Raw genomic sequence first — 143,700 nt, 5'->3', positions numbered from 1 at the left:
GGTTGCGGAGGGAGCAGGAGGATCAATGGAGCAGGAGAAGGGGGTGATGTTGAGGGTAATACTGGAGTTGAAACAGCCGGCGAAGGCATGGATAAGCTGGCAGTGTTTGGCGGAGGTGGGGTAGTTTCAGGCAAGAGACCTGTAGGGCAGGCAGGAAGCGCGACCGGACTGGGCTTCAAAGAGCAGGCAGAGGAGGGCGTCGAGGAGGAGCTCTTGGAGCAGGACGCGCTTGGTGGGGGGGAGGAGGGCGCGGAGGTGGGCCTGTCCAAGCCGTCTCCACTCGTTCATCTTCTGCACACGTTTCCGGGACGACCTTAGCTGCTGCCGCAGCAGCCTTAGGTAATCCCGTAGACCCTTGTGGCCCCTACCTGCCGGTAGGTTTTCACAGGGGTCAGTGTTCGGGTCTCGGCGGAGAGCCCCGAGTTTGCTGTTGCCTCACTTCCATCGGGATAAGTCTAGGAAGGAGTCCCAGGGATGGTCGCAAGCAACTCGGAGACTCCCCTCCTGAAGAGATTAACCTGCCCGCTAAACCAGAGCAAGGTAAAAAGTGACCAGAAATGAAAACAAAACAAATGTCAGGAATGCAGGCTAACAACGTAGACGCTTCGCACACCGGGGAGCTCAAAACACAAGGTGAAGAAGCCAATTGCACAACAAGAGGAAACTTGAAAATATTCCAAAGAGACAGGAGAAAGAAGCCCACTAATTCTCTTTATCTTTAACTGAAGAAGAGGAAACATCCTTCTTCTTGAAACCTCTAGAGGATCCTTGATCTCTCCCATAGCCGCCACGATCCCGATTATAGGCGCCTTGATAACCGCCATAATCGTTACTTCTACCGGCTTGATTTTCCCCATATCCATGGTCCCTCGGTCGTTTGTTATGATTATCTTCTTGGTGGTAGTCTTGGTAACCCCCGTAATCTGAGTTTTGTCGTTCTTGGCCCCACCTTTCTCCAAACCCTCTACCTCGATGACCACCTCTGCCCCGCCTAGAAGAAGACTCGTTTCTAACTATATCATCTCCTCCCTTTTGCGCCTTGATACGTTGCTTGCCCGTATTCGGATCAAAACCAAACTTCTTTGCGCCAATAGCATAGGGATTATCGGTTTCATCGTTCTCTCCAAGAGTGGAAGTGATTCTCCAAGCTTCACGTTTTACATCGTCCCGATACATTGAAATATCCACAGCAGATATCTCACCGGATTCGGTCTTGACTTGATAAGAAAAAGTGTTTTGTCGGACGATCATGTCGTATCAAAAAGCTGTCATAAACCCTTCTTCTCCGACAATTTTGTCTACGTTTTCCTTATGAACTAAAATCCATTTTGCGAATTCGGTGTAACCATACATATCTCTGAACGTTATGTAGAAATTGCAATGATTAGTCGTCCATTTACTGAAAGTCTGCGTCCATTCATTTGGATATTCATAACCGATATAATTTCCATCCTTTTCATCTCCTCTTGATCTTCTATTGGTGTAATAGTGGATCGCATCTCTCTGCCAGTTCTTATCGAAAATCGTCAACGGAATAGGACCTCTGAATTCTCGAATGTTACAATCAAAGTACGGAGTAAATCCGACGTCGAAATGATTAGGCAATGACCCTTTGATGAATACAATGGTTGTTTTGTCAATCGGCCTTTTCGCCGCGTTAACTCCTGGGTTTACCGCGTCGCTCGAAGAAGACCTCAAGATGTCAGGTCTATCTGGTGCTGACAGAGAAGTATTGTTGTCCATCTTCCCGTATAATCTCAAGAAGAAGTCGGTAGACTTTTTATCTCCTTTGTTGAAGGCTTCTCTAGCACGTTCCCAGATTTCTTGACGATCAGTCTTCTCTTGAGCCGTTTTATCAAGGGCAGTGCTTGTGGTGTTGGTGTTGACATTGGATGGTTCGGTCACGGTAATCGCTTCTGGTTCAATTATTAACGGTAGGTTCAACAAGATAGCCTTGTATCTAGATGCCGTATCTTGGACTTGACCATCCTTCGATGGATTGGGAATCTCTGAAAATGATATCGAGCAAAATACAATTCAATATTCGAATATAAACCAGCACAAATCAACATCGAGCAAATTACGAGTGATATTTTCATCTGCTACTCAGCAACTTTGAGAGGTGACTAACCCTTAAAGCTATCTTCACTGTCGGTATCAATCGACACATCTTTGCCTTTCTTCGTAGCGTCACCTTTAAAAAAAAGGGAGTTCGCAAATTAAACTTGAATTAGCTAACCAGCCACTTTGGTTGCTTCACCTAAAGAGGGAGAACTAACTACTTAAGTTCTCCGTCGCCGTCATATCTCTAATCCCATCTCCTCCTATCGCGCCTATACCAGATTGGTTACCGCAACCCTCAGAATTACCACGTCCTTCCGGAAGAGCCGCCCCATCAACCGCTAGCGCCTCCGGGTTGTCCGTCGCTTTATTGCTTCTTTTAGTCGATCGCTTAGCCATGTCTTCAACCATCGAGTATGGGGAGTGCAAAATTGTGCGAGTAACTGAGTGTAGGTCAGGAGCGAGTAACTGTCAATCAAAACTTGTGAGTCAGGTGATAGATGTTATTGCCTGATAGACGTTTGGAAACACAAAAACCAAAAAAATGCGCGCGTGAGCCGATGAGCAGTGGAGAGATGGTAGAGAGCGCTCTGGACGATGCGGGGCTAAGAGAGTCACGGAGAGCTAGATTATGAAGGTAGTCGTGGCGCATGAGCCCGGTCTCAAACCTAATCAATCGTAATCTAGCTTAGACTCTCTAGGCCCAGCCTGGGCGCTCTCGTTTGCGTGCTTGGACCTGAGCGACCTCCCCCTGCGGGTCCGGTCTCCGTCTAGAAGCGTTGATGGGGATCGGTTTGGGAGATGGTCGGAGGGCTGAGGGAAGGATGGTGAGGACGGGCGGGGCAGGACGAATGTGCGATGGTGCTGAAGGCGGGTAGAAGTCGTTGGCTTTGGTGGTAAGAAAACGTGGCCGAGGATCGGGGGAGATGAATGATCTTGAAGGAGGTGAGCTGCAGGAAAGACCTGAGGACGTCGTGGCTGGTGCCATGGGTGTGAAAGGTTTCGATGAGTGAGTGACGGAGGACGTTGAGGAAGAGCTCTCCGAGAGGAATGCGCTTGCTCTTGGGTCAACAGTCGGTGGGGGGCAGAAGGGCTGTGGTGATTTGAATGAGCCAGGAGGATCCAAGGAGCACATGAACGTGAACGGCCCACTTGATGGAGGGTGACTAGGCGGAGTGCTTGGATGAGTCCGTTGCTTAAGCCTCCCACCTCGTCGGTCGTACTCCAAAGACTCCACTGTTTTCCTGGATAAAAGTGGTACCAGGCCCCTCTGAATCAAGTATTGAAACGTCCCAGACGAGACCAAGGGGATCCGGCCAGACCCTGTTCGAGCTGAAAGTAGGCGTACAACCGCTTCTAGATGTCCAATGCGCGCCTTGTGTCGCCAGCCCATCGGTCTGAGAATTGCTCACTGCAAAAAAAACTGTGTCAACTGTGAGCAGTTGACATGCGGTAACTCTGAGGAAGCTTGTGGTGTTACAACAGCCTTACCCAAGGTTTGACTCAACCAAAGTGTCAATGCACAGTCAATGTGCACCTTGCACAGTGACTGTGCCAACAAAGGCACTTGTGCATTCAGGTGGAGTTACAATGATAGCTTGGCTTGAGTATCCTGCATGTCAACTGCAAGCAGTTGACCAAGTTTTTTTTGCAGTGGCTGCTGCTTCTCATGCTGAATCCTGGTGTGGTCGTGATTGCTTTGAGCCAGATGGCCAGAAGGGGCAGGTCCGTCCAAGAGTGTGATGTTAGGGAGGGGGGTTAAGGGGAACCGTGAACGGAAAGGAAGAAATTTGTAAATGAGATGGTAGGGGGCTGTCGGTACTAATTCAAGACTAAGAAGTCTTTATGGAGCCGGAGTCAGAAAGGATTTTGAGATTGGAACCTTGCGGAAACGGAGTCGGAACAGATTTTTGAGACTAAGAAGCCTCGCGGAAACGGAGGCGGACGGATTCTAAGACTAAGAAGTCTTGCAGAAATGGAGCCAAAGTGGATTTAGAACTAAGAAGTTCTGCGGACGGATTACCGGAGATGGTTTGAGTGGCGGGCGGACGGAGGCGGTCGAATGGAGGGGTAGATCTATGACCAAGACAAAAGCAAGGGAGAAAAAATTCTTGCCAAGCTGTCGAGGGGGTTGGTGGGTCTAGAAAAAAAAAGTGTAAGGGTCAGGAGACCCTTCACTGAGCGGAGGCTGGAGAGGCACGGTGGGACGGGCTTGAAGGCCTAGCGGTTCTAGAACCAACGTTTGGGGAGCTTGGATTACGTGGCTAGCCCAAGCAGAGAGATGAATGGGGTCCAGAGTCTCTTGTTAGTCTATGTACATGCGGAAGAAGGGAGAAGGAGAAAGAGATGACAAGCAAGGAAGGGAAAGGCTTACCTAGCCCAAGCAGAGAGATGAATGGGGTCCGGAGTCTCTGCCGGGCTAGATGGGGCGAGGGGGACGGGCTCAACTATAGTCCTCCTCATGTGACATGGCCCATTTGGCCTTGTGAAACCCGCAGGACGCGCGGGGCTTCACATGTGGCATCCGTGTAATGATGGAGAGAGTCAGATTTCTTTGAATCGGGTCGTAAAGTTAGATGTAGATTTTTTGTGCCGGAGACGTATTTCCAGCAGTGTATCACCTCCTTCCAGTGAAGTATACCTGGATCATTGTTGAAGCTAGAGAGGATTGATACCGCCGGCGCTAGATCTGGTCAAGTGCAACAGGACAAATAATTCAGGATTCCAGTGAATGTTTGATAATTGATGTTGAGTCTTGAGAATTCATCCTTTTCCGATCGGCTGGCTGGTTTCAGTTGTACGCCGACTGATAATGGAGTGTTTACCGGTTTACAATCAGACAGACCAATGAGCTTCAGACCTTTTTCTATCAGTTTTTCTTGAGATAATGTAATGGCTTCTTTTGATATTTCGACATCTATTCCTAGTATTGTGTCAGGTTCGTGAGCGGTAGAGTTTGGAAACCAATGGAGGAAAAGATTTTCAAAGACATCAACATTTCTGACTACAATAAGATCATCCACGTGGAATAATATGATAGAGTTCTTGTTGGAGTGAATGAACAGGCAGGGATCGGACGTAGACTGTTGATAGTTGATGTTGTTGAACCAAGATGTCAGGGTATCGTACCAGTTGGCTGGTGCTTGTTTCAGACCATAGAGTGATTTCTTTAGACGGAGAAATGGAGCTTTTCTGGCGGACCCTTCTGGTGTTTTTATGTATTATTCTTCTTTCAGTGGAGCATACAGAAACACACTCTTGATGTTGAATTTTCTGATTGGTAATTTCTTGTCAATCACATACATTAAAACTATGAGCATCGTGGTGAATTTTCCAGTGGGAGCAAAAGTGTTGTCGTAGTCTTCTCCCTCGCGTTGTAGAAATCCTTGTATACAAAGCCGTGCTTTCTTCCTTTCTGCAGCAGAGAGCGTAGCAGGTTTAGTTTTGAAAATCCATAGCGTATGAAGGTAAGAATCTGGAGTGTCAAACATGTCTTCCCAGACTTCATGGTGTTCAATATTTGACAACTCTTCTGCAGCTGCTTCTGACTTTTGAGGTGATTTCATGGCATTTTTGAAGGAATTTGGATCGGTGGCAAGGTAAGTGGCAAGGTAAGTGGCAAGGTAAGATTATTTAGCGGGTTTAATCTGAGTAGTCCTTTCCCGCAGAGTTCTGCTGACAGCTGGTTCAGGAATTAGGCTTGAGGCAATTTCAACGTCACTATTGTCAGAGATATCTGGCAATTCACAGTAACGTTCCACTTCACTTGCAGGGTCTGAGTCATTTGAGTCTTCACACACAGCTAGGTCCCAATTGGAGTTCTTGGGGGAAGAGGGAGTATAGTTGAGAAACTGAACATCTTTTGTGTCTACAATTTTTCCTTTGTCCAATAGTATTCGATAAGATCGCAGTTCATCGGTATAGCCAATTAGTCTTCCTAGCTTCCCCCTTGGCTTGAGTTTTGAGAAGGGCTCCCCCGGGAGAATCATGTAAGAAGCCCGGTTGCCAAGAGGATAAAAGTAGTTCAACGGTAAGGTGTGATTTTTGAACAGCTCAAAGGGGCACGGTTTGGACTGAGGAGAGGGAATTTGATTTAAAGTCAACGCGCTGACAATGGCGATTTCATTCCAGTATTTTTGATCAAACCCCGAATCCTGAAGGATGGTGCGCATGGACTCAAGAATGGTCCTGTTGAATCTCTCAGCTAGCCCATTTTGTTGAGGGGTATAAGAATCCAAAGTTTGTTGCTTGATCAAGTGTGCCATGCAGTACTTGCTCAGAGTGGAGTTGAGGAATTCAGAACCCCTGTCAGAGTGAAATGTTGTAGGATAATAGCCCAGCATTTTTGCTTCTACGTCGACTAGATAAGAGATTGTCTTGGGTGTGTCACTCTTATGTTTGATGGGGATGGCAGCGCAGAATCTCGTACAGCTGTCGACAACCATCAGAATGTATCAATGACCTTGATGAGAAGTCGGCCAGATAGGACCTATCAGATCAAAGTGAACCTCCTCAAAGGGTCTAGAGGCAGGCTTGTGATTTGATTTGTACAAAGCTCAGGTGATTTTTCCAACCCCACATGATTCACAGTCGCTGATAATTTTCAATGGAATGCCTAGTTTCTTTCTCAATCAATGGTAGCTTACATGTCCCAGTGATTTGTGTATGAATTTGGCAGAGGAAAGAAGACTTGTTTGCTCAATTTTTTTGAACTCAAGTGAAGGAAGGTTTCCAATGTAGTTGCCTTTCATTGCAATTTCATTGTTTTTTAATATTTGATAAGAATTTTTATAGAATTGGATAGTGAAATCTTGAAGTAGGAGACATCGAACAGAGAGAAGATTTACTACTATTTCGGAGATGTAGAGAACATTATTCAAGAAGACTTCTCCAAACTCGTTTTTTAGTTGTATCAAGCCGATTCCCTTGATCTTGAGTTGATCGGAAGAAGAGCTTGTTTGAACGCAGCCTAGCTCTTTGTGTTCTAAAGTGTGGAAGAGTCATTCGTTTGAGATCATGTGAGCGGAGGATCCCAAGTCAACAGTAAAGGTGTGAGGAGATTTAGAGAGAGACGTGTGAAAGCCTAACGGAAGTCTCCATCTTCTGAGCTGCTTGGGCTGCTGCTGCCTTCTTCTCATAGTGTTCAGTTCGCTTCTTAGGGTATAGCATCCAGAAATTTTCCTTCAAGTGATCAGAAGCCGGATTATGATAGTTCTTTTGACACTTCTTTGCTTCATCAGTGTAGAAGGTGATTGGGTTTGACTTAGACCCGCTGTTGCTAGCCCAAATTTCTGAATTGTGCTCGTGAATTCTGAGATGCTCGAAGACCACATTGATAGAGGGTTCTTTGTCCGAATGAGTAATCTGATTGACTATGTTGTTCATGTCAGACGGAAACTTGTGAATGATCATGTGACCGAGAGCATCGTCAGAGAACAACCACCCGACTTCAATGAGTTGAGTTTGAAACGTTTTCATCGAGGCGATGAAGCCAGCTACATCGTCGGGAGTGTATGGAGCACAAAGGAAAGACTGAAATACGCGAGACTTATTGGACGCTTGATTGGAAGCAAAAAACTTAACAATGGATTTCCAGATGAGTCTGGCATTTTTTTCATTGACAGCATTGACCACGTTTGCCTGAACGGACGATTCGAGCTTAGCGACTAGAATAGCCTTGAGGTAAACATTATTTTCCGCGCTAAGGGTATTGTTCTCGCCTGTAAGATTGGATTTGAGTTTGACAACGTCAAGGAAGTTGGAGAATCATTGTCTCCAGAGTGTGTAGTTGTCCATTGACAAAAGAGCAATCCCCTCGACGACAGGCTTGATGAGAGCACCATGAATTTTGTCCATGGTTTTAGAGACAGTTGCTGAAGAAGCAGGTTTCTGGTCCTTGGAGACAACGGCGCTACTTGAAGATTTGAGAGAAGCTGGGGATACACCGTCGGACATAAAAGGTTTGGTCGCCGGTTTGTTTTGACTGTTAATCGTAAAGAACCGAGGCTGAATTACTGTAAAGCAAGAAACAGAAGCTGAAAAACAAATGTAAGAAAAAGCAACAGAAAAGAATGAACAATAAGAAAATAAACAAACCCTGAAGCTGAAGATAGAATGAATAAGCAGCAACTGTGAGATAAAAGTGGAGAAGTGGTCTGATGAAGCTGATTGGAGGATGGGAGATGAGATCAGTTGAGAGAGGACAAAAGGAGAGTAAAATAAATAGATAACAAACCGAGAGAAGAAGGACAATTGTGGAGATGAATAAGTCAAGGATGGAGATCTTAGAACACAGACTAATAGAAAAAAGGAAGAGGTCAGTGATTGAGGTCGAGAGAGAGATTAGATTTGAAGCGGATGGAAATGCCAGTTGCATTTCTCACCAAGTTGTGTTGTTTGATGATTTAGGCCGATGTGACTGGCTAGAATCAAGTCTTGAGGAAAGCGGTATAAGATCAGAGTGAGTAGACAAGGATCAAAGAGGAGGTGAACCATTGTTCAGAGCCCGAGAGCGGTCCAAGACAAATAGACAAGTTAGGTTTTTTGCTGCCCCGTCAAAGCGCAGTCAGAGCAGGCAAGAGGAGCGTGTGAGCGCGCGCAAGTTTCAACACATTCATCACCTGACTGTTTGGCAAAACAAAGCAGACCAGTGTCTACATGTACACACAACACACTCCTGGGAGTGCACAACCTCTGGATAACCGGTTTGACCAGCCATCTAGAGTACTTCACCCCCTCAATGACTGGTGAACTGGTCATCTAGGGGGACTTCACCCTTCCAGTGACCAGTCAACCGGTCATCAAAGAGGAGACATCCTCTTGATGACCGGTCAAATGGTCATCAAAGAGGACACACCCTCTTGATGACCAGTTGAACAGTCATCAAAGAGGACACACCCTCTTGATGACCGGCCAACCGGTCATCAACAAGGACACACTTGTTGAAAAGTCATCAAAGAGGACAGACCCTCTTGATGACTGGTCAAACTGTCATCAAAGAGGACATGCCCTCTTGATGACTGGTCAACCAGTCATCAAAGAGGACACACCCTCTCGATGACAGGCCAACCGGTGTGGTGCTCCATTGGCGTGACAATTCCAAAAGCACATTGAATAGGTATTGGGACAGCATAGATACAGCTATCATTCATTATAAGAGGAGGAAGTTATATATAATACAAGCAGTGTATGTGTACATGGGAGGGATAGAGTCATTACAGATGGATGGATGATGGATAGTGTTATCATGGATGGAACGGCAGACTAGGATTATGTAGGATGGACCGCGTGATCAGGGATGGAATGGAGGACCATGACTAGGTAGGATGGCAGGGAGGTGGAATGATGTTATCAATAGAAGAGGTGGAAGGTATTGGGAGCACATTTCTCAACCAGGAATGGAAGGGAGGATGGTGTGGTGTATCAATAGAAGAGGTGGAAGGTATTGGAAGCACATGTCTCAACCAGGAATGGAAGGGAGGATGGTGTGGTGTATCAAGTAAGGCAGTGTTATAAGGGTATATTATCCTTATAAGGGTGGTTTATTACTTTATAAGGGTATAGGATTCAGTATGATGGGATATGGATGGAAGTATTAATTAGGTGAGGAGGAAGAAGGAAGGAAGGAGCAAGGTGGGAGGAGAGGCTTTGACCCCCAATATTCTGGATGGAAGAAGGCAACAGCTGCACATGCAGGCATATGGTAGGTTACAGAAGGTTGTTTGGGTCACCTAGCAACACATGATATCATGCAGTGCAGCATATGCAGGCAGATAAGGTGTTCAAGGAGCCTTCCTGCAGAATCAATTACATCATTGTTTGGCAGGCAGTGCAACACATGCATATATTGCCGTGCAACTGATATCCCCTCCTGCATAATCCATTACCTCATTGTTTGGCAGGCAGTGCAACACATGCATATCTTGCTGTGCAACTGATATCCCCTGCAGAAAATAGCCCTCACAAGGAGCTCCCCTGGAGCTAAATCCCCTCACCCTTCAATATATAAGGAGGCCTATTTCCCCCCTCATCAAGGTTTGGTCACAGTGGTTAGTTTATTTACAGTGTTAGTTTAGTGTTAGTTTAGTGGTAGTGGTAGTGTTAAGTTTGAGTCAGTAGTAGTAGTAGTAGTCAGGAGCTCTAGTAGTAATTAAAGTGCCTTATCAAGAGATTGTTAAGGAAGAGATCAATACCAACTTCATCAACAACAAATATAAAAATTAGTAGTAGTAGTAGTAGTAGTAGCAACCAGGAGCTCTAGTATTGATCAAAGTGCCTTATCAAGAGATTTTTTAAGGAAGAGATCATTACCAACCTTCTCATCAACAAAAATTGTATCTTACATAATTAATCCCACTGGATTATATTATTCCCCATCATCAGAAGTTGTAACAGATCTGCAAGATTAGTGATTTGAGGTATCTAGGTCTGATAGAGATTACTATACAAAAGTAAGATCTATCTTGGAATCAGCCACACCTTTATAAATATTGATTACAAGACTCTTAGTTATTTGCATAGTACCATTAGAGGGGCAGGTCTTTCAAACCACCCGTAAGTTGTAATAGCCTTTCAACCTATTAGCAATTTATTTCCCCCTCAGAGGATATTTTCACCAAATAAACATTTAGTGTCCCACAAGAGTCCCTGCACCGGTCATCAAAGAGGAAACACCCTCCCAATGACTCCCAATGACCGGCCCTGGTCAACAAGGTGTTTTGTCCTCTTTGATGACCAATCAACCGGTCATTGAAGTGGGTACGACCTTTGGATTACTGGTTTGACTGGTCATCCAGAGGACTTCTCTTGATGACTGTTTGACCGGTCATCAAGAGGGTGTGTCCTCTTTGATGACCAGTTGACGTTCATCAAGAGGTTGTGTCCCCTTCAATGACCGGTTGGCCAGTCATCAAGAGGATGTGTCCTCTTTGATGACCATTTGACCAGTCATCAAGAGAAGTCCTTTTGTCCTCTTCAATGGCCAATCAACCAGTCATTGAAGTGGGTACAACCTCTGGATGACCATTTGACCGGTCATGCAGAGGATGTGTCCTCTTTGATGAACGGTTGACCGTTCATTGAGAGGATGTGTCCTCTTCAATGACTGGTTGGTCATTGAGATGTTCAAGTTGCAGGTTATGTCCACCTCAATGACCCGCTGACCGGTCATTGAGGTGGTGTGTAGGACTCCTCTGGATGACCAGTTGAACAGGTAATCCAGAGGTTGTGTACATGTTTCTTGTGACACAGTATAAAAAGGTTGTTATTCAGTATGTAAGAGTTGTTATATGTAAGTAAGAGGGTTGAGTGGGTACGTAAGTGTTTTGGGTGATGGGTGAGTACAAAACTTGATGAGTAATAAACTGAGGAACTAAAAATGGGGGGGGGGGGGGGGAGGGAGAGAGCTCCTTATATAAACAAATGTGAGGGATTTTGGCTCCAGGGCAGCCCCTGAGTGAGGTATTTTAGCTGGCCTGTGCTCTACAACATGAGGGAGTTGAGAAGGAGTGGCTGTGTACAATTTATGCAAGGCGTGCATGCATGAGGGGGGCTGTGCCAGATGATGTCATAATTTATGCAAGGGGTGCATGAGCTGTGCAGGGAATGATCAGGTGATGTAATAGGACCAAAAAAAGTGGAGTTGTAAGGAACTAGAATGCAGGGAACCATTCAGTTGAAAGGGCACAGCCTGCAGGGGCAGTGCTGCATGATGTCATGTACATAACAAAAAAATAAAAATAAATACATGTAGTGGGAATAGAATGGTGTGGGGAATGTGACTTGAGGCGCCTGACAGGTGGTTGACTGGGTGCTACAGGTTTTCCAAAGGGTCTAACTTCCAGTGTAGTGGGGCTCCAGTGATGATTCCAGTGGGGAATAGGGGTTACTTTAGCCGTGGAGTCCATTTATGGTGTCCAATGGATGTTATCTTGAGGCCTTCTATATGTACATGAGAAAACGTTTGATTTTTCACATTTTCAAGTACCACAACAGAGTAATGAATTTTACAATATCATTGGCCGTCCCAAACACATATAAATTTTGTGTTATACCCCAAGCACCTCTGGTGATAAGTTGTGTGATTTATAACTGAATTTGGGGTGTCCAAACGGGGCCTTAATTTATGTAATTATGTCTTATATTATGTATATGAATGGCTGTTAACCACATGATTATGTATATAAATATAAATGATGCTAGTTGTTACACCAGGGGAGAAAGTGTGGCACTCTCTAGAGAGTGCCAGACCGTAACTTCCTTCAGCAAACCTGGCGGGTATCAAGCATGCAACATGTGTGCCACACACACAACTTAAGCTTGTGTCAATAGTGATGTTATGTTCAACTCAGGCTGATATCATCTTCATCCTAACCTCATGGGGAAATTCCATAACTTCACCTCACCCAATGCTCAACTCCAGCTTGACTAAACCTGGAACACATTCCATAGTTGTTCCAGCTGAGGATCCTGAAATTCATTTTTCCATCAGAACAGGCCAATCTTGGTCAAATTCACTGTGACCAGGCAGGCTCAACTGATCAAGCCACAAGGGGGCCTCAAGATGTATGCATCTCCTGGTTATCATTTCAGGGTGGCACAATCCAACTTCTCTGTCAGATAGACCTAAAGTGGAAGGAGGTGGAAGACACCATAATCATCTCTCACTTGCTTGGAGTGTTGCAAAAATTGTTTTCAGGCCAAACATTGTTCAAATGTGATGTAATTAGCATCAATTTTCCAAATTGCCTGACCACTGGAAACACATGATCTCCTGGGCTCCACAGTTTAACAGTTAATCATCACCAGACCTGAGTAGTGGCTACCTTATCCAGGATTGTACCTTAAGTTATAAAGTGCGTGAACAAGTGTGGTCTTGGAATCACTATTATTACCAACCTCATTTTACAGAGTTTTGATGCCAGTGTTGTACTGGCCATTTGAGGGAGTGTCTCCTCAATGGCCAACACAAAACTGCCATCAAGAGGAGTGTGCACTCTGTTTAATGGCAGAGTTGTACCAGAATTTTAAGGGAGTCCTTCAATAGCTGCTACAACCCAGCCAATGAAGGAAGTGTGAATTTCTCCTCATGGATGGTACAGAGCGCTGGTTAATTGGATTCAACCTGCTTATGATGGCTGATTTATACCAGTCATTGATGGGATTGTCAACTCCTCTTGATGGCAATTACAACTTGGACATGAATTTCACCCTCAAATTTGGGCAAACTTCAGGGTGGAAATGGTTGAACAGGATCTTGTGAAATTTCTGGCCTACTTCACAGTTGGACCTGTAGGATGCAGCTAGTGGGAAACTCCCTTTTATGTCCAGTTTTTAATGGCCATCAAAGTGATTGTGTCTCCTCAATGGCTGGTACAACCCTGCCATCAAGAGAATTTTCCACTCCCCCACTCCCTTTGATGGCAGAGTTGTACCAGCGAAAAGGGAGTGTGTACTCCTTTTGATGGCCGCTGCAGCCCAGCGAATGAAGGGAGTATGAACTCCCCGCAATGGCTGGTACAGCGCGGACAATTAATGAAGGCAGCCTCCCTTTGATAGCCGGGTTGCACCTGACATCAAAGGAAGTAAAAAATCTGTTTGATGACTGTTACAACTCGGCCATCAAAGCCCTTTGATGGCTGATTCTCAACAGCCATCAAACAGGGTGTGTACTCCCTTCAATGGCCAGTGGAACCCGGCAATCAAAGGGAGTCTGCATCCAAATAAATGGCCAAGTTGTACTTGCCATCAACTCCTCTTGATGGCGGATACAACCTGCCCATGAATGTCACCCTGATGTTTGGGCAAACATCAGGGTGACAATGTTGCACAGGATTTTCATGTGACATTGCTGGCCTATGTCACAGGTGGACATGTAGTATGCAACTAGGGGGAGACTCCCTTTGATGGCTGGGCTGTACTGGCCATCAAAGGGGCTGTGTCTCCTCAATGGCCAGTACATCCATGCCACCAAGAGGATTCCCCAATCCCCTGAATGGGCAACATCACACACTCTGCAGGTCATCATGGTCAACCAACAGCTGCAGGAAATCACTAGGAGACAAAAAATATGGGTCATAGGGAGAAACCAGATAATTCATATCTGCATCCAAATAGCTCATGTGAATAACGTGGCTGAATATGGTCCATGAGGAAGCCAAAAAACAATCTTCACAAATCACGCAAATGGCCTGTAATGAGGACAGAATCAGACAAGTTTAGGTAAGTATTTGGCAGTCATCATGACTTATCTTCAAATCCAGATGCCTGAAGGATAGAATAAAATCCAAACTAATACTATCAGGAGTTACAGATGAGTTGCACTGAACTCATCATACTCTTATACAATAGTTGCTAATAAGTTCTCCAACAAAGTTGAACACAAGTTACCCACCCACGTTGAACTGACTTCTGACCAAGTCAAAGATAAAGTTACGGTATGGCACTCTCTAGAGAGTGCCACACTATCTCCCCTGGCGTTAATTACTGACAGATCCATCAACACAGCCTTTAGAATGAAACAATGTGACAAATGATTCTTCATAGCTTTTTTTGCAGCAGGTCCAGCAAGACCAAGGATATGAGCAGAGTGTTGCCGTTCAATCTTTTGGAAAAACTTTTGAATGGTTGACAGCGGGCACAAACAGTGTCAGCCTGTAGGTAACTAACTTTGTCTGAGAGGGTTGTTACTAGCAAGATGATAGTGTAAAGTGCCAAGGATGGGCCAATGCGTTTGTGGTAAGACCTGTAAAAGGTTTCAATCTATCAGTAATCTTGACTGAGAGGCTTGCTCAATTAAGGCACATCCAGATCAACCCAGGGTGTTAATAGGCATCCAAGGAATAACTCAACTTGGTTTTGTGGTTTTACCTACAGAAAGGTAAGGGTAATCAAGAGTTGATGTTATTCCTGAATTGAAAGATGGGTGAGAATGGAAGCACTGTTTAACTATAGTATGGGTTATAATTTGCTGTAATAATATTCTGGGGGATAAACAGTCCTGGGGGGCGTGTTTATATAGAGGGGAAAAGAGCACAAGGGGATTTGAGGCGCTGGGAGGCGCTTCAGGACTAGGGGGGGACTGGAAGCGCTCAAAGCAAGCAGATCCTCAAGAGGATCAACATTGGAAATGATCAGGGCAGTGTAATGATCAGTACTGATCCTAGATCAGTTGCTGTGTACACTAGCTGATCAGTGATTCCATTCAGTGCTCTTTTGAATTAGATTACATCATGTATTGTTTATGTATTTATATCATAACTAGGGTACTCGCGGCTCCGCCGTGCGCCACACCCAAGCCGCACTCTTTCCAGTGTACACCAATTGCAAATTCATATAGCTAAAATTCATGGAAAAACATTACAAAACAAGAGTACAAATACAGTAAAAAAACTCAAGTCAACAAAAAGCTACCGCAAATAATGAAACACCCCCACAACTTCTCACGCTAGGGCCATTTTCACGTACCAAACTAATCTCCTAACTGCATCATTTAACAGTTCCAAATGAATGAAATTTGAGGTTAAATATAATTTGGCTTTGTCTCAACTAAGCCTACCATTCAACCTTGAAGGTTTGGTGCTCTTGATAAAGCAACATATAACTGGCCATGTGCAAACACTGGACTTGGCAAGAATACTTCAACACACCACAGGGTCTGACCCTGAGCCTTGTTGAAAGTCATTGCAAAAGCCAGGGCCACTGGGAACTGATATTGTGAAAAGTCGGTGGCAAACACCTCATCCGGTTCATGGATGATGGTGAATTTTGGCAGAGCAAGTTCAATCCCTGCAGTTAGGCCCGTCATCACATGAAAGTTTAAAACATGTGGTTGAATGCTGGTAACCAGCAGTCAAGTCCCATTCCACAGGCCTGTTCCTATTGTCAGGCTTTTGTGGCAGACCACCAGCATACCTACTGCAACAAAGGGAAGGATTGGGTTTCAGGCGTTCAGCCACCACTCAGGGATTTTGAGGGAGCCTGAGCCGCGCGTGAACCCACAAACTCCCAAAAAAATTCTTCAGGAATGAAAAGAAGGCGCCAAAAACCAGCAATCTCCAACCCGTCTTGCTTGAAGTTCACAAGAACACAACGTGTGCGTTTCAGATCCCATGGCCCGTATGGCTGTATATACAACTGGTAACATCTGAAATTCCAGTGGCCTAGGGCACAAATTTCTTCTGCGGTCATGCCCAATGGGTGCCTTAGGGAAGCTCTGCCCACTCAGAAACTGTGGCCTAGGACGCTCGACTGCCCACTTGCCTTGGGAGCGGCCTGGATGTGGGCAACAACTTTGCATCTGGTGAGGTGAAGGCAAAGCTGGCCTTGTTGGTAGCCAAACAGGAAGGTTCTCACAGAACTAACTTCCGCCAGACATCTCTTCAGCACGTTGTAAGACTCAAAAGTGGTAATGAAACCCTTTTGCTGAATGGTGAAGGGTATGGTGGAGTTGCAAGCTCTGCTCTTCTGTTATCAGTCAACAAGACCCACCAAGCTCAGCTTGGCAAGTTTTTTTAAGTGATAGGTCTGGTCTGTTCCAGATGAAATCTGTTTAACTGGCAACGTGTAAGTGTTTTGATTACTTTGTTATAAGGGTTGAATTATTGTTATAAGGTTTGAGTTTATTGTTATAAGGGTTTTAGGATTTGAGTGTGGATGAGTGTTGGGTGACTTGTGAGTTCTGGGTGAGAAACTGGGGAGCAGACCACTGGGGGTGGAGAGAGCTCCTTTTATAGACAAAAGTGGAGCCCCAAAGGGGCTTGTGGGTTAGGGTTTCAGCTAATCTAGACAACAGGGTGAGGGATTTTAGCTGGTGAGAGTAGATAAAAATGATGTCATAACCCCTCAGGGGCGCATGAATGGTGTCAGAATATACAACAGAACATTCTAAACATGCCAGGGGTGCATACATGATGTCAGAATATACAACAGAAAATTCTAACGCATGCATGAGGTGACAGTAGACTGCATGAGCTGTCATACAGGGGGAATTAGTGTATACACAAAGTCTGAGGCTGCAGAAACAGTGTAAATGATGTCATACTATGGATATAAAGGAGTGTATGTAGTTAATATGTAATGAGTGTAGCCTGACAGGGAGATGTATGTTTGTATCCTGTGATATGTATAAGTGTACTACTGTGAAACTTGGGTTGAGGCAGGTGACAGCTGGGTTACTGGGGCTGGCCGTGTGATAGGTGTCCATGAGGTGTAACTTCCACGCTAGAGGGGGCTCAGAGATGCTTCCAGTGGTGACTAAGGGTGAAATTGGCCGTAGAATCCATTTCTGGGGTCCATTTGGTGTCATCTTGAGGCCTAGTATGAGTACTTATGTGGTATAGAAAAAACTTTTTATTTCTCCACTTTTCCGTCCACCACATCCTCCCCCAACTTATTGTCTGTTCCCAGACAATTTTGACGTGAAAAGTGCTTTCTGTCAACTTTTGAACCTGTGACATGGTGATTTGTAGGATCCTTGGAGAATTGGCCATTTTGACGTCTTCTGGGCCACATGTCTTGAGAGGCTGCGCAGGGTGAAAATTGGCCAAAAAATTGATTTTTGTCAATTTTGGGATTTTTCTTGACAAGAACTTTTTGTTGGTTCTGGGAGTCGAAGTGCTGCGCGCAGTCCGCAGTCCACAGTCCACAGTTGCGCAGTAGTGATACTTGTGCTGTGGTGGCGGCCGCAGCTGTTGCTCTAGCGCCTTAGGGTGCGCGCTTTTGAAGCCGCGCGCCTCGGTGTACAAGTAGTGATTGGGGACTCGATCCCGCCCCTGATGATTGGTTGGTCGGGCTTGGGGCCCGGGTATTAGTGCTGATCGTACCCGCCCGTCCAAGCTCCCGTTTGGTCTCGAGTGTTTACTCCCTACCCCGCCTGGGGGGGTATGTGTATGTATATCAACCTTACCCCATAGGGGGTATCGATATATCCTTACATCTTGTCCTCTGCCAGCACCCAACCCTTCGACTTCGCCGAGCTTCCGACCTCTTCGACTACGTCACCGGCGCTCAATGAGGGCTTTGATTCTCAAATCAACTCATTCAAGCCTTAAACCGTCTTTGTCCTTTTGGGTGGGTGGTTTCTCTTTCCTTATTCTGACCGTTCTTCTTGGTTTCCGTCAAGAAGAAGGAAAGAAAACAACAGCTTCATTTGTGTATCCAAATTCTGACAGCTGACAGTCAGATCTTGTTTTTAACAGCCCGACTCGTACCACCGCCGCGGGCAGCTTCGCGCACTAGACCCGGTAGTCCATACACCCTGGTGAGTGCAAGGCGTCTCTTCTCTCCTCTGACCGGTGCTAACGCGGTGAAACTGACGACTGTTTCTTATTTTTCTCTCCTCTTGTTAACTCTCCGTGGGCCCGTGTGTTCGTGTTTGATGCCGAGTCCAGCTGTGGGCCCCATTTCTCGGCTTTGGTTCTATCTGGCTTCGTGACGGTTTGCATCAAACGACGCTGTCGACTCAAAATGGTTAGTAGACCAGTTCTGTTGGCAGGTCAGGGAGTTGCTCAGAGGGTAGTACATATAAGCCGGTGAGTGCCCGCTGCCCCCCCCCCCTGTTCGAGTATAAAAGAGCTCCCCCTCTCCTGGTTTTCCTGTCCTCAACCACTTCCTCACTCTCACTTGTCCAGTACACTTATTTTTGCTTCCCCTTTTTGACTTGTTTCAAGGCTTGCTTTACTTAGACCACAAAAGACTATGCCCCGTCGTGCTCATTATCGAACCTACTTCTCCTCCTTTCTTTATCCTTTGCGGAACCAAGGAGCTTCCGCAGAGGCTCCAGCTTGTGTAAGTCTTCTTTCCTGTCTGTTGCTCGTTGCTCCTGATACCGCTAACCCAAACGTTCCCTTTTTTGTTGTTACTTAGCCGGGCTCTTCCATCCATAATCCCATCCTGATCATGGATGGACCGTTATACCAAGCTGAAGCGTTAACACCGGGCTGGTTTCAATGGTCCCAACAAAGGATGGACACATACCGCCAAGCCAACCAACCTCAACCCCGCCTTGATCAAGCCGCAGAGGATTGGGTGGCCCAAGACAATTGACCGTTCATTCTTGATGAACGTGCGGTGGCTCAAGTAGCAGAGGTATGTATTGTTCTTCAACCAATACAACAACATTTATTGGTATTGTATCGTGCCTATTACTAACGATCCAATCTTGTCTAGCTTCTTTCCCCGGGTGGTCGTCCAAACACCCCGGACGTGCCCCGCACCCCGTTGCCTGAACCGTCGCGGGTTCCACCTGGTTTGGTGAGACTCCACCCGCGCCTTCAGTCCCCGGCTGCGGGTTCGAGTGCCCTCTTCCCTTCGCCCACCTACCGCGGTCGCAGCCCGGGCTGGAGACCTGGAACCGACTCCCCGGTTTATTCCCCAGGTACTGAGCCTTGCAAGGACCCGGTAAGTTTTCTTCTGTTCTTGTATTGTTGTGCTTTTTGGTCTGTACTAAAGTCAATGTCTATAGATTTTACATTCCAATCGGGTCCTTATTGGTGACGACTGGCTTGTCCCTCCTGCCCCCCATCCTTCCCCGCTTACGACCCCGGCTACGAGCTGCCGTAGCTCATCTGTTGGGTCTGTTGTGTCAGAGAGACGCTCCAATTGTTCTGGTGGCTCAGACGCCGATCAATCCCAGATTGGTGAGACCAAAGACAAGTTGGACCAACTCTTCAAGTGGTTGGGTGGGGTAAGTCTCTTTTTTTTTTTTTTTGACTTGTATTAAGGTTATTCTTGTTGCTAATGAAGTTTATGGTCAGGTCCCTCCAACTCCCGAGTGGGACTCTACTTGGTCGTCTCTTCCCGGGTGGATGTTTCGACCCACATTGCTAGAGGTCAAGGCTTTATATTGCCCGCCCACGCTCGGTTCCAATGCCAATGTGGAAGGCAAAACGGATTCCGAAAACGCCTCTCAAGCTTCCGGTCCCGCCAATACTCCATTCTTTCCCCATGGCGATCTCCCTTTCTTGAGTGACACCCAGGTTCAGGTTCTCCTGGAGCCACGCCAGCAACCGGTTCCGACTCAACCTGCTCCGCTTCCCGGCCTCGACCTGGAAGCTTATACTTGGTTGTATCAGACTTTCGCCCAAGTTTTTATTTCCTACTGTCAACGCACCCCAACCGAGAACAAGGGAGGTCGTATTCAGCGAATCCACGTGTTCCAAGCAGTCTTGGAGGAGTACCGCTCTTCCATACGCCAAGTTGTTTGGGATGCGTAAACTACTACAGTGAGCTGATTCCTTCTTTTGTTCTTTTTTCTTCTATGTACTTATTTATACTAAGGTTCCTTGTCTTTCTTTGTTGTAGAGGCTGTTGTCACTGTCTGTTTGGGGTAAAAAAACAAAACAAAAAAAAAAACCAAAAAATTCGACATAATTTGTAAAAAAAACCAAAAAAAATGTTTTCTTTTCTTCTTCGTGAAATTAAACCCCCCAGACCCCCTCCCCCAACTTGTAGAGGTTGTTCCCAACCTATAGTGAGAGAACAGAAGAGCCAACTAAAAAATTTCATATATGTGAGAAAGATAAAAGTAAGTATTTAATCTATACGGAGAAATTTCTTTTTGTTTATTTTCTATATAAAAAACTATTTCCAGATTAAACCAGGAAAATGAATCTTGCTGAAAGAGTGTGATTTGGCAAAAGAGTGTTTTCTAAAAGAGTGTTTGATTATTGCAGAGTTGGGAGGCTCAAGGAGAATTTTCAAAGGAGTAAGCCCTGTTTCTCCCCCAACTTTTCAAAAAAAGAATTGTGCTTAAGTTTTGAACAGTTTAACCTCATGCCCAGGAGGTTAATTTTAGTCAGCCAAATTAGATGAGCCACCTTCAGAAGAATTACTGGATATTTCCCCTTCATCTGGGTTTTCTGGCTGGGACGGGTCCTCATCAAGCTGTATATCCGCCAGGTTGCGTCCTCAAGGGTAGAACCGCTTGATATGGGAAGCTGCGTAGGCCCTTTTTAATTCGACTCCATCCAGTTCTTCCAGGATGTAAGATCCCTTGGGTAGCTGCTTCCTAATCCTAAAAGGTCCATTCCAACGATTTGCAAAAAGCTTTCCCCATTGATCTTCCAGGCTTTTATTGTAAATTAGCACCAATTCGCCTGGATCCAAAGGTTTTTGGAGCCTTGCTGCCATTTTTCTGTCCCAGTATCTGACCAAAGAATCCCTGACTTTCATTAATTTCTCATGAGCTATTCCCAGCATTTCCTCTCTGCGCTCCAATTGCATGGTCCTAGCCTCCAGGAGTTCTTCTGTAGTGTGTATTTCCATCCAGTCAATTCCCAGATAAGTGTCCATTTCTAGGTCCACAGGAAGAACGGCTTTTTGACCAAACACCAGCTCGTAAGGTGAGTATCCAGTTGTACGCTTGGTTGAAATTCTGTCTGCAAAGAGGACTAAAGGTAGATATTCTCTCCACTTTCCCCCAGATTTGCCGCACATTTTGATTAAGGTGTCTTTAATGGGTCTGTGACCTCGCTCAATCATTCCATTTGCTTCCGGGTAATAAGGGGTAGGTGGCTTAAATACTGCTCCCACTTTTTCCACTGCTTTGATAAATTCATTCTTGAATTCAGGCCCATTGTCTGCAGTTACTATTTTAATTGCACCGTAGCGGTAGACCCATTCTTCCAAGAGAAATTTTTCAATGGTTGCTGCTGTCAGTTTTACCAAGGGAGCTGCTTCAACCCAGCCAGACAAGTCGTCACGAGCCACTAGCAAGTATTTGTATCTTCCCGCTTTAATATGACAGACGTCCAGGGCCACTCGTCCAAATAAGCTGCTTTCCCCTGTGGGGTGTTGTATTTCCCGTGGGACTAGTGGATCCCTCTTTTGACAAGGCTCACAGCTTTGTACCCATAATTTGACCTTTCTCTTCAAACTAGGCCACCAGAACCGGCACACTAGTCGCTGATATGTTTCCTCAAGCCCCCGGTGTCCCAGCTCTTCATGCACCATTCGGAGTAATTTACTTTGGTAAGCTATTTTGGAGATAACTAATTGTGGCATGGGTGAGTGCCTTCTCATAAGCCGTCTGTCTTGGATGAAAGAATTGACAGACTTCCTTTTCAGTTTCTGGAATTTGTCAGCTCCCGTCTCTTATGTGACAAGGGGCTGATGAGTTTTTGGACTACGCGCGGTAGCGGCTTGGACAGCGGCTAACGGAATCAGGGCCGCACTATAGCTATTACAGCCAGTGGGAATAAAACACACCTCGACGCTGAGCAGCGGAGGGGCTAGCTCCCTTACAAATGTAAGGGGACGCGGCAATGACTCAAGCCAGGCGCCGTAGCTTCAAACAATGAGAGGTTATTTTCTAAGTTACAGGTGTGATAACAATCACCTGTAACTAGAAAATACACGAGTTGAGGTCAAAGAAAAGCTGTAAGGGAAAGAGAAAGTTAGTTGATTATTGTAAACCCCACTCACTATTGATTTGTAGTAAGGTTGGCGGGTTTGTATGGTAATAATCTTGGGGGGAAAGATCTCCCCCTTTTATATTACAGGGACCTGATCCTCCTTCAAGTCAAGGCCCCAGAGGGATCCTTAACTCCAAGGAGGGGGAAGAGGTCCACGGAATTCAGAGGAGGAATTACATGAATAATTATGTAATCTCTCTATGTATGGTAAATCCATAGAGAGATATACTCCATTAGTACATTATTATTCTCAATCAAGGTAAATACATAATAAGTGTGAAATCATACAGTTTAGTACATATAAAGTGATGATTGCAACAAAAGTAATATTATAAGACAACAGGAGGACTTGAACACAGGATCTTACACAAGATCAAGGTCAATCTTAAGGTAGCCTTTAGCCATTGGGTTACATGACTTGTAATTATCATTGAAGACACATGGACAATTGTCTCAGTGGCTGACAAAGGTTGCTTTAATGTTTGCAGATAATATTTGAGGTCTGTCCAGAATCCTGGCGTTTCCCATTCCAGTAGTTCCGTTGAAGTTGACATTATTTTAAACTGTAAGCAGGCTTTAATTAGTGGTTCCTCCTCATCAAAATCCTCTGTGTCCTCGTAGAAATCCTCTTCTTCTTCACTTATGGGCCGCCTAGACAGAGCATCCAGCAGTGTGAAGGTCTTCCCAGGCTTATGTACCATGTCAAATGAAAATAGCTGAATGAACGCTACCCATCTCATCATTGGCGCATTTGGGAGAGATGGTGAGTTAATCATCTGTATCAACAATTGCGCATCCACCTGTAGCTCGAAGTGTTGGCCCCACAGAAGTGTCTGCAGCTTCTTCAGAATTCTTGCAACCCCGCAAAGTTCTAGTTTTGGTTGAGAGTATTTTGACTCGACGGGTGAAAACACAATCGATTCATATGCGGTTTAATCCTGTTTCCAATTCCTGTTGGGAAAGTACCGCCCCTGCTGCAATAAAACTAGAGTCTACGGCCAAAATAATGAGCCCCGCCTCTTCTGAATAGTCCAGTCTCTTCAGCGTAATATCCTCTCCAATAATTTCCTTCAGCTGGTTGAAGGCCGCATCACAATTGTTGTCCCAGATCCATCCCTCATCCTTACGTGTGAGCTTTCGAAGAGGGGCTGCAATTTCCGACAGATTTTTCACAAATATCCTGACGTAAGTTACTATTCCCATGAAGCCTTGGAGTTCTGTGACATTGTTGGGGGTTGGCCAAGTTGCTATCTTGTTCTTTTTCTGTGTCAAAACCCGGCGCCCTTCTTTACAGACTACATGTCCAACAATATCCAAGGCAGGCACACAACAGGCAAACTTCTTCCCCAATATTGTGAGTCCAGCTTCTTCAATTCGAAATAAAATTCTTTCCAGTGTCTGAGCGTATTCCCAGATGAAACGCCTAATCCCTGGTTTTTCTTCAATTACTTCGTCGTTGTATGTGGACTTGGGTCCTTTGATCCCCCCATTGTCAATGAACACACCTACATGATCAGGTATTTCATCCTGAAGTATCCACATCATTTGCGCCTGATATACTGCTACAGAATTGGTGGCTCCTTGAGGAAGTCTGGTAAGTTGGAATCTACCCAGGGGAGTATCAAAGGTAGTCAGAGGTCTTGATTCTGGAGCTAATTCCCTTTCATCCTAACCCCCCATAATATCGCCTAATCCATAGCAAGCACGTCCAGCAAATGATTCCGCAAATTCTTCTGTTGCTGGTGGCAATCCTGCGTCCTTGATGGTGACCTTATTCATTTCTTGTAGATCATGAACTATCCTCAGCTTCCCATCATGTTTTAGCACGCAGAAAGCTGGACTGGAGTAACTGGATGTGGATTGTTCGTAAAGTTTATTTCTTATCCTTTCCCTTACTTGCTCCATGTATTCATCCTTGATTGCTGCTGGGATGGGTATAGGCTTATTTTGCCATGGTACGTGGTCAACTATGGGTATGACATAAGGTAGTCCGTACAAATGCTTCAGGAGTCCTCTTTCCTCTGGAGTGAAGGCCACCGCTTTTTCTTGCATTACAATCACGTGCTTGAAGAGTTTCAATTCTTCCTCCCAAAGCCATCCTTCTGATCCAAAGTTAACTACCTTCAGGCGTTCTTCAGTAATCCTGGCTGTAGGCTTGAAATCAGGAGGATTTGGAGTAAGTGGTGTTTTGTAGGGATCTCGAGTAAGTTGAGGTCTTTGTAGTGGAGGATTCAAAGCCTGTGTAATAGGTTGATTGATAGGTTGAACTTTCTTGGCCACAGGTTTGTACTTTGTCATGCACCACAAACTCCCCTCCTTCCAGCTTTGACATAATTTCTCCTGAAACAGTGATCCCAGCCCGTTGGAGAGTAACTTTCCTATTTGCTGCCGGTCCTTATCTGGTTGGTTTATCCTTGTGGTGTTGATGGAAAGACCTGGTTTGGAATCAGATGTGCCTTTGGAAATGGATTTTAACGGTAAGCCTTTCTTCATGGCACTGCAAAATTTTAACAGTTTAAAAAACATAATAAGAATGTTTTTTTTGACTGAGAAGAGTTTGAGCAGCAACACGGCTGTTTGTCTTGATGTCTTTTGGAAGTATTTTACAAAATCGATTTTGAGCCAGTCTAAGAAAACCGGTGTCCAAGACATAACACGCTTGACTAGCTGAAGCAAGCTACTCCCTAGATGGCCACCGGAAGTTCTAAAAAATGCTGAGTTGATTTCTTTTTGAACATGCAATGTTCTTCGCCTTCCTCTTGGAGCGGATCCAATGGAGGAACGAGTTTTGTCATCTAAATTCTTCAGTTTGAAACCAAAGAAAAATATGGCACAATCCTCGGTTTGGAACCAAAGGCAATGCAGAGCTGGATGAGCCCATCTCAAATGCAGCTCAACCAGCTCACTTTTGCAGTGGTAATTTTTGTGCACTGCCACACATAGATCCAGCTCACACAGCTCCCCTGGCAGATAAAAATCCAGCTCAGGCAGCTCCCCCTGGCAGGGAAAAATTCAGCTCACCCAGCTCCCCCTGGCAGGCAATATCCAGCTCACGCAGCTCCCCTGTGAATATACAGCTCAAGCAGCTCCCCCTGGCAGTGAAAAAGCCAGCTCACGCAGCTCCCCCGGCCAGAAAAACAGCTCAGGCAGCTCCCCATTGCAGGGTAGAATACAGCTCACGCAGCTCCCCTGTGAATATACAGCTCAGGCAGCTCCCCCTGGCAGTGATAAATCCAGCTCATGCAGCTCCCGCGGCCAGAAAAACAGCTCAGGCAGCTCCCCATTGCAGGGTGAAATACAGCTCACACAGCTCCCCCATGAATATACAGCTCACACAGCTCCCCCTGGCAGAAAAATCCAGCTCACCCAGCTCCCCCTGGCAGGGAAAAATTCAGCTCACCCAGCTCCCCTGGCAGGCAAAATCCAGGTCACCCAGCTCCCCCGTAAATATAAAGCTCAGGCAGCTCCCCCTGGCGGTGATAAATCCAGCTCATGCAGCTCCCCCGGCCAGAAAAACAGCTCAGGCAGCTCCCCATTGCAGGGTAGAATACAGCTCAGGCAGCTCCCCATTGCAGGGTAGAATACAGCTCAGGCAGCTCCCCATTGCAGGGTAGAATACAGCTCACACAGCTCCACCTGGCAGGCAATATCCAGCTCACCCAGCTCCCCCTGGCAGGGAAAAATCCAGCTCACCCAGCTCCCCCGGCAGGCAAAATCCAGGTCACCCAGCTCCCCTGTAAATATACAGCTCAAGCAGCTCCCCCTGGCAGTGAAAAAACCAGCTCATGCAGCTCCTAGGGCACAGAAAATCCAGCTCAGGCAGCTCCCCATTGCAGGGTAGAATTCAGCTCACACAGCTCCCCCTTGAATGTAAAGCTCCTACAGCTCCACCTGACAGGAAATATCCAGCTCACCCAGCTCCCCCTGGCAAGCAAAATCCAGGTCACCCAGATCCCCTGTGAATATACAGCTCAGGCAGCTCGCCCTGGCAGTGATTAATCCAGCTCATGCAGCTTCCCGGCCAGAAATCTGGATCAGGCAGCTCCCCATTGCAGGGTAGAATAAAGCTCACACAGCTCCACCTGGCAGGCAATATCCAGCTCACCCAGCTCCCCTTGGCAGCTAAAAATCCAGCTAGCTCACCCAGCTCCCCCTGGCAGGCAAAATCCAGCTCACCCAGCTCCCCTGTGAATATACAGCTCAAGCAGCTCCCCCTGGCAGTGAAAAACCCAGCTCATGCAGCTCCTGGGGCACAGAAATCCAGCTCAGGCAGCTCCCCATTGCAGGGTAGAATTCAGCTCACACAGCTCCCCCTTGGATGTAAAGCTCCTGCAGCTCCACTGACAGGCAATATCCAGCTCACACAACTCTCCCTGGTAGGTAAAACTTCTGCCCAGTCAGCTCCCCCTGGGAGGAAAAAATGCAGCTCACAAAGCTCCCCTGTGAATTTACAGCTCAACTAGCTCCCCCTGCTAGGGAAAAATACAGCTCACGCAGCCCCCCTCACAGTTGCAAATCCAGCTCACACAGCACTAGCAGACTGAAATCCTGCTCTCTCAGCTCCCCCTGCCAGGGTAAATGTAAGAGTCCTGTTTGGAATCTTCACTAAAGAATTGCAAAGGTGCTGAGAACCTGGTCTATATGGTTTCTAGTGCCCAACCGTGATTTATTTCAAAAGGGGAAGGAGCTAGCTTTGAGAGATCAGTATCTCTGCAGAGCTAGGTAGGTGAGGAGGAGCTGGGACTATATGGGTGGGGCTCTGGGTCTTGTGATACTGCGTGAAACCTTGGGAGGGGGCTCACAGTAAAATACAGTTCATGCAGCTCCCCTAAAAAATTCCAGCTCACGCAGCTACCCCTGGCAGGGGAGATTACAGCTCACACATCTCCCCTGTGAAAATAAAGCTCACTCAGATCCCCCTGGCAGGAAAAAATCCAGCTCACGCAGCCCCCCTTGCAGTTGAAAACCCAGCTCCCACAGCTCCCCTGGAAGAGTGAAATCCAGCTCAACCAGTTCCCCCCCCCGCAGGTCAAAGTTCAGCTCAACCAGCTCCCCCAGGAGGTTAAAATTCAGCTCACACAGACCTCCCTTGCAGGCAAAAATACAGCTCATGAAACTTACCCTGGAAGATGCAAACCATGCAGCTCCACTGGCAGTTAAATATACTCCTCAACCAGCTCCACCTGGCAGAAAACAATACAGCTCACACACCTCCCTTTGCAGGTGAAACTTGAGCTCATGCAGCTCACATTGGAACAGTGCATAGCAGGGTGGTATTTGACGCGTTTTTTGGGCCCCTCAAATACTGATTTGTTGAGTATTTGAGTATCTGGAGATGCTCAACAGAAAAACTTCCAAATTACATCAAAAACACCAAAAAAATTACATTTTTTGTGTTTCTGACTTATTTTGGCCCATTTCTGGGCCATATTTCTATGACAGGGTCATTGGTCAAAAATATAATGGTGCCAAAGGCGCTTATAATATTTCCAGAGGCATATCTCATAATGGTGGATGCACTATCCAGAGTGCCAGATGCACTTTGGATAGTGGCAGGCGCAATTTTCATAGTGGGGGACGCACTTTTCATAGTGGCAGACTCACTTTTCATAGTGGTGGATGCACTTTTCATAGTGGTGGATGCACTCTTCATAGTGGTGGATGCACTTTTCATATTGGCCTCCACACTTTTCATAGTGGCAGATGCACTTTTCATAGTGGCAGACGCCTTTTTTTGTAGTGGCAGACGCACTTTTCATAGTGGCTGACGCACTTTTCATAGTGGTGGACGCAATTTTCATGCAGATGCACTTTTTGTAGTGGCAGACGCACTTTTCAAAGTGCCAGAGGCAGATTTTTTCTTGTGTTGCACCAAAGGGGCTGGTAGAGGGCCTGTGCAAACTCATCTGGGGCCTTTGGGCCTCAGAGAAGCTTGAATTGGCCCTCTACACGCCCCTTTGAGCCATTATTCAAATTTATTCCAATATTCCAGCTTAAATTCTCCCAGGCATTATTGGACTCAAATCAAATTCAAATTAAAACTACTGGAACTGATTCTAATTGATGTGCTATGCACTGCATTGGAAAGTAATATTAAAGCCCATATATTTATCTAAGGGGCATTCTAAATGCACTACCAACTTTTACTACATGTACTCCAAAATATTGGAGTGAAAATTAGTCTACTCCCAAAGTTTTACAGCAGACAACCTGTGCACTCTGAAAATCTGGAATGCACCATGTGTGCACTCCAATGTTGATCCTGTGCACTCCAACAAATCTGGAGTGCACAACTTTGCATCTCAAGAACTTGGAGTTCATCAATTAAGATCCAGAAAAAATTGAAAATGAATTTCTTTGACAAATTAACTAAGAACTAAAATAAGAAAATAACCAAAACCATAATTATTCTGTATGGATAAGGAAACCAAACAGAAAAAAATGGAAACTTGGGACTCCAAATCATTATATATATAGACTCAAGTCCAGCCATTTTTGAACAAGTTCAAGCAACCCTGGAAGGTCTTGGAGGTTGACCTTATGTTTAGTATAGGAGTGCATTGTGTTGCACTCCATTTCTCAGAGCAAAAAATGTAAAAATAAAATTGAAAAAGGAGTGCACAATAGTGCAATCCAAAATATTATTAGTCCAAGGATTGCACACTCCAAAAATTGAACATTTTCTGGAGTAGCCATATGTTTACTCCTGCAATTCATGGAGTGAACTGTTGTACACTCCTATATTTTTGGAGTACACAATTGTGCACTCCATTTTTGGAGTACATGTAGTAAAGTTTGGTAGTGCATTTAGGCTGCCCCTTCATCCAACTTCAAAATTTCTCCAGGGATGATGTTAAAGGTAAACCATCTCACCTAGCCAGGAGAGACCAAGAAAGCCCAATTCTCCGCTGACTGGGGAAGTAAGGTGCTACAATTATATGTTCATCCCTTGCCAGGGGCTCAGTAATACAATGAACCTTGATGTGAAACACTGCTGCTGGCAGGGGGCTTCACAGTAACAAGGTATCAATAGGTAGCATTTATTGTGAAGTTTATGCCTTATACCAAGAGTGTAAACGCGGCGCTTTGCTACAGCAGGTGGTTACGCTAACTTAAATCATCCATGCTTATTTATCACGTTTGGCACCAAAAATGGTGTAACCACTGCTGTTGACCAAAAAAAGGCTAAGCACTGCGGGGGACCACTAATCAGCCAGCCCCAAAAGTAGTTACTTTTTCCCCAGCCCAAACTGGGGTAGCAGAGCGGTTGGGGCCACTATTTTTAGTGCAGCAACGCAGCCTCCAAAACAGCTGCGCATTCCGCAGCAAAGCTGTTACACTGTTGCTTAGATGTCAGATAATCTAGTCACCAACTCAGCTTATAATTCTTTCATCCTTTTCAGAGAACCTAGTGTTTCAGATTCTAGATCAAGAGTAGCATTTTAGCATCAACACATGCAGAAAACTGTTCCTTAGAGCAGTAGCAAAGCACCAGAGATCCCCACACCCCAGACCTCCACAGGGATCAGATCCCTTGCGGAGGAAAAGGCTATACAGCCTTGTCTCCCAGAGATTTCTTCCAGACCAGAAGACAAGGCTATACAGCCTCCTTGTCGGCAAGGGATCACTTGCCAGCAAAAAGGCTTTCTAGCCTGGTAGTCTGATGTATAACCTTGTTGTCATAGGAATCCCTTCCGGGAGTCAAGGCTGTATAGCCTTTTCATCCCAAAAGGACTCTTTCCGGAAGAGTACTGCCGGTACAACCGTGGCACCTGCTGCCTGGTGCCAGGTGCAAGTACAGGTGCCTATTTTTTTCAAAAAAGAGGTGGGTAACCCAGGTACTGCTGGCACCTGTGTGTGCCAGAAGATTCTCTAGTGAGAATCTGCAGGAGGGCTGAGGGTTGAGGGAGGGCAAGAGGACAAGTCTCCAACATACAGGATGATGGAACAGAAAGTTGATTTTGGCTGGCCAGGAAGCGCATTGATGAGAAAATTGGCTGATGATGGTAGTTGGGAGGAGGACTCTTTGTTGTTCTTCACAGTGCGCACTCATTCCTTCAAGCAGTCAATGCAAAAGATTGGGGCTGGTTTTCCTGGTCAGCCAATCTACATATGTACATGTGGTGAATACATCCCACATTCAGCGCGCTAAAATTAGTGTCCAAGCAGCAGCAAACTGCTATAATTAGCAGTAGCACCCTGCAGAAGCGCTGATCCGAAAGGGATCCAATTGCCAAAGCCACTCTTAAACTTCAAAAAGGAGTTGCAGCTGGCATCCTAGGCCGAAATTTGGGAGTAGAAAACTACGCCAAATTCATTACCAAGGACAACAAAAAGCAGCCTCACCTTATTTGGACTGCTCTGATCAATCATTTTCAGTCGGCATCGGCTCAAAATCAATCAGTCGTTTATCAAGACTTTCTAAAAATCAGATACATCTCTAATCTTGATCAATTTATTACCGATATCGACTTGGGTCTTTCTCATCTTCGTTTGGTTGGAATTCAGATTGTGAAGATGGAGAAACGAACTCTTGACGAACATCTTCTTGCTGAATATCTGGTCAATTTATTGCCTTCAAATTTGGAGTATACTAAAGATCCCCTTTTGAACAAAAGTCCCATCGACATTGACACAGTCAAGCAATATCTTAACTCTAAATCATTAAGTCTCAACAATTCAAACCCTTCTACCAGCTCAGATGCGGTTACTATCAAATCCGAGTCGGCTTTGAAAACTGTTGTCGCTACCTGTCAAGGCGGTGAACATAATGAAAATGCTCGTCATACTAGAGCAAATTGCTACCACCTGCATCCAAACAAGGCTCCGGAGGCCTACAAGAAACGGATGAATGAGAAAAATGCGAAGAAGAAAGCAAACGCGGTGACCTCGGAGGACGTGAGCGGTGTTTACGTCTGTGTGTCCAACCCTCAAGCGTTGGCGGTCGTCCAGAACAGCAGTCTAATATTTTTAGATAGCTGCTGTTCTGATCACATGTTCCCAACTCGTCGTTATTTCGCCAATTACGAATCCTTCGATTCTGCTGTCAGCGTGGCTAGCGGTCAATTGTTATCCGTTAAAGGTCGCGGTCTTATCAAAATCAAAAGCGAAAACGGGAAGAATTTCATCGTGAAAGCACTTCATGTTCCCCTCATGCGCTTTTGAGTTTGGCTCGCCTATCTGCCTCAAACTGTGATTTAATTCGACAGGAAGGGATGCGATACTTTGTTAAAGACACAGTCAAAAACATTGTTTCAAGACTCAGGGCCCGCCCCAGAGCAAAGGAAGCGCAAGGAGCGAAACCCTAACCCCGCAAGGGGGAATGGTGAGTCCGCGCGACCCCCAGGTCCATGCATAAGCATGAGACTCTCAGACAATAGGAGTAGGCGAGAAGCTGAAACTTTGTTCCTCTCCTTCTAGCCACGTCTACATCCGACGAAGAGCCTAAACGTCCCAAGAGAAGCACAACACCGAATAGGTAAGCTGTGCTCCTTGGGTTCGTTACAAGCCGAGGAGCGAGCTGCTGATTAAAAGAACAATGTTCTAATTACAGCAAGCATTCGCCCGACGCCAACTCAGACCGAATCGGTTCCAGCCTCATCGAAAGGATTTCCACCTCAACGAGTGGTAAGTCCTTCGATGCAGAGTCATCAAAGCGTAGCCGGTCACTGATATAGAGATCTGTTACAATAACAGACCGTAGCAGTCCCGGCACGCTTCTCACTCGTATCGGCGGACGTTAAAGTACCAAGCCTGAACGAGCACAATTGCTCATCCCAGACAGTTGTCCTCTCCCCACGATCTCGTGGTCCTAGCTGCCATAGCAGTCTTCTCCCATTATTATTCTATCTCATACCAGAGCCGGCAATAGTTCCGCTCTTAGGTACATGACTTGTTTATTTCTTTCTCTGTCTCTGAGCTTGTCAGATAGACCAACCTCATTCTAACCATGAAATAAACTCTCTTAGTGTTGTGATTTCTTTTACATTGTACTCTTCAATGCTCGGATTGACAGCAACATTTTTGTCTGCCAGGCTTCGGCAATTCAACCGTCTAACTCTACGGTCGCATCGTCCGTGGAACTATCCTCGGAAGGTCCGTCTAGTTCATCGCATATCCCACTAGCCGAACGGTGTACCACCAAAAAGACTGCTGGTACGCGCCAGGTGCTGGAGTTTTGCAAAAAAACCACCCAAACAGGCGGTGCAACCCGTACCCAGGTCTAATTTGTCATTCTCTAGCAGCATTAAAAACATTCTTTCCAACATACATGGTAAAAGCCGAGGGTTTGCGGCGCAAAAGCACTTATTTCAGCTGTAGGGCAGTGCAAGAGCAGTGCAGCACCAACACACTGATTTCAGTGGTAGAGCTGCGCAAACGCGCGGTTTTCAGTGGTAACACTGCCTGATTATACCAATTTTCAAAATGATATTTAACTTCAACAATCATTACAATTTTTATTACTTTGGATCTCCTCATTGTCTAAAAGATCTTCTTCTAATTGGTCATGTGGGTTTTCAAATTCTAGAATGACAGATGGGCCCCCTACAATTTAGAGCTGCGCAAACGCGCGGTTTTCAGTTGTAACACTGCCTGATTATACCAATTTTCAAAATGATATTTAACTTCAACAATCATTACAATTTTTATTACTTTGGATCTCCTCATTGTCTAAAAGATTTTCTTCTAATTGGTCATGTGGGTTTTCAAATTCTAGAATGACAGATGGGCCCCCTACAATTTTTTCCCATAAAGGCTGACAGTTTTCAATGACTCGGGCCCACTGACATTTAAGATTTGTGTCATTGTACCCCGGAATGTTGAGATATTTTGCACTCCAATCTAGTAAAATTGAGCAGTGTGAGTTCCAGGACATCCAAAGTCGGCAGTGAACCTTTGCCAGGTTTTGATAGATGGACTGGAGAACTGATTTTGGTAATTTATGAGTGGCTGTTAACTCGGACAAGGCAGTATTTTCATTTGAATCACCTATCATATCCTCCAGGGAAAAAGAATCAGTTTACCCATTCATGTATGAGCAAAACAAATTATCAATCTTGCCTGATTGTAACAATATTTCCGATATCCTCTCTAGACACCCAGATTTCTCAACTCCCCACTGGACCGCTTGTCTAGCCTCCCGTGCAATGCGGCGAAGCTCGTCCTGGCTGTGACTCATGATAAGATATGCTTCGATTCCTTCCTGGATACTCTTTTCAACGGCCCAAGGTTCCTGTGGATGAGTAAATAATCCGGAGTTCCAAAAGACATCATCCAGATTCATTTTCTTGATAGCTTCAAAATTGGGTGTATCTAGATTTGTTGATGCGGAAAATCGGTTGTTATAATCCTGAGCCTTTGTATTATATGAAATCCATTTGTTTTTCAGAAGTTTAATCTTTGAGTTCATCAGCTTCTTAAACCTTGCTTGCACTCGGGTACCTATTCTTATTAAATGATACAATTGAGGTCAGGTGCAAATCAAAATATAGCAGAATCCATTGCTTTCCAGATGCTACATGGTACCGACCTGATTTAGGTTGATCCCATTTTTTCTGGGTTTCGCACACACCAACTTTGGCCTCGTACAGTTTAGCTTTGCTGATCTTCAACTTGATTAATAGCTTTGTTTCCGCATCTGCATGCAGAGAAAAGAATGAATTCTTCTTCCTAACGGTCTATTTGAGCAATAATAATAAATACCTGATGCCCCTGGAAGATTTCGGAATGCTTGGGAGCCAAGCTCCTGGAGAACATTCTCAATCTCTTCCTCCAATGATACAAGAGTGTTCGGAAGTTGTTCCATCTGATTTTTTTCAGCTTCGGTACGGTTTCTTCTTCTTCTTTGTAGCAAAACTAGCTCTTCACTAAAATAAAAATCAATTCGCATCATTTCAAAAAGTATATTAAGTTAAATTAAATATGCCTTACTGTGCCTCCCTTATTTTGTCTTCCAAATCCACCAATTCCTCCACTTGAGCTTTCAGCTTTCTCTCTGTATCGGTTTCCATCACCGAGAGCTGACATTCTCGCTGCCTCATCCATTGTTCTTGCAGGTAACCAACAGTGTGTCCGTGTTGAATGGTTATTTGGGTTATTTTATCCTTGGATGATAGCATTACCTTCTCAATTTCTTTACCTCGATCCAAAAGCATCTTCACTGGAATTTAACATAATCTATTTAGCCAAACAGTATTTTTACATCATAATTTCTCAATAATAATATCACATACAAGCATGAATCTTTCCAATTTCGTTGTGATGAGTTGAACTGAGGTCCAATGCAACCAGTCGGTGATTTTTTGTTGAGTATCTGAGTTGGCTGATCAAAGGAGATAAGGAAGACCACTTCCGTTCCATTCCTTCTCCATCGGACATTCCCCATCCTTCATTCAGTCGTGGGTTATATTTCAGTTGACATGACCATTCATGGACATAAGCATGAAACACACTGGTTCCGAACATGAGCTGGTTACAATTCCTTTCACCAGAAAATTGGTTCCGCCTTAATATTCCTTTTTCAATATTACATCCAATGTCGTAGAGGAAGCCAATTTTCTTTGGAATTTGTTGATTTGATTCAGACTTGGTGGTTGATAAGATGTTTTGGATCATTGTCATTGGGTAGTAGGCCCTAGTTATTTTGGTGAAGTGTGTCAATTTAAACTATTTGCTTAGGTTAAAAATGGGATGTGCTCACTTCTCACCGCTCTGAACAATGTTTATCATCCTTAATAGTTGATCATGTCGGCATGCCATTCCAAATATTCCAGTATCATCACAACCGGCCCATGTGCTAGCTGATCGGACATTGTTGGCAGCAGTATGTTGCTCGGTACATGGGTCCTATCATAGAATATCCAACAATGATTAGTATTTTCATTTGTTACAAATGTTTTTCTGTTATTATATATTAATCAACCGTACCACATTAATATTGACTTGACCGCAATCAACTTCGGTCCGCATAGACATTTCCATGTCTTTAACCTCTTCAGGCGCAATAAATAGCCTTGGGGTCTTGATTTTTGATATTTCTACACTGGCAGCCATATGTCTTCTATGTTGGAAGTTTCCGTCCAGACAAACAATATAGTCTGGTTCGTTTTCAGTTTTTCCAGGAACAGGGGGTCCGAAGCACTTTGGGCAAAGATTAGCCAATTTATCCATGGGTCCCATTGACAAGAGTTCCTCCGACAGCAATTCCTCTCGCCTGAGCATCTCGCGATAGGCATCCACAGCAGATGACAATGTTCGTTGCCATTGCCGAGCCTAGGAAAAACACATCATCAACATCCATCTGACAAACTGATAATCAATGACATACACTGTACGATGTTTGGCCATCTGGAAGGTTTTTTTTTACCACCACAAGGGGGCTGTTGAAGTCCAGAAACTCGTCAAATGCTTTTGAAAAAGGGCTGATGGAAACTGCGGTGTGTTTCCAAAGGATATGGTGGAACTGTAGCAGTCTGATCGAAAATGCGGTTTGAGGAAACTTGGGGGAACCACCTATGTAGCCCATTTGAATCAGCCTAATCTGGTCGGGTTGGCATTCGCAGAAGTGAACCTCTTCCTCTTTACGACCTGTTGAATTAAATTCCTCATTTGAGTTGGAACAATTATCTGTCCAAATTGATTTATCAAATTATCCCGAATTACTTACTGAGAAGATCAATCAAAACAACCATGCGAGATCGGTGGTGAGTGCAATTGCATAACTCTTTCCAATCGTAATTCCACAACTCCTGGTTTCCCCAATTGGATGTCTTAGTTGCACATTGTTGATACCAAGAGAACATACCTTCATGCACTTCCTCCCAGTGTCTCTCTTCGGTTTCTCTTTTCCGTTTGTAATGTTTGCTTAGGAAATACTCAAAAAGACTGGTGACTTTTGGATCAGTGACTGGGTTTTGCATTTGATCGACATCTTCTTGATTCCCATCTAATCCAAAGCTTTCAAGAGGATTGAGTTCAAATTGAGGTGATTGTCGATTGTTGGGCTGAAAACAATTGCTTCCCTGTTGTTGAGTGGGTTGTGAGAGTCGTGCATGTTGGCTTTCAAGATCAAGTGATTTTTTTAAAGCTATACCAGCCGAGGTGTTTGGTTTTTGTATCCGCTTCCGTTTCTTGCCACCATCACCCTCAAAGGCAGGCATTTTGTTTCGTTGGGTCGGTTGGGTTGCAGTGAGTTTGCAGTGCAACCTTTGGGCTAAATTCCTGATACCCATGTCTCGGAACACCTAGCCAGATAGTTGAAACCATTTGAACAAGGTATGTATTTATGCAGTAAATATTTATGATTGAATACCAGGACTTGCCTTGAAAGCAGGCTATGTATATATTACTGAGTGAGGAACTTCAGCCCGAAAAATTCCTACCCTGGATCTGGATCTGATGGCTTAACCTTAATGGGCAAAAAAGCCTTAAAAATGAGCCAGTAGATTGTGGAATAAAAACAAAAAGGTTATCCCTGGATAATGATGAAGCCAAAAGCCCCAGGCTGTGCTATCTTGGAGGGTTTCTCCACAAGGAAGCACTTTAGAAATGGTCCTAAATCTACTTCACAATTGGGCTGTACAAGCCAAAGACATATCTTGGGTCCATGTTACCTCCACATAGACATCTTCCAATATAAAGACATGACCAGAATTCCATGTTTCGCCAACTATAGCATAATTGGATTGGTTTGTGATAATAGTATAGGGTATTCCAGAATGGTCGAAAACACCCCAGGAGAACATTCACACTTGGTAGGGGCGCAGATCAATCTTCAAGTGAAATAGTAGTTTAGCTGATAATCTGAATGTGGATATAAAACTATAAAGGCCAAATGTGTATCCACTTCATCTGCAGAGTTCCCTTCAAAAATGAACAAGACCCAAGAAGTCTTAAGTAAAATTTTTGATAATTTCCCTTGCCTTTTTTCTTTGGAACATGTCAATGCTCAACCCAGAAATGAAAATATATCTAGCATTGAAGCCCCTTCTGATCCAGTGAAATGAAGCTGTCTAAAATTGGCCCAAACTTAAAAAGAAACATATGTTTGGGCCAATTCTTGACAACCCACAGGTTACTTGAGTTCTCCCTGCTGACAAGAAAACTGAACTAGGTGGAACTTGATAGGTCACTTTATCAATTCTAGCCATTAGTGGTTACTTTCTCAAGGTTTGGAATTGACTAGAACTTCCTCAGCCCAACCCAAGTTTGGGTGGAAATTTGAATTTACAGCTAAATCATACTGGGAGCCTAAAGGGTTTTTGGGGCTTATTTGCGCAAAAGAACTGTGAGAGTTTCAATTCAAGATACCTATATTATTTGTGAAAAAAAATTGTTCCAGAGACCTATATCCTGTGTGAAAATTTTAATTTGCGCCTGACCCCATCCAACTGCTAAACCAAAATATCACAATTCTTATCACTGTGTGGCCAAATTTAACAGACTGTGTGGCCAAATTTAACAGACTGTCTGGCCAAATTTAACAACTGATCTTCCCAGGGTAAAGATTTTGAATCTTTGATCTCCTCTGGTGCATAATGTCTAATTTATCATTCTAGAAATATGACTTCCATCTTACCAACTCACAGATATCATCTGTCAAAACCCTTAGGTTGTTTTATTGCTCAACCATTGGGTGAGGACCTCACAGTCTGACATTCATGCAGAAAGGGTGCAAATATGAGTGGATTTTATTCAGTCATATGTAAATGAGTTTGCAATTGATGAGGTCTTATCAATTGCAAACTCATTTGATTTCTTGTTGGTAAATACTAACAAGGAATCAGATTTAATAAGGAACATTTGATTAATTACAGACTTATTGAGAATGGCAATGAAAGTGAGAACTAGATTACTACAGATATCTATTTGTTGAGTACATGAGATAAAAATTGAGATTCAGAAAAAGCCCAAGTACCTATCTCCTCCCCCTGAATGATTATCCACTGATGATTTTCTGTTCACAAAACAAGAAGACTTGGTCAAACACCATTTTGAGTTCAGGTGATGATGTTCATGAGTTCTTGATTGTTTATCCTGAGTTTGAATATCCCAAGTCAAGTGATCCCATAAAATGATATGAATCTTTTCCAGTTAGGCCAAAAATTGGTTTCAGATTTAACAGTTTGTTGTCCTCATATTGGCCGTTATTATGATGGCTGGTTATGAATTGTTTCTTTTGTTATACTACATAGAGATGTGTGGTTGGAGCTCCTCAGCAATAACTTGCTCATAGTAGCCAAGGTTATGTTTGCTTTCCATTAAAATTATACTTGATAAATTTATTCAACAAGCTTCATTGAGCAAAGGTTATGATTTTATTGTTTATTATCATATCTGAAGAAGTGTATTTGATGGATCTGACTCATATTACTGGTTGAGATAAATAAGGGATCCATAAGAGCAAGCGACCGATTAATCTGACTCATAAAGAAACTAGACATAACAATCAATCTGACTCATGTTACTTGGTTGACAATTGATCTGACTCATAAATAAATTAGACATAATGATTGATCTGACTCATATTACTCGATTGAGATAAATAAGAGATAAGAGCGAGCCACCGATTGATCTGACTCGTAATAACAGTTTCTGATATAGCGTGGCCGAGGTACTGAAGTCCTTGAGACCCTTGGCCTACTTCCTGCCCACCTCGAACAGCTTCACCTCCTGATGATCCCCGTCCGCCGCTCATCAATCAAAACCACCTCGATCCGGAACCCCGGCTGCTGTTGTGTCTCCGGCACTGGCCCGGTCGGCTTTGCGTGCCTGTCGTTCATCCAGATGAATGGCTTCCTCATCACGCTCCGTCCATCACAGTCCACGATCGATGTCACCTTATTACCTCGCGTGACCAGGGACAGCCAGCCCCGGCGGACCGATCTGTCAGCTCGCCGGATACGAGAGCAGACTGATAGTCGACAGCAAAGGGCCGTCGGCCAAGATTGTTGGCGGGTTCTGAAGTCCGAAGTGCTGCGTCTATTGCCTGATTTCGAGAGTCACAGTCGCGTTGCCTACATCCGAGAGTTCGAATCGCCGCCAACTTTCATCTTGCCTTCCCCCGCCAAGCCGCCAGACACGCACTCGCAGATAGCGAGATGAATTAGACAGATAGGTCTGGCTTGAATCGCGTAATAAGATAACACATTATTTGTGCAATTGGAATAGCAAGATGATCTGGTATGATTGAAAATGGTCAGCGATCACAACAACAAAGTGATCAAAAAGTAATGAGAAGATACAGACCTATCTAGTAGTCATAAGGCCATCGCGATAATATGTGGCCGATCTGAGCGATAAAAGATCCAAAACAATCTGAAGGTGGTTATCACGGCCGTTTGGATCAATCGTCGTCGGGAACGGCGGGGGGAGGATGGGGGATCGGCCTGGGCCAGCGGCCCGCCCGTGCGCGTCTGAGCACCCGCGGGGCCCCGGAAACGCCCCCGGCCTCCGCGGCCAGCCATTGGGGGACCGCCCCCTCAGCCACGCAGGTTTTGACCGTCAACGCCGCTTGCCCGAGACTCCCCGCCGTCCAATTCCAGAAATCTCCGGCCACCCTCCGCGGCTCTCCTCGTCGTTTGGGAAAGCACCTAGGCCCATCAGGGACACTGAACTCTTTGGAAAAACGACGCCCGCTTACTCGGAACGACCGCTGCCCTCCAGATCCGTTCTTTGGCCTCTCCTTCCGCTCGAAGCCTCAGCCCTCAGCCACGCAGGTTTTGACCGTCAACACAGCTTGACCAAGCAACTAGGCCCATCAGGGACACTCCGAACTACAACGACACCCGCTTACTCGGAATAACCGCTGCCCTCCAGATCCGTTCCTTGGCCACTCCTTCCGCTCGAAGCCTTAGCATTTTGTGTTTGGGAAAGCACCTAGACCGGCCCATTGGCGAAACTCTGACGGTCTGACCTGTTCCAAAAACCACGGCCGCTTTCTTGAAACGTCTGCTACCCTCCGGATCTGTTCTTTGGCCACCCTCTTCCGCTTGACTCCTCAGCATTTCGGCAAGTGCAGGGAAACCTCTCACTTGTGTGCCATCTATTTGCGTGGCCACCCCCTTGCTGACACCTTGCAACTGCATCTCAGGACCCTCAAACGGGCCCATTCTTTGTAAGCCAACACAGGCAAACGTCAAAACCGACCAACTGCTGGTGAGCTTTCACTCCACCTTATCAATCAGCACCCACTAAGGAGCTCCTTCACTTCCCTGCCTCCTGAAACACAGATCCCCTCCCAATCGCCCGGAAACCTTATCCCTGGTCCTCAAAATTCAACTTGGTCAGTCCCCTTTATCACACTTCACTCTTTGAAAGCTCTTTAGCCATCCCTGTTTTATCGGCTTTGAGAATGTTACTGGATGGTGGGAAGCGTGGCGTGAATGCCCGCCAACTGCCATATTGTGGGGCCAATGGAAACGTGGCGTGAACGTCCGGGCCCATTGGCTCCTGCATTTGCAAGCTTAGTTTGTTTGGAGTGGCTAAGAGTTGCATGTGCCGTTAGCTGATTGTATTATGATTCCTGCTGCAGGCATGGTTGAAACTATACCTGACGTCCACAATCTCAAGGGGATTGAATTCCACAATGATGTGGCTCTTGTTCGACAATTATGCAAGAAACTAAGCAGCCAACATGCGCAATGCCATACTGAGGTGGTTGACTTTGACTTACATGCGGTTTTCTTGATGCAAGAAATGGGCTCAAGGCGCCACATTACATTGTCTCCATGTTGCTGGAACAATTTCAACCGGTGGAACTCCCATGCAGCTCCAAGTTGCCGAAACAAGCAAGCACTGGTGCACCCCCTCAGAACACCTTTCAAAGTCAACTGCTTGAAGCGGCCAAATTGGTACACAACACCATCCAAAGTTTTGATCGGGGCTTGTGCACCAAGGAACCGTTTTGCCTGAGGTATCCAACATATTCCAAGGTACTTGAAAACTCAATCTCCATGCAGGATAAGTGTCGAGTCCTTCCAAAAGACAAGATGGTGGTGTTACTGGATGAGGCTGGGATATGTGTTGGTGTGGGTGTTCCACCTTTTGCAAAGGTCCCTGGCAAGCTCCACATGGAACCAGACGTGAGTTTCTCTCTCCTTGTACATATCTTGCTGCAATAATTTCTAACCAAACCCCATGTCTTTTTCTAGGAGCGTGCCTGTAAAATCCTCAACAGCATTGTTTCGACCAATTCCTGGGATACTGCGGACAACAAAGTTGCCTATCTTTCCGCCCCTGTGCAACCACCTGCAAGCCCTTTTCCACTCGGCCCAAAAAATAAGGGGGAAGTGCGATCGTCATCCGAGGCCAACAAAAAGCAGTCCATGTTGTTTCAAGCTTATGGATATGGGCTTGGTGATGTAAGAGTTATTCCGAACTATATCCCCTTGGGTACTCACTAAGAATTGCTTTTTCTAGGCCAAATCTAAAGGGATGCACGATCTTAAAATCCAGTTCAGCAAGAACCGTATAAATACTGCTAAGCTACAAGGTTATGGTAATTCTTGGAAGGAAAAGCGTTTTCTCCCCACACTTCCGAATCCACTGCGCGAGAGCCAAAATGCTATTGACACCCAGGCCATGGCCAAATTCCGAAATGAGATCACTTTTTATTCAAAGTTGTCTTTGTGGATCAACAAAGCGTTTTTGCCGCGTTTGACAGACGTTGCTGAAGGTGCAGTTAAGTATCTCATGGGATCCGATTCTGATTATCTTGTTGAGACTTTGTCCAAAGAATGCAACCCGATACTTGCGTGTCAGTCATGCTTTCATATAATGCTCATTTATTATTTGATATTGATCACCTACTGTTTAATTTCAGCTCAAACCATCAGTGTCAACACTCAAGTCCAAACCCATCGCGACAAGAAAAATGCCTTGCTATTTGATTCCAGCTGTTTCTTTGGTAACCATCTTGGCGGAGAATTCCTACTTCCCTCTTTAGGTGTTGCATATCCAGGCCTCCACGGTTATTCGTTCCATGGTCCCCTCCGTATTGTCCTGCACGGGGTTGCAAAGTTCACTTTTCCAGAAGATCTCAAAGACCCACCTAGAAGATACTCCGTGGCGTTTTGGAGCAGGGCAAGCTCTTTTGCAGCAGTTGCCAAGTGTTCAGCTTATGATGGAGGAAACCAGGTAAGCAGACCATATCCTATAAATAAATAAAATTATTGAATTGGGTGGCTGTGTTGGTAGGTTTTCAGCAACCAAAAATATTGGCTTCCAATTTATCCAAAGTATAACTTCCAGTCCATCCAAGACGTTTATCTTCATCAAAAATTAACTTCTAGAAAAAGAGTCCGAAACAACAATAGCAACACCATATCCAACAAAAAATGCCAAAAGTAATTAAACAGTTAAACTTGTCAACAATCTTTTCCTTCAATTACTTCATCTTATCTTGTTCGTAAATTCACATCTATTTCACATATTTCCTTTTCTTTAATGTGTTGAAAATGAAATTTAAACACATTGATGACAAGTGTGGAGAAGTTCGTGTTTTTGCTATAACTGGCGCCATTTAGCGCCCACCAATTTTGAATAGCAGTTAGCGCGCCGTTAGCGCCTACGCTGCACCAATTTTCAGCGGCACTAACAGGCGCCAATTCTTTGTTAGCCCGCCACTGCTATTGCTGAGCTACGCTACGCTGCGCTACAGGGCTTTAAGGGGAGAAACACCTTTTTCTCTGCTAAAAGCGCTGTAGCGCAGCGTAGCGCGCGCTCATTGGCGCCCTCTGTGTGTAGCTTAAGCGCAATTGCTCGCATCTGCGCGAACAGTAACAGTACACTAACGGCTAAATTAGCTGCGCAGCCCTAGCAGTGAGATGGCACATTTTTCTTTCTAATCCAGTGGTTTCTAATCAAGAGCTTGGGTTATTTAAAAAATTTATGGTACTATTGGATCAGTAATTACAATTTGAAAAGCTCCGCTTTGGATGTCAGCTAGCCAAAGTTTTCTCTCATCAAATAACATCTTAGTGAATCCTTTAAATAGGGCGTCTTTGCTGAGTTGGGATCCTTCAGACTGAATGATCTTCAAGCGTGGGTTTATCTTCAACAAGGCCGTGGCAGGATCCTCAATTTTGGGAAAGTTGCAGGATGGAACTTTGCGAGCCGTTGCTGGGAGAATATCATGTGACTATTAGCACAACTTATATACTGCATTACATTTCATCAATTCCAATCTTACCAAGCAAGTTGTTAAGAGCTGCTCTCAGATCAGTTTTGAGCAAATCGGAATCTTTTTTCTTCTTTACAACCTCCACCCCAAGCGATTGTTCTATGGATTCTTGTATTTCACGTCCATGGCTATATGCCTCGAAATTCTCCTTAGCCTTCCATTTGTCCTTTGCAAGGGTTAGCCAAGCCACATCGTTTGACCACTCTCGGCAGAAGCTTTTCTCTCCAGCAGATCGTGTTGCTGCAAGGAGGTAGTAGGTGGTGTTGTAAAGGGTTGAAAAGGTGTAAAGCTATTGTGGAGGGGGTAACGTTAGTGCTGGTAAATACAAAACAACCAATACCTTCTTCAAAAATGTTCCCAAAGATGAAGAAGTGACCTACTTCACGATTAATCTGTTGCAATTTGTTATGCGCTTGTTTTAAAGCCTCACTGCTATTTGACTTGAGTCCTGTATCAACCGCAAGTTTGACCTTACAATGGTTAACCAGACGTTGGTAAAGTGGTTCATAAAGGTCTTTTTCCTCGGAAGTGAGCTCTAATTCATCTTCTTCAGAATCGTCTTCATCAAAGTATACACTGGGGATATTGGAGAAGAACTGGAAAATTCGTGGATTGAATACTGCTTTCTCCGCCTCTGAAAGGGATGCCCATGCTTCTCCCAGGTGAACATTCCTTTCCTCCCACCCAAACGAGCAACCAGGTGGCGGGACTTGAGGGAGTGTGTTAGTATTTACCTAGCAGTTGCATTCCCCACAGAATATTTCAACTCACCTGGGGTATTAGCACTCTCAAGGCTGAAAGAAAGAAATCGATTCCAGCCACTCTTTTGGCGTTTGGGTTTATTTTCACCGCTGGGACAAGAAACATTTTCAGCCTTCTAAACCAAAAAATAATTCATGAAAAAATATGACAAGCTTACAGTGCTTTGTTGACAGTTTCTTCACTAACATCGCCAATCAGAGCCAGAATAAGTTTGCTTTTTGTGTAGTTCTGCTGGAGCAGAGTGAGTGCGTCTTGAACATTGGGTGGAACCCTATTTGAATTGGTTTCACTTTTCTTGTGAAGGGTTTGTCGGAGTTGATGTATTGACCAGTTGGGCAATTCGTCCGCAAAGTTTTCCAGATTGATGTTAACTTTGGTGTTTCTCCCTGCTTGACCGTCCCCATTTTGGCTTTGGTTGGAATTTCCATTGCTGCCTTCTTTGATTTCTTCGTCATTATTGCGGGTGGATCGGTTCTTTGAAGGTTTCTTTCCAGATCTGGCATTTGAAGTTTTTCTGGATCTGGTGTTCGTAGCCGGGGCGCGGATGGAACTGGGCTTTTTTGATTGGCGGGGGGGTGGAACTCTGGATGAACGGGTTGAAGCCATTTCGTTGGTGCAACTGGAGTTTAAGATGGGTAAACTGGGGTAGAGACAGATCTGGATGAGCTTTTGGGTGTTTGGAGATGGACTTGGGTGTCTTTGGATTTCGGAGCTGGACTCTGGGTGCTGTTGGTTTTCGGAGCTGGACTCTGGGTGTTTTTGGTTTTTGGAGCGGGGCCCTGGGCTGGGAACCTGGACAAACTTACATAAAATAAAGCAAGGGTGAAGCGCTGCCCCTGCCAAAAGTGCAGCTCTGCCATTAGCACAGCTGGCTGTGGGTGCACTCTGCTGCACTAGTTCATATGCCCAAAACCTCTGGGATGTAGCTGCATGTCTTGGTGGACTTTCTTTGTAAATATAGTGCACTACTTTAGTGAAAAATAAGCACAAAATTGCTACAAAATGGTGGTTGTGCACCATGTGTGCCCCATGATAGCTGCCTGCAAGTATTGTGATATTACCATTGCTGAAGGCTACCACAAATTTTCTATCATTAATTAACACTTTGTGGGTTAGCAACCATCAATCATCAGCATGTGGTACTTATCCCAATCATTGGTGGAAATGTGATTTATTTTTCCTGATAGCATGTACAGTGAAAGTGTGAAATTGTGTCTGCCAGCAGCTAAATTTAATGACATAACAGGTTCACTTGGAAACAAATCCACCCCTTCACCCACCCATAATATGCGTGAATTGCCTCATTGTCAATTCCAATTTAAAATTTCTTGTAAAATCAAAATTTGCAGGAAAAGTTCTGATCCCCTTTGCATGGCTTTGAATTTTGATCTGTAATTTGATAAATGCAGCAGAAAAAGCATGTTTGCACTCAATGAACATAAAGGAAGGAATATGGTGTTCATTGGATAGAAAAAAGATCAAGATGAACATAAGCATATGCCACTGGGATTTATTTTTGGTTGTGACAGAACTAGGTAGCTACACTTTTCTTCTGAGAAAATTATTACATAGCCACTGATTGCTTTGCATGATAATTTGTTCTGTATCTGTTTTATATCCTGCTACAGGATGTAGAGCTGAGAAGTGCTGGTAACATGGGTTTACCTGCCAGCAGAGCTGCATAGGCTGTATTTTGAGCTGCCAGAGTGAGCTGTTTGAGTGGTACTTTGACCTGCCAGGGAGAGCTGTGTGAGCTGAAATTTTACCTGCCAGGGGTAGCTGCCTGAGTTGGAGTTTTACTTGTCAGATTGAGCTGCATGAGTTGAATGTTCAGCTGCCAGCAATGCTGAAATATATGATGGCTGAAAACAAAAAATAGGACATGTAGGTCTCCATCTTCAATGAAAAACGTTTACCACATACACTCCATGTATTGTATTTGTTTCAGCGTTGCTGCCAGGGGATCTGTGGAAGCTGTATTTAACCTGCAAGGAGTAGCTGGGTGAGCTGCATTTTTATCTGCTACAGGAGCTGTACAAGCAGGATTTGCTGTTCCAGCTGGACTTCCACCTGCCAGAGGGGGCTGCAAATGCCAGACTTTTATCTTCCCAAGGAGCTGAGGGGGACTGGATTTTTATCTGCTTCAGGAGCTGGGTCAGCTGGATTTTAATCTGGTGGAAGAGCTGCCTGCGCTGAATTTTTATCTGCATCTTGAGCTGCGTGAGCTGGATTTATTATCTGCCAAGGGAGCTTGGTCAGCTGGATTTGCATCTGCCAGGGGGAGCTGGGTGAGCTGTATATTGACCAGGGAGCAGCTCAACCTGTTATTGTGGATTACCAGGTTGAGCTGTGTGAGCTGGATCACAATCTGGAAGGGCAGCTGGGTGAGCTGTATTTTAACAGGGGAGCTGGGTGAGCTGCGTTTCTATCTGCCAGGGTGAGCTCCAAGATCTGGTTTTTCAAGGGCAAGCTGTGTGGGCAGGTTTTTCATCTGCTAGGGGAGCTGTGTGAGCTTGATTTCCATCTGCTAGGGTGGCCATCTGCCAGGGTGAGCTCCTTGAGCTTGATTTTGACAGGGGGGCTGTGTCAGCTCTATTTTCCCAAACACTAGCTGCTTGAGCTGGAAATCTTTGCTGCCAGGGGGAGCTCCAAGAGCTGGATTTTCTTCTGCCAGGGGGGGCTGTGTGAGCTGGATTTTCCCAGGGGAGCTACATGACCTGACTGCAGGGGGGGGGGCTTTGTGAGCTGGATTTTTCCCTGCCAGGGGGAGCTGCTTGAGCTTTATATTCAAAGGGGAGCTGTTTGAGCTGGATTTTTCCCTGCCAGGTAGAGCTGTGTGAGCTAAAATTTAACTTTCCAGGGGGAGCTGCATGAGCTGTATATTCAAAGCAGAGCTGAAATTTAACTTTCCAGGGGGAGCTGCATGAGCTGTATATTCAAAGCAGAGTGACGTGAGCTGTATTCTACCCTGCCAGGGGGACCTGCCTGGTCAGGTTGATCAGCTCTTTATTTTCCCAGGGGAGCTGTGTGAGCTGGAATTTTGCCTGCTAGGGGGAGCTGCCTGAGCTGTATTCTTGTCTGACAGGAGGAGCTGCATGAGCTGGATTTGTCCCTGCCAGGGGGAGCTGAATGAGCTGGATTTTCTACTGCAAGGGGGGCTGCGTGAGCTGTATTCTACCCTGCCAGGGGGAGCTGCCTGAGCTGTACGTTCATCTCACAGGGGGAGCTGCGTGAGCTGGACTTTTGCATGCCAGGGGGAGTCTCAACTTGGAGGGGGGCTGTGTGAGCTGGATTTTTCCCTGCCAGGGGGAGCTGCGTGGGCTGGATTTAAAAAGGGGAACTGGGTGAGGTGAATGGGGAGCTGCAGGAGCTGGATTTTTCCCTGCCAGGGGGAGCTGCGGGAGCTGATTCTTAAACTGCCAGGGGGAGCTGCATGAGCTTTATATTCACAGGGGCGCTGGGTGAGCTGTATTCTACCATACCTACCAGGGAGAGTTGTGTGAGCTGGATATTGCCTGCCAGGTGGAGCTGCATGAGCTTTATATTCAAGGGTGAGCTGCATGAGCTGAATTCTACCCTGCCATGGGGAGCTGCCTGAGCTGGATTTTGGTTCCCTAGGAGCTGCATGAGCTGGTTTTTTCACTGCCAGGGGGGAGCTGCTTGAGCTGTATATTCACAGGGGAGCTGGGTGAGCTGGATTTTTCCCTGCGGGGGGGAGCTGGGTGAGCTGGATATTGCCTGCCAGGTGGAGCTGTGTGAGCTGTATATTCACGGTGGAGCTGCGTGATCTGTATTGTACCCTGCAAAGGGGAGCTGCCTGAGCTGGGTTTTGATGACCTAGGAGCTGCGTGAGCTGGCTTTTTCACTGCCAGGGGGAGCTGCTTGAGCTGTATATTCACAGGGGAGCTGGGTGAGCTGAATTTTTCCCTGCCAGGGGGAGCTGGGTGAGCTGGATTTTTCTGCCAGGGGGAGCTGTGTGAGCTGTATATTCATGGGGGAGCTGCGTGAGCTGTATTTCACCCTGCAATGGGGAGCTGCCTGAGCTGTTTTTCTGGCCGGGGGAGCTGCATGAGCTGGATTTATCACTGCCAGGGGGAGCTGCCTGAGCTGTATATTCACAGGGGAGCTGCATGAGCTGTATTCTACCCTGCAATGGGGAGCTGCCTGAGCTGTATTCAACCAGGCCAGGGGGAGCTGCCTGAGCTGGATTTTTATCTGCCAGGGGAGCTGTGTGAGCTGGATCTATGTGTGGCAGTGCACAAAAATTACCACTGCAAAATTGAGCTGGGTGAGCTGCATTTGAGATGGGCTCATTCAGCTCTGCATTGCCTTTGGTTCCAAACCGAGGATCCTGCCGTATTTTTCTTCGGTTTCAAACCAAAGAATTTTGCTGACACAGGTGGGAGGAACAGGCCTGATGACATTTGTGCTAAGGTTCTTCCAATTATCCCGGCCTTTTCCTTGCCCAGTTTGTGCCAATGGTACTGAAATTTGTCTTCCTTTGCTTCCCTGGAAAGTGAGTGTTTCTCCTGTTTCATGGTATTCCAAGGTACATCCATGGCCAAAGAGGAAAGGTCGTCCTAGAATGCAATCTTGAGCCTTTGGTGATATGAAAAGATGCACTGGCCCGGAGAATCAGCCAATTTGTATTGAACAGTTTTCCACTACTCCTGTGATGTCGCATCTGGCTCCACCCACACCTTGCATTGGTATGTTCACTATTACTGACTCCAGCGCTAAATCTTCCGCTACCAATCAAGGAATGACATTGACCATGGATCCTGAATCCACCATGAAGTCTACTTTTTCTCCCCCAACTTCTGCAGTTACATATCCCAGGGCACAATCTGAGAGATCTTCTTCTTCCGCAGGTATGGACATTGGTGCTGATATGTTAGTTGCCTCTGTCTTGATATAAGTTGTAGAAGTGCTTTTTCCGGGAAGGCGTTCCTGCAACCTGGCTATGATTTTCTCTGCATACGAGGGGGATATTGTTGTTAGCTGTGCAAAGGTGGTAGGGATTTTCACATTATCCAAATCCTGTAGTAGTGCTTCCTCAGGTGAGTCCTTCTTCAGGATTGTTGGTACCCGCTCTCGGCTCCAAACTTTCTCAGATGTCCTTTTTGGGGTGTCCTTTGGAGTGTTATCCGGTTCCTCCTCTTCCTGATCAATATCCATGGCTTCCCGCTCTGGTTCTTGGATCCTGACCCCTCGTCTACCCTTCTGAGCTTCTGACCTAGTGATAGGATGGGCTTTTATGAAGTTCTTGGCTCCTAGAGTAGGAGGACTCCAATGGATGGTTTGTACTGAGGCTTTCATTGTTGGGGTATTACCATTTCCTTCTTGTCGGGATTTTGCTAACCTTTGTATAGATTCTTGCATGTTAGGATCTGCTGATGCACCAGCCACTACGGAGCGTATTGGTCTGGAGGGTATCCAAGGTATGTGCTGACCGTCTGGTAGGAACCAATCCTTCCCATTTTGCTTGACTAGCCCTTGTTCCTCATCTTTGAGATATTCTGGACATCTGGCTGTGGAGTGCCCTTCACGTTTGCAATAATAACAGACCAGAGTGTTGTACACCGGGGTGGATGGTCGGGTGTTTCCCCTATTGTATTCCTGTTTTTCTAATGGAGCCTGATGATTATAATTTGAGGTGGATTCAGCCTTCAGCTGTTGCTTGAGGGCTGAAAATTCCTGTTGCATGTCTTGGAATTTCTGTTCTACCGTCCTCTCATTTGGGGTTTCCCTTAGCATCTGATCTCGGCGCCTTCCATCTCCTTTTTTGGTGTCTAGCTCTTTCTGCATTGCACGGTTTGCCTTGGAAAAGTTGGTAAACGTATTATATCCTTTGTCAACCCTGACCTTGGTCTCTGCTGCGGCTACTAGGTCGTCCCATTCAGGAGCTTTGTTACTTCCGTCCTTGGCTTGAGGAAGTTGGTTGTTGTTGACTAAGGTACGCTTAATGCTTCTTTGACTTTCAGCTGAGAAGGCTTGCAGAAAAAGAATTCCTGCATCACTCTTCTTGCTGATATGTTTGTTATTTACTAAATATTTAAGGATCAGAGTGAACTTGGCCAGGTATGCTTTGTATTCCTGGTGATTTGGGATCCCTTTTTTAGCTTGGTCTTTTGCTACTTTGACCAGGTCATCTACTGTATACATGACACTGTTATCCAGGTCTCCCCAGGCTTTGACCATTTCTGCCCAAAGTTTTGTCCAGTTGTAATCGTTGTACCCTTCCATATCCTCAAGCTGGCATTTCAATTCTTCTGTTTGAATGAATCGGAGGATCTGCACCGCTTTGTCGTGGTCGGAGGCTCCGTATGCATATGCCATTCTTTCAAAACGGGTTAAGAATTTCATGAACTGGTTCCCTTCATAGAAGCGTTCAGGATCTTTTATAATGACTGGCTTTGTTGGGTGATCAAACCGCCTTGGTGCCTGGGGTCTTGGTGGCTGTCTTTGTTGAAATTGTGGCTGAAACATAGGTTCTCTGTTGTTTTCAGTGTTGTGTATCCCATACCCTGATGCTCTCTGTCAAGGTGTTGTCTGCCGGGGTGGAATATCCTGGGTTTGTTGATCTCCATCTGAGTCCTCCTCCTCCTGATCCCTGTATAAATTTTTAGGTCCCTTCCCTTTCTCCTTCTTTGGGGGCGGTGGGGGATTCTGTGCATCCAAATTCTAAAGTGTTCCTGAAGTTCCTGCCAATGTTCTGCTTCTAAACGGTGTTGCAAGAGCAAATCCCTCTTCCATCTCTAGGTGTTAAACGGTAGACTCATGTTGATTCTGTTGATTCCTAGTTTTCTAATATTCCAATCCTCAGGTAATGGTTACTGTGCTCTGGAAAGAAACAATAATATCTGGTCTCTGGTCTCTTTACCAGGGCAAATTGGGGGGTTTCTTTTAAATATGATATAAATAACTTTACCGTGCTGGGAGGGTTCTTCAAACAGTATCCTAATTATCTGAATCCTTAGGTACTACACACCGTTGTTCAGTATATAATTGGCTATATAATTAGCTGCTTCCTTCGAAACACTCCTTTCAGGTTAGGTAGTTATGTGTTCCTTTCAGAGGTTCGTAATTGGTTCCTTAGATAGTCCAAAAGTTGACTAGTTCTTCAACGGAATAAATGAATATGCCGCTGTCTGTACTAGAGTTGTTGATGGCTTGATCCTTTTGTCACTGGTAAGATTTAGATTCCTTGGCGATTAATTTGAGCTGAATTGAATTTTGTTACACGTGGTTTGATCAAACAGGATTATCACAATCACGTTGGGGACTCCCTTGAAAGACTCAAAAGTGGTAATGAAACCCTTTTGCTGAATGGTGAAGGGTATGGTGGAGTTGCAAGCTCTGCCCTTCTGTTATCAGTCAACAAGACCCACCAAGCTCAGCTTGGCAAGTTTTATTAAGTGATAGGTCTGGTCTTTTCCAGATGAAATCTGTTTGACTGGCAACATGTAAGTGTTTTGATTACTTTGTTATAAGGGTTGAATTATTGTTATAAGGTTTGAGTTTATTGTTATAAGGGTTTTAGGATTTGAGTGTGGATGAGTGTTGGGTGACTTGTGAGTTCTGGGTGAGAAACTGGGGAGCAGACCACTGGGGGTGGAGGGAGCTCCTTTTATAGACAAAAGTGGAACCCCAAAGGGGCTTGTGGGTTAGGGTTTCAGCTAATCTAGACAACAGGGTGAGGGATTTTAGCTGGTGAGAGTAGATACAAATGATGCCATAACCCCTCAGGGGCGCATGAATGGTGGCAGAATATACAACAGAACATTCTAAACATGCCAGGGGTGCATACATGATGTCAGAATATACAACAGAAAATTCTAACGCATGCATGAGGTGACAGTAGACTGCATGAGCTGTCATACAGGGGGAATTAGTGTATACACAAAGTCTGAGGCTGCAGAAACAGTGTAAATGATGTCATACTATGGATATAAAGGAGTGTATGTAGTTAATATGTAATGAGTGTAGCCTGACAGGGAGATGTATGTTTGTATCCTGTGATATGTATAAGTGTACTATGTACTGTGAAACTTGGGTTGAGGCAGGTGACAGCTGGGTTACTGGGGCTGGCCGTGTGATAGGTGTCCATGAGGTGTAACTTCCACGCTGGAGGGGGCTCAGAGATGCTTCCAGTGGTGACTAAGGGTGAAATTGGCCGTAGAATCCATTTCTGGGGTCCATTTGGTGTCATCTTGAGGCCTAGTATGAGTACTTATGTGGTATAGAAAAAACTTTTTATTTCTCCACTTTTCCGTCTACCACAATGTCTACGGCGCATAATATGACTGCCTGTTTAGTGAGGACAATGAGTTGCAGCGTCTCTGGCTTGGCCGTTTTTGCCAAACGCGAAGTGAGGGTTGTTACTTCTCCCGCAGTGTTGTCTACCAAAAAGGTGATGTCGGTTGTCAGTAGAGATGTCCAGGAGAGCTCGCCGTGTTGTTTTGAGTATGTCAGCTCGCCCAGACGGGCCAAGCCCCAGAATGCTACTAAGGCCAGATCTGCCACGGCATGGTCAAAATTGCTACTCCCAAAACAGATTATTGCTATGGCAATAAGCTGCCACAATATGACAGGGGGTTTTGTTGCTCTTTTGGTCAATGTGGTTTCAACCCGTACCAAAGACTTAAGAATTAGTTCAATCCGGGCTTTGTTCCAAGTTGAGAACTTTGCGAAGTGGTAGATGTGCCAGGCCTTGAGGCCGGAGACGTACTTGCGCAACAATGAGGATTTCAATATTCCCACCGTTCTTTATGTAGTAGTTGTGACCTGCCCCAACAGGGCGGTAAAACTATTCAAAAAAGGCCGGTGCTTTTTGCCACTACGCTAAAATTTAGGGCTAAAATAGTGTAGTTTAGCATAGCGGCCCACCATTGAGGTTAGCTATTTTACGGATAACACTAATGTAACGGTAACATAATGGGATTTATCTCAGTTACATCACTGTTATGTGTAACGCAAAAATAGTTATGTTATCCAATTAATTGAATAACAATTTTTTTCCATAAGTTTCATTAATTGGAGCACAAAAATTAGGCTAAAAATGGCCTTTTTTGCTTGTCATTGCGTTATCCAGCGGATAACGCGGGTAAAGGCCTCAAAAGATGAGGCTTTTATGTTACGTGCAAGGCCAAAAAAAGACCCTGTTACTAGTAACATAATGGGCTGCAGCTTGTAACAAGGATAGTTATGTTACACAAATCACATGGAGAACGTAAAGTAACATAACTACACCGTGCTGCTTGGCAGTGCTACGGAGAGTCTGTTCTGTTATGACACATGATTTCATGTGTCATTTATTTCACATGTTTCATACACTTTTTATGGGTTTTGGTTTCTCACCAAACCAACTATGTACATACATTTAGTATATAACTAGTGGATGACTTCCTGTTGAGATCTGTGGGCCTCCCAAAAGTGATCTAGAGCCCAAAAAGCTAGATTTGCCTGCGGAAATCTAGACTTTTTGGGTCTAAACCAACATCTGCAGGGGTCCCAGATTGCACGGGAAGTCCTCCAGTGATGCCTACAAAATATATTTCCCCTTGGGGGAGTTTCTCATCTCATCTTGCCATTTCCTGATATCTCTTCTCTTCACCTTTGTGACCCCCTTCCAAGTGGCCTTGTCAAGCTCGGGAACTGGTCATTCAGTCATCAAGACTATGTATAAGCTGGAGTCCGTACTACAGCTCATTGGCAGCTCACTAGTCTGACTCTCATTCAAATGGAATTCATGTGCGCTTATTGATGAAATCTCTTGCTATGTAGTAGCACACACCGGGGAGCTAAGGTGACCAATGACGTCTGTGGATAACAAAACTATTACTACTCAATATTTATGAGAGATAACGGGACCGGACCACGGGAAGGGGTATGTTCGGAAGATGTGCGAACAATGTTTTGTTGACCTAGTCAAAGCAAGCCGGCTTTCAGGTGTTAACGATCCGCTGTAGAGAACAAAAAAGGATAGACCACCGGTGAGTTCTTTAATCCGACTACTTTTTAGGTAACCACTGGATAAAAAACTTACACGAATTATGCATATCTGGCTCTTTATCACAAGCAACATCGTGGATCCCACGTAAATTTTCCGATGCATTGAGATTGCCTGCAAGACGACTTTGGTTTGATTACTCTGAGACTATTCACAACGGTTGTAGGGCCGACCAGAGCTTGCAAGAGAAGCAAAGCAAGAGCTACTCTAATTGATCTGTACATCTCGGAGAGTTTTGGTGCAAAGTGACTTGACCTATAATGTGCCGACAGGTGGTTATCGATGCTCTGTGTGGAAGAGCTTGATCTGCTTTGGTGGGGGGGAGAATACTGTCCTGAGCTCCTGGTTTTATATCTGTTCTCGTCTATTTCTCGTACCTCTGAGCAGTGCTGAGTGTCACCTGATCTGCAGATCAGACCCCAAGATTGATTCGGAAGTAAGAAGGCATTCTGCGTTTACCGTGACCCATGTCATCACTCACGAGCTTCGTTTTGTAACCACGTGTTATGAGCTGAACACTGCAAGACAAACGGAGTTTATTTCCCTGTAGTCAATCAGGATTGAGTTCGACCGGCTCACATTTACGGACTACCAAATTTAAATTCGCATGCTGCTGCATGCTCAGACAACCTATTCCCAAAATCGTTGTTTATTTACAACATGGCTTCCAGATGATTACGGAAAGACTCAGGGTAGATGGCCAAACCTGCGGCAACTTCGATCTGCAGTTCTGATCTAGCTCTCCAGCTTGCTGGTCCTTGATGACGTTTTGATCACTGGGCGTACTGGCCCTAATCGCCGCACCCAAGGCCATATGAGATAAGAAAGCGGAACAACGGCCCACGGCAGCCAGCTGTGACACTTTCTTCGGCCGCATGGTTAGGAATGTTGGATCATTCACAGTGTCAGCACATAGCGCGGGCTAGGACGGGGATGTCCCGTGAAAAAAACCAGAGAGCAACATGCTCTAAATATGTTGAACGCAAGAAAGAAGCTATGTATCTTGCACAAAGCCACTCGAACGGAGGGTCTGGGGGAGCCTCGCACCAGGAGGAGTCGTGTTATGTTAGGGAAAAAAATCGTTCATCTCTTGATCCCACATTTTGTAACCCAGCTACTGGTTTACACTCCAGCTCATAAGTACTCTAGCTGTGTGCGAGCTTGAAATAATGTATGACGCATGACTCGAAAGCACATCAGCAAATGCCTCAAATGATTGCTGTTATTTGTGATGGCTGGAGACCAACTGCTAGCCCGTTAGGCCCTTCCCTCTTGTAACTATCCAAAACACAAGGTCTAGGAGATCGACAAAACAATTGGTAGCGCGAGCTTGACTCAAGGGAGGATTGACCATGCCTGAAAGGAACAGTGTGAACCAAATAGAAAACCCTTAAGCAGTGAAAACAGGACCCAGTTTCTCATCAGATGCTTGGCGCGTTACCACTTGATACGAGTTTTCCAGTCGAGTACGCACCCAAGACCTTTGCGCAGTCCATAGAATGGCGACCAGCGCCTAGCTGTAGAACTGCTATCCGTGCCTGTGGGACCTAAGGAAGTTTTCCTGGTAGATTCGCATCAGCCCGGTCTCCTCAGTCTCAAGCCAGATATGAAGGTCAAAGCATCAATCACTTTGATAAATTTAGCCAAGAATTCGTTATTGGGCGCTGACATAGCTCCGGGGCTACTCGGCCCGTGGTACTAGAGCTATAAATGGAAGTCCAGTTTGCACCGAGCATCACCAACCAACACACTTTTTGGCAAACCAAACAAAACGTCTATATAACTTATAACCAACGAGCCTCACTCATTCACTTACAACAGGGTCACCATCATGGCACGTCTTACAGCTAACCTCATTCTAGCGACGTTCGCTTTCGTCACCGTTATTCCCACCCTTTCCGCGGGAATAATCGGGGAAGAAACCCTGACCTGCACTCACTATGCCCAAGCAAACACCGAGTCTGCCAGTAAGACATATGGATTATCCTCTGCCAAAAAGAAACTCCGCGCTGCTTTCTCCGAGGCTCACATGTTTATCCTCCTGAAACCTTCACAGCTTGCGGTGATCGACCAACTGTTGTTTGCTCACGAAAATGTACCGGTGGAGTTGGTAAGCTTGAGCTCAGCTTTCAGAGCTAAGCACGTTGCAGATGAAAGGCTGATTAATTTCTCTTCGTTTACACCTTCGAGTGCAGTTGTTGATGGCTGCTCCTTGGCACAGCAGTCATCCGCGTCTTCGACGCGTCAAACCTGCACTATTGGCTTCAGCCAAACCTCGGCGACCAATAGCAGTAGGTTTCACTCAGAAGCCTGGAGTTACTTCATCTATCGCTCAGTTTTTCGGATCTGATGCCTTTCATCATTTCTAGTTTGTGTCAATGCACAGGGTTCTTTCTCGTGCTCCGGTGTCCCAACTGGCCAAGCCAGTTGAGTGACCGCTTTTTCCCAGAACCTGGCAGCCCCCTGATGGTGAAGTATGTATATTTTGTTGCCGTTTCGTCCGACGCAGCTTGCTCGGGATGCGTGGACTCACAGCAATCAGTGCTCCAGTCGGGCCCAGTACTCGGTGCTCTGGGCAGCAGTGCAGCCGCCGTTGTCCCGGCGGTTGCCGCCAGTCCTTCCGCCCCGATCGTTTCCCAAAACCATACAGCCAACGCGTCGCCTTCTAAAACATCGGCTCTGCCTGTTGCTCAAGTTGGAGCTGTTACCCCAATTGCTGCTCAAATTATCCAGCCCGCTGTAGTCGCCAGTTCTCCTACTTATTCTCAACCTGGCACGCCCAACAGTACTACAATTGTATACTCTGCTATTCCTGCAAGCCAAGATGAAGCTCCGTGAGTCTCCTTGATGTTTAATTCAAAATTGTGAACATGGGATTCTCTTTTTGTTAACCCAAAATTCTTTTCTGAACAACAATAGGTTAGAGGATGACAACACTACCTCATCAGCTTCCTCGGTTTACTTGAAAAACTCGGCGCAGCTCGTTGTCACCATTGGGATCATGGCCGTCGGAGCTGTCACGCTATGACCGTCGTGGAAATTTTCCAAGAAGCTTGCCTTGTTGTCGACTCACTGTACTTGTTCCCCAGCTCAAGACCTCATTGAATCCTTCATGTTGTTTCTCAAGACATTTCAAACTAGCCACCGAACCACACTCTTTTACACAGTTGCTTTGATGATACGATCTCCTGAGTAGATTTGTATCTGTTTGAGTTTTCATTATCATTTTGCCTTATTTCTTTAGTCTACCTAGTGAAACCATTGTGATCAATAGGCCTATTCTGCCTGCTTTATTGTTTGCTTCGTGCCCTTGTCATCAAAAACACATTAAATTATTACACTGGAAGACACTGGAGGGGCTCCAGCGACTATATCCTACCAAAAATGGTCTATGTGTCAGGGCACAGTACCAGTCATCAACGTCTACAATCCAAGTCAATACTAAGCATTTCACCGGGTGATCCCTGTCGAAGCGCCAATTCACCTCCTTCAACAGTCACCATTCACTAGGTGGACATCTTATGGTCTAACTGGTCCCAATCGTACTGAGGTCTTGATTTTTGAGCTTACACACCCAGTCGAACTCGCTAAGAGATTGACTCCTATGCTGGATCCAAAAAGATCATGGCGAGTGAGTAATGATTTCTTTGACACCAGGTGGCGCAGTGGGCCGTCGGTTTACGTCGCGAAGAGTTCTCGTGTTTAGTTTTTCATGAAATTGCAAAAGTGTATCAATACCCCCGACCTCTACCACCCCCACCACCGCGACCACCTCCACCTCGGAAGCCACCACCACCACCACCTCGGAATCCCCCACCACCGCCACCGCCTCGCGAACTGGCACCACGAAAGGACCCTCGCCCACCACCTGCCCCGCCGCCCCTCGAGAACCCTCGACCACCTCCTCGTGGCGCGCCTCGTCCCCCTCCCCTTGGTCCTCCTCTTCCTGCTCCACGACCTCCACGACCACCACCACCTCTTTTGGGAACTTGGATTGTAGCAGGGAGATATGAGTATGTAATTATGAGCTAAGGCATGGATAAATCGAGATGAGGGGGTAAGGAGGACAGAGAAGGACTCACTTTTTTCACCGGGTGGTTTAGGTAAGAATCTTTCGATGGGTAAAAGTTTATCACCGGCGATGTAGACCTTGTCGCCGGAGTTGAAGGAAGTCGCTACCATGCCATCGCTCATCTTGATGGTGAAATATACCTCGTTGATTGGGCCCAGAATTTCGTCAACTTTGCCTATCGTCGTTTTGTTGGCTAGGTATATCGGCGCATTGAAGTATGGGACCTGATCAGCAGAGTTCGGAAAGATCAGATTAAATCTTTCATCAAAACTCGAGTCTGTCGGATGCGTTTAGGATTTGGCTAACTTTTGATCCATTTGTTGACGTGCATAACATTTCCCCTTCGACAGCATGGACGAACGATCCCATCTCTAACAAAGAATGCAATCAATAAATCGAATGTAAACCCCACGTATTTTGAACGATAAAAAACATAATCAGATTGCCAGTGTTTGCTCAAGACCCAGATTTTTAATTGCACTGACCGAAGACTTCTGCAGGAGGTCCACTATCGAATCCACCGCCAAAGCCACCTCGACCGCCACGGAACCCACCTCCGCCTCTTCCACGTGGGGCACCGCCTCCACGACCACCACGGTCCGATCCTCTGAAACCACCCCGTCCAGACATGAAAATTGTGGCTCTTCTGTTCGGGTTTTTGTCTTTCTTTTACGTCTTGTTTTCGTTGTGAACCTCGGACTGGCGACGTGCGAGTGAGTGTGGATTCTTCTAGAGTCGTTGGTTCCGGTGAGAGTAGTGCTTGTTGAATCTCGAGTGGTTGTATTTGAACGAAGCCGGGCCGAAGGCTCGAGTGTCAAACGGCTTTCAGTGGAAAAATTAGCGCTGTTCGGTTTGGTGTGGGTTTGGCATATTGCATAACAGAACACGCATGCATACGCAGGCAAGCAATGTGCAAAGTGTGGTCGGGGATGGGTCGAAAGTACGTTGGCCAGACCATCCGACCCGCTCAAGCCGATACCGCCGAAAACTCTATGCACTCACCGGGTTGAATCCGTTGGGTGGCCGCCTGTTGGCTTGACCTCGCGCTATCTCGCCAGATCAGCTGGCTGCCGGCCAACGTCAAAAATTGGCAGGGCAGCCACAATATTGGGTGACTTCCCTGCAAGATCTGTGGGCCTCCCAGATGTGATCTCAAGCCCAAAGAGATAAATTTCCCTGCAAAAATCTAGACTTTTTGGGTCTAAAACAAGATCTGCGGGGGTCCCAGATTGCACAGGAAGTCCTCCATTTGTGGCCTGCCCACAGCCATGCTGTTGGCTTTACCGCATGACTTGACATGAAGAAAAAAAAATGTGGTGAGGATTTCTACACCTCTTTCAGGCTCAGAAAGAGGATACACGCCTCAAGAAAAAAAAGAAGAGGAGCTTGGAAAAAAAATCTTGTCAATCATTTGAGATCCCAAGGTCAATTTGATAGATAGGAGGATTCAAAGTTGGCCAGTTGAAACTTGCACAAAATTTTGCAAGTTGATGTTCAGGGGTTTTCTTGAGCATTAGCTTGAAAAAATGCATTTTTGATTCCAGAAGGCCTGTGGGTTGATGTAGATTCCAGAAGGCCTGTGGGTTGATGTAAAGTGTGAGTTGCAATGTGCAAATTGCATGAGCTTTTGCAACTTGGTGTTCAAGATATGACTTGAATGCCAACTTAAAAAAGTGCATGCAGGTTGCACCAGGCCAACTATGAAACTCCCTATTGCATAAATAGATATGTACATCCACTCAAGGACTTCCCATAAATCTGGGAACGCCTTCCAGTCCCAGATCTGAGCCAAATTTTGCAGGGAAATATAGGCTTTGGGACTCTGGGAGCCTCCCAGAAGTTACAACCTTGTAAACCCCCTTGTACTCGCCAGGGGTTTCCATTCCTGAGGAGGTTATCTTCAAGCTCTCCTCCCCACATTGTACATTCCCCAGTTAGTAATCTACTCATCAAGTTATGGTTATAACATATTGCTAACTCTATAAATTTTTTTTTTCCCGTTCCAAATCCCCTCAGCTCCGCCACCGTTCAAGGACAGCCGCCGTCGCCGGAACAGCCTTGGAACGCCGTAGAACAGCCCTCCAGAAAACCCCCTCCCCTTTGAACCCTATCCATCACCCTCAAACTTTACCGATCCTCTACTTTAGACTCTACCCTATTGCTTCATCACCCTCCACCGACCTGACAGCTTTTGTCCTCTGCCGACCAATACCGCCACTCCCCGCTAGCCAACAACTCGGACGGCCCGCGGAGCAAACCTCAGACCCCCCCAGCAAACACCCAAGACCAAAACGCGTTCCAAGGTTTTAGGGTACACTGTGGCAAGGGCAGCCCGTGTCATACGGCAGTAACGTCCTTCACAAAATTACGTTTTTACGTCCCCCTCTGTGAGCTTGGCAAAGCATTCACCCGCTGACCTCGAACGGTTTCGACCTCTCTTCTCTTTGGACAAAGCCGACGCCCTCCCGACGACATGGACGCACTCAACGCCCAATTGGAAGCGATGAGGGTCAGGATGGATGAGGAGCGGGCTCAACGTGTGGCTGTCGAGGAACGACTCCGTCTGGCCGAAGCCCGGATCGCGGAAGCCGCCAACGTCGACAACCAAGCCCAACCTGCCCAACCCCTTGCGCCAGCGCCAGCCCCCAGCGCCCTTGTTCTTGCGAAACCGAAGGCGTTCGACGGGACCCGTGGCGCCCTAGCCGAAGCTTTCATCAGCCAGATTGGCCTCCACACAATCACCTTCCCCGAACGATTCCCCAGCGACTCCACTAAAGTCGCCTTTGCGGTGTCCTTCTTAACGGATTATGCGGCAACCTGGGCCCAACAGTACTTGGAAAAACTGGTCCGAGGCGAACCTATCGTATTTCAGAACTTCCTCAACGATTTTTCGGCCAGCTTCTACAACCACAACCGCAAGCAGAAATCCGAGATCGCCTTAAGAAGCCTCCGCCAAACAGGGACCGTGTCAGCCTACACCCAGACTTTCAACATGCAAGCCCGCGCGATTGGATGGGCCGACGGTCCGCTCATGAGCCTTTATCAACAAGGGCTGAAGGAGAAGGTCCAGCTGGGGATAGTTATGAGCAGCGTGGCTTTTGCAACCTTGCAAGATATGCAGGCGTTGGTGTTGAGGGCCGGACAGACCATTGAGGGGATAGCAAACCAATATTCCACCAGACCCTCCCCCTCCACTTCCAGCAACCCAGCCCCAGACCCCAACGCGATGGACCTGTCCGCTTTCCAACAGAAGACCAACAAGCGCATCCCGTTATCCCACACCAAACAAGCCCGCCGAGTCGAGTTGAACCTTTCTTTCCGCTGTGGGCAAGAGGGTCACATCTCCCGCGGTTGTTCGAGCGGGTGCAAGGACGGTAGGGGACGCCAGCAAGTGTCTTCGACTGCCCGCATCGCCACACTCCAAGCCAAAAACAACACGCTCCGTGCCAATCAAGCGACCCCGACCAATGAGAACGCGAGCTTGTCAAAAAATGGGGAAGCTCAGGTCTGATCAATGTGCCTAATCTGAGTAAACCCACTGTTGTTAGAGTAGATGTCGGCGCTAGCGAGTTGAATTTTAAATGCAATACAATTGACCCAAGATTATTCTTGTCGTTAGCCGTCTCAATTTCTAACGTCCCACGAGCCACATTCATTCCCTCTTTTCTCATTGATTCGGGAGCCACCCACAACGTGCTGAGTGAATCCTACGCCCGCCGCCTCGGATTGCTGCAACACGCTACACCCACCCACCGTACCGTCTCCGGATTTGACGGATTGACCCGCCCCGCCTCGTTTGAACTCTCTGTCACCCTCCAAAATGAAACCACCCCGTCCCGCATGATTGTCACCACCCTGAAAGACTCTTACAACGGCATCCTCGGCATGCCGTGGCTGCGCCGCAATGGCCACTTGATCAACTGGACTAACCGCCGTATTCTCCCATCCGATGCGGCTGTCTCTACAGCTTCGTCATATCCGCCAAAACCCTCCCCATTGGATCAGCCCAGGAGGGAAGCTAGGATTCTGACGAGGGGGTGTGTGTCTACCCATCCAACACAGTTGGAAGACACGCTAGCACCCCCGCATTGTGAGTCTTGCCAACTTTCGAAACACCCTGTTTCAGCTAGCCAGTGTGCTCTTCCCCACCCTTTAAAACCCCCGACCGCCCGGCTGCCTGTTGCAGCTGTCTGTGCAGCTTTGTCGTCTCCGCCAAAACCCTCCCCATTGGACCAGCCCAGGAGAGAAGCTAGGATTCTGACGAGGGGGTGTGTGTCTACCCATCCAACACAGTTGGAAGACACGCTAGCACCCCCGCATTGTGAGTCTTGCCAACCTTCCAACCGCCCAGTTTCAGCTAGCCAGTGCGCTTCCCCTAATACTATAGGACTTTTGACCGCCCGGACGTCTTGGTCAACTTCCGCCCGTCTGGCCGCCCGGGCCGCCGCGCAGACACCCGCCAAATCCATTGAGGAGCTTGTCCCCGCCTCATACCACCAGTACCTCAGGATGTTCCAGAAATCCGCCTCGCAAGGCCTACCCCCCCACCGCCGATACGACTTTAGGGTTGAGCTGACGCCAGGCGCAGTGCCGCAGGCCAGCCGGATCATTCCCCTGTCCCCCGCTGAGAATGAAGCCTTGGACACCCTGATCAACAAAGGGCTTACGAACGGGACTATTTGCCGAACCACTTCCCCATGGGCGGCTCCAGTCATATTCGCCGGGAAGAAGGATGGCAATCTTCGACCATGCTTCGACTACCGGAAACTCAACGCTGTGACCGTCAAGAACAAGTACCCACTGCCCCTCACAATGGATCTGGTCGACAGCCTCTTAGACGCCGACACTTTCACCAAGCTTGATTTACGAAACGCGTATGGTAACCTCCGTGTTGCTGAGGGCGACGAGGACAAGCTGGTGTTTATCTGTTGTTCAGGGCAATTTGCTCCTTTGACGATGCCGTTTGGGCCGACCGGCACACCTGGGTATTTTCAGTATTTCATGCAGGATATTCTACTGGGCCGAATCGGGAAAGATGTGGCGGCTTACCTGGACGACATCATGATCTATACAAAGAAGGGATCCAATCACGAGGCAGCAGTCAAGACGGTACTTGAAACGTTGAGCAAACACACCCTGTGGCTGAAACCCGAAAAATGTGAGTTTTCCAAGAGCGAAGTCGAGTATCTGGGGCTTTCAATTTTGTACAATCGACTCCGGATGGATCCGACTAAGGTCAAGGCCGTGACTGACTTGTCCCCACCCCGGAATATCACCGAGCTACAATGGTTTATTGGATTCGCAAATTTCTACCGGCAATTCATTGATCATTTTTCCAGAGATGCACGACCCCTCCACAATCTGACCAAGAAGAAATCAAAATTCAGTTGGTCTCCGGAATGCCAAGCTGCCTTTGACCACCTGAAAGTTTCATTCACGACGGCACCTATCTTGAAGATCGCCGATGCGTGCCGGCCGTTCATCCTAGAGTGTGACTGCTCGGACTTTGCGTTAGGCGCTGTTCTGTCCCAGGTTTGCCCAAAAGACAACCTCCTCCACCCGGTTGCTTACCTGTCACGGTCACTCATCAAAGCAGAACGCAATTATGAGATTTTTGACAAAGAATTACTGGCGATAGTGGCAGCGTTCAAGGAATGGCGACAGTACCTGGAAGGCAATCCGCACAGGCTCCACGCCATTGTCTACACCAATCACCGCAACCTTGAGCACTTCATGACCACAAAGAGACTCACCCAACGGCAGGCCAGATGGGCTGAATTACTCGGCTGTTTTGACTTCGACATTGTCTTTCGACCGGTCCATGAAGCCGCGCGCCCTGACGCGCTGTCCCGACGACCAGACCTGGCCCCGGACAAGGAAGAGAAACTGTCATTTGGACAACTACTCAGACCTGAGAACATTTGGCCGGACACATTTACCGCCATCGCCGAGTTTGAAGCCTGTTTTGTTGATGAATCGGTGGACCTAAATAACGCTGACTACTGGTTTGAACTTGACGTCCTTGGTTTGGACTCCATTGCAGCTTCGTCATGCCCGACAAAACCCTCATTGACGGACAAGGATCCCACGAGGGAAGCTAGGCAACTTGACGATGGGGTGTGTACTCCCAATGGGTTCATTGGTTGCTCTTCTTCAGAGCCTAATAGTACATTAGCACCCCCGCAATGTGATTCAATTTTGTCCTCACTGGTGCCTGTCTCAGCTGGCCAGCCTCTTTCTTCCGGGAATATTTTGACAGACACGGAGATCGTCAAAGCAATACGGGAGGCCGGGCCTGAAGATGACGACTACATGACACTGTTGAAATCGGTCGAATCACCGGCATCCAGACGCTTGAACCCCAAGTTATCTCGTTAATTGGTCAGGAACAATCTCCTCTGTTACGGTCATTGTGTTGTTGTCCCACGTAACACGGAATTGAGAAATCAGATCGTCAGAAGTCATCACGATTCAAAACTCGCCGGCCACCCCGGACGTGCTAAAACCCTCAACCTGATTCAGCGCTCTTTTACCTGGACTTCCATCAAGCAACTCGTCAACCGCTACGTCGACGGCTGCGACTCCTGTCAACGGAGCAAACCGTGCACGCAGAAGCCTTTTGGACTATTTGAACCCCTTCCAATTCCAGCAGGTCCATGGACCGATATCAGCTATGACTTAATTACCGATCTTCTGACTTCGGACGGATTCAATAGTATCTTGACAGTGGTGGACCGCTTGACGAAAATGGCTCACTTCATCCCTTGCAGCAAAACACTTAACGCTGAAGGCCTGGCCCATCTAATGCTCAACAACGTGTGGAAATTGCACGGTACGCCGAAGACAATAATATCCGATCGAGGGTCCATATTCATTTCTCAAATCACAAGAGAACTGGACCAGCAGCTGGGAATCAGAATCCGCCCTTCGACAGCATTCCACCCCCAAACCAACGGCCAATCAGAAATCGCCAACAAAGCCATTGAACAATACTTGCGTCATTTTGTTGGGTACCATCAGACCAACTGGGCACCACTGCTCCCAACAGCCGAATTTGCCCACAACAATCACGACCATGCATCAACCGGCATCTCGCCGTTCAAAGCTAATTATGGATTCAACCTGTCTTATGGGCGAATACCCTCACCTGAACAGTGCCTACCGGCGGTCGAAGAACGCCTCAAACACCTCAGCCGGGTCCAAGAAGAACTGAAGGAATGCCTTCAACGCGCACAGGAATCAATGAAGCATCAATTCGACAAGCGGGTCAGGGCCAATCCGGACTGGAAAGTTGGAGATGAGGTGTGGCTCAACAGCCGTAATATCTCGACAACCCGACCATGCCCTAAGCTGGACGACAGATGGCTAGGCCCCTTTCCTATTTCTAACATTATCTCACGGTCTGCTTACGAACTGACTCTACCATCTTCTTTGAGAGGTGTACACCCGGTGTTTCACATGTCTTTACTCCAAAAACACCAACCGGATCTGATTGAAAGCCGACAAGTGTAAACACCCAGGCCCATAGGCATTGACGGCGAGGACGAATGGGAGGTGGAAGAAGTGCTTGACCGGCAGGGGCGAGGAAAGAAACAGGAGTATTTGGTCAGCTGGAAAGGATTTGGGCCTCAAGAGAACTCCTGGGAACCGGAGGAAAACCTCGAGAACTGCAAGACGTTGGTCGAAAACTTCAATACAAGATTCCCCGACGCCGCCAACAAGCACAAAAGACGTTGACAGAAACAGAAGTAATGTAGGAGGGCAAGCTTTTTTTCCCAACAGCCAGGGTTTTTAATGCTGCCCGGGGAAACAGCCGGATCCGCCAAGGACTGGGCTTAAACGGGGGATAATGTTACAACCTTGTAAACCCCCTTGTACTCGCCAGGGGTTTCCATTCCTGAGGAGGTTATCTTCAAGCTCTCCTCCCCACATTGTACATTCCCCAGTTAGCAATCTACTCATCAAGTTATGGTTATAACACCAGATCACTCCCGAGTCCCAGATTGTGACAGGAAGTCCTCCACTGTACCCAGGTACAAGCCCTGTGGCACATGTGGGTAGAGCCTCTGCTCCAGCAATGACCTGTGTGTTAGAGCATCTTCATGGCGGGTGCTAAACTTTGTTGTCAAATCTTGGAGTTCAGCAACTGGGAAAAAGTTTTAAAAACCTGCAGCAGTGCAGATTTTCACTGCAAGTAGATGGCAATCAGTACCAAGGTAGTAGTGAAGGTACCACCTTCCTTTTTCTCTCAAAACAGACACTCATACCGTTACTTGGCAACCGCAGAAGCAGTACCTGGGTCTTTTTGGCGGGTAACAGGTCTTTTTGGTGGGTAACAACAGTAATTTTTGTTGTTTTTTGTAGCCTGCTCGCTGACTTTGAACTAAGCTCTTGGCAAGCTGATATATGTATACCTGCCTCCAAGAGAGGGGTCTTTCTGAGAGGGGATCCCTCTTGGCAAGAAATTATGGTACATATCTATTATCCCAGCTCATCAAGAGGGATTCCTCTTGGTGAGCAGGTATACATCTCACTGAGAGTGATTCCTCTTTGAGAGTGTCAGAGATAGAGCAGCACAGGCACAGTATGTTACGTAGTGAGCAGCGCAGGTGCGGGCCAAACTCAGTCCTATCATTATGAATAACAGACCCTTACACTAATATTAAACTAAAAATATAAGGAAATTACTTACAAAAAAGAATTAGGTTAGAAGAAAATAAGAGTGTTTTGGAACACTCTACCAACAACAAGTTTACATTACCTCAAAAGGGTATATAAGGAGGCTCTTGCCTCCCTTTTCCCCCCAGATTTTAGATTTTATCCATGACTAGTACTTCAGTATAGCAGTCATATCCTCTAAACCCTCTCTAGCAGTCTTCCAAGCATTCATCAGTTGTTAAAGACTCTTAATACCTCCAAAAATCTGCTTGCAAGTCTTGTGGCTATAATCCTCTCCTAAGGTTTTCTTCAAAAGGACTATTTCTTGATCAATCACAACCTCCAACACTTCCCTTAACGCCCCAGCACAACTGTCCCCATTACAACCTGTTACCCTAGGTCTTTTATCCCTTCTGGTCACCCTTTCTCAGAGAATCTACCGTTGGACCCGCGGCAGGTACCCGGCACCCGTTGGCAGGTACCTCCGGCACCCGCCCCGCACCCGCGCGCGGGTGCCTGTTTTTTGGGTAAAACGGGTGCGGCAGCCCGGTACCTGCCCAGGTACCGCCCCAGCTCCCCCGGATGCGGCGGAGTTTGGGTCGTCCAGACGAAGAGGCTACAGCATAGCCTCGTCGTCCGGGAGGAATCCCTTCCGGGAGACGAGGCTGTTGTAGCCGTCGTCCGGGAGGAATCCCTTCCGGGAGACGAGGCTGTTGTAGCCGTCGTCCGGGAGGAATCCCTTCCGGGAGACGAGGCTGTTGTAGCCTCGTCGTCTGGGAGGAATCCCTTCCGGGAGACGAGGCTGTTGTAGCGCGTCGTCCGGGAGGGATCCCTTCAGTGAGACGAGGCTGTTGTAGCCTCGTCGTCCGGATCCCTCGCGGAGGACGAGGCTACAACAGCCTCGTCTCCCGGAAGGGATCCCTTGCGGACGAGGAGGCTGTATCTCGTCGTCCGCAAGGGATCACTTGCGGACGACGAGTTGTAGCCTCGTCGTCCGCAAGTGATTGCGGACGACAAGATACAGCCTCGTCGTCCGCAAGTGAACCCTTGCGGACGACAAGACACAGCCTCGTCGCCCGCAAGGGATCACTTGCGAGCGACGAGGCTTTTGTAGCCTCGTCGTCCGCGGATCCCTTGCGAGCGACGAGGCTGTTGTAGCCTCGTCGTCCGCGGATCCCTTGCGGACGACAAGACTACAACAGCCTCGTCTCCCGGAAGGGATCCTTTCCGGCGGCACCCGCCGGTACACCGCCGGTACACCCGCGGCACCCGCCGGCAGGTGCCGGGTACGGGTGCGGGTGCCTGTTTTTTTTCAAGACTCGGGTGGTGCGCAAGCGCATAGGAAGCGCAAAGACCAAAACCCTAACCCTGAAAGGGGTAGCGGTGAGCCTGCGCATTTCTTAGGCCCATGCATATGCATGCGGCTCCAAGACAGTAGTTTGAAGCTAAATGCCAAACTCTGTTCCTCTCCTCTAGCCACGTCAGAACCAGACGCAGAGCCCAAGTGACCCAAACAAAGCGGACCCTCAAGCAGGTAAGTCACGCTCGTATAGGGTTCGTCATAGCTAGGTAGCGCCGAAGCTGATGCGTACATAATTGTACAATATTGCAGAAAGCTCGCACCCGACGCCAATCCAGACCTACAAGGTTATAGCCTCAACAATCGAATATTGGACCTCTCCACTGGAGGTAAGTAGATCGTTGCAGAAGCCTAAATCTATAGCAAGGACAGGACCCTGACTGATTGCTACACTCCTGTGTTAGACGGCTGTTGCTCCGGTTCCTTAGCAGCTCGTATCTGGAGCCCATAAAGATTGTGCTCCTCCGAGTCCAAGTAAGATATCTCTTACTGTTTAAACTCTAAGTCGAACTGAGTCTAGGCACTGACATAGACTTTAGTCGCTCTTAAAAGAACACCGTTTCTTGTAGCACAATCACGTTTCTTAGCCTGCTCAGCAGTTTTCATCTCTCTCTCAGACTTTTTCATCTATCCTATAGTAGAGTCGGTCTTGTATCCACTCTTAGTTACATGATAGTTTTCATTTATTTCTTTATATCTCCTAGTATGTTAGGATTGATTGCATACTCACTAGTAATGAAAAAACTCTTAGTCTTGTGAATTGTCACATTTTTCAGGTAAAACGGATGTGGCACCCGGGTGCCGCTGGCACCCAGGTCCAACAGCAGATTCTCTGCCCTTTCTTCTATTCCCACCAAGAGTCTTTGCACCTTGTTGCTGGAGTTCCCTGGTCATTAGCTTCAGGAAGCGGCCTAAGCCTTGTAGACACAGTCCAAGCCGTCATAGTTCTCAACAGTATATTGATTCCTTTGTGTTTTATTTATGTACAGTTTACAGCTATAGCACTACAAGGATACTTGGAAGTAGCATAAGCTTGACAGAGAGCAGGTATACATCTTTCTGAGAGTGATTCCTCTTGGAGAGTAGGTATAAATCTTGCTGAGATTGATTCCTCTTGGAGAGCAGGTATAAATCTTGCTGAGATTGATTCCTCTTGGAGAGCAGGTATAAATCTTGTCAAGAGAGAAGGTATATGTATATCTGCTTACCAACAACGGTGAAATGGTACGGTACATGTATTGGTATTTTTTTTTTTGAGTCCAATACACTGTATTGGTATTGGATCAAGTCACCAAACCAATACAATCCATGGTATTGTATTTCCAATACATTCTGATACAATACAATACAAGTGTATTGCTGGGAGGGGCCATTGGATTTAGTGCCAATTGCCCAGAAAAGGTGTTGTTTTTTTAGATACAATACCACCGTATTGTATCTTTTTTTCTATACAATACATGGTATTGAATTCTGATGTAAAAAACAATACTATATGTAGTATTGGCCAATACCAATCCCGTATTGTATTTTTTCACCGTTGTTGCCAAGAGGAATCCCTTTTGTTGAGATGTAAAGTTGAGCAATAATGGGACTTGAAGACAAGTCAAGAAGGGCGGAAGGAAATATACACACGGTAAGTAGGAGCTGCAGCCAGGAAGCATATATCTTGACCTCATGACCAAAGGATTTTGCTACTATTCATCCTTCTTTTTCTGTGGTTTTTGTAAGAAACAAACCAAATAGGTTTCCCTGTAAAGAACCTTGACTATCCAGAGAGAAGTCTAAAAAATTGTGGCTGATTAGACTTTTCTAATTCAGAGACCCACCACGTTTCCTTGGTGAGAGCAACAGTGGGCCTTTACTTTACTTTGCTATAACCAGGCCCTTCCAGTAGAGTATAGATGTTTTTATAATCTCTGGTACTTTACTGGTTATAGTAAAGGAATTTTTCCCAATGGACTGATATAGTAGAAATCCCTATTAAACATGTTTCAACCCTAGTTATTTCAATAACCAGGGGTAAAACTGGGTTTAAATGTACTTTTACCCCTGCGTATTGAAATAAAAAGGGGCAAAACTAGGTGCAAATGCCTTGTTGTGGTTATAAGGAGCCTTTTGCAAGCTCCCATCAACAAAACAAAACAAATTAATTTAACTAATACCGTACCTGTATAAAAAAATTAAAAAATCAAATATGTGTTATAGTAAAGACAAATTCTTTACTGATCGGAGTGCTATCTGTTATAGTATTGAGCCAAAAAAATCTACTATATCTTTACTTTACCAATAAACGTAAAGTAAATGCCCATTGTTGGTGAGAGGAGGCTGTTCCACTCTCTAGCGTAGCTTGGCAGCACTCCCTTAAGGAGGTAGCATTGCCAGTGGCAGTTAGTACCCACCAGAATATAATTGAAAATCTGCTGTTCTTCTTTCTCTCTACACAGCGGGGCAAGTGGGATGTCAGCAGGGTGGCCGACCGGACACCAGCAGGGCCCTGCAGTCATCAGACGCCCTGATGGCCCCGTTTTGACACACGCCGCTGTGGTGATTTATATAGGCGAGCGCGGTAGAATGTCCACGCGGGGGATAGCGCGGGCGGGGAATGCACAAAGCCGCTCAGGCATGGTGCATTCCGGTGACATGAGCACTGAGGATGAGGTCAGGAAAGCTTGCGGAAAGTCACGCGTGGATTGGAATGCACGGATTGCGGATTGCGGATTTCGGATCGGGCATTTGGATCGGAGCGGAAAAAGACAGGGCTGGACTGCGGCGGGACTACACACGTGGACTGGTAGCAGCGGCGCGTCAGCGGGTGAGCCATGACAGCTTGAGCGGGTTCCATCAGCGGGTGGAACCGGGGTGAAGGCGGTGGCAAGAGAACGACTGACGGGGGCTAGACAGAGGACGGTGGGAGGGCAAGCGTCGGAGAGGAGCGGAGTCTGGGAAAGTGACAAGCGGGATAGCGGGCGGAGTAGGCGGACTAGTGCGGGAAAGTGTCAGACGTGCGGGATCGGGTGGGAACGGCGATGTGTGTGCCATGGAGGGGAGGACGGAAAGGGTTTTTTGGCTCTCTTTTTGGGGGAGGATCTTTATCCTATTGTATTACGGATTACACTCATCATCATTGTACTTACAACTACGGACGTACAAGAGTTATTGAGAGAATATCTGTGTTCTTATCCTTATTCAAGAGTTACTTGCGGATTATTGTGCTTGCAACGTGCGGAGCTTTATTCACTTGCGGATTATTACGCTATAGATCAGGCTCAGTAGAGGAGCGCTGAAGGCTAGCGGAAAGTAGCAGTGCGGAGCCGAGTTACCAAGAATCACACAGCCCGGACATCAATATTCTTGAAGGAGGCGGTTAGCGGACATTCTTCACCAGCCAACCAGCTTTCATTCTCACACCGCCAGGACGCCATCCAGCCATGCCCTGCAGCCATCTCTGGTGGCGCACCTAGGGCAGCCCAGAGGGGCCAACCCAACCGAGGCGCAGGGGGCACTGTGGACTGTATACAGAAAAACTATCAAAAAACATAAAAATACAGTATCTTGTATTGGGCTGTATTTGCAACAAGATATCAAAGTTTGAATACATTTGTATAGTATTGGTCTTTGAATACAGTACAAATAAATAATATTGGGTGCAAAACAGATAAAAATACAGGCAGATACAGACACATGTATTGTATTTGTTTCACCGTTGGGACAAGTCCCCCATGCAATTTACATCCTGATCCAAGGAGGATACCATCACTTTTTTTGATCCATCTCAAATCTGATCCTGATTCTTTCTGAGTTCCATCGGAGTATTCCAAGCCGCTTCCCTGTGTAAGGGCTGAGAGTAGCCCTTCACTGAATCTCACAGCTATTCAGTGTAGTCCGTTGATACAAGACCGTTGTGGTGATCCAGATCTGTTGCGCGCAACAAAACTGCCAAAACCTCAACTCACAGCCTAAAATACTTGCATATGATAGAATATTACTAGAGAAATAGATTCTACATACAAACGTAACCCTAGTCACTCACTTCAACTACCCAGCTAGCTCTTTTAGTTTAGAAGTTAGTTACAATTATAGGTTTAGTACAGGCCATACCCAGGTGGAAAGTCATATAAATCATAAAAGGCATGCATATACAGAAGAGTATAGTTAGATTTACTAGTTAGGCAGGCCTCCACTATTAGCTACAGATCACCTCACGCAACCTGCGAGTTGGAGACTGCATTGACTAGACCTCCACTCAACAACTCAACAGATTTGTGCGGACCTTACATCAATGCATGCGGTCAGAAAGCCTCCACTTTGGCAGTGCAACCAACCTATGCGGCCTTTGCCTTAAAAAGTACAAATCACACATTGTCATGCGGAACATCAGTTTAAGTTATGCACCCCTTGCAGAAGGCAGTGCAATCCACAGGGTCACCACCAGCAGAAATGCCTCGAGTGCAGCCCTCACCAGCAAAAATGCCTCAGAAAAAAATATATAAGGAGGCCCTCCTCCCACCATTTTTCCAGCATCACCCAGGCACCCCAGCTCAGTGGTCACCAGTCATCATTTTTGCTATCATCACGGAAGACACAGTCATCATACATTAACATAGAAATCTCATACCACACTCCATCATCATTTCTCTCTGCTGAAACCATTAAAAACCCAACAAAACATATTCTCACTTGATTATATTCTTTGCCCATCTCGCCATATAGAGGTTGTATACGCATCTTGTACTTGTTAAAACTGATCTAGGTCTGATAGAGACTACTACATACAAGTTTTCTCCGTCATAAAAGTCACGCCACAACAATAAATAAATTTGTTGTCAGAATTCTGTAGTATAATAGAGGGGAAGGTCTTTCAAACCACCCGTAACAGTATTATTACTTAGCTGGAATATCATATTGTTATTTCCCCCTCAAAGGACTGCCAACCCATCCCAAAGGAGTTCTCACATCTGGTGTCCCAACAGTGGCCAACAACCTTCAAGAAGATCAGTAAATCATCATCAAGATCAACAAAAAAAAAAGAACCTATAACATACTGCGGCTAACCTCAAGAGGACGGTCGTGACAGGAGCACCCTAGGACTTCAATTTGGAAAATCAGAAAATCACTTTCTGCAGATCAGATACAGCACAGGCCTCCCAGACAAGAGGTTAAACTGTCTATACTTTTGTACAAAAGTACTATCAAAATCATCCAGAGTGCTTCTCATTCAGGTTGCCGAGATTTCACATTACATTCATCCAATTTCAATACATCGTGGCAGGAAACAAGCTCTCTCTTTGGCTGGTTCAATTCAAATTTTTTAAAACAGTGAACTATCTTGCGCTTGTAAAACTCAACTTTTGTTCATAATTAGTAACATTAGAATTAATACACAAATTAGAGAAGAATACATACAAAGGATAATTATGGTAGATGTCACTTGCAATGGAACAGCAGATAGAATTGGGAAAGTTTCATGTATTAGCAGGGGTTTTTTTTTTGCGGCTTCTTTTGGCCAGGACCTAGCGGACAAGATCTTACGGCTGCAAGGGTTTTTATATACAACAGTGTTGGTGCCAATAGCGGGGAAGAACAGTCATCAATGGATTCAATCACAGGGGAAAGAATAGGCGACTATGGTGCTATTTTTTATATATTCAAGGATAAACCGGGGATTGTGGAATCAAATGATCGGCCTACGCGCGAATGCTTGACAACACAACCTTGGATATTCAGTAGCAGAAATCTTACACAAGAAACAAGGACATAGGGGGGAAGAGACCGGCGACAATGGAGCTGCTTTTTATATTCAAAGATCAGCTGAGGACAGCTCGGATAGATCGTCAATGACGCAGGCTAGGATAGGCTAACGACGGTGCAGAGTGTATAATCGGCCTATGCACGAATGGCTGACAACGCAGGGGAGAAGTTTTGGCATCGAGCGAATAGAGCAGATTTGTCTTGAGGGAGCTGAGAATGGATGCGCGCGGAGGATCGGTGCTTCGGCGGACAACGGTTTTTTTTGGTATTCGATATCTTTTAGTTTGATTCTGCAAGGGTGGAGGTCAATCAATCGCGGAGTACTTGGCCATACGGGTGGTTGAAGCAAGCTGAGATGTTCGGCAATAAGCAAGCGTGGCCGCGGTTACGAGGTGGAGGCACTGCTCGTACATAACCATCAATTCAAAAATTCAAAATTAATAAGACGGCAGGAACAAGAACAAAGGAAAAAGGGAGAATAAAAGGGACGATCATCGGCGGAGCCGTTGGGCGTACCGGTGGCTGTCGGGCGAGGTGCAGCATCCTTGGCATTGATCGGGACTTGACGAAGATCCGAGGGCCAGCAAGGGCATCACAGGCCCGCATCAGCAAGTCATGAGGGGGTTTCACGAGTGTTGTGACATTCGGAACAGCAAACAGAAGCGCGCGCGGCTTTTGCAAAAAGATGCTAGCTCAGCGCAGCGTCTATTCGGAACTCCCTGCAACAGGAAGAACAAAGTGGACAATTGAGGGGTCCTGCATGACCATAAAGTGCAATTTTCAAGTAAAACCCAGGGTCCTGCAAGACCATAAACTGCAATTTCAAAAAAAAAACCTCAAGGTCCTGAAAGACCATAAACTGCAACATTCAAGGAAAACCCAAGGTCCTGCAAGACCATGAACTGCAAATTTCAAGCAAAACCCAGGGTTGCATGACCATAAACTGCAACTTGAAAGAATCCCTAGGTCCTGCATGACCCTAAGCTGCAGTGCCAAGAGGAAGACAGATCAGCAGCTCACCTAGATCACATGATTTCAAAACTTAACATCAATTTTTGGTTGGAAATATCAATAAGTCACGGTGCAGGAGTCATACATGAAGATACAACGGACAACAAGAGGTACTGAATCACTTCTTTTGGATAAAATATTTATAACAAGCAAGAAATTCAGATGAGATCACTGGAAGATCAAATAAAATGAGGAGGGTACAAACAAAAATACAGGTAGTAGGTCTAGTACTAGCAATAGTGAGGAATATGGAGAAGATTTTGGTGAACGAAGCGAGTTCAGGACTGGATAGGAAATTTTAGAAAATGGATGAAGAAGAAAGAAATTGTGTTTTATACAGACTATCCTAGCTTGATTTTCTGGACTAAGTGTATTATCAAATGGAAGGACGTGGAAACATAGGGGAGAATTTAAATGGGTGTAATATTGGACAACATCACCCTTTCTTTAGTAGAGAAAATAGAAGTATAGTTAGGCCTTAAAAAGAGTACGATGTGACGGAAGGAAAGAGTTATTTTAAAAATTCATAGAAATACGGGAAGCCAGTTGGAGGGAAGGTTAATCAAGAGTGTTTAACTCATCAACTGGGGGACGTATGTTATACTTTCGTCGGGAATCATCAACCACATCCCTTTTCTTTGGGCCAACGTCAGGGGTACAGAGTATACTCGTAGAGCGTTAGGATCCTTTGATTTGGGAGTGGCAGGGGGGAATAGGTTTACATAGGACACACATATACTAGATTTTGAGATAGGGAAAGGATGTATAGATTGGAAGATACAATACCGATTTGGAGTTGACTCAATGTAACACAAATAGCCAATCGGAAAAACACAAGGAACAGGGAAGAAGGCACGGAAACTTGTACAAATATTGTCAAGGACTTACAACAACATCAGGGGACTAGAAATTTCTTAGCAGGAAGGACTTGACAGTTTTGTTGCTTGCTTAGGAATGCTGCGGACAGCATTAATTTGGGGGGGGATGTGGTGATCCAGATCTGTTGCATGCAACAAAACTGTCAAAACCTCAACTTACAGCCTACAATACTAGCATATAATAGAATATTATTAGAGAAATAGATTCTACATACAAACGTATCCCTAGTCACTCACTTCAACTACCCAGCTAGCTCTTTTAGTTTAGAAGTTAGTTACAATTATAGGTTTAGTACAGGCCATACCCAGGTGGAAAGTCATATAAATCATAAAAGGCATGCATATACAGAAGAGTATAGTTAGATTTACTAGTTAGGCAGGCCTCCACTATTAGCTACAGATCACCTCACGCAACCTGCGCGTTGGAAACTGCAGCAACTAGGCCTCCACTCAACAACTCAACAGATTTGCGCGGACCTTACATCGATGCATGCGGTCAGAAAGCCTCCACTTTGGCAGTGCAACCAACCTAGGCGGCCTTTGCCTTAAAAAGTACAAATCACACATTGTCATGCAGAACATCAGTTTAAGTTATGCACCCCTTGCAGAAGGCAGTGCAATCCACAGGGTCACCACCAGCAGAAATGCCTCGAGTGCAGCCCTCACCAGCAAAAATGCCTCAGAAAAAAATATATAAGGAGGCCCTCCTCCCACCATTTTTCCAGCATCACCCAGGCACCCCAGCTCAGTGGTCACCAGTCATCATTTTTGCTATCATCACGGAAGACACAGTCATCATACATTAACATAGAAATCTCATACCACACTCCATCATCATTTCTCTCTGCTGAAACCATCAAAAACCCAACAAAACATATTCTCACTTGATTATATTATTTGCCCATCTCGCCATATAGAGGTTGTATACGCATCTTGTACTTGTTAAAACTGATCTAGGTCTGATAGAGACTACTACATACAAGTTTTCTCCGTCATAAAAGTCACGCCACAACAATAAATAAATTTGTTGTCAGAATTCTGTAGTATAATAGAGGGGCAGGTCTTTCAAACCACCCGTAACAGTAGTATTACTTAGCTGGAATATCATATTGTTATTTCCCCCTCAAAGGACTGCCAACCCATCCCAAAGGAGTTCTCACACCGTGATGTCTTGGAGAGAACCAAAATTTCTAGAACCCAAGTTATATTGCACTAGCTCAGTAGAAATGAAGTCAGTCGTGGTTCTCCACTATATACAACAAGATAAGGTGAATAGAACAGTAGTGAAGAAAGGAAGGGGAGAGAGGCTTACCTAGCTCAGTAGAAATGAAGTCAGTCGTGGTTCTCTACTGAGCTAGGAGGGAGTGGGGGATACTGGACTAAGAGTGCGGGTCTGGGTTGGTCTGTGATTGGGTTGTGATACTTGTGCCAGGCGCGGGCCTCGCACCCTGATTCTTTTCTGCTTCCTTGATCCCAAGCTCCACAACCTTCATAGTTTGAACTTTGCGCATTCTTCCCAACAGTGGGTCGCTACACTACACTACGCTACAGGTCCACTTCGCGTTAGTGTAGCGGCAAAAAGCGCCCGCCCATTTTGAGTAGCGTTAGCGCGCTGTTAGCGCCGCTACGCTGCGCTAATTTTCAGCGGCGCTAACAGCGCGCCAATTGTTTGTTGGTGTTACCGCGCCGCTACAGTCACCACGCTGCGCTACAGCGCTTTTAGCGGAAAAAAGGCCTTTTTTTCAGCTAAAAGCACTGTGGCGCACCGTAGCGCGCGCTCTTTTGCGCCCTGCGTGTGTAGCGTTAGCGCAATTGCGCGCATCTGCGCTAACGCTACGCTAACAGCTAAATTAGCTGCGCACCCTTTGCGCGTAGCGTTAGCGCAGAGAAGGCGCAATTCGCTAATGCTACACTAAAATTTAGCAAAATTCCGCTACGCTACGCCACGCTAACTCTACGGTTAGCGTAGCTGGCCCACCGTTGTCCTTCCTCCGCCTCCCCGACCCCGTTTGTAGCAACACTGGGTCGCTACGCTACGCTACGCTATTTCAGCGCTATGCGTTAGCGTAGCGGCAAAAAGCGCCCATCTATTTTGCATAGCGTTAGCGCGCTGTTAGCGCCGCTACGCTGCGCTAATTTTCAGCGGCGCTAACAGCGCGCCAATTCTTTGTTAGCGTTAGCCCGCCGCTACAGTCGCTACGCTACGCTGCGCTACAGCGCTTTTAGCGGAAAAAAAGCCCTTTTTTCCCGCTAAAGGCGCTGTAGCGCAGCGTAGCGCGCGCTCTTTTGCGCCCTGCATGTTTAGCGTTAGCGCAATTGCGCGCATCTGCGCTAACGCTACGCTATCAGCTAAAATAGCTGCGCACCGCGTGCGCGTAGCGTTAGCGCATATGGGTGCAATTGCGCTAACGCTACGCTAAAAAATAGCGCATTCGCGCTGCGCTACGCTACGCTAACCGCTATGGTTAGCGTAGCGACCCAGTGTTGTTTGTAGGACCTATTTCCTCCACCAAGGGTATCCACCCCCCTTTGTCTCTAAACAAATTCCACACCCATCCCTGCTATTGGTTTCTATTCTATTTCTGCTCAAGATTTTACGTACTGCCACAAGGAACACAGCACTTTCCCCTCACAGAGCTGCCTACAGTCTGACACCGTAGGAGCTCCATACCGCTAGACCAGCCATTGGCAGAATCAGCTCCCTCAATGACTGGTGCACACCGGTCATTGAGGGACACAACCCTCTCAATGACTGGTACAGACAAAAATGGGTAGGTACGGTATGGTTATTGGTAACATACCAATATTATAACAATTTTTTGCTTGTTAATGTTAATGGTAACAGAAGTGTGTTACAATATTGCACACCCAAGAAGTTTATTTTTGAAATCCATTGCAATATCTGACTGCACGGACAGGCAGATATTGGACTATCTAGTAGCCAGAGGGGGCCATTTGCCCCTCTTTATCTTGTTAACCAGTGGTTAACGTGTTACGCTACTAGTAACGCAAGTAACACACCAAAATAAATCAGGCCTGTTACAATACGGGCCTGCGGTTAAAATCACTTGTTACTAGTAGCACTAACACCTGAACACAGTAACGGTAAGCTTTCAGCTACACAGATAACGGCTGTTATTGTAGCGTATTGTAACTACCCACCGTTGGTACAGAACATTCATCAAGGGAGATGATTCCTCCCAGAATCAGCCCTCTTGATGGCCCAGTCTGTACCAGTGTGGTGGTTTATATGGACAAGTGTTGATGGAATTTATACTTGGCAATAGCGTGGGAGGGAATGCACACGCTTATGTGAAGCCTCCACTTCCACATTCCTCAAAAGTTAATGGCTCTTGCCATCTCTTCTCTTTATACACCGCTCTTGGCTTCCTATTTTACTTACTATCTACCACCAATTCAAAACTAGCTTGTATATTCATACATCTTTGTTTTGCTGCTCTTGGCCAACCCCTGATATACTTCTGTTTGTGGCATGCTTAAATCAGAGCCTCTTTCATACTTATATCCTAACTCATGTACATTAGCATAGCTATCTCAACTGGACTTCTCCAAGTCCAGTCAATCTTTTTTGTCCTCTTGGATCCCTACGAGCTCATCCAATGAGTTTCCTCAGATCCTATCTCATATCTCCTTCTTCTGATTGTCCAGCCGTTCCATCCCTTGGTCTATAAACAGACCTCCTCCTCCCTGCAATGGATCCACAAATCAGTTTACTTGCATCTTTCCTGCTCTTCAAACCAGCAAGCCTCAAACTGCTGAGTTTGCCGCGCATTTGGTGACTTCAGAAAGCATGTGCAAATGCATAAGTGGACCAGAGTGGAGGGTGAGAGATGAAATGTGGTGTACCAAAGGTGTGGACTGGATACATAGCACCGGCGCGGCAGCTGAAGCTGGTGGAGCTAGGGCAGAGGCGCTGGTGAGATACTGACTGTCAGGATCTGAACAGAGGACACAGTAGGGCAAGCGCCAGAGAGCCGCGGGCCTGGGAGTGTACTATAGCATGTGGATGTTGGGCAGAGATGGCGGACTAGTGCAGATTCAGGGGGGAATGGATGCAGAGGAGCAAAAAGGGTTTCATGGTTTCTCTTCTTTTTATCATTTTACTTACAACTCATCATTTCAACTTACACAGATGGTATGGAATGGAGAGTATTAGAAGAGTTTTACATTACCCTTATTCTTACTTGCTGTTGTGGAGTGCGGAGCTTGACCATGCACGGATTATTACACTAAATATCAGGCTCATAGCAGAGTGCTGAAGATTAGTTGAAAGTAGTGCTGCTGAGCAGACATCATTGATAATCACTCAAGCCCAAAAAAAAAATTCTTCAAGGAGGCAGATTCAGAGATTTCTGACCAAGGCCAGCCTTTATTTCTACACTGGTCATCAATGGGACACAGCCCTCTCAATGAACGGTCTATCCATCCATCACAAGGAATAATAGCTCCCAAAGCTGTTTTGGTACATGTATTCAGGAGGATTGAACCTCTTGATGACCGGAATAGACAGGTTATCAAGAGGGGTTTTACTCTTCTCTTGATGACCGGAATAGACTGGTTATCAAGAGGGTTTTACTCTTCTCTTGGTGACCGGAATAGACTGGCTATCAAGAGGGTTTTACTCTTCTCTTGATGACCGGAATAGACCAGTTATCAAGAGGAGTTTTACTCTTCTCTTGATGACCTGTCTGTAGCATTCATTGAAAGGGGTATATCCTCTTGATGACTGTTCTGTACCGGCCATTGGGAGGGCTGATTCCTGCCAATGGCTGGTCTATTCTGGCAAATTTTTGTTTTCCAAAAAATAAGTGCAAGTAACCGCAGGTACCTGCCATTCTCACCCAGGTACCTTAGCTTAACACAAGTCCTCCCTGGTGGGAGGCTCACTTTGGCTGGCAACAAAGCAGCCCCTCCCACAGGGACAGGGAGGTACTTGTAAAATTTGGATGAGAAAGAAATCATGAATGGCTGGAGGAAAAATGTTTAGCCTCACCCAGCCTCCTCCTCAGCTCCTATGGACCTACCCCAAATCCAAAATACACTTCTTCACCCCAGCTTTCAAATTGGTTCTCATCTCTGCAATCCCTACCATTTTTGCTGTAATAATCCTTTAAAAATAAAAAACATACAAAGAAATGTAAACCAATGATCTGCAATGCTCATGCCTTGTGGATCTTGGATTCACAAACACAAAGATATCTGCAGATCCTACACCTGTAGCCACCCAATTTTTACATTTTCTTGCAGATATGATATTCAATCTTGCAGATTTGCAGAAAATCTGAAAATGGATCTTCAGAGCAATGGAACATCCTTTGGGATTCCTTTGAACTTCAAAACATATTCCTTCCATCAGTTTTTGAGATTTTCACTGGTGTGGGTGCACATCAGTACTTTCCATAAATCTGTTCATTCAGTTTCCCTTGTACATATTTGGTTAATTTTGAAATAATTTTCCAGTGATTTGGGTGTTGAATTAATATCCTTCCTTTCCCTGCCAGCCTCTCCCACGGAGAGCCCTCCGGGCAGGTTCTCGGGACCCTTGGTTTGAGAGGCTTAGTTAATCCAGCAGGTATCCATCAATGGGTGCTGGGTGGCAGTGCGGATATGGGTGTTTAAAATTGTTGAATTCTTGTCTTCTGGACTATTCTCTTCTTGCCTTCTGCCTTCATTCCCCTTCCTTTCCAATCTCCCTGACTCCAACTGATCCATTCTCTTTAACCTCTTATTCTCTCTCACATCCTATGGTCTGCTGTTATTTAGTGGTCATGTTTGCTATCCATACTTGCCTTGTTGACTTTGTTCCCTGCCAAGATTAGATCATCAAACTTTCCCAATACTTCTCATGCTTTCGCTTGTGCCATCTCTGTTTGTGACAGACTTGAATCATTTGTGATATCCCTGATTGAGACTTCCAGTTCTTTCTATTCACTTCACTCAGTCTCTCATATTCAACATGCTCTTTACCACAACTTGACCTCTGGTACATTGTCTATTTTAGCTAGCCTAGTACAAAGCAATCAAGCCCCATTGGTTCTCCTCTTTTCTCTCCGTGCCCTGCATTGAGCCGCATCTGGTGAGCACCTCATCCTCACTGCCACATCTCAAGCCTCCAGCTCATTTCTTGTCTCCTGTTTGTGTGGCTCTCAGTCAAATCCAAACAAAAATCCTGGAATTCAAGAGGGGTACCCGGGTACCTGAACAGGTACCTGGGTACAATGTGACATCTCTAATCATTCTACTCATTTTTGTTACCCCCAACCCATCTTTTTTACCTGGACTCAGAATTGTAACATTCAAGAACTCCAATTTTAAGGCCTTTACATCAACAGGAAACAACCCTCTTGATGACCAGTCCTGATCATTGGGTGGACTCATCCTTCTTGATGACCGGGACAGACTGGTCATTGAGAGGAGGGATGAGTCCTCCCAATGACCAGTCAATACAGGTCATTGAGGGGGATGAGTCCTCCTGATGATTGGTCTATACCGGTCATTGAGAGGGATGAGTCCTTCTGATGACCAGCATTGACTGGTCATTGAGAACTACAGGAAAGTGTGGTCTTTGGAGTGCCTGACCTGCACTCCATGGACCTTGGAGTGCACATACATGCCTTCATGAAACTTGGAGTGCACAGACATGCACACCAAGTAATGTGATGTGCACAGACTTGCACACCTTTTTAGTGTGTGCAGGGGAATTTTTTGGTGTGCAAAAAGGCTGACCCTTATTTTTACCCTATTGTGAACCTGACTTAACTAAGCCTCCCAGGACTCGGGGTGCAGAGCGCCCCAATGCAAAGCATCTCCTGTTCCCAATGGGAGGCTTTTGAGTTATTGGCTTTTTTCTGCATCAGAGCTTCAGGAAAATCATGGCTTTTGGCCAGCTTTTTGAATCAAATTGACCTTACACAGCGCACACTCATTGTGAGTCAGCAAGCTGAAGTGCAGTGGATAGCTGAGCATCTCAGCTTCAATGTAGTTTAACTTTTGTGATATCTACACTTGAAGGAGAGTGTTGCCCTTCTTATGGTCAAACACAACAAATTACAAACTTCAAAGGGGGATGGAAGGAGTTTGTGAAGGGGGAAAAAGTGGTGATTCCCACCAAAAGAAAAAGAGAAATCAGGCCTTTAATCTGGGACCACAGACAATACAATTACACAAGGAGAAGAAACCTGAAAGGGGAGCGTGAAAAAACTCCCACCAAAACACTGAAAGCTCTCAAGCCAAAAGTCTCGCGCTTTGCACGACTGTACCAGGGCCCTCTGAAGCAAGGGACCTGTGATAAGTCAGTTGTGGACCCCCTTATTATATGGGGCAAGAGCACATTACAGTGAATTCAACAATCTATGTCTTTACTCCATATTTTGGCTTTTTGCCCAGTGTATTCTATTCTTTCTTGTATGAAATGTTGCCCTAGCTTAACAAAGCCTCTCAGGCGGAGGGTCCGGGGGACCCCGCTATGGAACTCTGGCCGGGCTAGGCCGGCAGCAGTTCGGGGAGGGGAAAAGAAAAAGCTAAGAATAGGCTGCGTATGCCCTCCGGGGTGATTGGCCGTGAGTGAGCGCTGAGAGATTCGTGTAAGCGTGGGGGGGGAGTTGATTTTACGACGGCTGGAGATGCGCGTCGGCGGGTTTTGTTTTTGAGAGAAAGCCGGGGATACTGCTGGCGGGGTTGTGATCTAAACCAGTAAGGTGGAGGAGATCGGCGTTTTGCGGGGTAAAGAACTTGAAGACTTCAGACTTGCGGGCAGACAATTGCCAAGACTTAAACTTAGAATGTTGATGGATAACTGAGAATTTTATGGTTCAGAGTGAGTCCATGCCGCTCCAAAGCCTGAGTTCAAACTGAACTCAAACCTTGGAGTTGGTGACATGTAGCAGACATCTCATCACAACCTAGCGCGCACGCGCGCGCAACAACAACACAAGACAAAAGACAGAAACAAAACCAAACAAAACAGAAACAAAACAAACCAACCCTCCTCATACAAAACCTATCCAACGCGCGCAATGTGAAAGAGGACATAACAAAACATGATGAAAGATAAACTTAAAAGAAAACAGGACCAAGAAAGCCAAAACACAGGGAAGAGGGGGGGGGGGGAAGAAGACCTGAAACGCCTTGAGGATGCGCGCCACGCCGCGCCGTTGAACTTGAGGAGGCCTCGAGGGCTGAAAGCTGCATCTTGATGTCTTGAGTCTTGACGTCCTCTGGCGCGCGCCGTGCGCGGCAAAAAGCTTGATTCCTCCGCGTGTACCAGATTGTCCACCACATCCACCCACGACTTGCAGTCTGTCCCTAGACTGCTTGTCCAATGCCCGTGCCTAAAGAAAATCCAAGCCCTGAAAAGGAAAGAGAAAGAAACCCGGCGCGCCCGCGGTGCTCACGAACGTGGCAAAAAGTAGAGTTTCGAGGAATTGCGGTAGTAACTACCCAGGAGGTGCACACTTGGAGAGGAACTTACTTGTGGTCAGCAATGCCCTCGCGGGAGTAAAACCGTTTGACCTGATCCGCAGAAAAGCGCCTCTTCAGCTCCGTGCCATCGAGCTCCTCCAGAACATACGACCCGCCCTCAACCTGCTTCACGACGCGGTAGGGGCCGTTCCATCGATGCGCAAATAACTGCCCCCACTGCGTCTCAAGAGACCGATTGTACGCGAGGACCCTATCTCCAGGCTTGAGGGCTTCGCGCAGTCGTCCAGGGTGCTTCTCTTCCCAGTAGCGCATCGAGTCCTTGCGCGCTTCCATCATCTTCCGATACGCGATGCCGCGCGTCTCCTCGCTGCGCTCCAACTGCGTGGACCGCGCAACAAGGAGGTCGGTGGTGCTCTTCACGTTGTCCCAATCGACGCCGAGATATGATTCGATCTCCAAATCCAAAGGGAGGACGGCCCGCTGGCCAAAAACTAGCTCATAGGGTGAATACCCTGTCGTGCGCTTGGTTGAGATACGGTCGGCAAAAAGGACTAGGGGGAGGAATTTCCGGCAATTCTTGCCGCTTTCCCCAGCCAGCTTCACCAGTGCGGCTTTGAGAGGACCATGCCCACGTTTGACCATTCCTTGTCCCTCCGGATAGTAGGGCGTAGAGACTCAATGCTTTCCCGGTAAAGCCCGCAACATCTCCGCTAGCGCGCCACCGAATTCGGAACCCCCGTCAGTCGAATATGCCTGCGCCAAACCATATCGCATCGTCCAATGCTCTTGAAGGAAGCCGGCAACCGCCTCCGAAGTGAGATTGTTGAGGATTTTTGCCTCAACCCAGCCTGAGAAATCATCCCGTGCGACAATCAAATACTTGGCGCCGCTCGCCTTCAAGTGAACCGCGTCCATAGAAACGCGGCCGAACACCGTTGACTCGCCTGTCGGGTAGCGTAACTCGTGTGGGCGACGAAGATCTCTTTTTTGACAGGCCTCACAGCTCCGGCACCAATGCGCCACAGATCGCTTCAGAGAGGGCCACCAAAAGCGCTCTGACACGCGCCTATAAGTTTCGATAGCACCCCGATGGCCCAGTCCCTCATGAAGCTCGCTGAGAATGGATTCTTGTTTGGCGGGGATTGTGACGACGATTCGAGGTAGGGGGCTCCCTCTCTTCATGAGACGCCCGGATTGCAGGAAGAATTCTGACGATCTGCGCTTCAAAGCGCGAAATTCCTTCGCGTCCATTCCGTCTGGCTTGGTCATCGTAGCTAGAAAGCGCTCCAAGTCCCGCCAATAACCCTGCTGGAACCCGGAGTACGTGTCCTCCGCGCCCAGCGCGTAAGAGTAACGTGGCTTGATGTGCGGCTCATCTTCATCAAAGTCAGAAGGGGGATCCGATTCCTCGTCCCCTTGCGGGCGCCTAGAGAGACCATCGGGCATAGTGAAACCCTTTCCCGGCCGATGCACGATCTCAAAAGAGAAAAGCTGAATGAAAGCCACCCAACGTGTCATGGGCGCGTTGGGGAGACTTGGGGCATTAATCATCTCGATCAAGGAGTGGGCGTCAACTTGCAATTCGAAGTGTTGCCCCCACAAGACCGTCTGCATCTTCTTGAGGACGCGCGCCACACCACAGAGTTCGAGTTTCGGCTGCGAATAACGGGATTCGACTTCAGAGAAAAGAAGGGATTCGTAAAGGGCAGGACGATCAAAGCCATTCCCATCTTCTTGCGTGAGTACCGCTCCAGCGGCGTGAAAACTCGAATCCACCGCTAGTTTAAGTAGACCTGCGTCCGACCCATACCTAAGTTTTACCAAGACGATGTCTTTTCCCACGATAACCTTGAGTCGTTCAAACGCGGCCGCGCACTCCACGGTCCAGATCCATTCCGAGTCCTTGCGCGTCAACCGTCTCAACGGGAGACAAATCTTGGACAGATGAGGTATAAAAATCCGTACGTAGACCACCACGCCCAGAAAGCCGCGTACTTCCGTAGGATTCGCCGGGGTAGGCCAGGAGAGGATCTTGTTCACCTTTGTCTTCGCCATTCTTCGCCCTTCCTTGCATACCACGTGTCCGACAATCTCAAGAGCGGGGACACATGCTGCCAGCTTAGAGGCGGAAACCGTTAGCCCAGACTCCTCGATGCGAAAAAGGATCCGCTCGAGAGTAGTTGCATATTCCCATATGAAACGTCGGATTCCCGAATGCCAGGGTAGCGTCTCGTTTCCGTAGTCAGAAGCCGGGCCCTTAATGCCCCCATCGTCAATGAATATTCCTGCATGATCAGGGATTTCGTCCTGCAATATCCAGACCATTTGTGCCTGGTACACGGCGACGGAATTGGTCGCGCCTTGAGGTAGACGCGTAAGCTGGAAACGACCGAGAGGGGTGTCAAAGGTTGTCAGTGGTCGAGAGATGGGGTCCAGAGCGCGCTCGTCGTAGCCGCCCATGATATCTCCCAAGCCGTAGCATGCTCGGCCAGCGAAAGACTCCACAAATTCCTCTGTCGCTGGCGGAACACCCGCGTCTTTAATCGTAACCTTATTCAAAGGTTACAAGTCATGGACGACCCAAATTTTGCCGTTGCTTTTAAGGACACAAAAAACTGGAGACGTGTAACTCGACGTTGACTGTTTGTAAAGTCCCGTAGCGACACGCTCGCGGACCACGCGGATGAACTCATCTAACTTAGCCGCGGGGATTGGGATCTTCTTTTTCTGCCACGGCTCGTGCTCGACCATGGGGATGATGTAGGGGAGTCCATATGACTCCTTCAAAAGACCGCGCTCTTTTTCCGTGAAGGCTATTGCGAGATTACGCTCGGCTAGGACGTTCTTGATCAGGTTCAACTCTTCAGGCCATAGCCAGCCTTCCGGGCCGAAGTTGACGACTCTAAGCCTTTCCGCATTGACGCGACCACGTGGCTCGAAAGGACCCGCCAGGCTTCGTGGGAGAGGTCGATAAGGATTGCGTGATAGAACTGGCCGGCGGAGGGGGGGATTGAGACCCTGGGGCATGGCCTGATTGATGGGCTTAATCTTCTTCGAAACCGGCTTATACTTCGCCGCAAACAAGAGAAGCTCGCCCCGTGTCCACGCGTCCGACAGCGCGACTTGCTCTTGAAACCTCAAGCCGCAGTCCATCAGCGTCCACGTGCGGTGTTCGGTGCAATCTTCGAAAGGTGCCTTATCTGCGAAAGAAAAGCAGGGCGAAGGTCCTTGGCTCACGACTGTGGCGCGCGGTAGGGTACGACAACTTTGCGTAGCATCACGCTCCGGAGGTGCACTTTGGTTGGAACTTACTTTCAGTCCAAAGTCCCTCCACGGTGCGCCAAATTCCACCTCACCACCCTCGCAGTCCAAGGCGAATTGTAGTTTTACCTCATTCCAGAGGATCTTTAGTTTTTCCTCGTTGCGGAGGCTTGGGAGTTTAGGCTCATCGCGGAGCTGAGCTAGTTTAATCTCATTGCGGAGGACGTCCAAAGACGTATCTAGTTTATTCTCGTTACGGAGCCGTGAAATAACGGAAACCGACAATAGTTTTTCCTCATTCCGGAGGCGTAAGGTAGCGGCTAGTTTATTCTCGTCGCGGAGACGTGTCGACTGAGATGCCGGGCCATTTCTAGTTCTTCCTGCCTCCACGTACACCCATTTTCTACCTTTCCGCCCTCGCCTACAAAGTCCTTGCCGAAAATAGGCCCTCCTGACGCTTGAGAAGATGAGAAAGAAACTTGAGAAACCGAGTGGACCAAAGGGAATGTTTTTTCTAGGTTTTGTGAATTTTTCGACTGTTTTTTGGGATTTAGTTGTTGATTTTCAAGATAGCCGTGAGAAGATAAAGAAAGATAGCAGCCATGGGTCCTCGGATAAACAGTTGATCCAGCGGCGAGATGTCGGAGCCCTAAATTAGATCTGCCGCCTCCCGGATCAACCGCATTTACAAAAAATGATGGCCCTCCACCGGGTCGTCGCGCGCCTTTCCCTTGTGAGAAAGGACCGCCTTGCGCCCGTGCCCTGGAAACTCGCGCTCCCAACGACCGGAATCCACTGAGCACAAAGCCACTTCAATCTTGCGGCCTGTTGAGTCTGGCAAGAGAATCCGTTCGCCTACTTGGTTGTCGAAGTTGAGACTAGCATTGAAGTCCATGAGAAAAGGTCAGCCAAAGATGAGAGGCCCGTCCATGCGCGTGATCCAAAAATGACAGGAGCCGACAATGGTCTTTCCCACTCGAATTGGAACGTCCTCTGCGACGCCGACTAGCTCGCACGCCTGATTCCCTATGCCGTAGACCGCCAAACTAAAATTCACTCGTGGGCTAATGTTAAGTTTGTTAGCCATTGAATCCGAGATCAGATTCAACTGAGATCCAGAGTCGATTAACGGAAGAGCGTTACTCTCCTCTTCGCCGACCAAGCAAGGCATATACCCCAGCGGACAGGAGTAGAGCTTCATGCCGTCTATCCGTCCGTCTCCCTCCGAGTCTTCCGCCAACGTACCAGACGACACTCTCATTTCATCCGCTCCAACCTCGACTCTCCGCCTCGATACCCATCTCTTCATTCCTTCGGCCAACGATGGAGCCACGGCCAAAAGTTCAGACACGGTGACGTTGGGCACCGGGAGATCAAAAACTTTCTTAAGCATTCCTTCAGTCACGTTTGGGTGGTCCTTCGCGATCCCTCTCTCGAAGCGGACTTTGGAAGGAGCGGAAGGCACCGGCTTGAGTACTGGCGGCGAGGCTGGGTTTTCCTGAGCAACATCGTCCACTGCTGGAGTCGAGTTTCGCTCGAACAACTCGGGCTCAGCGGCCATCTCATCCGTATCAGAACCCGCCTTGGGCGTAGACTTTCTCCTGACGGGTCGCAGTGCTGCGGCGGGGGGTACAGAAGGGGCCTTGAACGGTTTGGGAGCTTCGTGCTTCTTTCGCGCGGGATCGGCCTGATAGGTGCCAGAAAAAGACTGAGATGAAATGGAAGGCGGCTGCCAGGGGTCGAGGGATCCGCAGGTAGTCCTGAACTCGGCCTCTGAAACGCTAGCTGGTGCGGCCTTAGGATTGTAGGATGCCACGACATGTCGAATTGGGCGAGAGTTATCCACCGGAATGAGCGCGCCATTCGGGAGGAAGAAACTACCTCCCCTCTGCTCCACCAACTTCGCCTCCTTATCCTTCTGCAGCTCTGCGCATCGTCCGAGCCCGTGTCCTTCCCTGTGGCAGTAGTAGCACACCATTGGACCTCTTGGTGTAGAGGGCCGTGCCTGATTCGCAAACTTCTGCTCCAGGCGCTGTTCGAATGACTGAAGCATCCGCTCAATCTCGTCTACCGTAGCCGGGGCTCTAACCTGCTCTGGAATCCCTTTGGGGCGTCGATCGGCCTCCATCCGCTGCATGACGTCGTTTGACTGCTTGAAAGAACCCTCCGGTACCGGAACTTCCGCGCGAGAGCCTTCGAAGGTAAGAGCCGTCTGATTGCGCATGACTTCTTCGACCGCTTTCTTAAGGATCTCGAAGGTGGGCAACTTGAACCGATTGTCTTGCGTCGTAATCATGGTTTTATCCTTGATGAGCTGGTCACGAATCCGCTCCTGTACGCCTAACAAAAATGACTGATAGTAAAGGCGCTTGATTTCCTCCACCGAGTCGATGTGGTCCTTTCTGAGCAAATAGGACTGGATAGGCTGCCACGTCTTCCGAAAGTCCTGGAAATCGACGACAGAAGCGACTCCTCCTTTGCCCTTCCAACTCTGCACCAAATTCTCCAGATCCTGCGTCGTGAAACGCGCAGTATCAATCTTGCCCCAATGTGACAACATGGCCGCCTTCAAAGCCGTCCAATTTGGAGGGTCAAACCCATCAAGCGTCTCGACCACGTCCTTAACTTCGGCGCTCCGAATGAAGAACCGAACTTGCTGGGCCATGTCGAATTCTGAAGCCCCGTCGAGTCGAGCCGCCAACTGATAATCGGCCAAAAATCTCTCCACGTTGGAGCCATCAAAGCCCAAAGACTTGTCTTGAGGCTTAATCTTGACCATCCGACCTTCGGATGTTCCACCCACAGGGTCCGCCATTGCGCCAATTGATTCGCTTGCTAATCTGAAACGGAATACGAAGCAAATGCGGGCGGCTCACAACCGTGGCGATGTAATGCTTTGACGAATTGGTAGTAGAGCCCTGGAGGTGCACAAACTGGGAGGACTTACTTCTAGTCCCCTATGCCTCCGCCGCTGAGCCCTAAAAAAACTAAAAACTGAGAAAAAAAGAAACAAAGACCGCCAAGCGTCTCTGACCGTTCAAATCAGCGAGACTGTAAATCTTGAGGTCGCTGGTTCGATCCCGGCTCGGGGGACCAAATATGGAACTCTGGCCGGGCTAGGCCGGCAGCAGTTCGGGGAGGGGAAAAGAAAAAGCTAAGAATAGGCTGCGTATGCCCTCCGGGGTGATTGGCCGTGAGTGAGCGCTGAGAGATTCGTGTAAGCGTGGGGGGGGAGTTGATTTTACGACAGCTGGAGATGCGCGTCGGCGGGTTTTGTTTTTGAGAGAAAGCCGGGGATACTGCCGGCGGGGTTGTGATCTAAACCAGTAAGGTGGAGGAGATCGGCGTTTTGCGGGGTAAAGAACTTAAAGACTTCAGACTTGCGGGCAGACAATTGCCAAGACTTAAACTTAGAATGTTGATGGATAACTGAGAATTTTATGGTTCAGAGTGAGTCCATGCCGCTCCAAAGCCTGAGTTCAAACTGAACTCAAACCTTGGAGTTGGTGACATGTAGCAGACATCTCATCACAACCTAACGCGCACGCGCGCGCAACAACAACACAAGACAAAAGACAGAAACAAAACCAAACAAAACAGAAACAAAACAAACCAACCCTCCTCATACAAAACCTATCCAACGCGCGCAATGTGAAAGAGGACATAACAAAACATGATGAAAGATAAACTTAAAAGAAAACAGGACCAAGAAAGCCAAAACACAGGGAAGAGGGGGGGGGGGGGAAGAAGACCTGAAACGCCTTGAGGATGCGCGCCACGCCGCGCCGTTGAACTTGAGGAGGCCTCGAGGGCTGAAAGCTGCATCTTGATGTCTTGAGTCTTGACGTCCTCTGGCGCGCGCCGTGCGCGGCAAAAAGCTTGATTCCTCCGCGTGTACCAGATTGTCCACCACACCGCCCAGAGGGCTCTCTGCAGGAGAGGCTTATGAGTTAAGTCTTGATTTAAGCAGGAGCAGAAAGGATCTACTACACTACAAGTCCCAACTAATATAAAAAAACTGAATACACAGAGTTGTAGGTTCTGTTCTTGCAAGGAATTTAAGTCACTTATCTATCTTGTAGCCAGAAAAGCAACTCCTGGAGTCCCAAACAAGTGGAGCCTCATTTGGAAGACCTGTGCATTTTTAATCTTTTGAAAAGGTCAACAGATTGTGATAGAAAAAATCTGAGTAGACCAAATTGTAGAGAAAGAAAAGTAGCATAGGGTACAGATAGGGCATTTTGGTGGAGAGGCTGGGGGAGGAGCTATAAAAATTTTAAAAACCTCTCAGCCAAATGAACTTTCTGCTCCCGCGTAAAATTTGGGATAATGCGCAAGTCCCTCCCTGCGGGAGGGGCAGCTTTGCTGCCAGCCACAGCGAGCCTCCCACCAGGGGGACTTGTGTTAAGTTAGAATGTTGCCAATTACACATTTCATACAGAGATGCTTGTACGTACATAGCATGTGACACCAAGTACAGTACTTTGATAGATATATCTGTACCCCCAACAGCTTAAAGAAGCCCAACCAACAAACCTGAAGTAATGAGGGTATGAGGATGGGTGTGTGGATCATGACTTCAGAATATGGTATTCAAAATTGCATATGTCACTATTTACATAAAATCATAAAACCAATTTTGGCTGGGAGATGTCAGCGTGCATAAAACTTAAAGTGACATCTCCCAGCCAAAATTGGAGTGTATGATTTTATGTAAAAAAATCTTATGCAATTTTGAATACCATAAATTATGGTGTTCAAAGTTGGTTTGCATAATTTTATGCATGCATAAATCATATAATCATAAAACTATTTTGGTGAGGAAATTTTGTCTTACATAATAGGGGGGTTCACAATAGGATTTTAATAAAACTTTAGAGCCCATTTTAAGGACTTTGTGAACCAATTTTCAGAAAACGTAGAAGTTGCTCTGATTGCCAAGGAACATCCAAATGTGAACAGCTTAAAAAAAATCCAAAACATTGTTCATAAAGGCCTTAAAATGAGCTTTAAAATTTTATTAAAATCCTATTGTGAACCCCCTTAATCAGACAGTCATATCCCCTGCAAAAAAGATTTTATGATTTTATGATTTATGCATGCATAAAATTATGCAAACCAACTTTGAACACCATAAATGAATATCACAAAATAAAAAGTAATGTGGAACATCAAAAAATGTATAAAATTTCTTTCATAAATGATAATTCTGGACAATCTTTAACAATGAATGATCAGAATCAGTAGGCTTATGAAAAATTGGTCCCTTTCTGTTGCCTAAAGTGCCAATTTTTACTACAAACTATACAAGTCAACGTCACCTGGAGGAATATTGTCTATCAAGAGTATGTATGTGGTTGGAGTCTGTATGTATTTATGTCTTGGCAGTTTGGCTTGGGATGACGTAGCTGGATTGATTACCTAAGCAGCCCCAGGATATGTATAAGAAACCCAGCGACGGTCAACAAGAGGAACAACCCAGAACCAACACGACAGAAACGGTCAACAGGCGAAAGTGGGAGAACGATGGGACAGAGCAGCTCATCAACCAGAGACCAACAACAGCAGCCTCGCCATCACTCATCCATCCTCCAATCGATCAAACGACGCAGGCGGAACGCACGCAGAACGACTACTACAACAAAATCATCCTGGAACCCATTCAGACACCGATCATCACCCAGAACACCGCGCCCAGCAACCCAGCTCAGCCAGCCACAGCCCACGCCGAACAGCACTAGTCCCAGCAATCGATCGATCGAACAACCAACCAACAGCGAACCTCAACCTCCCCCGGGCCCAGCCAGCAGCATATCCCCAGCAGAACCAGCCCACCCTCCAACCCAACCCCCATCACCCATCCCACCCGACCCGGACGAGTCCTCGACAGAGGTAAAGTCCATACAGCTTATCCTTGTCATCACGCTCGCAACTGATGCCCTCTGTTTTCTTCTTCCTGACCAGCAGCCATCTCAACCTGCCCACCCTGCCCCTCTTCCCGACCCCGAAGCTGACACAAGCCCTGCTGCCGACCGATCGGCAGCAACGGGAAGCCAAACACCAGCTAGGAGGATCTATGTACAGGGCATGGTCGTCGTCCGCAACGTCGCTGAGACCTCTGCATCCCCATCGGCCCCCACCCAAGCTCATCATCAGCTTACCCCATCAGCTGCTCAGCCTACCATCATCCCATCCGACCATCCCGATCCAACAAGCGACCCCTCCGATGATCAATCTCTTCATCCATCACAACACGACTCATCTCCTCAAGAAATCGACCCGCCACATCCCTCCGACTCCGACTCTCCCAACACGGCCACCACCGGCTTGATTTCACACACTCGAATCTCGCCATCCCAAGTACAACTCGAGCAAGCCACGATGATATCCAGATTACTCTCTGCCGCTGCCGCCGCAACAGCTTCCTCACTTCTCCCCTATGCTATCCATGCTGATGGCACCTCCATTCAGAATCCTCCCCATGACCACCAGCCCCGCTCTCGCCCTCGATCTGCTTCGCATCCAACCGATTTACCCTCCTCATCAGCCCGGATCCGCCCAGCCTCACCCACGGGGAACCATCCCAACCTCAGCCAAGAGACTTCCGACAACGAGCACGATTCTCACGCGGGACTGCAAACCACGCTTCGCGATGCCCTCAGGGCTGCCTTTGGAGGCGCGCTCGTCAACGCCAGCCCCGAGCCATCACCCGATCAAAGCCCCGCCTCCTCGCCACACGCTTCAAGTAGCAATGACCACCGATCAGCCACCCTCCCGACTCCAGCGTTACCCGCCTCTATTCCCACATCACCACCCCCCTCTCAATCCGCCAATGACCCGCTAACCGAACCCATGTCCCCCAGCCCTGCTCCCAACACCCGCGGAACCGGACCAAATAGCTCTAATACCGGACTTCCAAGCCACCGCCGGTCGTCATCTCCACACTCAGCCCCAGACATACCATCTTCTCAAGACATCCCAGCCGCCACTTCAGAGAGCTCCATGAACCCAGACTTGGGCGCCAATCTCACCACTCATGCTGACCTAGGAGCATTCGAACAGTTCTTGAGAGACCTCCAGGCTGATGTGGGCGATGCCATCTTGACCGCCCTGGGAGCCCGCCAACCAGCGCCTGTTGATCCACAGGAGCTGGACGAACGAGTCCGAATGGCCACCGAACTACCGTTTGCGGAGGAGGCAGAGGATGAACTCGATGAGACGGATGAGCCCGACCCGCGACCGTCGTTCAACTTTTTCAGAATGCATCGCTTCGAAGGCGTCCACCCGCCGATCCAAGCCGGCCCCACAACGACCGATGGTGCGGATGGAGCAAGACCGGCGCTGATTCCGGTGCTACTCGTCGGCGTGCGCTCTGCGCCTCCCAACCCGTTGCTCGGTGCACTCGAAAGAATGGCGAGTCAGGTGTCCCCAGCAGCCGAGCCGACTAGGGCAGGAGCTTCCGCGGTCGGGTCAGGGCCGTCGGTCGAAGAAGACGAGCTCGGCGACGAGGAGGAGGATGCGTTTTGGGCCGCCAACGAGGACCGGGCGCCGGGCGGGGCCCGACGGTCCTCTGAAAGCCTCGGCCAGGGCTCAATCGGCTTGCGCAGGATGTTCCAGGACCAGAGCCAGGAGTCGTTCGACGCCTGGTCGGATGTCGAGAGCGGCCAAGACACCGCCGCCGACGCTTCCCCTGCGCCCGATCCCGCCGTCCCTGCTCCAACCTCCCCCGCGCTCGGCCCCGACGCCTTCACACCCCCTCACCGCTCGTGGCTCATCTTCGTCCTCGCCGGCCTCTACCCCGAATCGTAAGTCCCCCCCTAATACACTTCTTGAGTGACCGTGTGTTTAATTATTTTGGCGGGGTTTTTTTGCACACATGTAGCCATCCAATCTTCACCGCCCCCTCCCTGTTCATCCCCCACGGCCTCCAATCGGCCCACGCGGCCGCCGACCCGTCCACTCGCGAGGAAGAGGGAGGTGACCGGGGCGGCCTGATGAGTCGACTACGCGGGCGACGGGGCGGCGCGTCAGGAAATGATGATGTTGATGGCGATGGCCAGCCACGGCAAGATATGATCGAGGAGCAGCTGCTCGACTACGAGACCATGCTCCGGCTCGCAGAGCTCCTCGGCCATAACACCCTCTCCTCGCCCTTCACTGGCTTCCCCCCCAAACCGCCCCGGCTCACGCTCACTCAGGCTCAGATCGATCGCTCCGATAACTTCAAGAAATTCACATTTGCTCATGTTCGCCAGCATCGTAAACTGCCCTCGCCCGTCTCCCCTCCTCCCCCCGATGATCCCCAGATCCTTTCTCCTGAAGAGATGCAGAGATCGGACGCAAGTGACACGATCTCCGTGCTCGAAAACACACTCGAGAAATGCCTCAGTTGAGTCCCTTCCCTCTCTCTCCCCTCATCTCCCAGATAAAAACACGCACTCAGACCATTCGGGCTTTTGTCGTGGATGTAGTTTGTCTGGACGAGTACGGCGACGAGGACCCGGTTGAGATCTTGGCATGCACGCACATGTTCCACAAGTTGCGTCCTCTTTCTCTGTGTCAATACCAAGGGCTCTGAGGCGAGTGTGCTGAGATCGTTTGTGTGTAGGGCCTGTGTCGATCAGTGGTTGGTCGCGTGTGCCGCGTCTTGTCCTGTGTGTCGCAGACCCGCGATCTCGTAGACCCTTCCTCGTCCCCCTGTCCTCCCTCTGGCCTTGTATTCCTGCCCTTTTCGTTTCTCTTGTGTGTGTGTCAGCCTCCTCGGACCTTCGTCCATGTACTCACTTCCCACACCCCCAAAACATATATACACATATATCACACACTTACACTCGATCGTCTCCTTTTGTCGGCCTTTCTGGCCCCCTCTTTCTCCTTCACCTCCTCCTGGCCGCTGCCCCTGTTGTTGTCCATCTACACACATGTATATGTGCGCTCACTTTGTATGTCTTTGTATGCTGGGGCCCCGCCGTCGACGGGGCTTGGCGCCGCGTGGGGGCCGTCTCTTTCGTATGTCGTTGGCTCGTGTTGTCCTCATTCTCCCATGTAATGGTTCTTTCTTTTTGTGTGGGTGTTGGATTGTTGGGTGGGGCCCGATTGATGTTTGATGGCACATGAGCCGGGGGTCCATCTCGTAAACTGTGACTACCCTATGACTTCCCATCGGCATTCAGAGAGCTCTGGGTGCCCCTCTAACTCCTAAATTAAGACACCCACCAGAACTACAACAGCACACATGAGAGCAATAAACGACAGGCTTGGGGAAAACACCTTCCTTTTTCCTGAAAATCATGAGCTTGGGTGTGTCAATTCAGGTCTGGGAGGCTCCCAGACTCGACCGGAAGTCATCCACTGTTGTCGGACAGAGTGAGCCCGACGCTGCGCGACGAGTCCCGCAACCCGGACCCGACACATTCTGCGAGAAGCTTTTTGAATACCCTTCTCTTCTGCAGCCACTGTGGTCTCCAAGGATCGTGGTCGGGCGCCTGCTGGATGCCCGGTCTGTCCGACCGATCTCGTATCTTGGCCGGCGATGATCTACACCTGGGCGTGCTCATTCTTTCGCCTTCATAATTTGCAAGCCAGCCCGGCTCAGCCTTTCTGCTGCGCAGCTCGCACAGTTGGCCCTCTGACAAACCCGGAAAAGCTGCTTTGGTCAGCGTAGATTATTCTTTTTTTCGAGATACATGTGATTGATATTTATTGATTTTGTAGAACACCTGATTGAGAGCATTCTTGATGATAGTCTACTGTCTACATGTGCTATCAATAGATCTGAAGTTGCATTAAATATATCGGGTTGGTGGGGAGCAATACTATGATTAGACGCCGCTCCAAGGACTCCTCCAAGCACATATCAATTTATTCTGTAATTTTGAACCCAAACGACGCAGGACTGGTGTTGGAAGAAGTGCACCAGAATCAGGTGATGTTATTCACGGTTTATTGAAACGGGGATGGCCCAGGGAAACCGAACTAAAGGACTTACCGGACGCAAACCCAAATAATCAAAGCGAGGATAACAAAGAAGATCCCGAACCTACATGTAAGATCAATTCTATTATTCCTTTGCAGGGTCTCCCAAGATGGATGTTCCACGTTATATGAATGGGTCTGCCTAGGTTGGTGGACCTCTATATGTTGATGGACCTGGATATGTTGATGGATCTCGATATGCCTGTGCTGGATTTCATCTGATTGTTCTACAACTGGAGGCCTTTCCTGGATTCCATCTGATTGCTCTACAACTGGAGGATTTGATTGTGATACCGCAGCTGGATAATGGTCGATTTTTGGTGGAGCATCTACCGGTATTGCTTTAAGATCGGCCGCTCGACAAATTGGACATGTTGGATTTTCTATTGCTCGCAATTTACCAGTGCATTCAGTGCAAAAAGAATGCTGGCATGCTACTAGCTGACTCCAGGGCACGCCAGGTGCGTAATCATTGAGGCAAACCGGACATTCTTCTTGGGCTAAATTTACGATGGGTAGAGGCTGAGCAGCTTCCCCAACAGAGCTTGCTTGCTCGGCGGTTTTCTCAGACGAAGTTGTCGCAGCCGTCGTAGTAGTACTGGCCGCTCTTTGTTCTTCACGCGTGGCAACGCTCACCCCGGCCTGCTCGCCTCCCCAGAAACAAAGAGATATCAGCTCGCAGAAAGCTTGGAATATAAGGCGCAATCTTGCTAACAAAAATGCACCCACAGTCGCGGGTGTTTCGTGCGGAATATCCACGACGACGCGGTCTTGCGAGTGTTCAATTGGGTGGGAATAACTAGCCGGCGCTTCAGCATGCTCCAAGTAGGAATGCGATGGGATTTCTATCGCATGGTCCATGGTCAAGCTGGGCCCAACAAGCTGAAGATTCAATCGTTGCCGGTAAGATTGGAGAATGATAATCGCGTGCCTTAATGAAATAAGAAGCGCTTAACTAGAAGGTATAACAACCACGCAGCCATCATGAAGCTTTCAAGGATTTTTATTCTTAAGCACCGATCAAAGGCCGAGGAGGGTTTCAGATAGCTTGATTCAAGGCTATAAGCTATCTGAGATGGTTTTTTGGTGGAGGGACTACGCCTAATGATGGGATTTTGCGATTTGCCTTAGTTTGCTGCACTCAACCAGATTCAATAAACATCAGCACACACTACACACCTGCAACAATCAGAGTGGTCGAGTCGAATAGGTATTGTTAGACGAAGGACGCGATGGGCGGGAAATTTGTATAGAAAAGAATGTCTGGAGAAAACAACAGGCGAGAAAGGACCTTGGTGGTGGGTGTTGTCGATGTGATTGCTTGACGCTTGGAATGGGGTAGATAATGAGGAAGAGCAGTACTGCGAGCTGGTCTTTCTTCATGTTATAGGCAGCACTGGCCCACGGTTTTGAGGCCATTTTTCAGGTTGCTCGTGGGGAAGTGGATGTAGTTTGACATCAAGTTTTGTGATCACTGTCCTGTTTCAAGCCTCAGAAGTGCTCAGGAGGAGGTTGAAACCTCGAAAATGTTGGAACATTGCTTCTGAGACTTGCTGCAGACGGGTTTCACGAGACCCGTATCCAGAGTCACTGACAAGCTGGTTAGCCACGTAACGAATCCAGCACCCCGGGTGTTTTCTCGGGTGTCGGTCCACGGGCTGAATCTCTGAGGCCACCCGAACAGTTGTACAGCACATCTTGGAGGGTTGGGAGCGAGGAACGAGCACATTTTCCCCATCTCCGTCGGCCGTCGTTGCAGTCCTTCCAGACCACCTCGGGCTCGTCCGACTCGCATCTGACCTACCCAGAGCCTGATGCCCAACGCCGCGTGAAGTTCAAGCCCTCCATCGACCCGCTCGTCCAGCCCGGCCATCTCCCCGAAGTGCCTCTCCACATTGGGGGCCGGGCCCGGAGGCCGAGCCGGACGTCGAGATGCACTCCTGGACCCGCATCAATCCTGAGCCGGCTGTTGGCGAGTACCCCGGCCAGCATCCCATCCAACAGCCCTACCGGCATCCCGCCACCACCGGAGCAGCTCCCTTTGCCCGTCTTCCCATCCGACGCTACCGGACCCCATGATCCTCCTCCTTCGGGAGAGACGGACCCGATGTATCGGCCGGCGAAGAAGGCCGCCAAGCTGGTCAAAGCAACCCACATCATGTCCAAACAACGGCGCAGAAACGTTATCCAGGGCGGCTTCGGAAGCCTGGTGGAGATCCTTTGAGCGGGGGAATCCCAGTCGGGTATCTCCATTGCCACGCCCGACCCGCCTCCGCCCGGCTCCTCAGCCACACCGATGTCCGAGCAAAACAACGCCAAGAAGCCCAAGACCGGCGGCCGCGGAAGAAGAGGCGAGATCAAGACCGGCGCCAGTAAGTTTGTCATCCTCAAACGCGCAGCCGAGTTTGTTGTCTGGATGGCCGACTATAACTCTGCCCTGTCCTCTGAAGTCTCCTGTCTCAAAAACATCCTCCTCAGCCATCACATCCAGGTCTAGCTTCTCTCCTCAAAAGGGGCCCGTCGGCATGTCCTCAAAAAATCCACAATCAAGAAGGGCCAAGTCTTGACAAGGAGAGCTTACAATGTGTCAATGCATTCAGCGGGACATGAGCGACCAGGCCTGTACCCAAGCAGGCCAATGGCCTCGCTCCAGCAGCTACTGGCAACAAAGAAGGAAAAGCTGGCCTACAAACGCAACAAGCTACTTGGGGGTTGATCCTGGTTGGGCCGGGCAAAGGCCTTTTCCTGCTGGTCAACAACCTGAAGGCCGCCGGCGTCAACAAGCCCGCTCCCAGAATGTCTCCCTGATAGCAAAGGACTCCCTGCCCCGGCTCAAGTTCAACTGCTTGATGGTTGAATTTGTCCTCAATCAAGTTGAGGAAGGTGGCCCTGACTGGTCAATCTCAACCTCAATTCTCTCTTTCTCTCTGAAGCTCAATGACTCTTTGTGTGGGATTCACTGATATAGATGTACTCATCCCTGTCTCTAAGTCCCAGCGGTCTTGTCTCCGCTTGCTCACAAAAGCCCGCAAGAGCGCCTCAACACCTGCCCGAAATCTGATGATTAAGCTGACATGCATCCCCGGTGAAAACTCTGTCAGCCATGAAAACTTGGGAAGTCTACACTGGGCAATCCAGCAGAGCCTGATTAAGGTAGGTCTCTGTCTTGGCCTTACTTTCAACACAAGCTGTGACACATATATCTCAAGAAGTCTTTGGTGCAGGCTCAGTCTGGATCAGACAGCCTTAATTCAGGTCTTGCCCTGCAATTTGTACTTCCAATCTTGCTGCTTGCTGTCTCCCCAATCAAGTCTGAAGTTGTTGCAGTTGGACTGAATCTACAAGCAAAAATTCCTAGCAATCCTTGAGCGGCGTTGGGAATAGCTGAACCTGCTGACAACAGTGTTTTACAAGAAACAGAGGAAGACAAATTGTCCTATGTTTGTCCATCCCGCTCGCTCTGGCAGAAAGAGAGAGAGAGAGACTAAACTGCGTGGCCGCTTGCACTTTCTGGCTTTGAAGGTCCCAGGCTGAGCCTTGTATCAATGTATTATATGATACCTGTCATAAGAGGGCTTCAGATGAGTGGCCCGGATTCCAGTCCACCTGACACTTGGAGCGGAGCAAGTCAAACATGTGGAATGTGCCGGCGGTGCTGTTCCTACTGCGCTTATCCCATGAGCATCAGCTGATGCTCCCACAAGGGCTCAGTCAAGCTGCTCAGCAACACTTACTCCAACAAGAATCTTTGCATTGTTTCACATGTGGCCATTTCCTGTTGGTTTTCCATCCTGGTTGAAGATTTTGAACTTGTGATCCATGATATCCTGAACTGCTAACAATAGAAATTTATTTATATTATATTGATGTCTGTGGTGTATTAGTCACAAGTGGAGTGAGCTGCATGAGGGAATTAACAGAAAAACATTTTTATATTCATCAACATCTGAATTATAAATGGGCTGAATTTACATAGTGTCAACAAAGAATGCACAAATAATCAGTTGATTAGAACAGACATCAAAGCAGCCTGCCTCATGTTGACTCTGGCCCTGGGTGTGGTGGAAGTTTGGCCATACATTGGAACACAGACCAGAAGGGCAAAAATATGTTTTAATTTTTCTGGCACAGATATTACAATATTTCTTGTATCTAATTTTGTAGGTTGGTGTTCAATAACAAAAGATTTAAGATGACAAAGAGATGTAGTGCAAATTGGCTTGCATGTGCCTGTGCCACTTGGTGTTTGAGAGAAAACTTGAAAAAATACTCACAAAAGTGGTTGTGAGGGGCACCTAGCCACTTCAAACTGTGCTCATTGGATGAGCATCCATATCCACTTGTGTTCTGGAAAAAGGAGTTGGTTCACCTTATTTTGCTTCTTCCTTGGAAATTGATTATTGCACATTGCACCTCCAATTTGCAGTGGCGAAGCCACCTTGGCCTCTAGTCCTGCTAATATTGTGAATTCCTGCCCAAAAAAAACACTGCTATGCTAACACTTAGCGCTCATATAGTGTAGTGGCCTACTGCTGATTCCATTATGTGAGTTGATTGATTTGTTCATCTTTTTGATGAAATTTCATTTAATATTTATGGTGTTCAAAGTTGGTTTGCATAATTTTATGCATGCCTAAATCATAAAATCATAAATTCTTTTTTGCAGGGGATAGGACTGTCTGATTATGTAATGCAAAATTTCCTCACCAAAATATTTTGGGCCTTGGAAAAACAGCTCCCAGGCCCTAGGAAAACGGCTCCCAGAATTGAGTTACGTCCGTGCAATGGTGTAACCAATACAATAAAATACAGTATTGGCCAATGTATCTGTATTGTATTGGTTAGCCAATACATGGCAATAGAATACATTCTCCAGGTATTGGCTAACCAATACAATACAGATACATTGTATCTTAAAGCCAATACATGGCTTAGAAATACTGTGTAATTTATCTTTTATCCAATACAGTACCAATACTTTATTGGTATTGTATCTTCAATACCTACAGAAGTAGATAAAAAATTTAAATACAAACAGAATTGCTACCATGTGTTTCTTTTGAGATATTTTTTCTGAAGATAAAATGGATAAAGATAACATAAAATGTAAAAAAAAACTAAGGCCCCGTTTGGACGCCCCAAATTCAGTTATAAATCACGCGAATTATCACCGGGGGTGCTCGGGGTATAACACCAAACTTATATGTGTTTGGGATGGCCAATGATATTGTAAAATTCATTACTCTGTATCACAGGCCATTTATATCCCCAGCCATTTTGGAAATAGAGGTCCTGGCCTCTATTTTGGGTGATATTTGGCCATCAGTATACCTAGGAACATGTACACAACCCTGGATGACCCGTTCAACTGGTCATCCAGAGGAGTCCTACACACCACCTCAATGACCGGTCAGCGGGTCATCGAGGTGGACATAACCTGCAACTTTAACCTCTCAATGACCAACCGGTCATTGAAGAGGACACATCCTCTCAATGACCAGTCAACCGGTCATTGAAGAGGACACATCCTCTTGATGACCGGTAAAACAGTCATTGAGAGGTCGTACCCACTTCAATGACCTGTTGATTGGCCATTGAAGAGGACACATCCTATTGATGACCAGTCAAACGGTCATCAAAGAGGACACATCCTCTTGATGACCGGCCAACCTGTCATCAAAGGGGACACAACCTCTCAATGAATGGTCAACCGGTCATCAAAGAGGACATGCCCTCTTGATGACCGGTTAAACAGTCATCGAAGAGAACACACCCTCTTGATGACCGGTTGAACGGTCATAGAGATAAGTCCTCTGGATGACCAGTCAAACCGGTCATCCAGAGGTCGTACCAACTTCAATGACCGGTCGATTGGTCATCAAAGAGGACAAAACACCTTGTTGACCGGGGCCAGTCATTGGGAGTCACTGGAAGGTTGTGTCCTCTTCAATGACCGGTCGGCCTGTCATTGAGAGGGTGTGTCCTCTTCGATGACCGGTTGACCAGTCATCAAGAGGGTATGTCCTCTTTGATGACCGGTCAACAGACGTGTCCTCGTCAATGACCAGTTAGCTGGTCGTCAAGAGGGTGTGTCCTCTTTGATGACCGGTCAACTGGTCATCAAGAGGGTGTGTCCTCTTCAATGACTGTTTGACCGGTCATCAAGACGGTGTGTCCTCTTCAATGACCGGTTGACTGGTCATTGAAAGGGTGAAGTCCCCCTAGATGACCAGTTCACCAGTCATTGAGGGGGTGAAGTACTCTGGATTGCCGTTTAAACAGGTCATCCAGAGGTTGTGCACTCCCAGAAGTGTGTTGTGTGTACATGTATGAAACTGGTCTGCTTTGGTTTGCCAAACAGTCAGGTGATAAATGATCCCTAGGAATGTTTATGGAGTGCATGCCAAACAGACAAATTATAAATCTGTTGGTGGCATAATTAATTTTATGACACTCAAGATTCATTTTGGGTGTTATGTAATTTATTACACCATTTATCATATCACACACAGCGTCCAAACAGAGCCTAATATTTTTCTGGGACCATATCTTTTTTCATGCAATCATGCTCTTCCAAGGCATGTACAAATATATGATGGGGAACCTTAAATTCACCATTGGGATTGAAACCTTGAAGCAACCATTGATGGGAGCTCACACACCTCTCAATGGTTTGGACAGCTAGACTGCTTCAATCACGGCCGCATGTGTCCAACACCGCTGAAAAACACCTCTCAACGCTTGCCGAGGTTGAGCAGGTAGCTAAGTAATCGCGGGCAAGGAGAGCCAGTATGGGGAATTCACGGCTATGGGACTATGGAGACAGAAATTAGTTAAAAACAAATATGAGGATTTAAAAAAACATGTATGGATATTGGAATTCACAAACCTTCCACCATTCTAATGCTTCATGCGCCTGTGAAGTAGGATGCTTGTATTTACCTGATAGATATACCAATAGCTTTTTGGTTAGAGTTGTTTCCTCAGTATTGGGAAACAAGTTTACCTCTTCAAGTTCGCGCTTTCTTGAACTTTGTTTTTTGGACCACAAATTGTCAAGTGAGGCAGGTGGCTCGGAAATAGGTAAATCGGCTTTGTAATTGATCCTTCTTGAGTTGAATTTTTCAAAAATTAAGGACTCAGCATATGAGTGATTGGATGGGTACCACGCTTGGAAGAGTGAAAGATAATAGCTTGGATTCAAAATCGTTGCAAGGAGGATTGTATCACACTTCATTGCTTCATTTACATATTTTTTTGTTTGTTCAAGCATCTTGCAAAACATCGGGAGAAATTCGTCTTTGTTTGCGATCTTCTTTGTGAGGAATAAAGTGATTCCCCAGTATTCACCTAGTAACATACTTCTAGAGGAGATATCTCCTTCCATCTTCTTCGTAATAAAATAGAACTCCTGTGCAAAGGAATCAGGAGTCAGTTATTGTTTGCATCCTATTTTATTTGATATTCAAAAACCAACCGCAAGTATGTCGTTTAACTTTTTAACAACCTCCCAATGATTTTGAGAAAGCTCTATGTTGTCAAAAAAATTGGGGTGATTGTCTTTGTCTTGCTCTTGTTGATCCTTTTCATTCTTGATGAGTTTGTTGATCACATGTCGAGCATTGTAAGCCCGCTCCTGACTCTGGAATTTAATATTCCATTGAATACCATAGCCCGCAATCAAGCGTGGCCCCAAGTAGTCCAGCTTCTTGCACCATGTATCAAACTCAGATCGTCGCGCGGCTGATGAAGTAATTTTTTGAATAATAAAATCAACCTACAAGGGTGCAACAGATACTTCAGCTGATTGGAAATAAATGCTCAGATGATTAAAGAAACTTTAACAAACCTTGTTGAATATGGTTGCAACTGTATCAATCTTGTCCAATAAGCTTTCATCATCTAATGATTCAGCTAGAGATTTGAAATTGCTATCCCCATCTTCAGTTGTTTTTTTCCGGTTGAAAGGACCAACTTGGATCTCTAGGCCGTTGGAATCTTGACATGCCATCTCATTCTCTTCTTCAATTGGAAAAAACTCCGGTACAAAACCTATAGTGGCTTTCTTGGTCTTGGTCAGTCCAGAACCCAAGAGCAAGAGGGCCCAAATACCAGCGTTGACAATTAGTGCGACTTTATGACAGAAGCATTGTATGTGGTTGTTGGATAAGCTGAGATCTTTTGCAGTTTTGGCAAGGATGATGTGATTGTGCTCCGCAGCCAGTGTTTGATTGTTTGAGCCAGAGTCAGTGGTATGAGCTAATATGTATTTATTTGAAAACAAATATGTAACATTCAGTCTTTTTTTGTTCTCAACCTAATCCTTGGATAGATGATATAGGAAATTCAGGATTAGTGTGAGCCTGAGTCTCTATAGTGACAGTAGGACACAAGAAAGAAAGGGGGAATATTTGGATTTCTTTGGATAAAGAAAATACAAATATAAAAGAGAGAGAGAAAGAGAGAGAGAAACGGAGCAGGATCAAGATAAGCAGATATTCAAGGTTATTCTGGTGGGAATGCACTTCCACTGGCAATGCTAACTCTTCAGAAGAGTGCTGCCAAGCTGTGCTAGAGAGTGCTACAGCCTCCTCTCACCAAAGAAACGTGGAGGGATCCTGGATTAGATAAGTTTAATCCAGCCACAATTTTTTAGCTTCCTTCTGGATAGTCAAGGTTCTTTAAAGGGAAACCTATGTGGTTTGTTTCTTACAAAAACCACAGAAAAAGAATCAGGTTAAGCAGGGACAGCCCTAAGATCAAGTAGAGGCAAAGGCCAGCAGAAAAGAGCAGATCAAGCAAGACACAGAGTTGTACCTCTGAGATAAACAAGGTTCAGTGAACAAGGTTACTTACTGTCAATATCCTAGGCGCTTGTGACGGTACGTATACTGGGAGTGTTGTAAACTCTTTGGTGGTGATCCTGGGGTTATCTGGGGTGTGGTTCTGGTGTGCTGAAGTCTGTGTATCCGCCTCAGGCAAGGGGGATCCAGACTACAAAAATTTTCACAGTTTGCTTATGTAATTTACATATGTACATATGGTTTGGCGCGCCTGGTAGCGCTGACACGTCACAACTGCGCATGCGCACCACAACTCAATAACTCATGGAAGGAGTGTAGTTAAAAAGAATTGGTGAGTTGTAACTAAGGTTAAAATTGCATGAGGAAACAGAATATGAAGTCAAAACAAGGTTATCTCATAATATGAAAAAGATATGAATTAATTCATATGTAAAAAGTATAAAAAGGCAGACTTTAGGTCAGCTGAGTTGACTGTAAGGCTGACAATTAGAATCACTTATCTTTGTATGAAGGCCCAACTTTTTCAAAATGTTTGTGAAAGGAATAGCTAAATACTTCCCTGTGTGCGTCCACAAAATATACTTCAAAGATAAATGGACAATGCAAAAGTGCCAGTTGTCCAAAACGTAAGCTTCTGAGATTCCCATGAAAGCCTGGCGGTTTCCCTTAGTAGTCCAAACGTCGTGTATAAGCGTGATCTTTGATTTTAAGCTCTAAAACAAATTGCTGCTTGTCAAAATGCAAGATGATGAAGGTCATAATGGAAGAGAAGAGAGAGGAATATACCATAGCTTGAGATGATCAAAGACTTTGCTTTGCAAATTCAAATAAAACTTGTGGGCTTCCTTTGCAACCCATCCACAAGAGTACAGAGGACTAGCCTTTCAATGGTAGGTTAAAGCAACACCAAGTCCAAAATCTTTGAAGCGATTCCAGGGAAAGGAATGTTGAACCAGCCAGAAGAGCCAACTTAACTAAGTCCCTCTCTATGTGGAGGGAGGACGCCTTCCTGCAGGGACCCTCCAAAGGAGGGACTTATGCGCTATGTCGACCTCGTGGCCTGAGAGAATTTCAAAAATGCTATTTTTTGATGTTTTGTAGCAGCACCAATTCTCATTGGGTGATTAGGTGTTGGGGGAACAAAAGATGCAGAAGACCATGGAGAATCTTCCTACATATTTTTCAAATTTTTTGAAGCCTTGAGTGGCACTCAAATTACTTTTTTATGACCACCATCATGTCTACTTCATCCTTCATTACACATCTTGCACTGTACAGGATCCAAAACTAATGAGATTACAAAGGGTATTGCAGACCAAAGAAAAGAGATGGGGGGAGATGGAATTAGTACATAGATGGGGACAGCTTGGTTGATCCCAGAAATGAAAACTAGAAGGATTTGGTCCAGAGACCCATGTGCTATGTTGATTATAAAAAAGTGCCCACCAAAAGTTGAAATTATCTCAGGCCGCGGGGTAGACATAGCGCGTAAGTCCATCCTCCGTAGTAGAGATGGCCATTGGCACCCGCTGGCGGGTACCCGCCACTCTTCAGCAGGTCCTTTATGCCCTGGTAAGTGCCAGCAAGCAGGCTTGGGGTTTTGAATTTTGGTAAAAAAAGTCAAGCATGTAGCTTTTCACCCGCCATGGTTGCCTGTAGGGGCAGTTAGCTACCTGCTAAAGAGTGGCGGGTACCCGCCAGCGGGTGCCAATGGCCATCTCTACTTTGGAGGTTGCTTCGCTCCCTCAAGGAGGGAAATTAGCTAAGTTAGCCAGAAGAGCATCAAGTGGTTGAATACTCTAGTTTCACAGCTGCCTTATTCGAGCATTAGTTTGTGTAGTTCAGAGAGATCAAATTTTATTGCAAACACTTTAAAAACCAGTAGTAGTAAATACAAACAAAAACAAAACAAGTTAATAAAGAAAATTATCATTTGACATAATAGGAAGTTAGTATTTTACCTAGGTTGTTTGATTTTTGATCTAATGACAGACTTTATTGAGAAGATGTGACGGTGAGGAACTCCGCTCGGTGCTAGGCCGGCGGCAGTTGGGGGAGGGGAAATGGAAAAAAAAGGGAAATGTGTCGTATGCCCTCAGGGTTGATTGGCCGTGAGTGAGCGCTGATAATTGTGTAAGCGTGAGGGGGTTTTGATTTTACAACGGCTGGAGATGCGCGTCGGCGGTGTTTGAGTTCGAGAAGGAGCCGGGGATACTGCCGGCGGGGTGTGATCTAAACCAGAGAGGTGGAGGAGATCGGCGTTGCGGGGAAAAATGAACCTTAAGGAGGAGAAACTTCGGGAAAACAGCTTGCCAAGACGTATAACTTTGAATTTGATGGAAGACTGAAATTCTGGTTCAGAGTAGGTCCATGCCGCCCCATCATCTGAGTTTGCGTTGAACTCAGACTCAGGGGACTGTGACATCTAACAGACAGCTCATCACAACCTAGCGCGCACACGCGCGCTACAACAAAACAAGGCAAGAGACAGAAACAAAACAAAACAAAAGAAAAACCAAGACCAACCCTCCTCATCCAAACCTGTCCAAAGCGCGCGTATAAGAAAAGAAAATAACAAACATAATGAAAAAAGAAAAGAAAGCTGACAGGAGAACAAAACCACCAACACAGAAACAAGAGAAAAGAGGAGAAAGGGAGACCTGAAACGCCTTGAGGATGTGCCACGCTGCGCCGTTGAACTTGAGGAGGCCTTGAGGGCTGAAAGCTTTGCCATAACTTTGATTGAGTTGCGGGACTCAATCAAATTACATAATCAGCTTTGATTGAGTCGCGGGACTCAATCAAATTACATAATCAGCTTTGATTGAGTCGCGGGACTCAATGATGGCCGCTGGCGCGCGCCACGCGCAATAAAGTCTTGATCCTACGCGTGTACCAGATTGTCCACCACATCCACCCACGACTTGCAGTCTGTCCCTAGACTGCTTGTCCAATACTCGTGCCTAAAAAAAAATCCAAGCCTTCTGGTCAAGAATGTCCCCACAAGAAAAGAACCGCTTCACTTGGTCCGCAGCAAAGCGCCGCTTGAGCTCCGTGCCGTCGAGTTCCGCCAGGACATAAGAACCGCCTTGAACCTGCTCCACGACGCGATACGGGCCGTTCCATTGATGCGCAAACAGCTGGCCCCACTGGACTTCCAGTGACCGGTTGTAGGCGAGGACCTGATCGCCGGGCTTGAGTGGTTCGCGAATCCTTGAGCCGTGCTTCTCCCCCCAATATCAAACCAAGTCACCACGCGCTTCCATCATCTTCTTGAATGCAATACTTTGCGTCTCCTCACTGCGCTCCAGCTGACAAGACCGGGCTGCTAGGAGGTCGGCCGTATCTTTGACAGAGTCCCAGTCCACGCCCAGGTACGACTTGATCTCCAGATCCAAAGGCAGGAAGGCCCGCTGGCCAAAAACTAGCTCATACAGGGAGTAGCCGGTGGTCCGCTTCGTCGAGATCCAATCATCAAACAGAACTAGCGGTAGGAATTTGCGGCAGTTTTTTCCGCTCTCACCCGCCAACTTCACCAAAGCCGCCTTGAGGGGTCCGTGGCCACGCTCTACCATGCCTTGTCCTTCGGGGTAATAAGGAGTAGATACGCGATGCTGGCCGGGCAGTGCGCGCAACATCTCAGCTAACGCGCCACCGAATTCGGAACCGCCGTCTGTCAAATACGCCTGAGCCAATCCGTAACACATTGTCCAGTTTTCTTGCAAGAAGGAGGCCACTGCCTCTGACGTCAGGTTGTTAAGAATTTTGGCTTCGACCCATCCTGAGAAATCGTCTTGGGCCACTATTAAGTACTTGGCACCGCCGGCTTTGAGATGCACGGCGTCCATGGAGACCCGGCCAAAGACAGTAAACTCGCCAGTCGGGTACTGCAACTCCTGCGGGCGTCGGAGGTCCTTCTTCTGACACGCCTCGCAGCTTTGACACCACTCCGCTACGGCTTTCTTCAACGAGGGCCACCAGAAACGCTCGGAAACTCTGCAATAAGTTTTAGTGGAGCCGCGGTGTCCCAAATCTTCATGGAGCTTTGTGAGGATCTCGTGCTGTTTTGACGGCATTGTGACCACTATTTGGGGTAGAGGGCTCCCTCTCTTCATGAGACGTCCAGATTGCAAAAAGAAATTGACTGATCGTTGTTTGAGCGCTCGAAACTCCTTCGCATCCATCGCTGCCGGCTTGCGCAAAGTAGCCAAGAAGCGCTCCAATTTGCGCCACCAACCTTGCTGAAAACCGGAATAGGTGTCCTCCGCGCCCAGCGCATAAGAGTTCCGCGGCTTGATGTGCGGCTCGTCCTCGTCAAAGTCTGAAGGGGGGTCTGATTCATCATCTCCCTGCGGGCGCCGTGAGAGTCCGTTGGCCATAGTGGAAATCTTCCCAGGCCGGTGCACAATATCAAAAGAAAAGAGCTGAATAAAGGCGACCCAACGCGTCATAGGCTCGTTGGGGAGACTAGGGGCATTAATCATCTCAATCAAAGAATGAGAGTCGACCTGCAGCTCAAAATGTTGGCCCCACAAGATCGTCTGCAACTTCTTGAGAATGCGCGCCACACCGCAAAGCTCAAGCTTGGGCCGGGAGTAGCGGGACTCGACATCAGAGAACAGAAGTGACTCATAGATTGCCGGCTGGTCGAGTCTGTTTGAATCCTCCTGTGTAAGGACCACTCCCACTGCATGGTAGCTCAAGTCCACTGCCAGCTTGAGTTTTCCCGCGTCCGGGCCGTATTGGACTTTAGACAGTACAATATTGTGGCCCACTGTAACTTTCAACTTCTGAAACGCGTCCTCGCACTCCGCCGACCATAGCCAGTCGACATCCTTCCGTGTCAGGCGTCGCAGGGGTAGACATATCTCAGACAAACCCGGTATAAAGATTCAAACGTAAACCACTACCCCCAAAAAACCACAAAGTTCCGTTGCGTTGGCCGGGGTGGGCCAGGAGAGAATGATGTTGACCTTTGATTTCGCCATTTGGCGGCCTTCCTTGCAAACAACATGGCCCACAATATCCAGAGCGGGAACACATGCTGCGAGCTTTGACACAGAGACCGTAAGACCACTCTCCTCAATCCTGAAGAGGACCCTCTCCAGCGTCGTTGCGTACTCCCAAATGAAACGACGGATCCTAGCGTGCCACGGAAGAGGCTCGCTATTGTAATCAGAAACGGGGCCCTTTATACCTCCATTGTCTATGAAAATGCCAGCATTGTGAAGCCCCGCACGTCTTGCGGGTTTCACAAGGCCATACGGGCCATGTCACTTGTTGAGGACTATACACTACCAAGATGGATGAATTTGCGATCTTGTATATTGATCAATATAGCGTATATTGATCAATTTATATTGATCAATTTTTCTTTATTATTCTTCTTGATACCTTTGTCTGTTTTCCATGTCTCCTTAATACCATTCTATAATCTCTCTCCTTCCCCTTGTGTTAGCTTCAAGCCACAGGAATCTTTTTTTTTGCCTGATAACATTCATAAATTTCTACATACACCATTCAATTCTTCCTGAAAAAAAGACATTGCAAGTTTTAGGATTAATGCAGGGTGGCTGAGGGGTCTCAATTTTTTTTCTCCTTTTTTATTTACTTCAACAATTGATCTGTTATCAGAAGTCTGCAAATTGACTTTTTTTCAAAAAAGGAAAAACATTGACCCCTGACCTCTCTCATGATACCATCCTGCACACATTTTTAATTTGGTTGGTTGAACTTGCTCAAGATATTGCATATCATACTTGAAGTGCTACATGCATAGGAGGGCTTTTTGAAATTAGTTTACCATGGTTTAGCATAATTTTGTCAGGTTCTTTTTTTTATCTACTTTTGTTATCAACCACAGATTAATGAGGAATATTTCCACATAGATTTTGTTGGAGAATTTTTCTGAATATAAAACCCAGAAATAATGATTTTGGGGTCACGTCCATTATGCAGCAGCTGCAATCTGATCAGTTGCCAAATCTCACTACTTTGTTAGTTTCTTGGTATTTCTGCAACTATATCTCAACACAGCCTGGGAATTTTTCCATGAAATTGGTGCCAAAATTTTCAAAAGCCCCCATAGATTCATTGTGTACCTTGAATGGCCACAAAATCCTCAAATGTAGCTGCTACAATCTGATCAGTGGCCAAATATCACTAATTTGGTAGTTTCTTGGTGTTTCTGCCACTATATCTCAACACAGCCCAGGAGTTCTTCCATGATATTGGTTTCAGAATGATCAATAGTCCCCAAGGATTCATTGTGTACCTTAAATGACCACAAAACTCCCTAATGTAGCCCCTACGACCTGATCAGTTGCCAAATATCACTAATTTGGTAGTTTCTTGGTGTTTCTGCCACTATATCTCAACACAGCCTGGGGGTTCTTCCATGATATTGGTATCAAAATGTTCAGTAGCCCCCAAGGATCCATTTTGTACCTTAAATGACCACAAAACCCCCAAATGTGGCAGCTACCATCTCATCAGTTGCCAAATCTCACTAATTTGGTAGGGTCTTGGTGTTTCTGCCACTATATCTCAACACAACCTGGGAGTTCTTCCATGATATTGGTTTCAAAATGATCAATAGTCCCCAAGGATTCATTGTGTACCTTAAATTACCATAAAACTCCCTAATGTAGCCCTACAACCTGATCAGTTGCCAAATATCACTAATTTGGTAGTTTCTTGGTGTTTCTGCCACTATATCTCAGCGCAGCATGGGAGTTCTTCCATGATATTGGTACCAAAATATTCACATGCCCTCAAACATTCATTGAGTACCTTTGATGACCACAAAACCCCCAAATGTAGCAGCCACAATGTGATCAGTTACCAAATATCACTAATTTGGTAGTTTCTTGGTGTTTCTGCCACTATATCTCAGGGCAGCGTGGGAATTCTTCCATGATATTGGTACCAAAATGATCAAATGCCCCTGAACATTCATTGTGTACCTTGAATGAACACAAAACCCCCAAATGTAGCAGCCACAATGTGATCAGTTGCCAAATATCACTGATTTGGTAGTTTCTTGGTGTTTCTGCCACTATATCTCAGCACAGCGTGAGAGTTCTTCCATGATATTGGTACCAAAATGATCAAATTCCCCTGAAGACTAATTGTGCACCTTGAATGACCACAATACCCCCAAATGTGGCAGCTAGGATGTGATCAGTTGCAAAATATCACTAATTTGGTATTAGTGATATTTGGCAACCATTCACATTGTAGCTGCTACATTTGGGGGTTTTGTGGTCATTCAAGGTACAAAATAAATCTTCAGGGGAAGTTGATCATTTTGGTACCAACATCTTGGAAGAACTCCCACGCTGAGCTGAGATATAGTGGCAGAAACACCAAGAAACTACCAAATTAGTGATATTTGGCAACTGATCAGATTGTGGCTGCTACATTTGGGGGTTTTGTGGTCATCCAAGGTACACAATGAATCTTCAGGGGTGAATGATCATTTTTGTACCAATATCATGGAAGAACTCCCATGCTGCGCTGAGATATAGTGGCGGAAACACCAAGAAACTACCAAATTAGTGATATTTGGCAACTGATCACCTTGTGGCTGCTAAATATGGGGGTTTTGTGGTCATTCTAGGTACAAAATGAATCCTCAGGGGCATGTGATCATTTTGGTACCAATATCATGGAAGAACTCCCATGCTGTGCTGAGATATAGTGGCAGAAACACCAAGAAACTACCAAATTAGTGATATTTGGCAACCGATCACTTTGTGGCTGCTACATTTGGGGGTTTTGTGGTCATCCAAGGTACTCAATGAATGTTTGAGGGCAGGTGAATATTTTGCTACCAATATCATGGAAGAACTCCCATGCTGGGGGGAGATATAGTGGCGGAAACAGCAAGAAACTACCAAATTAGTGATAATTGTCAACTGATCACATTGTGGCTGCTACATTTGGGGGTTTTGTGGTCATTCATGGTACACAATGAATCTTCAGGGGCATGTGATAATTTTGGTACCAATATCATGGAAGAACTCCCACGCTGTGCTGGGATATAGTGGCAGAAACATCAAGAAACTACCAAATTGGTGATATTTGGCAACTGATCACATTGTGGCTGCTAAATTTGGGGGTTTTGTGGTCATCCAAAGTACCCAATGAATTTTTGAAGGCATGTGATCATTTTGGTACCAATATCATGGAGGAACTCCCACCCTGTGCTCCAAGGTACTCAATGAATGTTTGAGGGCATGTGAGCATTTTGGGAACAATATCATGGAAGAACTCCCACGCTGTGCTGAGATATAGTGGCAGAAACATCAAGAAAGTACCAAATGAGTGATATTTGGCATCTAATCACATTGTGGCTGCTACATTTGGGGGTTTTGTGGTCATCCAAGGTACTCAATGAATTTTTGAGGGCATGTGATCATTTTGGTACCAATATCATGGAAGAACTCCCACCCTGTGCTGAGATATAGTGGCAGAAACACCAAGAAACTACCAAATTAGTGATATTTTGCAACTGATCACAGTGTGGCTGCTACATTTGGGGGTATTGTGGTCATTCAAGGTACACAATAAATCTTCAGGGGCATTTGATCATTTTGGTACCAATATCATGGAAGAACTCCCATGATGCGCTGAGATATAGTGGCAGAAACACCAAGAAACTACCAAATTATTGATATTTGGCAACTGATCACATTGTGCCTGCTACAATTGGGGGTTTTGTGCTCATTGGAGGTGCTCGATCAATCTTTGAGGGTATTTGATCATCTTGGTTCCAATATCATGGAAGAACTCCCATGCTGCGCTGAGATATAGTGGCAGAAACACCAAGAAACTACCAAATTAGTGAGATTTGGCAACTGGTCAGATTGTAGCTGCTACATTTGGAGGCTTTGTGGTCATTTAAGGTACACAATGAATCCTTGGTGGCTATTGATCATTATGATACCAATATCATGGAAGAACTCCCAGGCTGTGTTGAGATATAGTGGCAGAAACACCAAGAAACTACCAAATCAGTGATATTTGGCAACTGATCAGATTGTAGGGGCTACATTAGGGGGTTTTGTGGTCATTTAAGGTACACAATGAATCCTTGGGGGTTATTAATCATTTGGATCGCAATATTGTGGAAGAATTCCCAGGCTGTGTTGAGATATAGTGGCAGCAACACCAAGAAACTACCAAATTAGTGACATTTGGCCACTGATCAGATTGTAGCTGCTACATTTGGGTTATGTGGTAATTTAAGGTACAAAATGAATCCTTGGGGGCTATTGACCATTTTGATACCAATATCATGGAAGAAATCCCAAGCTGTGTTGAGATATAGTGGCAGAAAGGGCCAGAAACTACCAAATTAGTGATATTTGGGAACTGATCACATTGTCGCTGCTGCATAATGGATGCGACCCCAAATAAATTATATTTTAAAATATTTCTGGGTTTTATATGCAGAAAAATTGTCTGATGAAATTTTATGTGGAAATATTCCTCATTAATCTGTGGTTGATAACAAAAGTAGATAAAAAAAAGAACCTGACAAAAATATGCTAAACCATGGTAAACTAATTTCAAAAAGGCCTTCTATGCATGTAGCACTTCAAGTATGATGTGCAATATCTTGAGCAAGTTCAACCAACCAAATTAAAAATGTGTGCAGGATGGTATCATGAGAGAGGTCAGGGGTCAATGTTTTTCCTCTTTTGAAAAAAAGTCAATTTGGAGACTTCTCATAACATCAATTGTTGAAGTAAAAAAAATTTGAGACCCCTCAGCTACCCTGCATTAATCCTAAAACTTGCAACGTCTTTTTTTCAGGAAGAATTGAGTGGTGTATGTAGAAATTTATGAATGTTATCAGGCAAAAGAAAGAAAAAAAAATCCTGTGGCTTGAAGCTAACACAGGCAGAAGGAGAGAGATTATAGAATAGTATCAAGGAGACATGGAAAACAGACAAAGGTATCAAGAGGAATAATAATAAAAAAAAAATTGATCAATATACGCTATATTGATCAATATACGACATCGCAAATTCATCCATCTTGGTAGTGATAGTTCAGCCTGTCCCCCTCGCCCCATTTTGCCTGGCAGAGACTCCAACCCCATTCTCTCTCTGCTTGGGCTAGGTAAGCCTTTCATCTCTTGTCTCTTCCTCATGGTTCCTCTCAGGCTTGTACATCGACTAACAGATAGACTCCAACCCCATTCTCTCTCTGCTTGGGCTAGCCACGCAATTCAAGCTCCCCGACTGTTGGTTCTAGAACCGCTAGGCCTTCGAGCCCGTCCCACCGTGCCTCTCCAGCCTCCGCTCAGTGAAGGGTCTCCAGACCCTTACAGGCATGGTCAGGGATCTCCTCCTGTAGGATCCATACCATCTGCGCTTGATAGACAGCCACCAAGTTGGTGGCTCCTTGCGGGAGGCGTGTGAGTTGGAAGCGCCCTAAGGGTGTGTCAAAAGTCGTAAGGGGTCTTGAGATGGGGTCCAAGGCGCGCTCGTCATAGCCACCCATAATGTTGCCAAGGCCGTAGCATGCTCTTCCTGCAAAGGATTCAACAAAATCCTCCGTAGCCGGCGGTACTCCTGCGTCCTTGACGGTCACCTTGCTCAAAGGTTGAAGGTTGTGAACCACCCAAAGTTTGCCGTTGCTCTTTAGGACGCAAAAAACCGGTGACAAGTAACTTGAAGTAGATTGCTTGTACAGCCCGTTCTTCACGCGCTCTCGGATGATCTGAATATATTCATCCACTTTAGCCGCCGGTATTGGAATCTTTTTCTTTTGCCAGGGCTCGTGCTCTACCACTGGAATGACGTATGGGAGTCCATAACAGTCCTTGAGCAAGCTGCGCTCCTCAAGTACAAAGGCGATGGCAACATTGCGCTCAGCTAACATGTTCTTGATGAGGTTAAGCTTGTCCGGCCGCAGCCAGCCATCCGGTCCGAAGTTCACCACCGACAATCTTTCTTCCGTCACCCTTCCCTTGGGCTGAAATGGACCCGCCAATGATCACGACAGGCCCTGATAGGGGTCCCTAGAGAGCAGCGGCCGTTGAAGCGGGGGATTGAGCCCCTGAGGCATTGGACAGTTTAACGGCTTGACCTTCTTAGACACCGGCTTGTACTTTGCGGCGAAAGACAACAAGGCTCCGTCCCACCACAATTCAACCAATGATAACTGAGTGCGCACACTGATTCCACATTCCAGCAATTGCCACGTCCGGTGCTCGGCGAAATCCTCAAACGCTGCCTTCTCTGCAAGGCTGGAAAGAAACGCCGGCGCTTTGCTCACAAGTGTGGCCCGAGGTAGGGTTTTTGACATTGATGCAGCATCTTGCCCGGAGGTGCACAATTGGGAGGAACTTACTTTTGGTTCTCCCAATCCCTCCATCATCCCAAAATACACACATCCTCCCTCCGCCGCCATCCGAAATTCTGGTAGTTTCACCTCATCACGGAGGGTCATTAGTTTTACCTCGTCGCAGAGGCTCGGAAGTTTAGGCTTGTTGCGGAGCTGAACTAGTTTAATCTCGTTGCGGAGGACGTCGAAAGACGTATCTAGTTTATTCTCATTACGGAGACTAGATTCGTGACTTAGTTTATTCTCTTTGCGGAGACAAATAGGAGTCAAAACCCGCGCTAGTTTTTCCTCATTGCGGAGGCGTGACTGATAGGATGGAAGGCCGGCTGGGGTAGAAAGACAAGGCAATGCAACGGAAGGGCTCACATATGTGGCATGTAATGTCTTCGACAAATTCAGAGCATCTTGCCCGGAGGTGCATAATTGGGAGGAACTTACTTCTACTCCTCCCGGCCTCCGCGAGCATTCATTTTCCTCCTCTCCACCCGCTGTTCCCGAATCATCCACCACACTGGAGGCCTTTGGGCCCTTAACCGCATCCAAATCTTGAGATAAATTGAGAGAAACATGAGGAGACCAAAAGGAAACCGTTGAGGAAACTGAGGAGCCAAAGGAAATAATGTTTTTAAGGGTTTGAGGGTTTTCTGCTTGTTTTTTGACGTTTTCTGACTGTTTTTCCTGATGAGAGTGAGAAGATAAAGAGAAATAGCGCCCTTGAGTCTCTAGATGCGCACTTGATCCAGCGGCCAGATGTCAAGACTCCAAATTAAATCTGCCGCCTCCCGGACCAACTGCGTCTACAAAAAATGATGGCCCTCCGAAGGGTCATCACGAGCCCTCCCTTTGTGAGAAAGGACCGCCTTGCGCCCGTGCCCTGGAAACTCGCGCTCCCAGCGCCCGGAATCCACTGAGCATAAGGAAACTTCGATCTTGCGACCCGTCGAGTCCGGCAGGAGAATCCGCTTGCCCACTTGGTTGTTGAAATTGAGGGTAGCATTGAAATCCATAAGGAAAGGTCAACCAAAGATGAGCGGCCCGTCCATGCGCGTGATCCAGAAATGACAAGTGCCTATAATTGACTTGCCCACGCGAATAGGAACGTCCTCTGCGACTCCTACAAGCTCGCACGCCTGGTTCCCGATCCCGTAAACCGCCGAGCTAAAGTTCACGCGCGGGCTAATGTTGAACTTGTTAGCCATTGAATTGGGAATCAGGTTCAACTGGGAACCAGAGTCAATTAACGGGAGAGCGTTACTCTCCTCGTCGCCGACCAAACAGGGCATATGTCCCAACGGGCAGGAGTAGAGCCTCATGCCGTCAATACGCCCTTCTCCTTCCGAGTCTTCCGCCAATGCGCCCGAAGACACTCTCATCTTGTCCGCTCTGAACTCAACGCGCCGCCAAGAAACCCATTTCTTCATTCCTTCAGCTACCGACGGAGCCACAGCCAGCAACTCGGATACAGTGATGTTGGGCACCGTGACATCAAACATCTTCTTGAGCATCACGTCCGTCGCGTTGGGGTGATCCTTGGCAATGCCTCGCTCGAAGCGCACCTTCAGTGGCGGTGGCGCTGCCTTGGGCGTCGCCGGTGCGACGGGAGCATCCTTTGACGTGTCTTCTGTGGCGGGCGCCGCAGGCACCCGCTCAAACAACTCGGGGTCAGCGTCCATTTCCTCCGTATCTGATCCGGATTTTGGGACTGAAGCCTTGCGCATTGATCGCCGCGCCGCAGAAGGGGGGACAACAGGAGCCTTAAAAGGCTTAGGGGCCTCGTGCTTCTTCTTCGCGGGATCTGCTTGATACGTCCCAGAAAACGACTGAGAGGAAATTGAGGGGGGCTGCCAGGGGTCTAGAGAACCACATGCAGCTCGAAACTCCTGGTCCAGAACGCTAGCCGTTGCTACCTTTGGGTTATACAAAGCCACTACATGGCGGATAGGTCGCGACGAGTAAACAGGTATAAGTGCGCCGTTGGGGAGAAAGAAACTGCCCCCCTTTGCTCCACCAACTTCTCTTCCTTTTCCTTTTGTAGCTCAACGCATCGACCGAGCCCATGGCCCTCCCTGTGGCAATAATAGCAAACAATAGGGCCTCGAGGCGTCGCAGGTCGCGCCTGAGCCGCGAACTTCTGTTTCAGATGCTGCTCGAATGACTGCAGCATACGTTCAAGATTGTCCATTGTGGCTGGGGCTCTTGCTTGGGTCGGCGCCTCCTTTGGGCGGCGGTTGGCCTCAATCTTCTGCATGATTTCTTTTGCTTGCTTGAACCCAGACTGAACTGGAACCTCGGCCCAAGACCCTTCAAAAGTGAGCGCAGTCTGATTCTTCATGACTTCCTCCACAGCCGTCTTCAAAATCTCAAACTTCGGAAGCTTAAAACGGTTGTCCTGAGTGGTGATCATTGTTTTATCTTTTATTGACTGATTGTGAATCCGCTCCTGAAGACCTATTGAGAAAGACTGATAAAAAAGCCGCTTGATTTCCTCCACAGAGTCGATGTGGTCCTTGCGCAATAAGTAGGACTGAATAGGCTGCCACACCTTGCAAAAATCTTGGAAGTCCACGACTGACGATACACCGCCCTTGTCCTTCCATCCCTGGACCAATTCCTCTAGGTCTTGCGTTGTGAAGCGGGCCGTATCGATCTTGCCCCAGTGCAATAGCATGGCTGCTTTCAGCAGCGCCCAGTTCGGAGGATCAAAGCCGTCCAATGTCTTGACAACATCCTTGATCTCAGCACCGCGAATGAAGAAGCGGACCTGCTGTGCCATGTCAAGTTCTGAAGCGCCATCCAGTCTTGCAGCCAGCTGATAGTCTGCCAGGAACCTTTCGACGTTGGTACCGTCAAATCCCAGAGTCTTATCCTGGGGTTTGATCTTCACCATTCTGCTCGCCTCGGCCATCGCAATAATCCTAAGAGAAAAGAAATACGGCGTATTCGAGAGGCTCACAGGCGTGGCGACATAATGTTGCGACTCGTAGTAGAAGGACCCGGGAGGTGCACAATTGGAGGGACTTACTTCTATTCTCCTTGCCCTCGCCGCAGAAACCTTAAAATAAGAACAAAGACCGCCAAGCGTCTCGAGACCGTCCAAATCGTCGAGACTGTAAATCTTGAGGTCGCTGGTTCGATCCCGGCTCGGGGGACCAAATGAGGAACTCCGCTTGGTGCTAGGCCGGCGGCAGTTGGGGGAGGGGAAATGGAAAAGAAAGGGAAATGTGTTGTATGCCCTCCGGGTTGATTGGCTGTGAGTGAGCGCTGAGAGTTGTGTAAGCGTGAGGGGGTTTTGATTTTACAACGGCTGGAGATGCACGTCGGCGGTGTTTGAGTTCGAGAAGGAGCCGGGGATACTGCCGGCGGGGTGTGATCTAAACCAGAGAGGTGGAGGAGATTGGCGTTGCGGGGAAAAATGAACCTTAAGGAGGAGAAACTTCGGGAAAACAGCTTGCCAAGACGTATAACTTTGAATTTGATGGAAGACTGAAATTCTGGTTCAGAGTAGGTCCATGCCGCCCCATCATCTGAGTTTGCGTTGAACTCAGACTCAGGGGACTGTGACATCTAACAGACAGCTCATCACAACCTAGCGCGCACACGCGCGCTACAAAAAAACAAGGCAAGAGACAGAAACAAAACAAAACAAAAGAAAAACCAAGACCAACCCTCCTCATCCAAACCTGTCCAAAGCGGGCGTATAAGAAAAGAAAATAACAAACATAATGAAAAAAGAAAAGAAAGCTGACAGGAGAACAAAACCACCAACACAGAAACAAGAGAAAAGAGGAGAAAGGGAGACCTGAAACGCCTTGAGGATGTGCCATGCTGCGCCGTTGAACTTGAGGAGGCCTTGAGGGCTGAAAGCTTTGCCATAACTTTGATTGAGTTGCGGGACTCAATCAAATTACATAATCAGCTTTGATTGAGTCGCGGGACTCAATGATGGCCGCTGGCGCGCGCCACGTGCAATAAAGTCTTGATCCTACGCGTGTACCAGATTGTCCACCACAACGGTTGAGAGATAATAAACTGGAAATAACAGATCAAAGGTGTTAAAATAGAAATATTTGAGAACTAGATAAACAATTAAGATCCAAGTACCTATCCTCCTCCCCCTGAACAATTACACTCTATTGACTTGACTTTTGCAAGGCACCCAGTAGTCACTGATTTTCAGATCAAGCGAGTTGATAAGTTATTAGTCTTTGGATTTTGATGCCAACAACTTTACCTGATGTTGAGTACCGGTGATGTGTTGAGTCTTGAGTTTGATCTTGTAGGTTCCAAGTATGGTTGATCTTAAAGTTCTATGTTTGATTTTCTTCAGAAACCGACTCAGAGAGAATGTTCTAGAATTGATTTAGCTGCGGCGACTTTTTATGTGACATTTAATTGACATTTCATCCAACAGTTTGATTGGGTCCTTTACTTTCTCATTCAATTTCTTCTCCACCTCTTTTGCAGTTAACGGTAGCTTGGCCCATGTTTGATCGCATCCGCTTGTGATGGACATGGTCCTCATGTCTTATCCCCGTCACAATGCTTGTATAGGTTAGAGCGCGTGCCTGGTGTCTGTTTATAGCTGCTTCCGCACCATTGAAATTTGTATAGAACCAGCGGGCCTGATTTCTTTTCAAATGAATAAAATTTAAAATTTAAAATTTAAAGCAATATCAGTCAACACTGGGTTGATAAGATACCAGTAACGGTAACGTATTGATATTGTATCAATTTTTGGGGCGTTATTGTTACCGTTACCAGTAACGGCAGCGCGTTACCAATATTCAGTTTGAATATTGGATTTTTTTTCAAGCTGTTACGATATTGCCGCTGATATGAAGTCAATATTTCCGCGGTATCAAATTTTTTTTTGGCTCTTTTAGCCTTTTTTTTGCTCTAATACTTCCGTTGCCACGTTATATGCGTTACCATAACGGTAACGGTATGGTAACGCAGATAACGTTTCAGTACGTGCAGCGCGCAAAAAAACTCGTTACTGCTAACGGTAACAGTCCAATTAAGTAACAGGGATTGATTCAATACGAAATTTGGCCCAATATTGTATTGAATTGTATTGACCCAGTGTTGTATCAGTGTAAAACAAGATCAGACTTGATGACAAGATCAAAACACACATACCTGACCATTGGCCAAGGTTGGCTTATGGAAGTGTTCCTCAACAGCTTCATCCCTTCTCTTCCTCCTCTTCTTTTTGGGTTTCAATCTTGAGTTTTCATTGTTGGAGTCTTGCTGCATGTTCATAACCCATTCAAGACGCTGAGAACAACTTTCCAGGGCAGATCCGGAATCATTTTTGGTTTGTTTCCTCTTGGACTGTCTGGTTGGTTTGGAGCTTGCTCTGGCGGTTGATCTGGGTTTAGTTTTGGCATGGTTAGAAGCTGAAGTTGGAGTTGGAGCAAGGGATTTTTGGCCATCCTGGTTTGGTCTGACGAAGTTAGGATCAGAACAAACAGGAGTGATTGCACGGGTTGATTGTTGGGAGGGGGGCCGATTTGCAGCTGGAGATGCAGATGCTCAAGCCATGATGATTGAACGGAAACCCAGCGACGGAAGGAGGGTTGATTGGACTCCAGTTGAATTCAGAAGACTGCCGGCGCCGCAGAGGATATTGACTCAGCCGTGACTCAGTGGCCAGGCTGTGAAAGATGGGGGACAGGGCAGGTATTTCAATATGTATATGTAACCTATCTGTATTGTATCAGTAAATCAGATACATGAAAGGCAATACAATGTATTGTATCTGAAATTCCAATACAAGAATTTGATACAAAGTGTATTGTATCTGTAAGACAGATACAATACAGATACAATACTTTTGGTCCCTATCAGATACAATACATGACAAATACAGATACATGTATTTTATTGGTTACAGCGTTGGTCCGTGGGACCGCGCCCGGCGGTCCTGACATGGTTGCCTTGACCATCTCCTTGGTTGCAAACTTTTTGGGAGTTGTTCTCCCAATTGCAATGCCGCCGGCGCAACTGCTCAAAAAAGTGTTTATAATTGGGGCCTGAGATAATTTCCCCAACTACATCTTTTTATTATTTTTTACTATTTTTGAGAGTCAGCCAACTAAAAACTCTGCCAGTGTGGGAGTCGGACTACACCATGGACGCAAAAGATCAAAAGCCTTCCGAAGTTCAATCAAAAGATGTTTGAACTCCCCGCCAGCAAGAGGGGACGTCGCCAACTTCGTCAAACTAGTTGACCAAGTGAGTTCAAACTGAGTTTTTGAAGTCCTTTCAAACGCCCATTGGATGTAATCCGATGTGCCCATGACTTCGAATATTCTTTGGGTGGAGACTTTGAATATAACACAAAGTTTGTTTAAGAAATATTCAAAATACATTCAATAGAAATCAAACTGGCGGAGTTCAAATTCTATTTGAATGTTGACTTTGGGATACCTTTGGATTTCAATCAAAGCAAACTCGATTGAAATTTGAATGTACCTTGTAAAGCTACTCAATTCAAAATGAATTCAAACTGACTGGGAAGCAAACCGGGGCAATTGACCCCTCGCAGCCAACCCTCCTCCCCTCCGCAATTCCTTTGTTTACCTTGCTAGCATCCAAATGGCTCAGAGCCCTACAAGGGGCACTATTGTTATATTATTGCATGTCAAGATTGAAACAACATGCATGGAATTTGCTCCTGGTTGTGGTGTTCTTTAGGAGAAATAAATGAATTTGGTTGCGGGTTAGTGGGGTGGTCATTTTGAATGGACTCATTAATGCCCCCCCTCTCCTCCGCCTTCTTCTTCTTCTCCTCCGCCTCGCCTTCCTGATCCTGCGGCCGGTTCTCAAGGTATTGCTCGGCCACTGCCTTTGCCCCTAATGACTGCTCGCCCAGGTCCAACAGTAACAGCAGCTTGCACGCCGGCGGGCCCAAACAGAGGATTGCTAGTCTTCCAGACGCTTGCAGTTTTTGCAAATTCAACAGACTTGTCTTGGCCAACAAAACCGTGGTCAAGCATCCATAACTCAGAAGTTGATAACCTGGGTCAATGACAAACCCCCAATTCAGAGTTAGTATACAGCATCTTATTAAAGAGGGGCATTTCCTTGGACCGGCCTTCCAAGCTGAGGTTGCACCAGTCTGACTTGGACATAATATGTTGGTGATATTTGCATTCTGCAGAGAAATAAGTTCTGCCATCAAATCCCTGTCCATCAATCATCTCACCACATCTGTTGGGCAAAAGGGGCAGGATGATCATGAGCAAAGCCAAAGGAAGGTGGGTGTGGGAGGGAAATCAAGCACTCGCATGAGACAGAAGTTGCCCAACATGCATGAAAATGCCCAACGGAGTGAGAGACGTTGGAATAATTATTTAATAGGCTACTTTGAGAGGGTCTAGGTTGACCTCGGCATCAATCTCAGCATTCCTTGGGAGAGGATGGAGGACAATGGTATGCTTACAACAGATCTTGTGAACGTTGAAGAAGGCCTGAGATTGGTCACAAAAAAGCAATGATAAGGTGAGTTACGCTTGGTTCAGTGTGACGGCAGAGGAAAGGCGGTGATGCCAAGGAATTAAGAGACCAGTAAGCTCACCTGTGTGGGGTGTTCCCCTTCACCTGCATTGATGATCGGAACGGGAGAGACGTTGACAGCGTTTTGGGAGCTCCCAACAACTGGGTGTCCTTGCCTAAGCATCCAAGAGTTTGGATGGAGTCGTCGGAGCTTGGAGAGATTAGAGAATTGACACAGCAAACAGAGTCAACAAGACCGGGGAGCCTGATGTTCAGATACAAGGATTTAACATTGATCAAGCTGAATGAGAGTGTAGGGTATCTGGCGAGACCCTTGATCAAGGTTTTTGTGTTGTTTATGGTTATCAGGGGAATGAGGTGGTTGGAGGCGGCTGGGAGGCTGAGTTCACAATTTTTGTTCAGGGAGGCAATGTCTGAGGGGAGATAGGACATGTCGGCGTTGTTCGATTTGTGTTCAAATATTGCTGGTGTTGTTTGAATTATGTTCAAATATAGCGATACAAGTCAAAATTAATTTGAATACACAGCGGGACAAGTGGGATGTCAGGAGGGCGGCCGACCGGACGCCAGCAGGGCCCCGCAATAGTCGGACGCCCTGATGCCGCCGTAGGGCCACACGCCACCAGGGCGTCATCCAGCCCCACCCTGCCAACATCTTGGGTGGCGCACCTAGGTCAGCCCAGATGGGCGCCAACCCGACCAAGGCGCAGGGGGGGCGACCTCAGTGCGCCATGGCTGGATTTCCCGCGAGCGTCCATGCTGAGATCCTCAGGACATATGTCTGGGGATGACCTCACGGCGCCTATGGGGATGCGAGGGAGACGGGCTCGAGGACGGGAGGCTGCCCTAGCGCAACTGGGGTCACTGGGATGACAGGCCTTGATACAGTGCACCTGGGGCCGAGGTGGGTGTGTGTTGGCAGGCTGGGCCCCAGAGCTTCATCCAGGCATGATAGCGACAGCAGTCATACCAGCTGACTGGGGTAGCAACACTCGGCCTGGAGGCCAGCGTTGTGATACCGTGGTGCGGGCATCGGGCACGCAGTGGGTTGCCCAAAGGGCCTCACAGGCAATGGGGTCCTCAATAAAATGGTGAGGGATATCTGAGGTGATGATATTCCTAAACAGCAAGGGGGACATCTACTTAGATACAACCAGGGGCACATGTGGAGGGGGAGGGAAGGGGGGAGCTAACATCTGCACAAGTATTCTGGGAGGGAGGGGGAAGAGGACGGGAGAGTGGTCAGATGTCCGCAATCTTGGTGCAAATTCCTTGAAGTCTAGTTCTGCTGGGCAATCAAGGGTGGGCAAAAAATAATCAGTGTGTTGCCCAAGAGAATAGGGTCAAGTGGGTGGGCTCATGGGTGTGGCGGGGTGAACAGCGGCGGGCTGTGGAGGGGATGGTGACTGTGTTGGACTTCCCTTGGGGGTGCAAGTGTGTGGGCTCATGGGTGTGGCGGGGTGAACAACGGCGGGCTGTGGAGGGGATGGTGACTGTTGGACTTCCCTTGGGGGTGCAGTAACCTACATATTTATGTAAGTCGGAGGTATGAAGAGGCAAGGGAGGGTATTGGGGGCGGAGACGTGGGAGAGCTGCTGGGTGATCAAAGGAAGCTTCAACTTGGAGCTGGGTGATGATTCAATGAATATATATACCCAGGTGAGGGTTAGGTCTGGCACACAGCAAGACAAGCACCCGCTTTGCCGCATCAGTGGGGCCTAGCTGAGCCGCATTGCCGGAATATGTAGAGTGCCCACACATCCCACACTGTCCATGACGCGAGCCTGTTGCAACCAAGCCAACTGGATTGCGGCTCATGGGCCCTTTGATTGCCTGCACCTGGACGGGGAGCCCATTGGGTGTCCTAGCCGCTCCGGCGACCCCAGGACACAGTGGCGGCTGCCCATAACCAGTGGCGCCATCTGGACCCCTGCGTCAGCCAGGCAACCGGCATGGACGCCCCCCTGGCAGCCGGCGGTGATGCCTCCCCTACCGGGGCGTCACGCTGGCATCTCACCGGGGTGGCCATCTGGCGCCCAGGTTGGTGGCATTTCAGTGGCGCCCGAGGAGCGCCACCTATGCCCACAGTCCCGGTGGCGCCCCCTAGCATGACAGAGTGGCGCCTGTAATGCCCTGGGTCCCTGTCACGCCACCGTGGCGCATGGAGTGCTGGGATGCCAGCTGGATGCATCGGCTTTGCCCAATCTGCCCCGCTGTGTAGACTTCGAAAATCCTCCGGAGGGTAATCAAATGTTATTTGAATGGCAGTTGAATAAGGTTTTCACCGGTGTTTATCCGGCAACTCCCGCGGATATTCCGGATATTTGCCGGATTGAGTTTTCACTCAATTATTCCTCAAATTATTTCCCAATTCTTGGGAAAAAAATTGAGGAGTATTCAAAATCCCCTCAAGTGGGGCCACATCAAAGTTTTTTTGTTAATTTTCCTTCACTTTGAACGGCGTTCGGAAAAGATGCAAGGAAGTGCGTCTGTGGTGTACATGCATATGATATCAAACCAATCCCGGGACTTCACCGTAACCGCGATCAACCAACCCAGCACATATATGGTATTCAAAATTGCATATGTCACTATTTACATAAATCATAAACCAATTTTGGCTGGGAGATGTCAGTGTGCATAAAACATAAAGTGACATCTCCCAGCCAAAATTGCAGTTGATGATTTTATGTAAAAAAATCTTATGCAATTTTGAATACCATAACAGTTGTACACACCACACAACATACAAAAAATCACAACGGCTCAATCTGATCACTCCTCAACACTCCAACCACCATGTCTAATTGGGCTGACACCTCTTTGAACTCCGTTCACGCTTCCTCGAACGCGGCAAAAACTGCCCAAGACCCTGACACCGCCAACGTTATGATAGCCGCCAAAGATATGATAGCTGCTACTGCGGCCGCTCAATCCTGCAAGAAGATGGTTTTCGGGCTTCCGACCGTGGTCAAAAGTCCTCCGGCCGCCAATCAAGCGGCCGCCAATCAAGCTACTGAAACCATCAAACCCCCGACCGCGACCAAAGATATGATCGCCGCTTCCTCGGCCGCTCAAGCCTCCAAGAACATGTTTTTTGGCCTTCTTGCCGCCGGCGAAGCTCCTCCTGATGCAATTCCAGCAACTACTAACGTTGTAAAGGCCCCAAACCCAATCAAAGATTTCATAGATCCCTTCCTCCTTCAGCTTTCCGAATCTAAAGAAGAAATGAATATAAGCCCAAACAACCAACATACTGAAAAAGAGGAAGATGTAAATGGCGAGCTTGAGAAAGAAGATGATGATGATGAATTCGATGATGAGCTAGTTAGAGAAGACAAGGTTATCACAAAGTTTTTGAATTTATTAGAGTCTCAGCCTGGTGACGAACAACACAAAGAGATACCAATACCTGACCATATTTCGGCAGAGAATCTACCGGCCGAGATTGAATCTGAAGACAATCAAGATAGTGAATCCTCCGATTCCAAAGGCCAAGAGTCGCATGAAGGCATTCCTCCTCCTCCTGGTGGTATCTATGCGGATCCTGATTCCCTCAAGAGATCAGTCAAAGGATTCGCTCGACGCAAAGGCTACGCTATCACACTCATTTTGTTTATAATTCTCTTTATTTGTGATCGATCTCTTGTTATTTCTTCCTTTCTCTCAGTAATTGGATACTCTTGTTCATTATTGGTACATGCACAAATTTAGTGCCTTTTTGGCTTAACATACATATTTGGTAAGGAATAGGTGTGACGACTGCCAAAAGTCTGACACTCACAGACTGTTTTAGTTGGCCGACTCTCAAAAATAATAAAAAATAATAAAAAAATAATAAAATGATGTGGTTGAGGAAATTATCTCAGCGACTCCCAGTTGTGGCATTGCAATTGGGAGAGCAACTCCCAAAAAGTCCGCGACCAAGGAGATGGTCAAGGCGACCATTTCAGGACCGCCGGGCGCGGCCCCACGGACGTAACTCAATTCTGGGAGTCGTTTTCCTAGGGCCTGGGAGTCGTTTTCCAAGGCCCAATATTTTTATGATTTTATGATTTACTAGGGAAATGGCAGCTGCGCCGCGGGACTGCAACTGAATTTCAACAAAACCCCCCATGGAAATGGATGCAACCTCCCCAGGTTCCCTCTCATTGAACCAAGAATCATTTTTGTCCTCAACTCATTCATAGATTCTTCAGAAGAAAGGACACACACACTTGGTACATTAATACACCTTTGGATATATGATTTACCTTTGGCTAAACAATCAGTATAATTCAACATTGTGGCATGATTCAATAATTGAGAGACAAATGAGGGTATATCATCATGTGATACGTTACAATTTCATCTTTGGTTTGTGTTCTGAGAATTGCAGTTCTGGAAATGCTTCCTCTAGAATGTTCAGAGATAATGATGTTGAATCTGACAGTCTTGCCCCAGGAGACCACCAAAGGGGGGTCCATCCCAATCCCACTCCTTTTGCTGCCTCCATTCTTGTTGTAAAAACGGATCAGGGAGCTGAAATTGCATGTCACTAAGTGCCTAAGAGAGTCATCACCCAACGTACAAATGATTTAGGTTTCCTGTATAAATTTTGGGAAGTAATTAATTAAGCGGTTTTTATATACTACTAACCAAGTGCTCGGAAGTGCTGAAGACTTTTGATGGTTGCTGATTTCAGACCAAACATTGGGGCCGAGAACAAGAATTAATAAGGGGAGGAGTAGTTTATAGAGATCAGAAGTTCTCACAAAAGCCCAGAATAGATGGAGCAATTTATTGATTGTTGGGCGATGAATTTACATCTGATTGGTCAGTGATGATACCTAGATAAGTACCAAAGGAACTGGTGATCAACACGCAACCACCACACATACGCGACGAATCCTACAAGTCTTAAGCTATCGCAACCGGCCCCAGTCCTTTGGGTTAAGGCCACTTTGAAAGAAGACAGCTATGCATTGAAATTTGGAGAACAAAGATTCCATGACTAATTACTGTTCATTCTTCAAACCTCAGCTGTCAATAAATCATTTGGAGTTCTAAATAATTTGAAAATGCAATGCGTGGATTTCATCAACGCCAATAGGAAACCTGGTGGTCAGGATTAATTGGGAGAGGAGTGTTAAGAGAATAAAAGCAGCTCACATACTTCGTAGCTTGGCCTTTTTAAGAGAGCTCTTGTCATGAATCACTAACATCTTACAAACACCGTGAAGCTTTTCGACCGGCGATTCTCTGATATGACCGGGGCGCAAACCTCGACCGAAATTTCCACCCCAGAAAGATTGCTATCCGTTCCCCTTTTTACGAATTCCATATCTATCAAGGCTTCACTGTGTGCCAAGCATAAGAGCTCCCCACCGACAGGGACTAACTTATTTCTTGTTCTTTTTGCTCGGAGCACATAAAATCCTCCGACCACATACTTAGAAACTTTGTTCTCATTTTTCCCCGACTGAATATGAAAGAATTTGGCAAGCCGAGTTGAGTAAGGCAATCATGAGCCAGATCAAAACATGTGTGAGCATGTGTGCCTATTGTCCGTTGATGTCTCCTGCTCTGAATGGCGTCGAGCTCAGCAAGACTCTCAGTGAGAGGCCCCAGGGTCCCTACTGTTCCTAACTTAACACCAGTCCCCCACTTCGGAGGGCCCTGGTACAGCCTGGGCTGGCGTGAAGCACCCTCTCCTTCCTTCGTTCGAGAGGCTTAGTTAGGCTGGCTAATGTCCCCGCGCGGACTCCACGCCCAATTCTGTCAAGAGTTCCTCGTAGACTTGCGTTGTGCGCAAAGGGTGCTTTGCGCCAGCCCAGGCTCTACCAGGGCCCTCCGTTAGAAGCACAGCCCGATTAAGAGCGTGCTTACTGGTCGCCAGCCGAAGACAACATCAAGTCAACAACGTGGATGATGGGCTGCCTTGAAGCTCCACCGCACGATGGTTTCTTGGCCGACAATTGTTGATGTGGCTCTCGATGACTCCAGTTTGAGTGGCCCGTTTGGTCTGGGTGGGATGACGTCATCCGGCTGGTCCCGGGTGTTTTTCACATGGGTGCTGCTGTGGTCGCTGGGGAGGTGTCGGCTATAAATATTTTCTATCGTTCGCCCATCTTTCTGCTGATCGAGAACCAAACAGCATCTTTCTGCAAGGAAGTTTCCGGAGAAGCGAGTCTGTTTTGTTTTGTTTATTTTTATTTTTTTGTGTGACTTGCCTGTAACAAGTGACAGCTGATCGGCTGTTGACCAATTATAGCCAGCCTAAATACTCCCGTATCGTACCCCCCGGCATCCACCACTCCACCCTCTTGAACAAGCCGTCAGTCTTCTCCCTCTCTTCCTACCTCGCTACCTTATCCTTGACCACCCCTTTCATTGTCTCATAAACCCTCAGCATCCTCAGCCAACATGATCACCTGCCAAGTGCGTCGACTGTCCTCCAAGCCGGTCTTGCAGTCGCTCACCAGATCGTATGCAAGCGTAAGTCACACCACCACTGTCTATCGATCTCCCAATTAACTCTGATGATCGCACTCCATGTCGCTCACCACTTCCTTCCGTCTTCCTCATCTATCCACCCCTCTCACCTCGGCAGCATGCATCCAAGATCGGAGACACAAAGGTTTCCATGTCAAACCTCGAAAAGGAGAAATACATCAACTACCAACGTATCGAGGACAACCTTCAAGTCGTCCGTCGACGGTAAGTCATCCGCTCTGTATATCCCAGTTATCTCATAATTATCTAATGTGCGCATCATCCCTGCCACCTCTCGCGCCCATCCCTTCATCATCACAGTCTCAATCGCCCCTTGACCCTTTCCGAAAAAGTCCTCTACGGACATCTCGATAATCCGCAAGAGGCAGACATCCGTCGGGGAGCCTCTTACCTTAAGTTGCGCCCAGACGTAAGTATAACTTTTTCTTCTCTTGGCATTATCTCACTTCTACTTAACAGCCCACGCTGATCAAACCTGTTGAGATTCTTAGCGAGTTGCTTGTCAAGATGCCACAGCCCAGATGGCCTTACTCCAATTCATGACGGCCGGCTTACCCGAGGTAGCGGTGCCGACAACGGTGCACTGTGACCACTTGATCGAGGCGCAGATCGGAGGGACCAAAGATCTGGCGCGAGCGGTGGCGACAAACAAGGAGGTATACGACTTCCTAGCCTCGTGCTCGGCCAAGTACGGCATCGGCTTCTGGCGCCCCGGCTCCGGGATCATCCACCAGATCATCTTCGAAAACTATGCGTTCCCCGGCGGATTGATGATCGGTACCGATTCCCACACCCCCAACGCCGGTGGATTGGGCATGATCGCCGTCGGTGTCGGTGGCGCTGATGCCGTCGATGTCATGGCCAACTTGCCTTGGGAGTTGAAATGTCCCAAAGTGATCGGTGTCAAGTTGACTGGAAAAATCTCTGGCTGGACAAGCCCCAAAGGTCAGTCATCGCGCGATTCTATCTTACTTGGAGGTGGATGGATGGTGACCATCAGCCGGTTGACGAATGCTTGCTTAATCAATGTAGATGTCATTCTCAAGGTTGCCGGCATCCTGACCGTCAAGGGTGGAACTGGGGCGATCGTCGAGTATTTCGGACCGGGTGTCGAATCCTTATCAGCCACCGGAATGGGCACGATTTGCAACATGGGTGCCGAGATTGGCGCCACCACCTCAATGTTCCCCTACAACCGCCGCATGGCCGATTACCTGAACGCTACCAAGCGTAGCAACATCGCCAAATACGCCGATCAGTTCAAGCACAACTTGCAGAGTGACGAGGGAGCTGAATACGACGAAATGATTGAAATCAACTTGAATGAATTAGAACCTCACATCAACGGGCCGGTATGTTTCCTCTAATCCCTGCTTGAATCCGTCGCTTTGCTGATGATCGGCGTCCACGTCTGCTCGTGTTTTTTTTTTTTCCATCTGCAGTACACACCTGATCTTGCCACGCCTCTATCCGCGTTTGCCAAGACAGTTGAAGAAAAGGGCTGGCCTAAGGAATTGAAGGTTGCTCTGATCGGCTCTTGCACCAATTCCTCTTACGAGGACATGTCCCGAGCGGCCTCGATTGCCAAGGAAGCACACGACCACGGCTTGAACGTCAAGTCGAAGTTCACCATCACTCCCGGCTCCGAACAGATCCGTGCAACGATCGCCCGTGACGGCCAAATGGAAGTCTTGGAAAACGTCGGCGGCTTGGTACTAGCTAATGCTTGCGGACCTTGCATTGGTCAATGGGATCGACAAGATGTCAAGAAGGGCGACGTATGTTTTCTCTCTCTCTCTCTTTTTCCTTTCTGAATAGCAAATTGGAAATGTCGTATCGGGACCGAAGCTCATCTCATATTACCCCCCACCAGGTTAACTCCATCATCACATCCTACAACCGAAACTTCACCGGGCGAAACGATGCGAATCCGTCCACTCACGCGTTTGTAGCCTCACCAGACCTGGTCACTGCGATGGCCTTCGCTGGAGACTTGACTTTCAACCCGATGAAGGATACGTTGAAAGGCAAGGATGGAAAGGAGTTCCGATTCTCCGACCCAAGTGGAAAGGAATTGCCTCCCCGAGGCTACGACCCAGGAGAGAACACCTACCAATCCCCGCCCGCAGACCGCCAATCAGTCCAGGTTGCGGTATCACCCTCGAGTGATCGACTTCAAGTCCTAAAACCGTTCAAGGCTTGGGACGGTAAGGACCCCGCCAACATGCCAGTCTTGATCAAGGCATCTGGCAAATGCACTACCGACCACAGTTGCGTATCTTTCTCTATCTCCCTTATTGAGTTGCCGGGCCAGCTTTGTTAACGCCTAACATCGTGTCTTTAGTTTCTGCTGGTGGACCATGGTTGAAGTACCGAGGTCACCTTGAAAACATCTCCCAGAACATGTTGATCGGGGCGATCAACGAGGCAAACGGCAAGCCGAACGAGGTCTTGAACCAAGAGACTGGCAAGTGGGGCGGCGTGCCCGAAGTCGCGGCCTACTACCGCGACCATGACATTCCTTGGTGTACGTCTCTTTCATATCCGAAGACAGTCGCTTGCTGGCGAGGCAGTTGTTGATTTTGCCTTCTTTCTCTTAGGCGTCGTCGGCGACCAAAACTACGGTGAAGGATCGTCCCGTGAACATGCCGCACTCGAGCCCCGATTCATGGGTGGTGTGGCTGTGATCACCCGGTCATTTGCCCGTATCCGTGAGTGATCTACTAGTTGAGAGTTTTTATTGGGATGGGGGAAGGATTGATCGGTTCTATGTGGATTGCAGACGAGACGAACTTGAAGAAGCAAGGCATGCTCCCGTTGAACTTCGAGAACCCAGCGGACTACGAGAAAGTGCAGCCGGACGACCGGATCGACCTCCAGGGGATCACCGGCCTCAAGGAGGGCAGCAAGGTCACGATGATCGCCAAACATAAAGACGGCTCGGTCGACAAGATCCCGCTCACTCATACCTTCAACCAGGGTCAGATCGAGTGGTTCAAGGCTGGGTCCGCACTCAACTTGATGGGCAAATCTAAAAAGTAATCGGCCCGTCTCTCGGGACCGTCGTACCTCTCACATTACAAAACAAGCAAACCCCAAAATGAAGATTGTGTTGCATATATTATAAGAGAGAATGATTGTTTTGAAGAAAAAGAAAAAATTGTCTGCTTTCTCAGTACTCTGCATTGTTTGTGGCCGCCCCGCCGAGACCTGATGTGTGTTTCTTTAATGTTCTTATGTATTGCGTCCCCCCCTCATCGCTCCGTTCTTCGCCACTTTTACTCGTCTAGATATATACATTTTTTGAAGAAATCGTTCGGTTCTTTCCGCCTTTTTTTGGTGTTCGTGTGTGTGCGCATGTGTGTGTGTGTGAGAGGAGAGGGAGAGGACGAGACTAAGGCTGTGCCCCGAAAGTCGCGAGACTGACTAATCGAGGCGCGAAGCGTGTCCGAAGGAGAGGCTTGCCTCTAATGTCACATCATTGGCCCTGAGATTTTCTAGTATAAAACACCTGTTTTCTTGTCAAAATGTTTTTATAAGTGTTGTATTTCATTTAACAAAACAGAGTAGATTTAACAAAGCAGAGTAGACAGACTTGTAGCCTGCAATCTCAGCTTTCTTTTCATGGTTTTTTACCAACTTTGCCCTCAGTAGTACTCGTCCAATCCATTTTTCATGAAGCGATGGTTCAGCTGTTTTTTTTTTTGTTGAGAAATTTATGCATGCATAAATGTGAAGTCATGAAGTCATAAACCTTTGTTGGCTGGGAAAGCAAATGATTACATGAGCAGATTCAAACAAAGTTTGTTGAATTTATGCATGCAAAAATTTCAACTTTTTTGATTCCAGAAGTGGAATCCTTGAATTTTTACCCCAGACTGCCATCATGATGGACGCACCCAGGTGTCAGGATGCCGGTCCTCCCCGCGGCCAGCATTTTTTTTTTTTTGCTACCAAATGGCTTGGCTGGTAGCATCCTGTAAGCGACTGCACTTGTGGGGATGGATATCCACCTGTCCAACCTTGTTGTTGGAACTTCCCTCCAAAGAAGCCAAGCTTTTTCGGAATGGCTGTAATTGATGACAAAATACTGCAGGTTGGGGGGATAGGGCTGAGGGGGGAGATTGATTTACAAAGGCACCAGGTATAGGGAGTAAAGCGGTGGAGAGGTTTAGTGTTAGCTGGCAAATGACCTTAAATGGGGTGGGGGTGGGGGGGAGGGGTAACCTATGTACACTGGTGCCTGAATGTATGGTAGAGTAGATCCGGGTACCCACAACGCGGTCCAGGTACCGCCTGTTTTTTTTGCCCAAAACAGACACCCGGACCCAGACCCGGACACGCCTGGGCGGGTACCCGGATATTTTTTGCGGGTACCCGCCAGTACCTGCTGATCAGTGAGCGGCCTCCGTGACCATTCCCACAACAACTGTGGCGCCGAGAGCATGACCAGCGGCCCCGCGTACTCCCCCCAGAGCGCCAACTGGGCCTGTTTGCCTTTGGCGTGGACCCCAATTCTCTGTAACCCTCCTTGGGACCCCTCATCTCTAATGTATGGTGTACAGTGTTGCAGCCACCTCAGCCTCTAGCTAAAACAAACAACATCATTGGTACAAAAAATGACTAAAACGTTTACAGGACCATACATGTTGTATACTGAAAGGGAAATGTCTACCAATGATATCATATACAGCATTGCAGGCACAGAAACATGATAGTGAACGAAACAATTCAAATTGGCATGGAGATATCTGATCAGGAGAGTTGGGATGTGTGTTCAAAATCACTCTATTTTTGAACAAATTTCATCTCACAACTATGCCAAGAAGATTTGAATATCTCCCTGTGTTATTTTCCTTGATTGCCAACTGTTATGCAACTGAAGAATCAGATGTCAATCATCTGGCATCTTTTTATTGGAATAGTGAATCTCCTAAAGCCAATGAAATAGACCACTCAATTTCCACTGTTGGATTGGCTGACAACTTTTCTTACAATCCACCTTTTGACAGCTTTAAGGGAAAAGAGTCTTTTGGATATGTTTTTAATGATATTCCTTCTACTTCTGGAGTTCCTGGGTATTTTGAAAGTTATCCTAGCCTTCATCCACCTTTAAATCATATTGGAGCTCCAGTTTATCAAGGAGGTGCCAATTTACTGGATATTCAACCCAACATAGTCAAAGAATTTGCATCAGAAGATCTCAATCAACAACTTCATTTTCCCCTTGGAGAGAATTCAGATTCTCATTGGAACCAGAATGTGTATCTTAAGCGCAAAGTAGATGAACTTGGAGAAACTTCAGGAGGCTTACCCAAGAGTCTGAAAACGTGGTGTGATTTTGAAAACATCTCAGCTTATGCTAATTTGCTTGAACCTGGTAATGCATGTTTAGCAAGTGCAGCAGGGCATTTCATCCCTTCTTCCACTACATCCAATGAATTGTTTCATCAAAAAATTGGAGCTCAATATATCCTCCCAAGTGGTATGGATTCAGCACCCCAAGATGCTATTGGCTCTTCTAAATCAGAAATGAAAATCAATACTTCACAGGATCCCACTTCTTCTTGGTTTGATTTGATCAATGTTGGATTTAATCCTGTATTTCCAAAATATTCATTTGAAAACCCAGCTAATTCTAGGGACTACTCCAGTGCTCAAAATATTGGTCTTCATTCTGAAGTATTAAGCCAGCTTGGTCAAGAAAAAAGGGGTGCCATTTGTACTTATGACAAAAACCTCAAGGCAGATCATTCAAAAAAACACATAAATCCAGAGCTTGTTTGCAAAGATAATGGAGAATCCCTCCTCAAGTACAGAAACTTTTTTTTGAATAATGAAAATTACATCCCCAGTCAAAATACAATCAGGAATAAATTCAACTTGGATAAAAAACTTATTTTTGATTGCAATATTTTCAAGAATGCAAAATTAACTCTGGGGAATGAAATTGTGAATTTAATACAACGTTTTACACAAAAAGGATCTACAGATGGTAAATTGGTTATGACAGAAGAAACTTTTGAAAATGCAGAATATGGCCATGTAATCTGTCAAATTGTTGCCCATACATTTACTAAATTTCCTCACAACAGCAATTCAGAAGAAAGACCATGCATTTCATTGTGGCAGGCTCAAGAAATACTTTGCAACAGTCAGCAGAGTTGGTATGCACATTGGCTTGGGCCAACAAATTCTATAAATGAAATATGTAGCAAAGGAATCATAGATAGTCCCAAGGCCATTTTCAAGAAAATCACTGTAATATACCTGTTCTATGTGGAGATGATCAGTACAATCATACCTAGATCAGAGTATGGTAAAAATTTAGCCTTGGAGCTAGAAAGGGCCCTTATTGTTTTGGAAGAAATAATAAATGAAGATGAAAAAATGAATGAGATAAATGAGAAAAACTACAAAGAGAAATCAACAAAAAAAGCCAAGAGGTTACATGGGGTAAATGATTTGATGGCAGCTGTTTGGAATTATTTGAATATTTGGATTAGAGGTAATCGTCAAGATATTTTGGATAAGTTATCAAATTTATCTATCAGTCTTGGAACAATGAAGAAATTTTTCAATCTTATATTCCGTCTTTCCATTGAGGGTCTTACTTTTCAAATTGAAGAGGACATGATTGATGGAGAGCATGGAACATCTCATATTTTATTGAGAAACCTTGGTCAAGCAAAGAGAGCTCCCATTGATTTTTATGAAAAGTAAATCAGCCCAAAGACTTCAAACAATTCCAACAATTTAGTGCAGGTGTCCGCTGATAATGAAAGGTTGTTTCCAAATTCCAGAAATTTTTTAAAGAATGATGAAATTGACATACCCAGTCAAAATTTGATAAGAAAGAAATTCAGACTGTCCAATAAACTGAATTTTGATTGGGATCTCCTCATCAATGTAGATTCACCAGAGGCTGCTGGTATTAGGGATCTCATCAAATCACTTCCATCACAAGGAAATTCAGAGAGAAAGTTGGTTATTGCAGAGGAGAATTTCAAGCATCAAAATTATTGTTGCATCTTCCGTGAAATTGCTGCTAAAGCAATAGCTGAACATTCACGTAAAAATTCAGAAAGGAAACCATACATTTCTTTGTGGCAAGCTCAGCAAGTACTTTTTAGAAGTCAAAATGATTGGTATGCACACTGGTTTGGACAAAAGAATCCTCAATTTGAAAATAAAATCCCAGGAATCATTTATAGTCCAACATTTATGGTTCAAAAAATTACTACTACATACCTTCTCTATGTAGAGATGATCAGCACAATCATTCCCAGATCACATCATGCTAATAATGTAGCTTCAGAAATGGAACAGGCCTTTTTAACATTGGAGGAAATATGCACAAATCAAGATCAAACTAATGAGAGAATTGAAAAACTGAGGAAAATTCTAAAAGGTAATTATAAAAGGTTACATGGTATTAATGTCATTATGGCAACTGTTTGGAATTTGCTCAAGATGTGGCTTGAAAAAAATCATCAAGATTTTCTAGACACATTAACCAAAGGTTCTATTAGCTTTGAAATGATTAAGAAGTTCTTCAACCTAATATTTTGTCTTTCCATCCATGATCTCACTGCTCAAATACACAAAGATATGATTGATGTATAGCATGTTATATCCAATAATATATCTACACAAGCATCAGGCGTCTTTGCTGCAGCTGCTGTACTTACAGAGGTCTAGCTCAATCATTGTTGTTGCTCATCATGACCACTTTCATTTTCACAAGCATTACAAATTAGGATATACTCCTATGCTTTATTCATCTCTATCATTTGTATTGCATGCTTTTTTAATATTAAAAAGGTCATCCTGCAAAGATAGAGATAATGATGCACTGCAAAAGTAAAATCCACAAACACCTGAGCATCTCTAATCTATGCTGGAAATGGTTCCCAGGAACAGAGAACTCACCTTATAAAGGTGCCCATATTGGAAGGGTGTTGTTTCATTCTGTGTGCAGATCCAATTGGATTGGATTCACACTGTCATGGATTGTGGTATATGCCTGTTAAAAATGGCAACATTGGAAGACTTTGGTTCTGTAGCCCTCTACAGAGCCAGATATTCAATGCAGATTTCTGAGGGGAAGGTTAGTCCAAGACGCTGCAGATCTGACTCTGTAACCCCCTACAGAGTTCAGGGGAAGTTCTTAAGAGCAGTGCACCACAGATGCGGGCGTCGGGGATATCAGCCCCCGTCCCAACCCCGGGCCGGCTGGAACACCTGGATCGACTGTGACAATGATCTCTTCCACACAGATCATATTACGATGAGATCCAGCGGCACACCCAGGGCTAACCCCGCGAAGAAGGCATCTGGCTAATTTACTCCATATGTATCGGCCGCTTCGACACCCCCGCCTCTCTTAGTTTGTTGAAAGAGCGTCAGTTTAACCGTTTCTATATCTTCATAAGCATTCCCTTACTCCTGCATCTCACCTCTTCACTAATCGTGGAACCAGGTAGCTTCAAGGTTGCGATGAGAATAGCATTCGGCTTGGTACTCTGCGATGACGACGGTACCCCTATCGATCTGGGCGTTGAACCCCTCAAGTGTTCTAAACCAAGCTCAACTTCTGAAGCTGTGAAAACGAATTAAACTTGCTGATGTTGCTCATTCTACAGTTCGACGCTCAAAAATACGTTAGCGTGGTCTGCCTGGTCAATCTCGGTGTCGTTCTACGGCAGTAAATCCGACCGCATACGACTAGTGTACACAGCCCAGAGCCAGGCCGCAATCGTTGGATAAGCCGGCCAGCCTCTGTAACCTCGCTGAGCAGCGCGTACCCTCCATCACCACCCGTCGTCTTATATGCAGCTACGGTTCCCTCAACCATCACATATACATCATACCTTGATCCCAGTTCCGAGCTTTCTCCGATACACTCACTGAAATTGGATCGCGTGCCTTCCGTTATCCTCACTGGTAAGTGAACTGATAAACAAGTCTGTCAATGTTCCTACATAAACATTCACCTCTGAGATCTCGCTTTTGAACGACATGGCTACTATCTGCAGCGGATTCGTAAAACCATCGGCTAGAATTTCAACCAATGCGAGCAAGCTGTCGGACTGTAATGATGATAATCCTTGGGGCATCACAAACAGGTCGATTAGCTTAGTCGGTAGAGCGTGGTACTAATACCCAGTAGGCTCACAGGGTCCGCTGCAATGTCATGCCAAGGTCGTGGGTTCGATCCCCACATTGACCAATCCTTTTTAGTATTTCAAAGGTCAGCATTGTTCTTTTGTGCCTTAGCAGTCTTGAGTGATGGCTCTGCATGGAGGTGGCTAACTGGGACAAGGCATCTAAGCTAGGCTTAAGGTTGTCATGCCAAATGTAAGTATGACCCTGCCTCTTGCTTGAATTCACATATGAATCTGTATTGGAAGACTCTGGAGAATGTCAAAACAGACCAATAAATGGAGGACTTCCCATCAATCTGGAAGGCCTTCCAGAGTCAGATATCTCCAGATTCCAGAGTTCCACCCACATCTTGCCAGATCTCCTTTCCTGTTGCCCGCACCCCTCAGATTTATTCTACATCCCCATATATGTATGTACCCAGGCTGCTGGTGCCAAACATATCACTTTGTCATAAGATCAACTCCGGCTTTTCAGCTCTGGAGACAACTCAATCAACGTGTACTTGGATTTTTGATGGACAACTCTAAAGACCAAAAACAACATCTGATTTGGCGTCAATTCCAGCAGCTACGGGTTTGTGAAAACCGGGAAGCAGAGGAAGCCATTCTTCTCTTCATGGCCTTGGGGTGCGGGGGCGGTCCAATGCAACGCTTAAGGACATACCTCACTCGTGGTGATCTAGCGGGGGACCCACTCGTGGACAGTGCGTGGGTGTGGATGTACCGCCGGAAAAACAACCGAGCTTTTATAACAACAACCTTGACGTCAGGACCTTTTGCTAGATCCTGGGACCTTTCTCATTCCGCTGGACTGAGGAAACAATTCCAAGAGCGGACGTGAATCCAAACGGTGAGCCTCAGGTTGGGTGGCGTGTGATGCTGCTGGGTGTCTGGGATTGGTTTTGCATTGGTTGAGCTCGACAATGGCGGCGTAAACCCTCCAGCAAATTTTCTCCTTAACCCCGGCTGTCTGCTCTCGTTATCTCTTGTGTGGTATTCAAATTTTGCTTGAGGTACTCAAGAGTCTCCAAAATGCACGGATCACCTGGCCATCAACCTTGGATACCATCCAGCCTTTTGCAGACTATCAAGAAGAAATTTCCACTCCTCAAAGGCTGTTTTGGATTTTTTGATGGCTTGAACTTGCCGGTGCTAGTGTCTGATAATGATGAGTAAGTGAGAGTTTTTGCTTCAGTTTTTTCTTCCGGCCTCTATTGATCTCATTTCTTTTTTTTTGGACAAAGTGTTCAGAATGCATACTACAATGGGTGGACATGTTCACACTATTGCAGTTGCATCCTGGCGTTTGCTCCAGATGGAACCATAATGTACGCTATCCCAAACGCACCCGGATTGTGGCATGATTCGGCTATCACAGGCCCTCTTTATGACAAGCTCCTCCACAATGCGCCAACGGGATTTTGTATCTTGAGTGATACGGCGTTCCCTCGCAAGTCCAAACGGCTCCAAAGCCGCATACTGGCTCCGGCAAAAAGAGGTGATTGCCTTCCTTTGACACCACAATTGTACGCACAACTCAAGCTTCTGAACAAACAGGTGGTTTCAGCTTGCCAGGCCGCGGAGTGGGGAATGCATTCACTCGAAGGCTCATTTGCACAACTGAAGCTCCCTTTACTGGCATCTGATCATTGGTTCCGTGCCAATGTCCTTCAAGTAGTGTGCCGTTTGCATCAGCTCTGTTGTCGGATGGTTAAGCTCAATCAAATCCAGACAGTTTACGACTTGGTGTGGGACAAACTGCATGTAGTATCAAGGGAATTCCATAAAATGCTTTTTAAGCTATCGAAAAACAATGCCACATGAGCCGTTACTACGGTGACTGGTTATGACTTCCAATATTTATATTTTTTCAAACCTTTTTTTGTTTGCTCATGTCTTTTTGATGCATCTGAAGATCTCACTCAAAAAAAGAATTGTGCTTGAGTCAAACAAATGAATCAAAAATTGATTATTCATATTTGCCTTGATGTATTTGAGCATTTTTGATCATACACTTTCATACATTGTGAGCACTTTCACAAGGACAAAATGAGACTTATTTACTCAAGAGCATCATGAGAACAAGATAGGAGAAACGGAAAATTTTATTGCTTCAGGTATTTTATCAACCCTCTGAACTTTGTTTTCAAAGATTGAACCTCTTGTAATGATCGTTGGTTCAAAGATGCGCACGAGTTATATATTGATTGGAACTTTGTCCACTCATTAGCTCCCAAGGGTAAGATTTGTTGGACCGCATCCACCAGCGCAATCTGATTGGCGTTGCTATAGCCCTGAGATCCGGGAGTGCGTCCACCAGTTTGCCTTTGGCCACTTGGATTTGAGCCTCTTTGACTTTGGCTTGGGGTGGGTTAGTTGCTTGGGTTTTGTGTGGGTTCTCCTGAGATTGAGGTCTTGCTGTGCTATTTTGGGCCATCGGTGTTTGTGGTTGATGCGGAAACGGCTGGCAGGAGCTGGCAGGATATCTGAGGATATCTGGACCTTAAACCCCTTCAAGTA

The 143,700-nt window shown here is 46.8% G+C and overlaps 11 protein-coding genes across 11 annotated transcripts; 8 read left to right on the top strand and 3 right to left on the bottom strand.

Moving 5' to 3' along the window:
• Positions 1-39,146: 39,146 nt before the first annotated feature.
• On the top strand, positions 39,147-39,575 carry PtA15_1A746 (uncharacterized protein; the record flags this gene model as incomplete). The annotated part of the gene is made up of 1 exon (XM_053165805.1): positions 39,147-39,575. One exon carries the CDS (start codon positions 39,147-39,149, stop codon positions 39,573-39,575), a length of 429 nt encoding a protein of 142 aa, XP_053016960.1.
• Positions 39,576-39,846: 271 nt separating this feature from the next.
• Positions 39,847-40,275, top strand: PtA15_1A745 (uncharacterized protein; the record flags this gene model as incomplete). The annotated part of the gene is made up of 1 exon (XM_053165804.1): positions 39,847-40,275. The coding sequence occupies one exon, from the start codon at positions 39,847-39,849 to the stop codon at positions 40,273-40,275; it is 429 nt and encodes a 142-aa protein (XP_053016959.1).
• Positions 40,276-41,200: 925 nt separating this feature from the next.
• PtA15_1A744 (uncharacterized protein) lies at positions 41,201-42,787 on the top strand (the record flags this gene model as incomplete). Its single annotated transcript, XM_053165803.1, has 5 exons — positions 41,201-41,554; positions 41,624-41,833; positions 41,892-42,228; positions 42,295-42,608; positions 42,764-42,787. The coding sequence occupies 5 exons, from the start codon at positions 41,201-41,203 to the stop codon at positions 42,785-42,787; spliced, it is 1,239 nt and encodes a 412-aa protein (XP_053016958.1).
• Positions 42,788-56,258: 13,471 nt separating this feature from the next.
• PtA15_1A743 (uncharacterized protein) lies at positions 56,259-57,455 on the top strand (the record flags this gene model as incomplete). The annotated part of the gene is made up of 6 exons (XM_053165802.1): positions 56,259-56,394; positions 56,484-56,537; positions 56,623-56,718; positions 56,797-56,853; positions 56,937-57,261; positions 57,347-57,455. 6 exons carry the CDS (start codon positions 56,259-56,261, stop codon positions 57,453-57,455), a joined length of 777 nt encoding a protein of 258 aa, XP_053016957.1.
• Positions 57,456-58,029: 574 nt separating this feature from the next.
• Positions 58,030-59,129, bottom strand: PtA15_1A742 (uncharacterized protein; the record flags this gene model as incomplete). The annotated part of the gene is made up of 4 exons (XM_053165801.1): positions 58,030-58,034; positions 58,510-58,723; positions 58,806-58,870; positions 58,985-59,129. 4 exons carry the CDS (start codon positions 59,127-59,129, stop codon positions 58,030-58,032), a joined length of 429 nt encoding a protein of 142 aa, XP_053016956.1.
• A 15,441-nt stretch (positions 59,130-74,570) lies between these two features.
• On the bottom strand, positions 74,571-74,808 carry PtA15_1A741 (uncharacterized protein; the record flags this gene model as incomplete). The annotated part of the gene is made up of 2 exons (XM_053165800.1): positions 74,571-74,669; positions 74,755-74,808. The coding sequence occupies 2 exons, from the start codon at positions 74,806-74,808 to the stop codon at positions 74,571-74,573; spliced, it is 153 nt and encodes a 50-aa protein (XP_053016955.1).
• Positions 74,809-93,108: 18,300 nt separating this feature from the next.
• Positions 93,109-100,329, top strand: PtA15_1A740 (uncharacterized protein; the record flags this gene model as incomplete). Its single annotated transcript, XM_053165799.1, has 8 exons — positions 93,109-93,119; positions 93,266-93,749; positions 93,825-95,662; positions 95,740-96,245; positions 96,329-96,360; positions 97,443-97,511; positions 99,592-100,041; positions 100,072-100,329. The coding sequence occupies 8 exons, from the start codon at positions 93,109-93,111 to the stop codon at positions 100,327-100,329; spliced, it is 3,648 nt and encodes a 1,215-aa protein (XP_053016954.1).
• Positions 100,330-125,355: 25,026 nt separating this feature from the next.
• Positions 125,356-125,681, bottom strand: PtA15_1A739 (uncharacterized protein; the record flags this gene model as incomplete). Its single annotated transcript, XM_053165797.1, has 2 exons — positions 125,356-125,472; positions 125,580-125,681. 2 exons carry the CDS (start codon positions 125,679-125,681, stop codon positions 125,356-125,358), a joined length of 219 nt encoding a protein of 72 aa, XP_053016953.1.
• A 2,636-nt stretch (positions 125,682-128,317) lies between these two features.
• On the top strand, positions 128,318-129,232 carry PtA15_1A738 (uncharacterized protein; the record flags this gene model as incomplete). The annotated part of the gene is made up of 1 exon (XM_053165796.1): positions 128,318-129,232. One exon carries the CDS (start codon positions 128,318-128,320, stop codon positions 129,230-129,232), a length of 915 nt encoding a protein of 304 aa, XP_053016952.1.
• A 2,691-nt stretch (positions 129,233-131,923) lies between these two features.
• On the top strand, positions 131,924-135,055 carry PtA15_1A737 (uncharacterized protein; the record flags this gene model as incomplete). The annotated part of the gene is made up of 10 exons (XM_053165795.1): positions 131,924-131,995; positions 132,111-132,217; positions 132,314-132,422; positions 132,505-132,958; positions 133,046-133,365; positions 133,456-133,791; positions 133,887-134,283; positions 134,358-134,540; positions 134,614-134,724; positions 134,796-135,055. The coding sequence occupies 10 exons, from the start codon at positions 131,924-131,926 to the stop codon at positions 135,053-135,055; spliced, it is 2,349 nt and encodes a 782-aa protein (XP_053016951.1).
• Positions 135,056-140,512: 5,457 nt separating this feature from the next.
• On the top strand, positions 140,513-140,724 carry PtA15_1A736 (uncharacterized protein; the record flags this gene model as incomplete). Its single annotated transcript, XM_053165794.1, has 2 exons — positions 140,513-140,617; positions 140,659-140,724. 2 exons carry the CDS (start codon positions 140,513-140,515, stop codon positions 140,722-140,724), a joined length of 171 nt encoding a protein of 56 aa, XP_053016950.1.
• Between the last annotated feature and the right edge of the window lie 2,976 nt (positions 140,725-143,700).

The sequence above is a fragment of the Puccinia triticina genome, chromosome 1A, assembly GCF_026914185.1.
Source record: "Puccinia triticina chromosome 1A, complete sequence".
NCBI classification, from domain to species: Eukaryota; Fungi; Basidiomycota; class Pucciniomycetes; order Pucciniales; family Pucciniaceae; genus Puccinia; species Puccinia triticina.
Note: the sequence above shows the minus strand (reverse complement) of the source record. Positions and strands in the feature narration are given on the sequence as shown.